The sequence below is a fragment of the Podarcis pityusensis genome, assembly GCF_964106645.2.
Source record: "Podarcis pityusensis genome assembly, chromosome: 1".
Lineage (NCBI taxonomy): Eukaryota > Metazoa > Chordata > Lepidosauria > Squamata > Lacertidae > Podarcis > Podarcis pityusensis.
In genome coordinates this window covers 24477551-24592716 of record NC_138028.1, presented here as the reverse complement: position 1 = coordinate 24592716, position 115166 = coordinate 24477551, and the positions used below count along the sequence as shown (strand labels likewise).

Here is a 115166-nt window from a genome sequence, read left to right as displayed (position 1 = left end):
AGATCCCTTTGATTTTACTTCAAGAGCACATCCTGCATGGGGCTTTGCCCTGGATAGGGTATTTTCATTCAGATCATTTGATCATAGCAAGCCAAATGGACAGGACAGAAAAGCAACCTTAGCTGGATACTAGGATGCGTGCTGAAAGTCTGAGATTAAATCCCTGGCATTGGTAGCGATGGGGGGCAGGACACTGTCTGAGGCCTTGGAGCACTAACACCAGCCAGTGTGCTGGACTAGATTGGTCAAACATTTTAGTATTATATAAGGCAGCTGCCCATGACTCCTAGATCTGACAACAAGAAGACCGCCTGTGATATTTGCAAGGGAAGTAGAGTGCCCAATCTAATTATATTTAATATACAGTTTGTTGTTTAACTAATGACCCAGACACAGTGCATTTCCGGGAGATTAATGATCAGCTCAGACTCCTTGATGACCCAAAGGAACATTAATCCCTAGTAAATATCCTACTCCTTGGTTATTATTAACGTACTAAACAGAGATTAAGTATTAAGGCCAATTGTCCTACTGACATGCCTTGATTTCTTTAAAAGATTTCTCCTCTTGAAACCAGGTATTTGGCTAGAGCCGGCTTCATTTAACCGCATTGGGCCATGGATGATATTTTATTTTATTTTTTATAGAAATTTATTGGGTTTTACAATAAAAATAAACATAATAAACAATGTAACATATATCTTAACATAATTTCACATTTTCTTTGGACTTCCTCACATCTCCCGCTCCCACTTTCATCGTTATAGCATTTTGTCAGCAATTTATTATCTTATTTGCATTCTTATATCCCTTCTATGTTTCATAATCTTCTAGTTCTCAAAAAGAGTTATATTTTCTCAATCTCACTTATTTTCTTAAAATCATCTAAATTAGTGGTGCTCAGTTATATTGATCTAGCATCCTGTTTAGCATTCACTCAAGTTGCAATGTTTTTGTAAATAATTCTTAAATTTCTTCCAATCCTCCTCAGTCCTCTCTTCTCCCAGGTCGCGAATTCTGCCGGTCATCTCAGCCAGTTCCATGTAGTCTATCAGTTGCATCTGCCATTCTTCCAGTGTGGGTAGATCTTGAGCTTTCCAATGCTTTGCGAGTAGTATCCTTGCTGCTGTTGTTGCATACATAAAAAATGTCTGGTCCTTCTTTACCACCCCTTGGCCGACAATACCCAAAAGAAAGGCCTCTGGTTTCTTAGTGAAGGTATATTTAAATACCTTTTTCAGTTCATTATAAATCATTTCCCAGAACGCCTTCACTTTAGGGCAAGTCCACCAGAGGTGGAAGAATGTTCCTTCACACTCTTTACATTTCCAACACTTATTGTCAGTCAGGTGGTAAATTTTTGCAAGTTTGACTGGGGTCATATACCATCTATATATCATTTTCATTACATTTTCTTTCAAAGCGTTACATGCAGTAAATTTCAATCCAGTACTCCACAACCTTTCCCAGTCCTCAAACATGATATTATGCCCAATGTCCTGTGCCCACCTTATCATAGCCGATTTAACCACTTCATCTTGTGTATTCCATTTTAACAGCAAGTTATACATCCTTGAAAGTACCTTACTCTTAGGTTCTAACAATTCTGTTTCTATTTTCGATTTCTCCACCTGGAACCCTAATTTCTTGTCATTTTTAAAAACTTCTTTAATCTGAGCGTAATGTAACCAGTCTCGCACTTTATCCTTCATTTTCTCCAAACTCTGCAGTTTCCAATTGTCTCCATCTTTTTCTAGAATTTCCCAATATTTTGGCCATTTGGCCTCCATATTGGGTCTTTTTCGGGCCTTAGCTTCCAAAGGTGAAAGCCACCTTGGGGTTTTATTTTCCAGCAAGTCTTTATATTTTGTCCAGACATTAAACAGTGATTTTCTGACAATATGGTTCTTAAAGGCCTTATTTGCTTTAACCTTGTCATACCACAAATATGCATGCCATCCAAAAGCATTGTTAAACCCTTCCAAATCCAACACATCAGTGTCTTCAAGAAGTAGCCAGTCTTTTAGCCAGCTGAACGCTGCAGCTTCATAATACAACTTTAAATCTGGCAGGGCAAAGCCCCCTCTTTGTTTTGCATCAGTTAATATCTTAAACTTAATTCTGGGCTTTTTGCCCTGCCAGACAAACTTAGAAATATCTCTCTGCCACTTCTGAAAGCACTCCGTCTTGTCCAAAACCTGAAGTGTTTGAAATAAAAACAACATCCTTGGCAATACATTCATCTTGATAGCAGCAATTCGGCCTAACAAAGAAAGTTTCAATTTTGACCAACTATCTAAGTCTCTCTTAATTTCTGCCCAGCATTTTTCATAATTATCCTTAAATAGACTTAGGTTTTTTGCTGTTATGTTTACCCCTAGGTATTTTACTTTTTTAACCACATTAAGTTCCGTCTCTTTCTGAAACCGTTCTGACTCTGTATCTGTCAAATTTTTTCCCAAAACCTTAGTTTTCTGTTTATTTAATTTAAATCCAGCCACCCGACCAAAGTCATTAATCAGTTGTAATACTCTTTTCGTACTAGGCTCTGGCTTCTGCAGGGTCAAAACCAGGTCATCTGCAAAAGCTTTTAATTTATATTGTTTCTGTCCGACCTGAATTCCTTCCACCAACCGATCCCTTCTAATCATATTCAATAGCACTTCCAAAACCGAAATGAATAACAAAGGGGAGATAGGGCAACCTTGTCGTGTTCCTTTTTCAATTTTAAACTCTTCTGTAACCACATTATTAACTATCAATTTAGCTTTCTGTTCTGAATATATCGCCTCAATCCCATTCTCAAAACCCCGTCCCACTCCCATCTCTTTTAAATTTCCCATCATAAATTTCCAGGAGATGTTGTCAAAGGCCTTCTCCGCATCTATAAAGATTAAAACTGCTTTTGTATTTATATCTGTTTGCAAAAGTTCCAAAATGTCAATAATGTTCCTTGTATTAGCAAACAAATGTCTACCTGGGAGAAAGCCTGCCTGGTCCTTATGGATTACTTCATTTAAAACTTTTTTAAATCTACTTGCCAAAATGTCTGCAAATATTTTGTAATCCACATTTAGAAGGGAGATGGGACGGTAGTTCTTAAGTTGTGTCTTTTCAGCTTCCGACTTTGGTATTAATGTGATAAACGCTTCCTTCCACGACTCCGGTGCCCTCTTCCCCTCCATAATTTCATTGCTGACCTCCATCAAAGGTTGTATCAAATAGTCTTTTAATGTCTTATAGTACTTGGAGGTCAGCCCATCTGGCCCTGGAGATTTGCCCAGTTGCATGTTCTGAATGGCTTGTTCAATCTCCTGTCGTGTTATTTTAGAATTCAGGATTGTCCTATTTTCTTGTGACAATTTGGATAGTCCATTTTTTGCCAAAAATTGTTTAATCTCAACTTCGTCTTGCGGCCCTTGGGTGTATAGTTTTTTGAAGTATCTCTGGAAACACTTTCTAATGTCCACCGGATTCTGAATGTTTTTTCCTTCAACCTCTAAGTTTGTAACCGTATTTAATTTTTGTCTTCTCTTCAACTGCCAAGCTAGCAGTTTTCCACATTTATTCGCCGACTCAAACGTTTTTTGTTTCATTAGTTTAACCTTCCATTCAATTTCCTGGTTTATCAGTTTAGAATATTGTGTTTGATAAAGTTTAATTTCTCTCAGAGTTGGCTGTGACTTCGGATTCACTCTTAACTTCTTCTCTAATTCTTTTATTTTATCCAAGATCTTATCTTTTTTCTCATTTTGTGTTCTTTTCTTTACTGCATTCTGTTGTATCAAGAATCCCCTCATTACAGCTTTACTTGCGTCCCAGACGATTCTTTTTTCCACCGTAGTATTCATATTTATCTCAAAGTAATCCTTCAAAACTTTTTGGGCCTTCTTGGTAATTTCCTGATCTCTGAATAAATTGTCATTCATCTTCCATCTAAAGGATCCAGTTGGTAGTAGTGTCATATCCATCTTTACTGCATTATGGTCGGAGCAGGTCTTTGGGCAGATTTCCACTTTTCTGACCTTAGGTGCCAGGCCTCTAGATATCCATATTTGGTCGATTCTTGTCCAGGTCAGTTGGGCTTCAGAAAAGAATGTTCCCTCTCTTCCTAGTGGGTTCTTTGTCCTCCAGATGTCAATCAAATCCATATTGTCTGTCATTTCAAAAAAGGTTTTAGGTAGTCTGCCGTCTTTTGTAACATTTTGACTTTGTGACTTGTCCATGTTAGTTGATACGACCCCATTCATATCTCCCATCATTATGATGTTGTTGTAGTCCAGATAATCCAGCATTGTCTCCTGCAGCTTCTTGTAAAATTCCGATTTCCCTTCATTAGGTGCATAGATTCCTAATATCAACAATTTCTCTCCTTGATGTTGTATCTCAATTGCCAAAATTCTTCCATATTCATCTTTAAATAAAAATTTAGGTGACAGGCTCTCTTTCGCATATATCACCACACCTCTCTTCTTAACTTTGTCCGACGATATAAATTCCTGGCCCAATCTTTTATTTATTAACACTTTTCTGTGGAGCCTTGTCACATGTGTTTCCTTATGGATGATATTTTATTCACAATGAGCCTCCAGATTGATGTGTACAAGAGCGTTACAGAACTAGTAAGAGCATGGTAAGAGCATGAGACTCTTAATCTCAAGAGTCATGGCTTAACCCAACAGTAGGTGGGGTGTTTGACTGTTTTGCTTGCAGAAAGACAATGTTCCTAATAAAAACCAGACCACCAAATAGCTATTTATTATTTTGTTTCATTTAAAGTATATATAGCTTATCTTCAGGTGAACATCACAAGTGATGAATTTAAGATTATTACAGTAGTAAATAAATTGGAAAATTAGAATTTTCTCTAGAGGGATATTGGTAATAGATGATAATTTGTTGTATAATGCAGTAGAAAAGAGTTTGAATAAAAGCACTGTGGAGGTGGGGTGGAAGAAACAATGTAACTATTGAATTTGAAGCTGATTTACAAAAAATAAAAAATTATATTGAAAAATTTGGATTTCGTGATGCAGGTCTCCAGCCAAGCAAGGCATGCAATGATACATATAGCAGGGGAAAGTTTGCATAAACTTAGTTTTTCAAAATAATTTTATCTTGCAATTGCAGTACAAATAAAGAACACCAATAACAAAACAGTTGCCTATCTCTCATGTCCTCTAAAAGTAAACGATTGAGGGGAAAGTGATAAGCATTAGACTCAGATAAGGATATGTCAGTGAAAATATATTACATAAAAAATTGCATACATTGGTGGAAATAGCAATAAAATGCATTGCATTAGGGGAAACCTCTTGCAAAATATGTTCAATATCAGCCAAAGCAGCATATAAAATTGTGTTGATTAGGAGAAAATCACCCTCCAATGAAATTTTCATGAGGAGATACGTAAATATAGATGTGAAGATAGAGATATCAAGCTGCTACAGAAATGTGGAGAACTGAATTTAAAGTGAGAAGAATGAAAACGTGAGGTTGACAGATTCATCCATTCCCTAGCTGTGACTGCTTGTTCTTTTGCTCCGCTCAGGGGAAAATGATTGTGCAGAAGGCCCTATGGGGACCGTGGGGTGAGGGGGAAGGACCACCCCTGGGAGCTGGATGGTGGCAGCTCATTAGACTGTTTCTTTCTTCTCTGTTCAAGCAGTATTTCTAAAAGAATTGCAAGTAAATGTTGCCATGGGACAGTCTGCAGAACGGAGGAGGATGACGGAAGTCAAACCGTTTAGGCACTTTTGGGGAAAGCAGTATACAAATCCATTAATACACCGATTATGCACTGATCCACAATTTAGGGGCTGCCACAGAGAATGCCCTCTCTCAGACTACCAGCACCACTCAACTTCCCTGAGCTTCTGAGGGCAGCCAAATAATCAAGAGGCCCTCTCTGCCATTCTTAGGACCCGAGAAATTTCCAGGCGGTCTTTCAGTCCAGAAACAACCAGTAACCAAGAAACACAAGTAATAAATATCTGGCCTTGTCAGTCTCCTCATTTTCTCTATGCAAATATTGTACGTTGAATCTCAGCTTATTCTATACACAGAATATCTTTTTATTTATTTTTATTTTTTAATGTTTTCCGGTGACTAAGATACGTCACTGTAATTTTGGTTTAGAAGCTCTTCAGGCAAAATGATTTTTTTTAAAAAAAAATCCAAACTCTACCCTCGAACACATTGCAGTGATGGATATGTTTGTGGTCTCAAATTATGACTGCAATCCTAAATACTATGCTCTTTCACTGCCTGAGGTAATTGCCATGTATAGCAAACAGCAGGACCTTGCTATTTTTCAATTTGTACATGCCATGAATGCAGTACTGAGAAGATATATGTTGTGTGGAGTTGTTTGCCTCAGGAAGCACGGTGATTATAATATACATATTATTGTCCAGGCAGCTGTGCTCTCTTTAATCACTTTCCAGTTGTGGTTTGCCCCCGAGGATCCTGGGAACTGTAGTTTGTTAAGGGTGCCGAGCACTATTAAGAGACCATTTATTCACCTCACAGCTACAATTCCCAGAGTTCCCTAGGAATGGGGCTTGGTTGTTAAACCATTCTGACCACTATAGCTCTTTGTGGAGAAGGCGATTCTCTGAGTAACTCTCACCACTCTTAACGAACTTCAGTTCCAAGAATTCCTTTAGGGGATGCCACAATTGTTTAATGTGGCATGATGCTGCTTTAAATGTATAGTGCAGATAGACTTTCCTCGTTTGAAGCTTTCCTCATTAAGGATTTTATTTATTTATTTATTTATTTATTTATTTATTTATTCATTCATATATTCATACATACATACCCCTCCAATCTGGCTGTGTTTCCCCAGCCACTCTGGGCAGCTTCAAATAAAATATTAAAAATACAATAAAACATCAGACATTAAAAACTTCCCTAAACAGGGAACAAATGGGCCTGAGAACAAAATGCTGCAGTCTGGAGTCCTGCTGTTATTTTCCATTCCATCCCGCTTCTCACCCACCCTAGAGTTTTTAATCACCCTTCCACAAACAATCAGTCATCTATTGAGCACCTTCAGTCTTCATTGAACTGTTTTTGAAGTTGTCTCCCTCACTCCCTATTGTTTTTGTTCTTCTGCAGACCTTTGGGTCCTAGCCAAGCCTGGTGGAATCTCCTCCTTTCCTTTTTAAATCAATTTTATTTATTTTTCTTGATCGCTGATGGATTCTGGGGCCATGGCAGGTCCCTTGTCTGGTGCACAGGTATTGCATGCCTTTGGGCCTAGTCATGGCTTGGGGACCACGTAAACCACGGTTTCCCAAACTTGGGTCTCCAGCTGTTTTTGGACTACAATTTCCACCATCCCTGACCACTAGTCCTGCTAGCTAGGGATGATGGGAGTTGTAGTCTAAAATCGGCTGGAGACCTAAGTTTAGGAAACTCTGACTTTCCCAAAATGCTGCTGCAATCCTCAGGCATGAAGGGGCAGAGCTTTTCAGTGGCTGCACATAAGAGCAGTAGTGTTGACACAACCAATGCAGCTGGGAATTCAACCTAGGTAATCTCTTCTCCTTACACTTTCAGTTCCCCTAGAGAAAGAAGATTCGTGATGGTGTGGTTGAAACTGTCATAACCATGTGAGAAGCAAATTTGCACAAAAAGCTTCCCACATAGAATGGTGCCCACACAGTTACATGTTTAAGTGGCTTCCATGTCCCTATTCTAACAAGGATTTTGTGTGTGTGTGTGTGTGTGTGTGTGTGTGTGTGTTAAGTGCTACTGAAAGGATAAATGGTTAAAATGCACCAATGCAGCAGTTTATTAATGGCTACCAAGAACAATAAAAGGATTCTGTTCTTCCTTCTTAAGTGTTTCCCCTACCCCCCATTGGAAGATCTCACACATTATTACAAATGTAATTGTACTAACGTTCCTCTTCAGACAAAGGGGGGTAGGGAATCCATTTAAGATTTCCCAAATGGAGTTACTCTGGTTCCTGCTCCTAGGCATTTCCATATAGCAGCAGCAAGGAACAGGAAGCAGGAAGCCATTTGTGACTGCCTGGCAGACAGGAAGCCTTTTGCTGTTCCATCTCCTTTCCCCGTGGAAGTCTTCTGTCTCTTCTTTTTCACCCAGGGGGAGCAGACAGCCCCTGGATATTCCAGACAGCTGGAAGGAGAAAAGCTGAGAGGAACTAATGTAATTGCTAATGAGGTTTTTGTGAGGAAGCTTTCTTGCTAGGGATACTAAAAGGGGAGAAGCTTCTTGTGTACTTTTGTTTTCTTTTATGATTTTTTTATATATCCAAAGCAAATGGTTAATTTATTTATCTTATACACAAGTGGCCAGTGTGAGGGATGAAGATCCAGCAGTCGGCTTGGGGGGTCGGATAACATTTCTCCAATGAAAATAGGGACATCCTAAGGAAAAGTGGGACATTCCAGGATCAAGTCAGAAACCGGGATGACTTCTCTAAATCAGGGATGTCCCTGGGAAGTAAGGACACTGCTTTAGGAGCCAGATGAAAACGTTCATCTTCAACCAGGCCTTTGACTGATTAATATCTTTTACCTCTTCTAAACGCGTTTTTTGGATTGTGGGGGAGGGGTTTAGGTGTTATGTTTTGTTCTTTTATTCATCATGTATTTTGTGCTTTTATATTGTATTTTTTATGTTGTGAACTGCCCTGCATCAGTGATGAAGGGCAGGATACAAATTTTAAGGATGTTGATGATGGTGATTGGATCAATCTTTATCCTCAGATTGCTTTACTTGAAGTTTCTGCAACTCTAAATTGTCACTATGGACTGAAAACCAATCTGGACACAGATGATGTAATGCACACTGAACTCAATATTTGGCCAGATCCTGTTTTCTTTCATGTGAACAATTGACATTCACTACCGCTGGCATCACGCATGCAAAGCATGAAGTCGATCTGTCCTATGAATGGAAAAAAAGAAGTTTCATTTATGGGGGGTAGAACAACATTATATTCGCACCCAAACTGTCAAGATGGCATCGTTTTCAAATGGATTCCCATCCATGGACCAATCGTGGCAACTGGTATTGTTTAATTTAAAAGGGGGGGGGGAGAATGGTGTTAAGTAGCTCAAAAGAAAGGACTGTCATGAGAAGACTTTCGCTCCTACATCTGCAGAGTGATTAATCATGATGCAGAAGGGCCAACAGAAAGTATCTGATTTATGGCCCTGCTGCTCAGTTTCACATAGTCAATGTTCAGCTCAATTTCAAACTCAGGAAATAAACACAGTTTAATGTAATATGAGGGCACAGCAATCGTATTAAAGGCAAACCGGGAGGGAATGTGTTGGTAAAACCCCCAATGATTTTGCTTTTTAACAGCATGTATTTGTAGAATGACGGTTGGAGAAGCATGTGAAAGTGGTGATGTGAAGATTTCACCCCTTCACTTCCAGCAAGAACGCTCCTGATTTAGTGCCACGATAAATTCTGAAGGAATAGAAGGAAGGTGCCTGCTTTCAAAGTCCCCTTTTATTTGTTGTTTCACAGAGGCTAATAATGGAACATGCTCAGGGCTGGGAACATCCATCAAAGAGGCTATAAATCTGTCAGGGAAAATGCACAGAAACTTCTCTCAAATGGGCATCTCTCAAAGCTGATTCAGTTGTGCTCAAACTTTCAAAGGAAAGGAAAGTCTGTGATGGCTAAAATCCAAGAGGAAATTTGTTTGGAAAAGGCCTGAATGGGAGCCATTGGAAGTGGCCATTCAGAGTTTGGGGGCAAAATGTCACCAGTACACTGATGATAGGTAGCTCTTTTTCCATTACAACTGAGTCAAGAGAGGCTGCCCATGGTCTGGAACATTGTCTTGATTGCTGCAATGCACTCTGTGTGGAGCTACCCTTGCACCTGGTCAGGAAGCTCCAGCTTGTTCAAAATGCTTCTAGACTACAGGTGGGGACAGGCTACCACCAGCACCCTAACACCTGTGCTTAAAAACTTTCACAGGTTGCCTATATGTTAATGGGTCTGGTTCAAGGTTCTTGTGTTAATTTACAACATGGATACCATAAGAACCACCTGATCCCTTATAGCCCAGCCAAGTCACAGAGATTCAGAGGAGTCTCTGTTAGTGGTGCTCCATGGTTCAGATGCTTGTAACTACCAGAAGCCATGCATTCAGGCAAACAAGGCCATATTTGGAGTATTTAAAGTTGGTTGATTTGGGGGCAGGCATTCATACAAGGGATTTACTTTCCTCCCTGCAAACATTTGTTCGTGAATTTTGAGTACAATAGCATAATAGATGCCCTAGCTGATATGCCAATTTATTTCAACATCCCTCCCCAAAGTCACGAGGATTGGAGACTCCTGCTAAATAATTCCTTCCGATTTCCAGTCTCACCTGTCAATAACAATGACATTCTCCTTCCCACTTCTCCCTCTCCACTCTACTGTTTGCTCTCCCACAAACTTCACCCCCCCACACACATTTTCCTTAATAGAGTAAGCTAAGAGACATTAATTTTCTTAATAAATACCCTCCAACTGTCCCAACAGAGACACCTCATTTTTTCCTATGAGAGCACAGCACCCAAAAACATGTGTTTTGGGGATGCCATGGTCTCTTTCAGGGCCGTGATCTCACACAGCACCCCCAAACACACATTTTTGGGCGCCATGTGAGATCATGCCCCGTCCTGAAAAAAGCATGTCCTTTGAGGCCATGATTTCATGAGGGTCACATGACAAGTGCATCCCAGTTTTTCACCTCAGCATGTGACTGCAGACAGGGGGTTGCAAGTATGTCTTTTTTAAAAGTTCCACATACATACCTGTAACATCCAACCTGCCCTATCAAAAACATCTTTGTTAGAAATTCCAGGAAAGACTTCTGCTTGACACCCGGAAGAGCTACTGGAATTCAAAATAGGCTGTGCTGAGCTGCATGGACCATTGTCCTGACACACTATGGACACCTGATACAATTTTCTGATAGAATCAGTTTAAAATATATGCCCAATAATGCTGAAAAAACTGGAAATAACCAGTAAGCTATTCTTAGTGTATTCTGGTCCAATTAAATCATCTAATTCAAGTAGTTAAATTGGCAGCATGAAAGTGTGGTGGTAGAAGGAGGGTCATTAATTTTCCAGAATAAAATTTCCTTCAGCAGTCTCAGCTACAGAGAGGAGGAATATTGATGTGTGCTTAGAGTAGCAAATCAGATCTGGTTAAAAGCAATGCATGAAATCTGCGGCATTGCTAATGACTCCTGCTTTCTGTCTGCCTCTCCCTAAGAAAGACAAATTACGCTGATCAGGACCTTGTAGAAGCAACAGGAAACAGGCTGGAGAAGTGTGTTGCGAACTTCAGAGAAGTTTCAATTCACATTTAGTTTCAGAAAGTGCAAATAGGGTATACTTTAAATGCAAACAGGATCAAATTTTTCCACCCATCCCTCGGCCCAGTTTTCAGTGACTGTCAGTCAGTGGGTTGAGACAGATGAAAAGGGGGGAATTGCGGATTGCCCCCTTGGGGAGCCAATACAGGGGCATGAACATGAACCCCTGGCATGTGTTTGTGGTAGTCACCCTTAACAAGAGAAGGCAGAGGTGGACCAGAACAAGAGTCTGGGTTCTGAGTGAAAGAGAGGACCTGGATGCAAGGGAATAACTCTGCTAAGTGGAATAACTACCATTTTATCTCTCACATTGAAAGGGGCAGGAGAGATCTCAAACCTCTGTGGTGGGACAGAGCAGTGGTATTTGTGTGGAGAAAACAATAACAAAAGCATCATGTGACTGGGTCAGAGGGGACAGGTAGAGGAAGTTTAGGGGATTTGGGGAGGGAGAAATATGGAGTAGGGTGGAAAGTAATAATCAGCATAGGAGAAGGGAAGATACTTGATGTCTGTCACCCCTGCACAGTCATCCCTAAATGGAGAATTGGGTAACCATGCTGATGTGCCCTTCCATCTGGTGGTTAAATAATGACAGCTCAATCTGCAATAAAGCAAATCCCATCCATGATTTGATCATAGATTTCCCAACAGGGACAGGGCCCCACAGCTTGTCCACCCAAGTTTGGGTAATGCACACAAGGTCACCCACCTCATCCATGCATATTCCTAAAACTTGGGTGGGCAAGCCAAGCGGCCTTGCCTTTATTCAACTTTGCCCATCTTGGCAGGTTGGCACGACGGGGAGGGATGTTACAGTCATCCAAAAAGTTCCATCACTCTCACCAGGAAACCAATCCTTTTGGGACTTCGGTGTGAGAGTTGGTATTTTATTAACAAAATTTATATTCCACCCAAAGTGTGTTGCAGAGACAGGACAGAGAGAGAGAAAGAAGGAGAGAGCGTGCGCATGATGTAGCAGAGGTTTCTACTGTTTCTCCTACTTTCTGCTCACGTTGCTCCTTTGCTTGGAGAAGGCAGGTGAACAAGAAGGAACAGAAAGAAGGGTGAGCCCTACGGAGCCAGGAGTTTCCAGGCCCTCTACTAAGCGTCGGTCTCAGCAGCTGCCCAACAATACCAACCCCTCCTGCTGGACCTGCTGGAAACACAGTCCTGGTGGCAAAACATAAGGCACTGCCTGGAGGCTGCCTGCAGGAGGTCTTGGCTTGCAGCATAAACATATGGTGCCATACAATGTGAAAGAATATGAGTCACCACTGAATAACCACAAGCCGCTCCAACTTGTATCAGAGGATTCTGACTTCAAAGAGAACTCCCACACCACCCTTTGAAGAAATTTTATGTAACTTGTGTCATTCAGTGATGAATACGACTCTTTTATTGTTATTATTTCTATGGCTGCATTTACACCCATACGAACCTAAGAAGAGCCAGTCGGATCAGGCCCATGGCCCATCTAGTCCAGCATCCTATTCTCACCATCACCACCCAGATACCTATAGGAAACCCGCAAGCAGGACCAAGGCACGAGCACTCTCTCCTCCTGCCATTTCTAGCAACTGGTATTTAGAAGGATACTGCTGTCAACCATGGAGGCAGAGCATAGCCATCATGACTGATAACCTTATTGTCCACGTATTTGTCTAATCCCACCCTTCCTATGAGTTCTAGTTACCATAGTTTGCCCCAATAGCCTGTGATGTAGGTTAGGCCAAGGGTCAAGCTACATAGGATGGGCCACGGCATACAGGGTGGGGATGAGCCTTTCCTCTGATGCTACAATCCTGACAAAGATGAACAAAACATAAAACTTTTTCCTATGCCAACTAGAACCTTGGTGTAAGAACTCAGGATCTCATTCCCTGTCTTCAAAGGATGAAGCTGCAGAGTTGCTACCAGTCAATGTAGACAATATCAAACTAGATGGACCAATAGTCTGGTTCTGTATGAGGCAGCTTCTGATGTTCTTTCATATATCCCCAAGAGAGAGAATTTCCCACAGTCAGCGGCAGATGGTGTAGATTGTGTGGCCCTCCTCTGGTTCCATGGACTCCAATCCCATGGAGGCCCATGAAACCACATTTCCCTTACACTCAGTAGCCACTGAAGCAAGTACGCCACTTTAACTGAGGAAGCATCTCTCACCAGAATGGAGCAAGTCTTTCAGACAGAAGTGCTGCTTTTATTTGTTTTGTTTTGTTTTAAGGCTCAGTCAAGAAATTGCCCGTTGTTCAACATCTGACTCTTGTTCCAATGAATCCCCAGGTTGGGTGTCTTGCAGAGCTGTCCATGGTGCTACCTGCATCCTGAGTTTGCTAAAGTGTGGCCTTTGGTCTGCTTAGCTTCTCTTCACTCTGCATTGCTTAACCCTGAACTCTTGCCAGGACAAACACCTCCCTCCCTCTGCTTCAGTCCAAAGGCTCACACTGCTGTTGCCATTCCTGGAACAGAACTCCTGGTGGTGGAAAGTAATTTCCATTGAGACTGACGCCCAGAAGGAAAGGGGTTAAATCCTTCCTCCCCACATGACACAGTTCTAGTCCTGATAATGGGTCCCTGGTGCTGCAAACCACTGAATTTAAGACAGTCACGCAAGTACAATGGGAGGCCTTTAGCAATGGAAGATAGTGGCTGACAAGAGACATGTACTTGAATCCTTCTGGTCCAGCATTCCCTCTACAACACTAGATCTCAAAACACAAGGTGACATGGGATAAAGAAATAAGTAGATAAGAAGAGCCTACTGGATCAGCCTAATGTTCCATCTAGTTCAGCATCCTGTTCTCACAGTGACCAGCCAGGTGTGTGTGGGAAATCAGGGAGCAGAATATGAGCACAAGAGCACTCCCCTCCCATGGTTTCCAGCAACTGGTATCTGGAAGTATTGCTGCCTCCAATTGTGGCCATAGAGCAGGCACGTCCAACAGGTAGATAGTGATCTACCGGTAGATCACTGCACATCTGTGGTAGATCACTGGTAGATCACTGGTTCCCCCCAAAGAAGCTCAACAACTTTGGCTCCCCTAAAAAAAGCTCAGCAACTTTGACCTGAACCCCCCAACATGGGGTAGATCACTGCCAGTTTTTAACTCTGTGAGTAGATCGCAGTCTCTTGGGAGTTGGCCACCCCTGCCAACTCCATCATGGCTGGTAGCCACTGATAACTCTCTTCTTCATGAAATATTAGCCACAACATGCTAACAGTGTTGACTGCACAACTAATGCAAAAGATGAATGGAATATCCAACTACAAAAGACTTAGAAGAAGAAGAAACAGGAAGAATGGTTGTAATCCTCCAGAAGGTCTTTGTTGCAGTTTTACTCATCTTTGGAAGACATTACATTATTCAAAACAAAACAAAACAAAACACAGTTGCAGCAGAACTTTTTGAGATGGCAAGAGGTGTATTTGGCTTGTTACCCAGCTAATGATATTGATTAGAGAATCCTCATGTTCTAAAAATAGCTTTCTAGAGCACTGTGAAATTATATGGAAACCAGCAAGCCAAATGGTATGAGAAGGTGTAGAAAGTTTTTCCGGAAGAGGACCAAGTTGTTGTTGTTGTTGTTATCAATTTAGAGAGGGAGCCACACTGAAAATATTGGCCCCCATATTGCTACTGAGAAAGCCAATCCCAGCCCTCACTCCAAATCCTCAATTTCATTGTCAAAACAGACTTCCAGTTCATGGCTTTGGGTTTTAAGAAATCTCAACATTTACCCAAGTCACAAACTTCACAATAGTGAGAACCTTTATCTCCAATGAGTCCAAATGAGTTATTCAAAAATTCCAGCCCTTAAGCTGTTCTTGCCCACCTTTCAAACTGAAATTAATGTTCCTGATCCAACTGGAATTATGGACTAGTCATGTATAACACATAGTGGCTTCCAAGTATGGATGCACATTCTTATTCTGCTCAGAAGGTACATTTAGCCATCTCAGTAGGATTTGGGTGGACATTATGTCAAAGGCAGCTTCCATTTCTGGATCTCCCTTGATGGAGTGGGGCAGGGATATTTTCTGCATGATCTTGGAAGCTGTGGGCCTGGCCTTGGAAGCTGTTAAGGCAGAGGTGGGTAAACAGTGGCCCCAGGCCAGATGTGCTCCTGGGACCTCCACATCTGGTCTTCAGGTTCCTGCCTTACCCTACCCCCAGCCACTACAATTAGACTTCAAAATGGTTTTCTATAGTTAACATTTGATTATTTTCCACCTTAATTTGCTTTTGGGATTATCTCATCTAACGTGAGTAGCTTAAGCCTCAGAATCCATCTAAAAGACTACGATTATTTTTTGTCATTTACACAGTGGCATATCTACATATATCAATTAACAATTTTCTCAGATCCGCAGGGAAGAAACCAGATGTTATTTGAACTAGAGAAAGAGAAATACTAACACCTTATCAAAGCCTGGCAATAAAAAAAGAGAAATGATGGGAAAGCATGAAACAAGCATTTATAACCCCATCAATTCAAAAGTAATTAATTTCTTCCAAACATAGGCACCCACAGTCATTCCTTAGAGATCTTGGTTGTTTAAACCTATGAGGCCATCTGACCCTTAAAAAAGGGGGTGAGGGAACCTGTGGCCTTCCAGATATTGTTGGATTTCAACTCTCATCAGCCTCTATCAGCATGGCTAATGACCAAGAATTGTGGGAGTTGTAACACAACATCTAGAGAGCCAGTTTCTCCAACACATTTGGTATTGCTATAGGACAGCTCATAAACATAAACAGCTCAGCTATTTTAGGAAGGATGCCTGTGAACTAAATATATATATATAAATACTATGCAGCTCATTGAAACCACACAGAGAAGGCTGCACTTAATCCCTCAGGGTCTGAGCCAATTGCTAATTTACAGAGGTGTGTGCATCCTATCTCATCATCATGCATTGTTCCCTTGCAGTTGAAACAGTAAACTACCTCAATAATAATAATAATAATAATAATAATAATAACAACAACAACAGTCCCTTTAGTTAGATGTTACTTTCAGCCACTCCCATCATTCATGTAAGACATCAATCTGCACCAGCAGCATCATTTATGAGTGTGAAACTGATGGGTCTCAGAGAAGTTCTAAGGTGCGTCTTCCAGATTCTCAAGTTGATTGCTCTCATTACTGTAGAAAGGGGCCAACTGTAACTTGAAAACTGTCATGAAGAGAAGTCACCTTGCTCACCTGCCTTGACAAATGCTGCTTTCAGTGTAGTTTAACTTAAGCAGATCTAAAAGGCTGAAATCCTAGGGACTTCACTTGCCATTTGAATTTAGAAAAGTAGGATGACTAAGCGTGTTGTAGAATCAGGCTTCACGAAACCAATACTGAGTTCAACAGTTGTTTATATATCAGACAGCCCTGGGTTTGTTTTTACTTTGCATGTCAGGCCCTGCACCAGGAGGAATAGGGTCTGAAAGCTCATGCAGCTAAGCAGACATATAGGGCTGATCTGAAATTGTCCAGTTTGTGAGAACTGATAGAAGAGAGCATTTTGGTCCATTTTCAGGAAGCCCAAAATTCAGGGTGAGTTGGAAACGCATCGCCTGCCTCTGGCACTCCTTTGGTAGCAGCCACTGTTTCTCCCCAAATCCCCCAGGAGTGATGCTACATAATTATGCAGTGTCACTCCCTGTCCTTGAAGATATTTCTTTATTACAAAAAAAAAAAATGGTCACCAACTCACAGCCACACCATAAGGAGCACCCTAATGTTGCCATGCTGTCACTAAAATTTGCCACGGAAGGTCCTACCACCACCATACAAAAAACCCGAACTGAGCCAAAAGTTATATTAGCAGCACTAATGGAAATGCAATCAATCAATAAACAGAGTCAGTGGGCAATTTCAATTTGCATTCTCATCGACTAGATAATCCTTGTAAATAGGCAATGGCTGGGCATTCCCCGCTCAGAAAGAAGTGGCAGGTTCCTGCGGGATCAGGTCATTTTGTTGTCCCTCTGCTCCAGGAATGAATGGATTCTTCAATTATATTCAATGCAAAGAAGAAATACCTGCCTCCCAGCAGAGGCTGGCTGAAAGATGGCAAGGCCAGAGCAGCAGACACTTGGGGCATCCTTGATGATGGACATTTTGGGCTCACTAAAGCCCTTTGATATTTAATTAATTCTCACCTAGCAGCACTAGCATCCCCCAGTGCACACTCTCCTTGCAAGAGAAAGCTGGTGGCAAGGTAACATTTAACAGCTGGCATTTTAAAGAGGGTGTTTTTGTTAAACTTTTTTTTGCATATCTGATGTTCAAAGAATGAAAGTCTGAAGGATCAGGTCTTTAAAACACCAGATCTGTGAGATTAGAGCTCTTAAGTCTAGCCACTATTTCCCTCTCAAGGTTATCACAGAAACTGCATGTTTTAAGAGAATGTAATTCCCAGTATCTGATCGTAAAGTGAAGGGCAACCGACTGAGCAAGCTTTCATGGCTGTCTTGGTTCAACAAATCCATAGACTGCAAGGGTGGGAAGAGTTGTTTTTCTAGCCTTTTTTCGGTTTCTGAAGCAACATCTTTCATGATAAAGGTCACGCAAGGCTTTTAATCTATGAATTTATCCAGCATTGATCTTTGTCACTGCTTCAATGGCCTCCTAGACCAGCTGATTCCAGGGCAGCCTTTGAGAAAATGTCAGCCACAGGTAAGTTTCTCGCAGCCTCTGCTCTCGCTCTGGACACTCCCACCCCAAGTTTTGCATCTGGTCCCAACTCCCCAGCACCTCCTTTCATTATGCACTTTAATCACATCCTTATGATCAAGCTACACAGCATTCAATGTGTCTCTTAAAAAAAAATCTCACAAGGGGAATCACGTTTGGTATTGTGGGTGTACAAAGCTCCCCAATTGTCTCAATGACCGCCACCTCCCCACATTTGCTACAGGAGCAAATTCCCGGTGACAACTCTTCATTGGTGGGGGGGGGGGGTGTTCAAAAGCCCAGTGCATTGTAAATTAAGGTTACCAGATTTTTTTCAAAGAATCCGGCGACACTTTTTTTTAAAAAAAGAGAGAAAAAAAGTTGTTGTTATTATTATTATTAAATTAAGAAGTAATCTCTTCTGTGGTCTACTCTTTCGCACTTCCTCTGAGCCCCAGCCAGCTCTCTTGGAGTGCTAGCCACCGTGGAGTAGGCTCGGGCCGGGCCTGGGCTCAGCCACGTGTCCTTGCCCTCCTGGTGCTCCCCTACCTCTCCTTCTCAGTGATGGTGGCAGTGGCACGGCAAGGTCAAGGCTCCTCTTTTTTTTCTCCTTCCTCTTTCTCTCTTCCTTCTCCTTCTCCTCTCCTCCTTCTCCCTGCATCAGCTCCAGAGTTTTCCTGGCCCCGGAGTGCCGCTGGGCAGTCAGCCGGGCGCTCTCGCTCCTGGCTCAATTTGGGTCACGGGGGGGTCAGCAGTTTCCCCCAGTTGGCGCACCAGGCGTCCCCAGTTCCCCCTCAGCAGTGGCGGCGGCAGTCTCAGCAGCCCGAAGCCAGCCTGGTAGCACAGACTGGCTTCAGGAGCTGCTTGCTGCCATGGTACCCACCATTTTGCCTCGCCAGAAGCCCCCATATGATGTGTCTTGTGCCGTTGAACCAATCACACAACATTCTTTCCCTACTAATAAATCTACAACACTTAAAATATAAATCCGGGGACATTAAATGAAAGCCGGGGACATTCCGGGGACAGATTTTGTCCGGGGATAAATTTGTAAATCTGGGGACTGTCCCCGGAAAATGGGGACATCTGGTAACCATATTGTACATGGGGCCCACCCCATGCTTTCCCTAGAATGTCAAGGCATGATTACAGAAACTATTCCTGGTTATATTCTCTTCATAAACTAAGTTTGGGTGGATTGTACAGAAGGAGGGAGGTGTAGTGTGTTACACTAGGTTTGGTGGGATTTGAAGAACCACAGCTGTTGGTGACAGTCTTTGAAGGCTATGCAAAAAATTCATAGATGATATGCAAGTTTCCACATGTATTCCAACCCACCTTTCATTTTAACACCTTTCCCCTCACTCTATTTCTTACGCAAGCAAACACACCCAAGATCGCATTCATTAATTTTCTCACATCCTCTTCCTTTGTTTTGAGGTCTGAAGCTATTTGTGCTCTCCATATGCAATCATCAAAGACATGGCAATGGGTATAAAATGTGTAGTAATAATTATCATCTTGTTTGTTGTTGGCTTTGAAACCAAAAGAGGTTTTGCTTAGGTTCTGAGGAAGGGAGGAAGAGAAACTAAAACAAACGAGAAAGAAAAATAATACTTACAGGAAGATAGTCGACAAAGCATGTGATTTAACAGTTGCACAATATGATGTTATTAATGGCACTTAAAGCTATAAGCACTTAAAAATTTTGATCATATTTTTTATCATCGCCTTCATCATCCACGTGGAATTTTGGGAAGTTGTCTGTCTCTCATACCTAAACCCTAACCACCAATAGGGACATAGAGCCCTGAGCTTTGAAAGTTGCCCTGCCCCATGACTTTACATTGTATATGCACTTATGCCTACTGTTTTAAAAAATTCAACTTCTGCTACAGAGAAGAGCAAAATGTTTGACATCATGCAAAGGCATCACTCTCTGTCTTCATTGTATTACAGCATTACAACCGGAGCTCCGTCAGTAATACAAAGTGTGGATGCGAACATTTTAAAACAAGGGGCTCACTGTTTAACTGAACCAAGTGCAAGGTTATTCCTCGCTTAAACAATGCAGATCCTGAAATTTTGAAGGTTCTGTGTATGATTATCAGTTTATCACAGGAATTTCTTCCAAGGGCAGGGGAAAACACTCATACCCCAATTTCCCCCTTTTAAAATTTCCATTTGTTATGTGCTGTTTTTGTGTGTTTTCTTTTCTTTTTTCGGGGGGGGGGGGAATATCCTGCTGTTAGCTTCATCAGTGTTTCAGCAGTGTCCAGGCAACTTCCTTGTGCATGGGCATTTATTTATTTATTTTTGGATTACTGAAGCGAATTCATCCATTTGTGTATGTGTGTGTATAGATATATATTTGAAATACAAAATGGGAGAACAATCATATTTGGATCCTATGCCAAATCATAAACACTGCCTTATTTTAAAGTTATTTTGCCTTTCCATAAAATAAAATAAAAAAAGAATTCAGCAGTGACAGAAGCAAGGAACTCGTCATCCATTGAAAAAGTAGAAGCCTTCTTTCCTCACTTCCCGAAATGCTCTTCTAAGAGGTCTGTCTTTGCTCCCAAACATTCCCGCTGTGTTATTTGCCTTTCCAGCTGTATTACCCTGGTGTTTGGATCCTCCTCCACGGCAAGCGCACGTAGGCTGTCATTGTCAATATTCCAACTGCAGACGCCATTTCCCAGTGTGATTTCTTTTGGCAGAGCAAACTTCGGTTGTTATGGCACAGTGAAATATCCCAGGATGTTATGGAACCAGACTGAATTAGGAGTCTGTATAAGGCACATGTCTTCTTGATACATATATCCATCTGTATATATATCTTGTACGTATATAAAAGACTAACATTGGTTCGTGAGAGTCAAGGGTCATTGTTTTTGTTGGTTTTCACATTTAATTCCTGTCTTCAAGTAATGCTTTGTTTTCGTGTTCCCTTTCTTTGGTTTCGCTGGGGATCATCCCGTTCTCAAGGCCCATGTGTTGCTCAATGCAGTCGGTGAGAACGGCGGTGCTGGAATGTTCCGAGTGACACCCTTTCTCGGAATCTTCCTCCTTCTTCTCCTCGTCCAAGGAGTAGTTCCGGAAGGTCTCGTAGATTTTGCGCACGTCTTCCGGGATGCTCTTCTTCAGGTCTTTGTTTTTCCTCTTGGTCAGCTTGGAGGAAGAGCCGAACTTGTTGATGATGTTGTCCTCGGAGGCCCCCTGCCCATGCTTGCTCAACTGTTCCGTCCCTTTAAGGCGCAGGTTGTTAGGCCTGTTGTTGATGCTTTCCTGAGATGAAGCCTTGAAGTGGCCACTGTCCAAGGCAGCAAAGACGCAGCGTTTCTCCGGAGAGAGCATATCCAGCGAGTGGGCTCTCTGGTCCAGCCCCAGCCGCCTGCGCTCCATGCTCCGAATCGTCGCTGCTCTCTGGAGCTTGTCGTGGATTTCCACGCTCAGGCGCCGCCGCGTTTCCCTGAACTCCGCAGTCACGTTGGCTTTCCATTCAGCCGCGTGGGCTTTTATTTCACCAACCTGTGAAAAAAGTCAAGGACAAAGAGCTGAAAAAATCACAGTATTTTTTTTTAAGGGTGGGTTGTTGTTGTTGTTTGGTACTTAGAAACTCTTGCAAGTATAGTTCAAGTGGTGCAGAGAGGGGAAGCGACGCTAGTTAGAATTATTCACTTGGTTTCCAAATGGCTCTTGTCTACTTCCTACTATATTGCATTCATGCCATGTAAAGCCACACGGGAGGCGATGCTGGCCAAATGTCTTCTTTCACAAAAGCTATGCAAGGCATAAGAGCTCCCTTTGAGACCAGTTGTGGCAAAGCTGTGACATTCAGCTTCATACAAAATACACCATTTTGACATACAACGCCAAGCTTAAATAACAAACTGAGATTCTTCACAAGGGGCCAGGCTTTTGTGTGTGGTTCCCCCCGCCCATACACACACACCATGAGGTGGATTTCCAGGAAACCAGAAGGTCTCTGCCTTGTGTTAATAAGTATGCACCCACCCTTCTGTTTCCCCCATGACGTTAGCTTTGATCATCAAAGTGCTTTCAGATTCAATCAATCCCCGGTCCCGTTTCTTTCACCCTATAGGATCAATACCACAGCTCCATAAAGTGCCACCAGAAAGAATGTTAAAAGGAATTTAAATAGAGGTGCTTCTTTGCTGTGTCCCAACCAGTGGCAGAGCTACCTGCTCTGGCACCGGGAGCGGCGTACACCCGGGGCGTGGCTGGCACATGTCCCAGGGGGCTTGGTACTCGTCTCAGGGGGTGTTCGCATCTCAGGGGGCATGGCACGTGTCTCAGGGGGCATGGCGCATGCCGGGGTGCGCAGCAAGCGTCCCGGGGCGTCCCGGGGCATGCGTGGTGAGCGCTGAGCATCCCGGGGGTGGGGACAGCCACAATGTCACACACACCCCCAGATGGCACCTTGGGGACCACCCCCACACTACCTCCACCTTTGTCTGCCAGTGGTCCCAACTATGACTGAGGTTAGACTGGGCAAGAGCCTTCTATGAGATGACACCTAAACTATGGGATTCTCTTCCAAGGCAGGCCTGACAGGCTCCCTCTCTATTTGCCCTCCCTTGTTTTGTCTTAGATAGGCTTAGAATTTGCCTGCTTAGCAATTTCTAACACATGATCTGGTTGTTTTTAATGCATTCCATCTGTGCCGTGAGTGTCTTTGTTTTATCAATGCTTTTTATTGATAAGTTATTATATCTATCATCACAGGGCATGATCTGAAAGGACGCAAGGCTACCACTTTGCTGAAGCTAAGGAGGCCTGGATCTGGTTGGTGCTTGAATGGGCGTCCATCACATGTATGCCAACCTGGATTCTATGATACGATACGATATCTTTATTGTCATTGTCCCTTGCGGAACAATGAAATTGAAAACTACATAAAACTACATAAAAACTACATAAAACTACCACAAAACTACATAAAACTACATAAAACTACTACAAAACTACATAAAACATTCAAAAACCCCTAAAAACTCTAAAACCCCATTTTAAAACACACTATACTACAGAAACCCCTTATGCTGCATTTAGAACCAGAATTGCATTAGCGTAGAAACTGTTTTTCAGGCTGCTAGTCCTGATGGAAGAAATGCAGGATATAAGAGCAACATCATGGAAGAGGTGTTTCTTTGACCAAGCTAAAACTGTCAAGCTCCCTTGTATTTTTGCTCTTGCCAGGAGGGTGTACAGTCGCTAATGCAATCTTGCTATATTTATAGCACTGAAATTGTTGTGGGTTTTGTGTATGCCATTATATTTGCCATTATGCTGGTTTTTTATTATGTTATTATGAAATTGTTCTAACGATGGTAGAATTTGAGATGCCTTCCCGTTTTCTTTGATGTAAGACACTTTGAGCATGAATAAAATTGTGATGGTGATAAGGGTATTGATGATGGCATCCATCTGTCTCGAGAGGCAATGGAGTGTGCCTCCAGAGGTGAACTCAAACCACTGCATTTGCAGCACCAAAGTGACCTTCCGGGAGCATGAGCCTCAGTAGAGTGGATGGAGGTCCTGGGCTGCCCCAAACGACAAGACCTTCCTCTGAGTCTTGCTAATGCAGGCCAAAGGGAAGCAGAGTGATATGTTTGGCACCAGCCTGGCTGCAGGAGTTGCCAGAAGGAGGCATACAAGATGCCATCCAACCTTTTCTTTTTTCCCCTTTATCCTGTATCTGGCCTCCTTATTTACTTCTTATAAGCTGTTTCCTTTATGAATAATTATTAAGATTTTTCTAATTATAACCTAAATATCCACAAGGAAGTCTTTTATTTGGTTGTTTGTATTGTTGCATGTTATGCTTATTGTATGCTATGTTCACGTTTAATGAGGGTGGATTTCTGTATTGGGGGTGGGGGGTTTATGTTATGCTGTAAATAAAATTTCCAATAAAAATTGAAAATTGAAAACAAGATGCCATCCAACCATCTTAGGGACTCCACTCCAGATTTGGGTAGGCCTTACGCTTCAGCCTTTTCTTCTCCGTGATAAGGGTAAAAACAAAACAAAAATGTTTCGTTTAATATTTTATACAAACCATTTTGAACACCTTTTTTTTAACAGTGGAAGGTGGGGTACAAGTCTTCTAAAACAGACTTAATGAACTAATAAGGGCAAATCAAAGCCAGCACTAACTGGCAAAGGAAAACCCACCAGGGTCAGTCATTTGCCTGTAGTTACCTCCTCTTTAGTCTTCTTCGAAATAACTCGTAACCAATCTCCAATCATACTGAGGACGGCAGCAAAGTACGCAAGGCCCACGAGGATCCAGAACCATACTAAGGGCTTATACCACTCCCGGTAAGGAATTTCGGCATTTCCTCCTGAGGTGGGGGAAAAAAACAGACAAAAGCAAAGTGTTTGGTTTCACCCAGGAATTTAAATGCAGAAATATCAAAGGGTGAAACCATGTTTTGTCACTGTAAAGTTATCGGCCCACTTTTTATTTTTTATTTTTTATTTTTTGCAATGAGATTCCTGCATTGCAGGGGGTTGGACTAGATGCCCTTTGGGTCCCTTCTAACTCTAATATTCTATAAGCATTGCAAATGACTATTTACAAAGTGATAGCTTGTCACAGTGTGCAAATTGCTGCTTGATAAATTTACATTGTCCTGTGAAGGTTCAATGAGTTCTTAACCATACCTGATGCAGGATGGCAGACTTACAGTAATAATATCCAAAGTAGTCTTATTGAGAAATACACCCAGTTCAGTTCTGAAACCTGTGATTTAGGAACGAAGCCTTCAATTGGTATGGTAGTGGCTCCTTTTTTGAGTCAATAGTCTTAGTGAAACTGGACCTTCAACCACTCATTTCCTGAAACAATTTCCTCCATGCCAATGGCTTTAAAACAGCAGCACGAATCTGTCCTTTAAAATCAGGCTGTAATAACTTCTGTATCTGAAGAAGTGTGCATGCACACGAAAGCTTATACCAAGAACTAACTTAGTTGGTCTTTAAGGTGCTACAGGAAAGAATTTTTTACTTCTGTCCCAGCAGTCAGCACTCTGCAGGGATTGGAATATCAAATTAAATTGCTGCAAATCCGTAACTAAAATTGGAACTTTCATTTGTTTATTTCCTCTTTTCTAGTTCATAACTTTTTAAAACAATAATGATCATATTAGAGCTCTGTTTCAAAGTAATTGGGGTGGCAACTGGCAACCATATGCCAGGTCATTATGCATGGGGGGTTTTCTCCTTCAAAGTTTAAAGTTCAGGAATACAAATGTTGAATCCAAGTTTAAAGTTTGAAATGTTTTTGCTGTATTCCAAGGCAGATTTCAAACATAATCAACTTGCAGTGCTGAAGTGCAACTTTCCATGCCTATTCAGAAGCCCAACTAACATTATAGTGAATGTTTATTAGATTGCACCCTAAATTTTCCCCTTTTCCATGTAGCTAAATATTGACAGATTGGCAAAGGCCCATCAATGGTGCAATTAGGTAATTTTAAGGGACCACAGCTCAATGGTATAGCATCTTCTCTGCATGCAGAAGGTCCCCAATTCTATCCCTGGCATCTCCAGGTAGATCTGAGTGAGATTCTTCAGACTTCTACCTGAAACCCTGGAGAGCTACTGCCAGTCAGTGTAGACAGTGTAGAGCTCAATGAGCCAATGATCTGACTCAGGATAAGGCAGATTCCTATGTTCCTAAGCCTGGACTTAAACAGCCCTATGGAGCTCAGTCCTCACACCACAATATACAGTATACAATATACAGTGGTACCTCGGGTTACATACTCTTTAGGTTACATACGCTTCAGGTTACAGACTCCGCTAACCTAGAAATAGTACCTCGGGTTAAGAACTTTGCTTCAGGATGAGAAAAGAAATTGCGGGGTGACAGCGGGAGGCCCCATTAGCTAAAGTGGTACCTCAGGTTAAGAACAGTTTCAAGTTAAGAACGGACCTCCAGAACAAATTAAGTTCTTAACCCGAAGTACCACTGTATTTGTATTACCTTACTTCAAAACGAAGCAATTTCCTGGGGCCCTCCTGTTCATTCAAGGCCCTTGGCTTCTGCCCTGGCAGCACCACTGCCCAATAACGTTTATGTATGTAGATGCGTCCCCCTCCCCTGTAATATGGTTCAGTCCATACCTCTCTCTCACTCCCCCTGAGCGTTTCCACTCTTGCAGGCTGTTAGCAATCTGATCCATTTCAATGAAGCCTTAAAGTGCATCCTGCCCAGCCTGTCCAGGAGCGGGCTTGAAATGATTGAAGACTCATATAAAAACCAAAGCATACAATTGCTGGCAGGGATCCAAATATTGTTTTCTCTCAATGTACGCTATACGTGCTGCCATTGCTTTATGCCTTTCCCAGTATAACAAAGGGCAAGCGGTTGTGCTCTTCGTTGCTACGCGGCGGTGAGGTTATTCTGATCGCATGTGCCCCGGTGGGAATTTGCCATAAAGCAAGATAACGGCCATCTAAGCACAGAGTTAAGGAGGGAGCATGGCAGAGGAGCTGCTTCATCCTGTGCTATTTTCTTTGTCCATCAACCGGTGCCACCTCAATCTATCAACAGTTACAATTCCAAACACACACAAATTACCGGTAATAAGCACAGAGAGAGCCATTTTGGTGTAAATCAACCAACGTCCACTAATCTGTGTCTCTGTGGTAATGTGTCATTTATATTTTACAAACAGCTCTTTCAAGATCAAAGGGGAGATAGCCTGACAGGCTGTCAATACAGAGCAATGGGAAGGTCCAGGTAACTGACGCATTATTGGATGGCAATTGCTATTAGCATACAGTGGTGCGTTGAAGGAACTTGTGACACGGCAATTATTCTCAAGAGTTAGTCTCCAAAAAAAAGCTGCCAACAGGAAGAAAGCTCCTAGCTGATAGCATTCAACATGTTACTGGATTGTTAATGGATTATCTGGATCTGCCCAGTGCCGCAAGATTCACTACTGGCTCCATCCTTACAAATTCCGTATTCCATTCCATTCATAAATCTCAGAAGAAACCATCGAGACTGGCTACACTGATGATATAGGGAAACATGGATAAACTCAGTTCTATTCAAGTTTTTGGGGTAAACATTCCAGGGGCCAATAACTAGATCTCTGCTCTTATCACCTCTCTCTCAATCAGCTCCCCAACCCAGAGAGAGAAAGAGAGAGAGAGAGAGAGAGAGAGAGAGAGAGAGAGAGAGAGAGAGACTGCATGCACACACATTTCGCTTCTCCAAGGGATCTGAGTAAATAGCATTGAATGAGGAAATGGACAAAGTGTCATCCTCACGCAGCTCTATGGGTGTGGTATTCAACAATAGCTGTACTCAGAGAAGGCCCACTGAAGTTAATGAGCATGGTTAACTTAGGTTCATTCATTTTAATTGGTCTACTACTGTGAGTGGGGCTTGGTTGAATACAACCCTATGTGCTTTTCAGGTATGAGAAAGCTAACCAATTTTATCACCTCATCACCAAGGGAGCAGCAAGGGGTATGGGCCCAGAGGTTCTGTGGATACTGGAGCAGACCTACAGGGCATCACTGTCCCCATAGGCACCATGTTGCCAACCCCTGGAATATAGGATTGCAGCCTAATCTACCCAGAATTTAGTGCATTTCATAGAAAGCAAAATGATCAATTGCCTACATCCTTTCGTTTTAACACAGGGCTTCATCTTCATTTCAAAGCACTTGTTAAACACTGATAATATTGATACAACTGAAACCAGCAATGTTGGAAGAAGACGAGATAAAAAGAGCCATTTCACAATGATTCCCCGCTGTATATCCTTCATTCATGGCCTTCTTGAGAAAGCACACTGAAATGAATGGAATTTGTGGCAGCAATGACTGGTGGATTGCAACCAAAGATAGCAATATTATAAGAAGAGCTTGTCTGGATGAGATCAAATGCCCACCTTGTCCCTCGTTTGGCATCAAGTAATGGCCAACCAGATGCCTGCAAGAAACCCACAATTAAGGCACGAAGGTAATACCGCCCCCTACTGTTGCCTCCTCCTGCCAACTGATATGAAGCACGTTATGTTAAGAGATTCTACAGAAAAACATGGAGTCAAAGCATCTTCTCTTCATCATGGCAACGGGGGGGGGGCACTCCCTCTTCTCTTTGACCTCCAGTCCAACATGGTACATTTGCTTTTTTGGTAATTGACAGGAACAGATATTTATGGCTCCGAATTGTAGTGTTCTCATCCCAGCAAGTACATAACATCTGCACTACACACCTCATTAGTCTTTCACTTCCAATGTCAGGTTTCTATAATGGGATGGATCCAGCGCCAAGAATTCTATTAAAGATAGAGAACATAATTCTGCAAGCTAGCGCTTAAGAAGCTGTTGTCCATTTGCTTTGGGGGGGTGTGTGTGTGTGTGTGTGTGTATCCCTTTTTTCAAAGACTGTAAAACAGCTTTTTGGACAGCTATCATTTATACTTCTGATCTTACTTCCACTTTTGAATTTAAGTGTTTCTAAAAAATTGATGTTGTCCTCAGGAAGGCTGTTTTTATTAGGAAGAAATATGTGTGAAATAGAAAAACTGCTTTCATTTTTATGCATGGTTTGGACGCTGCTGATTCCCAGCAGGGGATACCACACACACCACTATTTTGTCAAATGACTTGCACCTGTTCACTCATTTCTTCAGCAGGACATCTGCATTCTGAAAAGTTCCCTTTTCCAGATAATTTCCTTTCTTCCCCTACTAACCACTGCACCTCTTTTCTCTACCCCAAGACAAAACAAAGAAAGAAAGAAACGATTCCCTTTCCCCTCCAGGTTCCAATCAAACTGAAGATGCATGGATGGGTTGGGCTATACATGCAACATCCTTTTAAAATGCTAAAATCCTACCAAACATGGGGAGACTTAATCTATGCCCTCTCCCTCTCCTCCTGGTGGGATTTAAGTTCAGGCTTTTAAAAATACTGGTTCTGTTTGTGCAGCCCTAGCTACTGAATCAGAAACAGAGCTACTGCTAGGTGCTTGGGAGATTTGCATCTGGGGCTCAGACTGAAGGGCCCAGGCATTGTACTCCTCATGCCAAATAGGCAGCTTGTGGGCTGAAGGAGTTTGTCCTGGTGTTTTCTGTTCTGAAACACCACCATTATAATGGCCAGAAAGGGCACTGGTAACCTGAGGAACCAATGAAGGCTAGGAATTGCCATATTTCAAAATTGAAAATCCAGACACAAAAGTTGTTGAGCCTTTTTTGCTCAGCCTTGGGATCTGCCCACTAGCCCATCCATGACCATATCACTTCCCTCTGGCCCTTGACTCTTGTTGATCAGACTCTTTGCCTGATCCAGTGTCTGACCTCCAACCTGATTACCCTCAGCTGGATTGCATTACAGTTAAATTTAAGGGGAGGGAATCAAAACAAATTCTGCAAAGTACTGTCTATTTCCAAACACCAGTAGCAGAGTAGAACTTCTTCCCCCAGAATGTACCACCAGGCCAAATTACATGCCTCACCTGCCACAAAATCACCAAAGCCAACTGTGGTCAGAGTGACAACCACAAAGTAAAAGGAGTCCAGAACTGACCAGTCTTCAATATATTTGAAACTGACTGCAGGAATAGTGACAAAGACGATGCAACCAGCCAGGATGAAGAGGATGGTTGAAATCACCCGGATCTTGGTCTGACTCACTTGTTTCTTCTGCAAAAGAAAATGAAATGGAATCAAAACTTTATTTGCGATTGTTAATGCACTGCTTCCTGAAACCAAGAGAAAATGAATCATTTTCCTGGGAGCACTTCAAAGCAGTCTACAGAAAGATAAGGCAATAAAAATAAAGTACCGGTAAATTTTATGGCATTGCAATTTAATGCCGAATGTACAAATGCAACACAGGCCTGTGGCCCAGATACTCCTAACTGGTCCTGCTAGTGGAAGCCCATGCAAGGAATTCCACTACTGCTATGTCAGTCTGCATTTCTTAGTGCATAAAGTATTGGCTGATGTGTAGAGATCTTTCCTATTCTGATTAATACAAGAGGATTCTAGAAGCTACTAGAAGGTTCTGAGTGAGAGAAGCAGACAGAAGCTTCATGACTGTTTGGGTTATACCTTCTGAGAAGCTGGTTTGAACTAGTTCCCTTATATCTTCCAATTAAGGTCATGCTGACTATAAATATAGGCCAGAAGGAGCCTGGGCCTTACTTTCTCTTTATATCTCTTCCTTTTGGTGTGGTGTTCTATACATAGTATGCTTAGTGTTAAGTTTTAGTCTTGTTACACATTTTTGTAAGTGTTGCAACTGGGTTTTTTATAGACTGTGCCAATCATGAATAAGCTCATTTGCCTTCAGCACAAGTAAAGCTCTGCTGGGTGAAATACAATTGCCTCTGGTCTATTTTTGGGAACTCTGCTACATGTTGAAGGTTTTCCTCCACACATATGACAGTGCCATGGTGAGGTATAAAGGAGTGGGAAGAAAGATTACAGTATTCTCCTTAACTGGAGAGAGTTAACACATATTTTCAATTTTCTCATTGAAATCAAGGAGATATCGAAGTGCCTCACATTGGCTGGCTCATGGCCTAGTTCCCACTGAGGTGATGAAATAGTGCCTTGGCTGTTCCACTTGTCTCTGGGGTGATGGATCGTGAGATGGAATTGTCCAGAAATAAGAGAAATACCCTACACATAGACAACTAGAATTTGAGATAGAGTTCCAGGCAAGGGGGGGGGGGAGAACATTCAATTATAAGAGCCCATTTGGCCGTGATTTACCACATATTTTGAAGGCACATGGGGCCACCACCTTCCTGAATCTAAGCAGGTCTGGGTCCAGTCAGTGCTTGGATAGTAACTCTAAGAACTGCCTTGAGTTCCACAGAAGAAAGGTAGGTTACAAATGAAATTCAAAACAAAAACATACCACCTCAGTGAGAATTAGGCCTGTTCCTCTCATGCTTCCCAACTGGTTTTTTTCAAACCAGGAATGTGCTTTTATGCAGAGCTGTGATCTCATTTCAGATTAGATCACCTAGAAAGGAAATAGGGTTTCAGAAAACTCTCTCTACCTCATTCCCTATGGAAATGCCAGCTGCAAAATTGGCAGTTACCAATCCCACCTGCCAACGAGCATCTCCATTGCTCTGGACTGAAGAAGCTGAAACTGCATTTCCTCAGCTCTGAAAAGGTCACCTGAATGTGAAATGTTGCAGTCAATCGCCAGGTAGCAGCTTGGAAGGGGGGCAGAATAATAATCCCAGAGGTCTCAGCAACACAATTTTGCTTCTAAGACTGCAAGTTATTATTCCCTCCTGTAATTTTCCTGGTTATATGTCTGCTCTGTGTCTATCTTTGAAGGAATCAAATGAACAAGGGAAACATAACCCAATAAAAAAACAGCCCATCAAATCCACGACGTGCGATATATCTGTATCTCTAGTTCTCTTCAGGCTTTCCTTTAAAATATTAATTAACACATAGGGGAGGCAATCGGGGCAAATGCAATAATTCCACAAACCCCTCTGTCACAAAAGGAGACTGCAGTGGGCAGCTTTTTGTACCCACTGCGGTTCCCTGTAGGGTTGTGCCTTGAATTCAGACAAATTCCAAATAAAGATCTTTGGACAGATCTGGGCCTCTTCCAAGCCAAAGCAGGATATCTCCAAAGAACCCACCGAGTGTTGCTGTTTTTGAAACCTTGGTAGTTGGAAACCCAGGCTGATCTATTGCAAATCATCTGGAAATCTACCAGTAGATCCCAGTCTACCTTCTGCCTACCCTTCTTCCAAGCTCCCCTCCAAAGCAGACCCTCATTTTGGAGGTAGTCACTGTCTGCGCAGTGCACCTAACCTGCTAAAAACATGAATAACAAAGCATGCAAGAGGGAGCCTTAGTTTGACAGGGATCTTACTGCTGACAGGTAGAGAAGTGCTCACAATTTATTTTACCCCCTGCTGTGTCCAACTCTGGTTTCTGCTCATCCAAAGAAACACATAATGCAGTATAAGCACTAAAATATGAAGCAACTGCAATCCCATAAAATCGACCATGCTTCCAAAAGACTGCAGTTGCTAAATCCAAATATGTATTATTGATGGTTTGCCTTCTTTACAAAAGCAACCTCTCAGCCCCCTTTTGTTTTTCTCCTAGAGATGCCAACGCCGTATGGGGTGCACAAATCTTCTGAGGTAATGGACTGCAGCTTTTCACTTTCATTGCTGGCACAAACAACATCAGGTGAGTCATAGACTCAACTAAACAACCACACCATTCTCAATTATTGCACACACACATGCATGCTAATAATGGGCAGTCTCCTGTAGTTCAATGTTTAGAGAAGGGTCTAACTGAAAAGAATTATGTTTAACTCAAAGACTATCTGTCTTGTGTTTTCTACCCTTTCATTTACTTCAGGGGCTTAGCTACCTTCGTAAAAAATAAAGCACTTTACATGCATAGCTGTCAATGTTTCCCTTTTTTTAAGGGAAATTCCCTTATTCCGAATAGGATTCCTTGCAAGAAAAGGGAAAAGTTGACAGCTATGTGTTATAACACAGTGACACCAGATAGCACTGTGGAGTCCCGTCTTTCGCCCCTGGGATTTCCCTTTTATGATTCTGTTAAATGTGTTGATCCAGCCCAGGTGAAAATCATTCAGGACCCAACATATATACATTTTAATCTCCAGGTGGCCGCTTCATTTAAGGGAAAGCAAATGATGGGAAGGGGCTGAAAGCTAACAGGGAAATGTGTGCATTGATCTTGATTAGAAATAACCATGCTGGAAAAATGAATGAAGTCTTTATTCATTTCACCTTTATGAATGTTAGGCATTTTTAAAGTGCTGGTTTTTCAGCATTCTTTTGTTTCTACTCACCATGGTGATTTTGTGCAAAATGCAAGCAATGGAAAGGGGGATAATGATCATTGGCCCAGTTAGGCTGTGATTTAGCTAGCATATAGCTCTGGTGTTTGGAAAATGTGAATAAATCTTTACCCTTGATCTGAGAGGTAGCCTCAATATCAAACTGTCCTTTTCGCACAGAGCGGCCCTGATAACGCAAGCAGTGCAGAAAACTCTTAATCGCACATTCAATACTTGCTTGTTTCCCAGCTCCATGTGATGGGAATAATTGGTTTGGACTCATAAAACCATTGCAGTGAGATTTAAAGTGGAGTGTTTAAACACCACATTTAGTGGGGAGGCATGCAGCTAAATCCCCATATCACACTGACTTTAAAAGCAAAACAAAACCCACGTGTCTTTGAAACAGCAGCACCCTACCTTTCTAAAGCAACGAGAGCAGATTCTTAAGAGTTGAAGTCACAACAGTTTGCAACATCTCCATAGCTAATATTCTAGAGGAGCCTGCACAGAATAATGCAGTTTACACTGCTAAAAAATATCAGGTAAGGAAATCACCAGGAAAGCAGAATGGAATGTTGTCTGAATGCAGCCGAAATGATGTGGTGGTCTCACCACTCATATAAGCATGAAATTGCTATGCACAAGTGGTACTAATCGTGATAGTATATGAAGTTGTATTTTACTAGTAATTGTGTCTAGTGAGCAGCACTTTTGGAGCATCTTCCAAAGCTTACATATTCAATCGTCCGCTCCCCACAGGAACAGAACAAGACACAGGAATTCCTGACTCCACACAGTGCAATCTAATGACTAAAATAAATAACAACTCTATCCACATACAGTGTTCAGCTTCTTACACTGTCATATGTGTTAAGTTGTGGGTGAACATATCAGATGACACAGTGATTCTTCCAAAACAGCTCTTTATTTGTAAGCTGGAACAGAACTGAACTGAAGAGCTCAGTCAGCCTGCTTATATAGAGCTCCAGAACAACGTAACTGTAGCAACTTTCTAAAACTATCCAATCACTGAACGTCACTTTCGATCCTTCATTTGCACAACTATCTATAGTATCCCCCTGCTGGCCCAGGGTGAGAACTTCAGTACATAACAATATGCCTGAGCCTTTTGCTCAGGCATGGAGCCCTTTTACACTTCAGCCATGAAGCAGCTCATTAACCATAGTTTCCTCTTTCATCAAAAACACGAAGCTATAATAGTAGTAATAATAATAATAATAATAATAATAATAATAATAATAATAGTAATACCGGTAATTTATTATTTATACCCCACCAATCTGGCTGGGTTTCCCCAGCCACTCTGGGCTGCTCCCAACAGAATATTAAAAGCACAATAAAAGATCAAACATTAAAAACTTCCCTAAACAGGGCTGCCGCCAGATGTCTTCTAAAAGTCAGATAGTTCATTATTTCCTTGACATCTGCTGGGAGGGCGTTCCACAGGATGGGAGCCACTACTGAGAAGGCCTTCTGCTTGGTTCCCTGTAACCTCACTTCTCGCAGGGAGGGAACCACCAGAAGGCCCTCGGAGCTTTGGTTACCAGCCATGGAAAAAGCCAGGATATTAATCCACAGTTTGAAATTGATTCAGTGATCTGTTTTATTCTGAAGCTGGCAACCATAGTTTGCCTGGTTTTGACGAAAGAAGAAACCATGGTTAATTATATAGTTTCACTGTAGTTCAAACAAAGGGGTTCTGTGTATGAGCAAACAGTTCATGGATATCACAGCTTAAGAAGCACAATTCATTCCTGTTTGGATGAAACGGGAAACCATGGTTAAGCAGGTAGCTCACAGGAAAGGAATGAAGGGTGTCCATGTTTGTTTGTACAAAAGGTTTGTGCACATTTTTTGTAACTAAGTTTCTAAATTATTTTAATGTTCTTTTTTATTATTGCAACCTGCTCTGGGAACTTAGGGTAAACGGCAGAATAATAATAATAATAATAATAATAATAATAATAATAATAATATCAGAACTACCTCTCTGCCTCCAACTTGTATCTATCCTTTGAAACCTGAACTGATCATTTTGGTAAACTAAGGAAGTTAAGAGGGAAATAACACATTCATACAGGGCAGTCAAACAAAGCACTGCTTTGAGGGCTGTTTATACCAACAGCATAATGCTGTTGAAATTGGATTCAGTTTGATTTTAACCTGCAGCCATGGTTTATATCCCCCCCCCAAAGGCCCTGAGGCTTAAAGTAGTTTTTGATTCAGTTGAGTTTCTAATAAGAATGCAAAGCCCAGGTTGGCCAGAATTCTCATCTGAAAATACAAACACCTCCCTTTGATTTTCCATTCTATTTTAACATTACCATAAATCAGGCATGGCCAAACTTGGCCCTCCAGCTGTTTTGGGACTACAGTTCACATCATCCCTGATCACTTGTCCTGTTAGCTAGGGATGATGGGAGTTGTAGTCCCAAAACAGCTGGAGGTCCAAGTTTGACCATGCCTGCCATAAACGGTACGAGAGAGACTCAAACATAATTTAAACTTCATATATCAAAATGTTCGCAGCACGAGAGCAGAATACCTCTGGACATCACCTTAAAGAGGTTAAATTATTATCTCAGCAGTTCTGAAGCCTGTGTGCAATTAGAACATTCGAAGGTGTTTGCAAAATGTGGTGTAACCAAATTTAGCCCTTTCAAATTCAGTTCAGCTAAAGCTGAACTATAGTTTTATTCCTGTGGGAGAAATTACCCTTCTCCTTTTCCCAGTTATGCTCCAGGAGAACTGCTAAAAGTACTGTTGCTGCAGCGAGCAACCGAACTGCTCACAGAAGAAATTGCTTGGGAAGAGTTCCAAGTTGTGGAGCACATCCCATCGGCACAGAAAGAACAACCCTTCTCACACGCACACTTCATCAGCCAGCAGAGTTAGAGCAAGGTTTGTGTCCAAGTCAGTTCCACTGCATAGCGATGGAACAAGTTAGAGGACACGCAAGCAGGAATGCAGTTTTATGTTGTTTGAGTGCGAGAGAGAGACTTTGTGCAGGCCACTAGAATGAGTGGAAGGTTGCCTGAATGTTAATGGCCCAGAGATTGAAAGAGGACAAACTCCTTACCAGAGAAGAATGGCAGATTAAGTTGATGGACTATGCCGAAATGGCAAAAATGACCGGAAGAATCAGAAATCAGGAAGACCAAAATTTTAATAAGGAATGGGGAAAATGCATACCTGTAATTTATCTTTAAAAACCATTGTAAACAGCTAAAATCATTAGTAGGATTGGAATAACACTTGTAGTTTCATGTTGAATTTTGGATATAATCGAGATGAAAAAGATGTGGGAGGAAATGGTTAACAAACGGAAGCACAAAGGGGAGGAGGGAAGTTCTGGAGATTCTTTGGAATCTTGTTTTTATGTTGGTTGTTGGATAATTGATTGTAAAATTTTAAACTGAAAAATTAAATATTTTTTAATTTAAAAAGAAAGAAAGAAAGAAAGAAAGAAAGAAAGAAAGAAAGAAAGAATCCTTTAGTACACTGATTTCCCTTAGGGTCAAACAGGAAACATCAAAAGGAGAAGACTATAAGCTACAGCTAGCACAAAAGCAATTTCTACATACTTAGAGCTTTACAGAAACACGGTTGATTTAGTTGGAGCTCAGTAGGGGAGATTCTTCAAGTCCCAGTCAAGATTAACTTCACAGAAACTAGAGTTTTGCTCTTTTCATGGGTCCTCTAGCTTAAGTCAGGGGATGCTTTAGTTCATCCCAGTACCTGATCTGGAGAGTCACTTCCTCCCAACCACCCCAACCCGCAGGCAAATTCCTTCTGCAGACTTAGAAAAATATCCTAATAGAGGATATGATTAATATTAATTTGCATATGGTTCTGGAGACAGTCCCATGGGATCTGAGAGCTGTGCCAAAAGGAGGAAAGAGGAAGTGTATTCATCCGCAGATCTCAAAGTATTGTAGGTTTTAAAAGCATTTATAAATTATCTATAGTGATAGCCTGGCAGACTGAAAAGCGGACTGCCTTGGAGTCCAGCAGAGATAAGTGGAAGGGGTAGATCCTGGCAAAACATGGCACTGATACCCTGTTGTCACAGATACCCTTTCAATCCGAAAAGTCCAACTTGGGTTGCATAAGAAAAATCACTCAAAGAAAAGCAGTTTTAACTCCTCACTCCTAAGAAAAAAAGAGCCTTGAGAGACCATGTTTCCTAGTGGTTCAACATCCTTTATAATGAGATGAGCATAAGGGAACATAGTTTGGATGCCCTCCACCATGAGTCCCCTTCCAAACCCGCAATCCTGTATCTCTGAGTATAGAATGTAAAAGGGGAAGCTTACAGAACCAGTTCCTTTGTCAAGGCAATGGCTTTGGCTGGCTACTTACAGTTAAGTGCCTTGATTTAGCCTATCCGAAGAAGCTGCCCTGTGCTATAGAAACAAATGGGTGGGCTTTCCCTCACTTAGCTTCTACACAGAACAAGAGTGTTTTTTGTTGTTGTTGTTTTGTTTTTGGTGTGTGTGTGCAGATATATGTCTTGCTCTCTGCTGGATTTCAGGGCTTCCCTGGAAACCAAATGGGGAAGCAAAATCCATTGGGTTGTTGATGCTACAAGTCCCTCCATTTAATGCTGAGGTTGTATATGTGTGTCAATAAAACCATATACAGTCGTACCTTGGATCCCGAACGCCTTGGTACTCGGACATTTTTGCTCCCAAACGCCACAAACCCAGAAGCGAGTGTTCCAGGTTGTGAACGTTCTTTGGAAGCTGAACGTCCAATGGAGCTTATGGGGCTTCCTGCAACCAATCAGAAGCCGTGCTTTGGTTTCCAAACATGTTGGAAGCCAAACGGACTTCCGGAACAGATTCCGTTTGATTTCCAAGGTACAACTGTATCTTAAAGACACCACAGTCACCAATGACCTTCATTCCAAGGAAACCAAAATTGGGTAAGCACAGGAACCCTGGAGTCTCTCACTACTCGGAGACTCATGTGGTGCATAGCAATAATCTGGCACCAGATCCCAGGTGCCACTCAGGATTAAAGCAAGCGTTGTCTCTCTATTTTTTGTTCACATGACTGCTAAGAAACAATCATTTGCTGCATCCAGACATTTTGTCATATGTTGTTTTGTATATATTGAGGCCACAATCCTATACATGCCTAACTGGGAGTAAGTCCCACTGAACTCATTGGAGTTTATTTCCAAGTTGAAATTATGGGGATGAGCTGTTAGAAGTCACATTTTGTTGTCTGTATGGTTATTTTTAACAGTCAATGACCTGGTTTGCACGTGATGCAAAGCTATGGTTTGTTTAACAAACCACAAGTTAATGAGAACTGAACCATGCATTTTTCTACAGGCAACCACATCATGGCTTGTTTCTCCAAAGTTTTGTTTCTTTTCCAATTGTTCTTGCCTCATGCCTTTGTAGCTTGGTGAGCATCTCGGGTGGGACAGTCACACAACCCATGATTAAAGAAGAGTGCAAGTTTGCACGTACACACCAAGCCATAGTTAAAACAAACCAAGGCTTATAAGCTAAAAACAAACCATGTCTTCAGAGCTTGGTTTCTTGGTAGCATACAAGTCACTGGACAGGGTTTGAAGTACCAAACAAGCCATAGTTCAATACACTGTATTTGAATAAACCATGGCTTAGCATTATGTGCAAACCAGGTCAATGCAAGGGTAGCTCATTATGTATGTTATGTAAGTCACACTTTAAAGCATGTACTTGTTTGCTTTCATTAGGTGTTTTTTCCGTGTAAGTTGGGCTTCTTCTTTTTTTAACAACCAAGCAGTATATCAGATTTGTTAAATAAATAAAATAAAATAAATATAACACCAGTATTGGATCTTTCTACACGTTTTATACCCAGGGATCTATTTCATACAAGTTTTATATCCAGGGATTTTTCAATATAGGTTTTCTAGCCAGATATTTTCACAGGGCCACCAGTTCTGATATGACCACTGTATCTATTTTCTCTTCTAGTCTACAAGCACTCCAAATTCATTCATCTCCTGATATATATATATATATCAGCAATTATGAAGATGACTGAATTTGGAGAGGTATAAAAAACCCATTTCCCCAAAATTTCAAGGCATATTTATAACGCAAGAAGTGTTTTTAATACCTAATTCTCACTGTGTCTTACCACCCAAAATCTTCTAGCCATATGTATGACCTGTCATTAGGGTTCAAGACTAAAAAGAGATAAAACCATTTCAATCTTACTCGAAAAACCTTTTCCACTCGTGCGATGCTCTTTCCAAAGATGGTCCCAAGCTGGTCACCAATGCCAGCGAGCAGAAAGCCAAAGAGTGGAATCCCAAAGATGGCATACAAAATACAGAAAATTTTTCCACCTTCTGTGCTTGGGGCAATGTTTCCATACCCTGGAGAGAGAGAGAGAGAGAGAGAGAGAGAGAGAGAGAGAGAGAGAATCACCATCATCTCTCATATCAGTATCTGAAGAGTCATTGAGGAAATGAAAAAGGGAAAGATGCTAAATAACAAAGAAGATATACAAAGAAAGAGGAATTTCCCACTTCCATTGCCCCACATCTGCTCATGAGGTTATATCCAGTTACACTGCACATGTGGAATGAGTTCCTCAAATGCAACAGAACCTCCCCTCCCTCTCTTCCAACCACGCACCCCCAGATCTGCTCTAGGAATTTCTCCAAGCCTCTGGAGCACATTTGTGGGTGGTGCAAGAGCTGCAAAGGTGGAAGAACCTCTGTTGCATTCACAAAAATCATTCTGCACATGCAATGATTTACTTGGAGTTTTTAGTATCTCACTTGCTTTGTGTTGCCAGAAAGAGAATAAAAATGGGGTGTGGAGAGCATTGCATACACCTTGCCTTAATTTATACACCCTGTGGGGCTGAACTTCCAGCATTATGTACATCTGCACAAGTGTTCAACTTGATGTGAATCCCATAAACAAAACAAACTTGTTAGCACTCTATTTCTTTTGTTTCCATTGTTAACTTTATTGAGAAGCTTTTTCTAACCTATTCAACATGTACCACATATCAAAATACTGAACGAAAACAAAAGGAGTGGTGGTTGAGTCCTCACTGACAAAGTAGAACTGAGATACGGATAAGAGTTCTTGGCAGTCAGATACTGGCATCTGATGTTGATGATCATGTGGAGATTGTTCCAGCATATTTTAAAGATGTCTGGGTGGTATTCAACAAAGTTTTACTCGCAGCAGAAATTGAAATTAGTGGATCTAGCTTAGTCATGTTAATTACGGTAATTACAATGGATTCTACTTCAATAAATGCCAGCTTATGTTAGCAATTCCTCAAAAGGAATAACGCCACTGGAACATCACAAGAAGAGCCTGATGGATCACGCCAATGGCCCATCGAATCCAGCATCCTGTTCTGACAGTGGCTAACCAGGGACTCAGTTATACAGCTGCAAATGAAACGTTTTAGGCAGGCATAGGCAAACTCAGCCCTCCAGATGTTTTGAGACTACAATTCCCATCATCCCAGACCACTGGTCCTGTTAGCTAGGGAAGATGGGAGCTGTAGTCCCAAAACATCCGGGGGGGCGAGTTTGCCTATGCCTGGTTTTAGGTGTGTCTTAAGTGCAATATACAATGTGACACTAGATGGCAATGGTGAGCCTTATGGAAAATTCGATGTATTTTTAAAAATGCTTTTCAGAACGGTTTTTATATGTGTGTAGATTCCACCCAGGTGCTTGTGGAAGACCCACAAGCAGGATTCAAGCAAAAGAGCACTCTCCCCTTGTGTGGTTTCCAGCATCTGGAATTCAGTATTACTGCCTCCAACTATGGAGTCAGGGCATAGCCATCATGCTAAGAAGCAGGATGACACAATGCTGTCTTGCCATAAAATAAAAGTGAAGTGATACCTGATTACTGATTATCTGACTGCCTTTTCACACATTGCACACAAAAAACCCACTAGTCACCAAGTGTACTCACCAGGGAGCCACAGCTAGTCCAAATTCTCTTATTGCCTATCTACAATACACATTTTCAAACACAAATTTCTCAGGTTCAAACTTCCCATTTTTAGTTGTACTCTTTTCAATAATAATAATATAATAAAACCAACCCAGAAATAATTTTGCAGCCATTACCAACTGAACCTTTAACCATTCCCTGGGTAAGAAGAAATTGTAGCAAATTCTTTTTAAATAAGAGTAATGGAAATGAATACAAAGGGCTCCCAACTGATTTCTGCACAGAGATAGAAGCGGACCGTTGACGCAAATAAAAGGAACCTTACCGTTGTTCCTTTCTCTTCCTCACTGAACTGCACATCCGCCGAAGCCCTTTTAGAAGCTATTAGCACTGTGCTCAAAGTGCATTATCTTCACCTGAATGACACTGAAGTGTGTGGTAGTGCAGCATTTTGTGATTGTTTGAACTGTGAACATGCTGAAACATCCCTTTACTTAACCCACATGTAAAGAAATCTCTGGTTAAATGAATGGGAGAAGCAGCATGGTTCATTCACAGGCCTTGGACATACTGCAGGTATTGGGTATGTTGACCCTGACTTGCAAACCTCTCTGATCTCATCTGAGGTTACATTGGGTTTGTGCCCACCAAAAGAAGCTGCACAATACCCAAAAGCAAGAGTCCTGTTCCAAATATGAAGTGCTTATTCACAGGTACTTATTTACTAGATTTAATCCAGCCCTTTTCCCCGAAGGCAACCAGGGAAGCAAACAAGATGAAGATTTTTTAAAGCAATCAAATATATTCACAGTGGGGGAAAATCAAGGTGGCCAGGAATTTGGAACAGAGGAATCTACCTTCTATTGAGTTAGAAGGGAAAAGAAGGTAAAGGACCCCTGAACGGTTAAGTCCAGTCAAAGGTGACTATGGGGTTGCGGCGTTCATCTCGCTTTCAGGCCAAGGGAGCCGGTGTTCGTCCACAGACATTTTTCCAGGTCATGTGGCCAGCATAACTAAGCCGCTCTGCTGCAACAGGACACCATGACGGAAGCCAGAGCGCATGCAAATGCTGCTTACCTTCCTGCCGCAGGAGTACCTATTTCTCTACTTGCACTGATGTGCTTTCAGACTTCTAGGTTGGCAGGAGCTGGGAAAGAGCACCAGAAGCTCACCCCATCGTGTGGATTCAAACCACTGACCTTCTGATCAGCAAGCCCAAGAGGCTCAGTGGTTTAGACCACAGGACCACCCGCGTCCCTATTACCTTTACATATTGAGTTAGATCACTGGTCCACCTAGCTCAGTGCCATCTACACTGACTGGCAATGGCTCTCTTGGGCTTCATAGAGGATACAATCCCAGCTAGAAGCAGCTTGCCAGCTGGAGTTGAGCCAGTGTGGTAGCTTCCTGGTAGGTAGCGCAAATGCACCAGCGGGGTGCAATCCAGCATTCCTGCAGATGTCGATGCACCGTGCCAACCTCCTGACTTCCCTACCCTCTCCCTTCCTGTAAGCAACAGCTACCGACCTGCCAGGAAACCAGCACAGCAGTTCCTTCCTACCTGACAAGCCACCTCCTTTCTCAGCCCTATGTAAAGATGCCAGGGACTGAACATGGGACTTACTGCATGCTCTACCACTCAACTGTGGTCCTTCCCCAATTGCTGGCTGAAATGACTCCAGCCTCTCAATTGAATCACGGTCCTCATTCACTGGCACTGGCGGATTCACTGGGGTACTTGGAAATCTGCCTGATTGGGGTGAGTGGGGGAGCGCAGTTCTAAGAGACAGGGTCCTTTTCTGCTGGTTCAAGCACAGCCACCCCGACCGAGGAAACATGTAAGGATAGCATCTATGTGCTAATGAATGGGGGATCCATTTCAGGGAAGAGCCTGGAGCCCTCCCAGCCAGCAGATCTAATTTGAGATGTGAACTGCAATGTCTATTCAGACATTACACAAAACACACAGGACAAACATTTCCTCAATCAAGCCAAAATACAGTTCTGATTGATAATGCCCACCAGGAACTGGTGCAATCAGAGGGAGCTATTGCCAGGATCTAGCCACAGGAGCGAGATTGTGTGAAACCATCTATACATTGTGCTCATCTCTATAAGAAGTACTTTGGGATAGCAGGCCACTGCCTGGTCCTCCATTTAAATGGGATTCACAGCAGCTCAGGAGTTAATTGCCCTGAAAACCTGCAGACCCCGCCATTTCCACCATTTCTTCATGGAACTGAGTTCCTAATGAAACCTATCATTTGATTAATCTGAAACACGTTTTTGTCAACACGGCAGGATACAAGACTTTTGCTAAAGGAAAGCCAAAGGAAAGCCATGCTTTGTCATGCTACTGCATACGGCCTTTGCAAATTGACTCCTGATGGGAGTGTGACTCAACAGAGTAATCACATTTTCAGGCTGGAGTTCTGAATTACGTCCAGTCTTTATCTCATATTATACCTAGTGAAATGTCCAGTTCTTACACATACCCCTCTCCCCACATTTCCCAGTTTATGTGAATCTTCAAGAGATTATCTGACATTCTTACACACACACACCCTTTTTAAAGCACTTATTTTCATGCATTGTCCAAGGACTTTGACTTTCAAGATATGTCCCCTAACTTTTAGATTAAAGCAACATCAGTCCTGCCATGATAGGAACAACTGCAGGTTTTAAACTTGCCTATTGTCTCACAGATAACTCATGGAGTTTTTTCTTGGATTAAGTACACCCTTGTGCAAATTAATTGAAATGAAACAATTGAAACAATGAATTTAGTAGTACAAAACTCACATATACATGTACAAAAGTCACATATACGTACATTAGTAACGGATATGTCCTCCGCTATCTTTCAGAAGCATTTGAACACAGTTTGTCATGGAGTCTACTAGTTTTGAACAGTCACTGTTGTTTTTCGGATCCCTGTACCACACTTGAATCAGTGCCTGAATGAGCTTCTCCATAGTCGTACCGTCTACAGCACGGAGGCGACTTTTGCGTGTAGCCCACAAATTCTCAATGCGATTTATGTCCAGGGAATTCCCTGGCCAATCAAGTACCTGTATTTGCTGCTCTGTCATGAATTTCTTCACCACTTTTGATGTGTGACAGGGGGATAGGTCCTGCTGCAATATCCCAGTACCGTCAGGATACCTCTTTTCTAGCTTTGGAATAACACTCTTTCGTAGAACTTCAATATATTGTGGTGAGCACATCATTCCTTCTATTGGCTGCAGGCTTCTGACACCATAATGATCAACTGACTATTTGTATTTGTTTTGAGTACAGGATTACGAGTAAGACACAAAACATGCTTTGTTTCAATTAATTTGCACAAGGGTGTATTTAATTTCCAAACTCTTGTTTACAACGAAGGCCAAGGAAAATGTGATGCGATTTACACAATCAATACTACACAAATGGTGGGCAAGTTTTAAGCAAACTGAAGGTATGGGCATTCTGATCTGCATCAGGAACCTGGAATGTGGGGAGGGGACTTTAATCATTTGCCATTTGCATCCCACTGCAGTCCTCGGACTCACCTACATTCATAAAGACAAAGCGTTTTATATGCGTTATAATACTGCGACACCAGATGACGCTGTGGAGTCCCATTTTTCGCCAATGGGATTTCCCTGTATGAAGTTTACATGCATTTAACTGAATCGCTTTTTTGATGCGTCTAGATCCAGCCCTCATCAGGATCACCACACACACACACTGTCTGCAGTGAATTGGAACTACTTCCCAATGCAAATAGCTTCCAATATTTGCAATTTACTTTTTAAAAGCCCAAGGCCTTCTCCAGTGCTTTCATTAACAGAGGTACATTTAACAACAACAAAAAGGAGCTTTCGTAGCAGTGGTTCTTCAGGTATGGAATGCCTTGCCTAAAAAGAGGTTCACCTGGTGACTACACTGCAATTCAGACAAATTTATTCATCCAGACATTTTAATTTCTTGCAATAAGGATTTGGAACAACATTGACTTGATAGTACTATGCAAGGGGCTTCACAAGGCCTCTCTTTCAGAGTGCTTTTGCCAAGGGCTTCCTGAGCTCTGAAAATCAGCTGACTGTTGGGTTTTGCAAAGCATCATATCGCATAGCACTTTGCAAGGGGCTTCACAAGACTTGGCACTCAGCTGACTGTTGGGGCTTGCAAAGGCTTTACTGGTGCTGTCGATCAGCTGGCTGGCTGTGCCTGTAAACCCCCTTTTGGTTGTGTCAGATCTCTTCACCTGCCCCACATGTGACATCATATACGATAACAGGTGGGTGTCAGTTAGCCAATGGCTTGTTGGGTCAAATGGGGAGGCCTATTTAGATTTGCAGGTTGGAGGTTTCCCATTCTCTCAAATATATATATATATATATATATATATATATATATATATATATATATATATTCTAGTTACCCATAGATGCAGACAATCTAATCCAACAGACGTTCATTGATATCAACGTACTGCCACTTAGACAGACTTCATTGCTTCCTTATCTGTTGTGCTGGGCTTCCTCAACTCACCCCTTTTCATTGAAACAAGAGGCAGAAATGAAAAGTATAGTTACAGCACCAAAGTTCAGACCATTTTACTGCCTACTCCATTAAAATCCATTTCATTTCAGCGGTTTGCAGCCTGGCAATAAAAATGCACTTTCACATTGGAAACATGCAGCCATGTACAGAGATCAGACCAAGAATGAATTATTCAGACCCAGAAACAAGCAAAACAAAGGATAAGCTTTTTAGATTAGATCTGTCATGCACCCTGCAAAAGACTGTAGGATCCCTCTGTCCCTCCATCACTCTCTCCTCTCTCACATACACACTTCTTAAATGGATTAGCACCAGCATTTCCCTTCAACACTACATCTGAAAGGATACTACATCTGAAAGGATACTACATCATGGCGTAGTAGTAGCAGAGAGGCACTGTGGGGCAAAATGAGCCAATGGTTGCTTTGATGTCCTCAGAAGTGTTCGATCCAGGAACTCTGAATAGGTGTTGCCCTCAGTGATGTCAGTAACCATCACAACAACATTAAATACCCTAGATTCTCTCGGATTGGATTGAACTGGATCACCCATGTGAGTCAAACAGGAAAGAGAAAGCAGCCCTAACAAGGGGTAGAGGGGTGGACTCTGGCAGAATATCAGCAGCTAGGAGAAAGAATATGACTAGAACAGGGCCTGATCCATCAGGGCTCCTCTTATGTCCTTATCAGAGTAGAAACCTGATCATGTAGCATCCCAGCTCCTCAGAAGGTCTGTATGCATAGAGATCTACTTGCATAGGATTCCCCTTGTTGGGAATGTTGCATGACTATACACAGCAAGATCAGCCATGCAGCTCTTCGCCCAATTAATAGGTGGCCCCTATCCTCACATATAGTGCTGCAGTACATTCGCATATTGATCCAGAAGCTGAGCTTCCTATGAACTTGATCTCTTATCATTTCAATATTAATTTTAATTGAGATACTTATATTTTTATTTTACCCCCGCTAAAGACCACCTCATAACCCAGAGCCAAAACAGAGAGCACCATCTGCGTTAACATCAGCAGCACAATTGTAAGATGACAAGAGTTTGGATTACGATCTATGCTATTATTTTCTGTTTGTTCTCTCTCACTCTTGTCATTGTTAAGTTCAGAATGCAGGATGAAGTTTCAGCCCCTGGAGAAATGCACTCTGCTCATTCTTCCAAGAGCCAAGAACCTGCAATTCGCACTCTGGTTTTCAATCTCTGCAGCTACCTACAATTCAATAAACATATACCTACAGATGTGTGAATTGTTAACTCAAACCTTGGCTTAGCTGTCATCCCGTGCTGACCTGGGAAGCCCAGGATGGGAGATAAGCAGGTGCAAGCTCCTTGCCAGGAAGAAGAAGAAGAAAAGTTTGGATTTGATATCCCGCTTTATCACTACCCGAAGGAGTCTCAAAGCAGCTAACAATCTCCTTTCCCTTCCTCCCCGACAACTAACACTCTGTGAGGTGAGTGAGGCTGAGAGACTTCAGAGAAGTGTGACTAGCCCAAGGTCACCCAGCAGCTGCATGTGGAGGAGTGGAGACACGAACCCGGTTCACCAAATTACGAGTCTACCGCTCTTAACCACTACACCACACTGGCTCTCAAGGAGCTAGTACATTTTCTTGGATGTGCAAACCAAGACATGGTTAGGGAGATTCCAATAATAAGACCGGAGGGGGGAAGAGCAGCTCTTTAGGACCCCAAGGAGTTCCTATTGCCATGTGTCCAAACAACTCCCTTATCAATCACAGCTTTGCCTTCACTCATTAGCTAAAATACTGACAGCCAAGAGTAGCCAGCAAGCTCACGTCACTTAAATTGCTTAGAAAGCTACCTCCACATTTTGCTTCATAACTTTCTTTCTAGGAGGACCAGACTGCTGCTTTAAAAAAGAAAGAAACCTAAGTATCGGGGTACCTGCCTAGGGGGCACCAATGAAGACCTTTGTGGGTGCCATGGTGCCCAGGGGCACTGGATTGTTGATCTGTGTGTGTGTGTGTGTGTGTGTGTGTGGTCTGTGAGCAGAATCAAAACAGAAAGACAGCTTGTGGTGGGGCTGTGCTGCCTGCCCCTATTTTCCATGCAGAAACTGATCGGGATTGTTTGTCTACATGATAAAAAAGGTAAAGAGACCCTGACCATTAGGTCCAGTCGTGGCCGACTCTGGGGTCGCGGCACTCATCTCGCTTTATTGGCCGAGAGAGCCGGCGTACAGCTTCCAGGTCATGTGGCCAGCATGACTAAACCGCTTCTGGCGAACCAGAGCAGCGCACAGAAACACCGTTTACCTTCCCGCCAGAGCGGTACCTATTTATCTACTTGCACTCTGACGTGCTTCCGAACTGCTAGGTGGGCAGGAGCAGGGACCGAGCAATGGGAGCTCACCCCGTTGCAGGGATTCAAACCGCCCACCTTCTGATCAGCAAGTCCTAGGCTCTGTGGTTTAACCCACAGCGCCACCCGCATCCCTTTGCCTACATGAACAACCCTACAAAAACCCCACTCTTTTCCATCTCTGCCTCCACCTTAAATACTATATAAATGCATACCTATAGTTGTAATGACGGTTCCAGCAAAGAAAAAGGCACTTCCGAGGTCCCAGTGACTGCTGCTGTTAACGGGATCTCCGACAGGATTGACTCCGGCACTGGTAGCATTAATGAGCCTCTGAAAAAAAATATCAACAGTAAAATTAACCCGCAGAATACTTTATTGTGAAATACAGCACAGCTGGAACTGGACTTCAATGGAAGCTTAGGAACTAGGAAACTGCTTCTATCAGGTCAGACCTATTGCCCATTCTACCTCTGCTTTAACTGACAGTGGCTCTTCATTAGAGGTACTTCCCATCACCCAGGACCTTCACAACGCAGTGCATGTGTACTGCCACTGAGCTATGCCCCTCTCACCTGTTATCCAAAGCACACTGAGGAAATGTGCAGCATAGAGATCTGAACGGATACACTCAGAAAGCACAGTAATGCCTTCATCTCATTCATATCTAATCACCACCATCACCACAAACCATTTAAATCACCACAAAACATTTGTACAGCATTGCAGGCACTTGGTGCACATCATCTCAACAGCCCAGTAAAACAAGCCAGCATTACTACTGCAGATGGGGAAGAGAGGGTTGAACCAGACATGCTGAAGACCACAGGTAAAGTGCTTACCTGCCTAAGCATTCAATGTGTATCCTGCCATGTTTAAATGCAGTTATTGTGTTCATCTTCCTAGTTGCATAGAGCAGTGGTAGCCAATGTGGCAACCCTCCAAATATTGTGGAATACAACTCCCATCATCCCTGACCATTGACCATGTTATGAATGCAACCTGGGATCAGAGAGGGAAAGCACAGAGACCATGGCATTGGTACCAGTTGTCGAAATCTATTAAATTCATTTATTCAAGAGCTCTCAGTCACACAAACTGCGTAGGGATAGAGTTACCAAAGGCAGTTGCTATGTCTAACTAGATGGCTGGTCTAGTAGAACAGGTGGATGTATGAACGGGGCTTCATCCTGCTCTTTGGGGGTGCTACTCTCATATTTTAAGTCCTGCTTATTTAAGGTAGCCATTAGCAACCATTCCTCTTTGGTAATGTTGCATACATCCATCTTCATTCATACGAAATAGTAATATTACATGAGCAAATTCACAAAATCTTCAGGCTTGTTTTTTAAAAAAAAACATATATCTGAATTGTGATGGTGCATGAAAACCATGCTAGCTACGTCAAATGGAAGTTGTAATCCACAACATCTGGAAGGTATCACGTTGGCATTAAGAAACTATGATTCTCTGGCTCACAAAAGAAATGGTTATTTCCCCACGGCGAGTGCATTTGGGTGGGAGAGATTGGCAGAGGATTGTTTACATGGGAAAGCCTTTTTCACCTGTCTCTAAGGTTTCACAGCCTCTTAGGTTTGGCCCTGAGGCTGAGGGAACGATGAGGGACACCGACCTGACCCTGCTAATCCCATTATTTATTTATTAAAAGCAGAAGTGAAATTAATGCCCAGGTTGCCTTGCAGCTTAAACAACCCACGAAACCCGACAAACAATAAAGGGCAAAAAGAAAGCAACAGCAAAAGAAAGAAAGAGGCAGCATATCGTTCATGTCTCACGGAAAGCTTCAGGAAGATTAGGATGAGCAGCTCAGCAAAGAAATGTCTCTGCCCCGTGTTGAAAGACCATCAGAGAGAAGAGGCAAGGTGAGCCTCCATTGGTAGGGGCTTCCAAAGCCTTGGCATAGAGACAAAAAGGGTCTTCCCTCCATTCTAACCAAGTACAGTGGTACCTCGGGTTAAGATCTTAATTTGTTCCGGAGGTCTGTTGTTAACCTGAAACTGTTCTTAACCTGAAGCACCACTTTAGCTAATGGGGCCTCCTGCTGCCGCCGCGCTGCCGCCGTGCAATTTCTGTTCTCATCCTGAAGCATAGTTTGTAACCTGAGGTACTATTTCGGGGTTAGCGGAGTCTGTAATCTGAAGCGTCTGTAACCTGAAGCATCTGTAACCCGAGGTACCACTGTACAACTCTGGTGCTGAAACAATAATAATAATATTATAATAATTTATTATTTGTACCCCGCCCATCTGGCTGGGTTTCCCCAGCCACTCTGGGCGGCTTCCATAGAAACAAAAAATACACTAAAATATCACAGATTAAAAACTTCCCTGAACAGGGCTGCCTTAAGATGTCTTCTGAATGTCAAGTAGTTATTTATCGCTTTGACATCTGATGGGAGGGCGTTCCACAGGGCGGGCGCCACTACCGAGAAGGCCCTCTGCCTGGTTCCCTGTAGCTTTGCTTCTCGCAATGAGGGAACCGCCAAAAGGCCCTCGGCGCTGGACCTCAGCGTCCGGGCAGAACTCTGCCTTCAGGTATACTGGGCCGAGGCCGTTTAGGGCTTTAAAGGTCAACACCAGCACTTTGAATTGTGCTCGGAAACGTACTGGGAGCCAATGTAGGTCTTTCAAGACCAGTGTTATGTGGTCTCGGTGGCCGCCCCCAGTCACCAGTCTAGCTGCCGCATTCTGGATTAGTTGTAGTTTCCGAGTCACCTTCAAAGGTAACCCCACGTAGAGCGCATTGCAGTAGTCCAAGCGGGAGATAACTAGAGCATGCACCACTCTGGCGAGACAGTCCGCGGGCAGGTAGGGTGGAGGTGGTAGACAGCTGCCCTGGATACAGAATTTACCTGCGCCTCCATGGACAGCTGTGAGTCCAAAACGACTCCCAGGCTGCGCACCTGGTCCTTCAGGGGCACAGTTACCCCATTCAGGACCAGGGAGTCCTCCACACCAGCCCGCCTCCTGTCCCCCAAAAACAGTACTTCTGTCTTGTCAGGATTCAACCTCAATCCATTAGTCGCCATCCATCCTCCAACCGCCTCCAGGCACTCACACAGGACCTTCACCGCTTTCACTGGTTCTGATTTGAAAGAGAGGTAGAGCTGTGTATCTTCTGCATATTGATGGACACCCAGTCCAAACCCCCTGATGATCTCTCCCAGCGGCTTCATATAGATGTTAAAAAGCATGGGGGAGAGGACAGAACCCTGAGGCACCCCACAAGTGAGGGCCCAGGGGTCTGAACACTCATCCCCCACCACCACTTTCTGAACACGGCCCAGGAGGAAGGAGCGAAACCACTGTATAACAGTGCCCCCAGCTCCCAGCCCCTCTAGACGGTCCAGAAGGATGTTATGGTCGATGGTATAAAAGGCCGCTGAGAGATCCAGCAGAACTAGGAAACAACTCTCACCTTTGTCCCTAGCTCACCGGAGATCATCAACCAGTGCGACCAAGGCAGTTTCAGTCCCATGATGAGGCCTGAATCCCGATTGGAAGGGATCCAAATGGTCCGCATCCTCCAGGCGTGCCTGGAGTTGTTCAGCAACCACGCGCTCAATCACCTTGCCCAAGAATGGAAGATTTGAGACTGGGTGATAGTTGGCCATACTGGCCGGGTCTAAAGATGGTTTTTAAGAAGCGGTTTTATGACCGCCTCTTTCAGCGGATCTGGGAATGTTCCCTCACAGAGGGAAGCATTCACCACCCCGCAGAGCCCATCGCCCAGCCCTTCCCGGCTTGCTTTTATTAGCCAGGATGGGCAAGGATCAAGGAGACAGGTGGTTGGTTTCACGCGTCCAAGCAGCCTGTCCACATCCTCAGGGGTAACGGATTGAAATTGATTCCATGCAACTTGACCAGACAGAGCTCTAGCACTCTCCCGCCCAGCCCTGCTCCCACGGTGGTGTCTGGCTCCTTCCGAATATGAGTGATTTTATCCGCAAAAAACTTTGCAAAATCGTTGCAGGAGATCTTGGGGTCTTTACAAGGCCCCGGTGGTAAAGGTGGTTCTGTTAAATTGCGAACCACCTGAAAGAGTCTCCTGCTACTATTTTCTGCAGATGCAATAGAGGCGGTGAAGAAAGTCTTCTTCGCCGTCGCTATTGCCACTTGGTAGGCTCGACGTTGAGCTCTAACCTGTGTCCGGTCAGATTCAGAGTGAGTTTTCTGCCACAGACGCTCTAGCCGTCTCAGCGATTGTTTCATCGCCCTCAGCTCCAAAGAAAACCACGGGGCTGTCCAGGCTCCATGCAATCGGAGAGGGCACTTCGGAGCCAGACAGTCGATAGCCCTGGTTAACTCCGCATTCCAGCGGGCCACCAGGGAATCAGCTGAAAGGCCATCAACATGGGATAAAGCATCCCCTACCACTCTTTGGAAACCACTTGGATCCATTAAGTGGCGGGGGCGGACCATCCGAATTGGTCCCATCTCCCTGCAGAGGGGAAGGGTCGTGGAGAAGTCCAGTTGCACCAGGAAGTGATCTGACCATGGCACTTCTTTTGTTTCACTTTTACTTAGTGTCAGATCACCCACGTCACTAGAGGTGAACACCAGGTCTAAGGCATGTCCATGACTATGAGTTGGGCCAAACTTATTCAGGGACAGCCCCATGGAGGCCATGCTTTCCACGAAGTCCCGAGCAGCCCCTTGTAAGGTCGTGTTGGCATGGATGTTAAAATCCCCTAGGACAACCAAACTAGGTGTCTCCAGGAGAAAATCCGCCACGACCTGAAGCAGCTCGGACAGGGAATCCTTGGTGCTGTGGGGAGGTCGGTACACCAAAAGGAATCCTGTACTGCCCCTATTGCCCAACTTCCAGAACATGCACTCAGAAAACTGGATCTTCCCAGTAGGACGCCTGGTGCAAGCTAGTGACTTCCTAAAAATCACTGCAACCCCCCCTCCCCACCCACATGACCTGGGTTGCTGTGCGTAAGAGAAACCTGGTGGGCAAGCAGCGGCAAGGACAGGCCCATCTGCTTCCTCCAACCAGGTCTCTGTCACACATGCCAGGTCAAATCCTCCATCCACAATCAGATCGTGGATGGCAGTGGTTTTATTCATCATTGACCTGGCATTACACAGCAACACCTTCAGGTCATGTGGGTTTCCCCTGTTGATTCCAGTATCCATCCAGTCAAGGCCAGACCCGGAGGCAGGGATAGTCTTCAAACAACGACTAAACCTGCCTCCTCGATAATGACATGGTCTGGTCTTAGTGTAACTCCGCCTCCTGCCCATGATCACTGAGATCGGATATCCCAGTGCTTCCCCCCCTGTGGAACTTGTCACAGCCATCGTGTTGGCCGGGGCCCCACTCCCAGGCAGCTATACAAACTATACAGAACCAATAAAACAAGAACAAAAAAAGGAACAGAACAATTATACTAAAATTAATCCCCAACCAAATATCCATCCCACCCACCCACCCCCAACAAAGGAAAAAAGGAAAAAAGAAATAAAAATTTAAATTGCCACCGACTGCTTGAGGACATTTTAAAGCACATTAACCACCTGGAACAGGGAAGCAATGGCAGAACAATTCCCACACTTCTCCAAAAGTTTGTTCCAAATAAGGGCCTGGGCCACGCCCCCTGGGCCAGGTGGAAAAGGCCTTGGAAGGGAGCAGGCCCTGCAGTCCTCCCCACAGCCGATGGTCCGAGGCTTCCCCGCAGCAGGAGTCCCTTTATAGCTGGGAGAGAGGACCTGGGCCACGCCCCCTGGGCCAGTTGGAAAAGGCCCTGGAAGGGAGCAGGCCCTGCAGTCCTCCCCACAGCCGATGGTCCCACAATGTGGAGAGCCAGGGGGAGGGGGGGAGATCTCTGTGTGCAGCATGGCTCGTGTTGGTCAAAAGTATCCAAAGCCTCAAATGATTTAATTACCTCTGGTTATTTATTTATCTTTGAATGTTTAATTACCCTAAAATCTAGATACTTAAACAGGGAAAAGAGAAGATGGGAAATGTTAACAGCATAGCTAAAATATAGAGGAAGGGGACTAGGATGTCTATCTACTAGGTTCCCAGTGGTGTCAGGGAAAAATTTGTTTGCTACATAGCAGAATCTCAGAGTGCAGAGAGCATTCTGTTTATTTACCCAGAAGAGCATAAATCAGCTTAATTGACACCTCAGCGTGACAGGCAGGCCATGGCACGCTGTCACCTCAACTGGTGTTACTTGTGCCAGAGGATGCGTCGCCTTCTCCATTCCAGAAGCAGCACACTATGCGGCATGACCCAGAGTACAAGAACCACATCTGTGGTTCGCCCAGCCTAACGCGTTTGCTCGGCCAAAGGTGTGCAGTGCACCTCCAGGAACGAGTTGCCTGACAGCAGCGCACCCCAGACAAAGGCTGCTTTGGCATTCTGCTTGCGACGTGACAGCGTTTTTCACTTCATGAATTTAGGGCAGCTTTAGTTCAATCTCTAAGGACAGACTCCGTCTTCCTCAAATAAGAACGCAGGGGGGGGGAGCTTTACAACCAAACGGACCAGTGTGCGCTTGTTGAACAGGGAACCTTTTTCAGCCCACGGGCTGCATTTTCTCATGCACAACCTTCCCGGGGTGGGTGGAGTCAAAGACAAGAGTGTGTGGAGCCATAAAAGGTAAAGGTAAAGGGACCCCTGACCATTAGGTCCAATCGTGGCCGACTCTGGGGTTGCGGCGCTCATCTCGCTTTATTGGCCAAGGGACCCAGTACAGATTCTGGGTCATGTGGCCAGCATGACTAAGCCACTTCTGGCAAACCAGAGCAGCACACGGAAACGCCGTTTACCTTCCCACCGGAGCAGTACCTATTTATCTACTTGCACTTTGACGTGCTTTCGAACTGCTAGGTTGGCAGGAGCTGGGACTGAGCAACGGGAGCTCACCCTGTCACGGGGATTCGAACCGCCAACCTTCTGATCGGCAAATCCTAGGCTCTGTGATTTAACCAACAGCGCCACCCGCGTCCCGTGTGGAGCCATGGATGTGGCCTTTGCTTCTGCATGAAAGGCTACATTCCAGGCATCAGAGGTTTCTACAACCCTACCCCCATCTTTCCATCTCCCAAGCAAGAGGCATTATCACAGTTCAAAGTCACATTCCAACCAGAGTCAATTGGGGGGTTCAGAAAGTGTGCAGGGGGAGCAGAGGGGGGCAGCCCCATTGCACATGTAGAAGTCCTTGTGCAGGGCTTCCACATATGGGGCTCCTGAGAATAATCCTACCCTGAATACTGGGGGTGGCCTGGGGGGAGTCCCGAGGGATAGACAGAGTGCTTTGAAGGGTTTCCAGCCTGAGGCTCCCATCTGTTGTCTGATTTGATCTTTTCTACAAAAGTACTGTGGGGTTGTTGTTGTTGTTTCTAATTATTCTTCTGAAACAGACTTTGTGTGTATTACTCACTGTGCAAATGGCTCTGTGAAGAAAACATGATGTAAGAAACAAGCTCACAAAGGCATCTGAATAGCTACAAACCTAGTGGTACAAAAAAGGGGGGTGCTACACCAGAAAAATCAACTGGTTTTTGTTGATAATTAAATGTTTCTTGTAAGCCACTTAGAGGTTTTATTACAAGGAGGAGGTATACAAATCTTTTTAAGCGAAAACATATTAACACATGCAGGAAGGGAGGCAAGTCTCAAACTGATACTACACCAGAAAGTTGGTTCTTGAAGAATAAAAGAGAACCCTAACACATTTCTCTTTAGAAACATTACACAGGACAATAGAGGCTTGTGTTCTTTATCTTTAAGGAGAACTAACTCCTATACAGAAAAAAGTTGCACTGAGATAAACGTGACTTAGGTGATTTCATGTGGATGCATGGCTGTTTTAAGCATATGTGGCGCCGGGGTGCAAAGATCCGCCCGGTGACCCCCCCCCTGCCAAGTTGCCCAATCCCAGGTGCGCAGGAGGGTGGAGCTGACTGGCCGCCTCAGCGTCTCACTGGCTCGATTGCCCCCAAATTTGCGGTGCAGAGCCGCCGGCAGCAGAAGAGCCTGCCATGGTGCTCTGACCAACGGGTGGGCTCTTCCCTGACTCAACCCTCAGTCCCTGGACTCTTGGCCTGGAGCCCCTGAGAGCCCAACGCCCAGGTGCCCCACACCCTTAGCACCTATGGGTAAGATGGCCCTGTATGGATGTTTATTGTTGAATCAGTATCATGCATGCAAGTTTTTTTGTCATGTCCACACAACATTGTTATCATCAAAATGCCAGCTCATATTCCCACTCCAAGAAGACCAACCCTTTTCTGGTATCTCAGCGACCCATTTACAATATTAAACCCCCATTTAGAAGCACCCTTACTCCCAATGAAGTGTGTACAGGATTGCAAGATACTTTCTTTGAACTTTCTCTAATTTTGTGTAGGAGAAATGTTGTGGGGGGCTTAAATGGAGGAAGATGACAAAAGGAGCCTAATTGGCTATGATTACAGACAGTGACTGATTTGTAAGTCTAAATGAAACCCCAAATTGCCCATTTTTCTTGCTAATAGACTCCTGGCTAATCCATAAATATTCTGTCAAACACAGAGCAGGTCAGCAGCTTGAAGGTCTAAGAGAAGATGGAAAGGGGCTGCAGAATTACGATAATCAAGAAGCTTTTTAATAAAGTTATAGTCCTAGACACTGAGACTGAAAACATGTACAGAATAAGATCAGTGATCCATTTAGCTCAGCATTTTCTACACTGACTAACACATGTTCTCAATGATTTCAGAAAGGAGTCCTTTCCAGCCCTACCCAGAGATGCTAGGAATTGAACCTTTTGTGTGCAAAGCATGTCTTCTTCATCTTCTTCTTTGGCGATCACTCATAGCCAAGTAAGATTGTCTTCCACAAACACAGTTTTAACAGTTGAGTCCATAAGTGACTGTGGAGGCCAATTCTGGATCCACACATCCTTCCACAGTGGGGACATAGGCAAAGCATGTACCCTACCACTGAACTATGACTCTAGGCATGGGTCCACAATTCCCGTCTACCTGCACGAACTTCCATTACCTCAATGACCTTAGGCCCAATAGTTCTTCCTCAGGGGCAGAGGGGAGGAATCAAAGAACCAACCAGAACAAAACATGAAAAGTACCTTTGAAATTTGCACTCCATTCATTAAACTTTGGTCCCTTTTTATGGATTCCACCCCGCCCAAGTCCAGAACATGCTGGGGGAAGGGTTGACAACCTTTTTGGGTGAATGGCTGCATTTGCAAACCAGGAGGAAAGGCAGGGGGAAGGGACCCTGTGAGTACCAGGGGAGATCTCTTTAAGTGCATGTGCATCCACTGGTGACACTTTGGTAACCCTTGCTCTGGAGCAGGCTTCCTCAACCTCGGCCCTCCAGATGTTTTAAGACTACAATTCCCGTAATCCTTGACCACTTGTCCTGCTAGCTAGGGATCATGGGAGTTGTAGGCCAAAAACATCTGGAGGGCCGAGGATGAGGAAGCCTGCTCTGGAGCATACGTGGAAGATGAAAAAGACAAGCTCTCTTCATGCACGACCCCTGCCAAAAACAGGCAACAGACCAAGAGCTCAAATGAATGGATTCAAAAATCCATTCTACCCTTTTGAATTATTTGGTAGATCACCACTTTCCCCCGCTTTTGGGAGACTGTATTGCAACAGACATGATTTAAGTTCCTATCTTGTTCTCTGGAATCATTGTCTTCATGAAAAATAAATTAGCTCCTAGCCACACTCTGTAAGAACATCTTTAAAAGAGTGAATGAAGTGTAAACAGCACTACGGGCCTGCAGAAGGCTTGGTCAATGGCTGTCAGGTGGCATATTCATCGCACAAAGTCATATTCCCTGGTGGCCAATTAATTGCCTGAGTTACTGCCATTGGTGAGGAGGGGGGAAGGAATAGGTCATGACCCATCTCAATCCTGCATAATTTTGCCAGCTAATTTCACTGGACATCATAACTCTGTTAAACTGCGGTGTGTGTCTTTTTATTTCTTTTGTGGTTGTTTTTAGTACATACTTGTAGTGATATAACTTACTGTTTTCCCAATTGCTCTTGTTTATTGTGTTTTATGGCCTTCTGTAAACTAACCTGGAAAAATTTAATTGGAGGGCAGTATAAAAACACATTCAATAAAACAAAATAACGAAAGCATGAGTCTGTATGATGTGTGGTGATCTGTAAATTGCTTTCAATTCAGAAGATTCCAAATAGCCAACAGTAACCAAGAAAAGCACAGACAGGATAAAACCGAACAGAAACAAAACTAAGAGAGTGACAGCACCTCACAGGAATGATCTATCCAAAAATGACATGTTAAAATTTTTATATTACTTCTGCAAGGAGCTTGGACTTGTGGAACTTCCATAACTGAGGGACAGACTCTACATGAATACAAAGATGCAGTCCTCTTGGTTATCTTAGGCAGGGTGGAGAAATATATTTCATCCAAGGCATTTGGGGCTTGACAAGTTAAAGCCCATGGCTGCAATTGCTATCATCAGAAAGTAACAAGAAGCCAGTGTTGATTCTTGATCACTAGTACAATATGAGATCCACAGGTGTTAGACGGCAGAATTTTACATTCTATTATTACGCAAATTTATGAGGAGTCCTAAAAGGCAGCCCCAGAAAAATATATTACCATGGTCTACCAGGAAATTTACAAAGGCATGGATGATTAAACTGCACAAGATTAGTTTGATATTGTCCATTTCACAGTATGTAGAATACTAGGTTATTTAAGTATCTGAATGGGGAATTAATTCATCCTATTTTGATTCACTTACTTACTTATAATTCAATAATTCTTATATCCAAAATAGCTTGTGAGAAAAATCTAGCCTCTTAAAAAACCCTAACCTGCTTTGGTGAGCGAGTATCCCAACTGTAAGATGTAAGATGTAAGTGCGGGTGGTGCTGTGGTCTAAACCACTGAGCCTCTTGGACTTGTCGATCGGAAGGTCAGCGGTTCAAATCCCTGCAATGCAGTGAGCTCTCGTTGCTCTGTCCCAGCTCCTGCCAACCTAGCAGTTCAAAAGCCCACCAGTGCAAGTAGATAAATAGGTACTGCTGCGGCAGGATGGTAAAGGGTGTTTCTGTGCGCTCTGGCTTCCATCACAGTGTTCCGTTGCACCAGAAGCGGTTTAGTCATACTGGCCACATGACCCGGAAAGCTGTCTGTGAAGAAACACCTGCTCCCTCGGCCTGAAAGCGAGATGAGCGTCGCAACCCCATAGTTGCCTTTGACTGGACTTAACCGTCCACGGGTCCTTTACCTTTACCTTACCTGTAAGATGCTACTTTTAAGTGAGGCAAAATATTTGTAGAAATAATAGGGGCAGGGGTCCTACTTTTCGTGTAAGAAATGTGGAAAAAAAATGTGAAAGAGTCTTTCTCTCCCTGCCACCAATTGCCCTACCCAAATTCTAGCAAACTAGCAAGAAATCCTGTTATAGTAAATGTGCTGTTGATTATAATTTCCAAACATTTAGTAAATGTGTAACAGGCTCTAATGCTGATCACACTCAAATTTGTAGAGTATGTTCAAAGGCTGTGCCAGCAGCAGATGGTGGTGGGGCTGCTTTGCCCACCTGACCTCCATCCGGCTGAGTCACTGCAACGCACTGAGATGGAGAGGAGGTTTGCAAAGTTCAAATGCGCCATCAGGAATGCCAGATTGGCTCCACCAGTCAGTTTACTCCGCGCAAACTTCACTATGCCATCCGCTGTTAAGCTATGGTCTTTCTCTACCCAACCTCTTATGAATGCAAGGCAGCCCTTTTGGTAGCGGTACCTTCTCTTTCAGATCACCTCTCCTCTGAATTAAAGCAGACACTGACTGGCATTCTGACAACTGCTATTTATTTATTCTCTCCAGCCCTTGCTAGACATGGATACCAATTGTTCATAAGAGCCTGATGTGCCCCTTTTGGCATAAAGTTGACTGTTACTTCATTTATTCTGCATATAAATATTAATGCCTTTTTGTACACCACCTTTTGGTGTTTACATGGAAGGCAATATAGAAATAGTTTAAACATAATGAACTGCGTCCCTGAAATTTGCTCTTTCGCTTTTACATTCCTAAGTCTGAAATATAATTTCTTTCACAGGTTTTTCTGTTTTGCCCAGGTGATCCACACAAACTCATACTGGGAGCCAACAGCTGCCAGTCAACGCTCTGATTTTTCTGGTACTATTGTTCCTTTTTTCTGCATTTCCTTCATTTCACAAATTGCTTTCCAGCAATGAAATCAGCAATGTGTCCATGCAGTGATTACTGTGCCATGCAAGGACCAAATGACAGCACCATGCTCCCTGTGTCGCGCAGCACAGAGCCTCAGGTGTAATTACTTTAGAAAAGAGACACTGGCGATTTCATTAGGGAGGCTAGGACCAAACTGGCCCCACCAAAGCACAAACACTCCTGGCAGAATACATTAGCATTAGACAGCTCAATCTAAAAACCAAGAGTTACTGTGAGAAGCAAATAAAGGCAAAGGATTTATAAGAAGCTTTGCCCTGAACAAAGCAGTCCACTTACTCCCCCAAAGTCCACATTTCCTAGTTGGTTTATACTAGAGATCTATATATAAACTGGCCAATCCACTCGAATTAATGTGTGAAAGTACTGCCACTATAGCACAGTTGATCTCACTGGTCTGGCGTTCCCTCAGCTTACAGAACTGCTATAATTTATGCATAAAGATGAAATTCATTTGGTTTGCTTTTTAATATGAACCTTCCAAATTTGCAGGGAGTTCTTAGTATGGGCCCTTCTCTGATGTCTTCAGTAGGCCGTTTAGACTTTTTTGGCCAGGTTTCTTAGTGAATTTTAACCTTGTGTGCGTGGACCTATTATGTTGTTATTCTGGCTTCTTAGTATGTCCTGTTTTTTAAACTGCAAATTATTTTATTATGTTTATAACCCAACACACTTCCATCCTGGAACCCAAGATGTAGTTCCCATGCAGTCATCTGCCCAGCCTCGGTCACTGACCATACCTGGACATACTTAGCTTCAGCAAGATGGTGGCCTTGTGTGCCTTCAGACTGTACCCTGGGACTTATAATGAGGTTGGAATTGTTGTAATCTGCCATGGCTGGGGCTGATGGGAGTAGTACTCTGGTTGTAAGGAGGCAAGCAAGTGGCAGCTGGCTGAGGGGTGCCCCATTCGCCCTAATGGAGAAGCCTCCACTGACTGAAATCGTTCCTGCCACACACTGAATCTGTTCCATGGGAGCATTCATTTGCAAAATAAAAGGAATCAGGCACCGCCACTGGGAGAGTCGCGAACCAAGTATCCAACAGAACAGGTCCTGCTCCTAGGGCCTTCTGGTGGTTCCCTCACTGCGAGAAGTGAAGCCACAGGGAACCAGGCAGAGGGCCTTCTCAGTAGTGGCACCCCCCTGTGGAACACCCTCCCTCCAGATGTCAGGGAGATAAAGAACTACACAACTTTTAGAAGACATCTGAAGGCAGCCCTGTTTAGGGAAGTTTTTAATGTTTGATGTTTTGTCACTTATTATTATTATTATTATTATTATTATTATGCCCATCACCATCATCATCATTATTATGCCACCCAGAGTGGCTGGGGCAACCCAGACAAATGGGCAGGGTATAAATAAATATATTATTATTATTATTATTATTATTATTATTATTACATTGCAAGTAAGTCTCACTTTAATTTGAATTGTTCTTGGCTATGTGCAGCTCTGAAGGCATCTAAGGCAGCCGTGTCCAAGGAAGATGCTCCACTGGCTCTCCATCATTCTGCACACAATTTCTTTTTTTACAGGCAGGTCAACACTTGCTGCAATGCAGTAAGATCCTGTGCCAGCTGTAGGGAAGCATCATTTTTTAAAATCCACATGGAGGTATGAGAGGATAGTGCTTTAACCCTTTAGCAACAGTACTCTTTAAAAAAGCCACCCTTCACCTTCTGACCTTCTGACCTCTTTACTTACAACCAACGCTTTGGGGGCAGTTTATGTTTAAAATATGTGCTCCTGTGAGGTATGTTTACCCATTTCCCGGCACCTAAGCAAAAAAATCTAAGAGAAGATTTCCTTTACCGGCAAAAATCCGTTCCAATACTGTGCACTTGCTGGCCGTAAGCCATTTGATACGATAAGCAGCTAAACCTATTTAATTTACTTTTCAGAAACGATTCCCGTTCGAGCCAACAAAACGCCTAAGGACAAAAGTGAATTCCCCTGAGGAGAAGCTTGCTTAGAATACCTGGCTCGTACGCTGAGAAAGCCGGCCCGCTCATTAGCTCCGCGATCATTCATTACCTCAACTGAGGTTAAAGGAGAGGAATGAAAAGGAACAAAAATGCTCCACGGCTGGGCAAAAGCAGACCGACCACAGCACACAGCACAGGAGACAACAATGCATGACAAAAGGGAGAGAGAAAACCCAGCTGCTTCTCAGGAGAAAAAAGGGTCGGGGCAAGAGTCTCCAGCCTTTGCAGGCCCAGAACTTACCTTTCACTTAACCTTCATTGTTTGTGCGTGTGAGTGTGTGTGTCTCCCTGCATGCACATTTTCATGACATCTCCCTAACTGTTAAGTTCCACATTATAGATGAGCTTTCAGACGGCATAAAAGCCACTTCTGGAACTATAGTGGGATACAGTGCAAACTTAGTACTCATTTCCAGAAATAATCCATAACATAGTGGCGCTGTGGGTTAAACCACAGAGCCTAGGACTTGCCGATCAGAAGGTCGGCGGTTCAAATCCCTGCGACGGGGTGAGCTCCTGTTGCTCGGTCCCAGCTCCTGTCTACCTAGCAGTTCGAAAGCACGTCAAAGTGCAAGTAGGTAAATAGGTACCGCTCCGGCAGGAAGGTAAATGGCATTTCCATGCACTGCTCTGGTTCTCCAGAAGCGGCTTAGTCATGCTGGCCACATGACCCGGAAGCTGTACGCCGGCTCCCTCGGCCTATAAAGTGAGATGAGCGCCGCAACCCCAGATTCGGCCACGACTGGACTTAATGGTCAGGGGTCCCTTTACCTTTTAACAGCTGGAGAAACATAATGAAAATGGAATGAAGTAACATGTGAATGCAGCCTGTGTCTTATCCCTTTCTCTTCCTCAACTGCTCTCCTCCCACCTCTTCTCTCTTTCTCTGTCTCGGTTTCTCTCTCCCCCTCCCCCTCCCCCCATCTTTCATTATTTACACTTACATTTCTTGCTTTCTCTCTTTCTGAAAAATTGCGTTGGTGCAATTGATGGAGGTCAACTTAAAGTAAGGTGTTGTGCAGTTTGGACTTACAACCCACCAGCAGAACATCAGTGACAAACCCCTGGAACACACACTCCACTTCTGCATTAGCAGCATTTGCAGGTCATGGAAATGGTTTAACATGAACCCGTAGGTGGCTTTTCTGCTTTGCTCTTCCCCTAGCACAAGAGGGGTGTCAATTTATATTTTATCAGGTAACTTCATTTCTTTCTTTATTACATTTCTAGCCTACCTTTTCTCCAAGGAACTCCTCCCCATTTTATCCTCAAAACAACCCTCTATGGCAGGCTAGGCTGAGAGACTGTGACTGGCCCAAGAAGAACACAAATGGGGGAGATTCAAGCATGGGGGGGCATACAAAAAGGATGGGGAGCCCACTAATGCTCAACTCCAAAACTGGCTCTTTTTATATATACAGTGGTACCTTGGGTTAAGAACTTAATTCGTTCTGGAGGTCCATTCTTAACCTGAAACTGTTCTTAACCTGAAGCACCACTTTAGCTAATGGGGCCTCCTGCTGCTGCCGTGCTGCCGGAGCACGATTTCTGTTCTCATCCTGAGGTAAAGTTCTTAACCCGAGGTACTATTTCTGGGTTAGCGGAGTGTGTAACCTGAAGTGTCTGTAACCCGAGGTACCACTGTATTCTACAGGCTTCTGGAACTCCCAAAATGCTCTAAAAATGGCCAGTTGGCAACCATAATGGCTTGATGACCTACTTTGCACAAGCAAAACCAGAACTGACCTTTCAGGGAATAAATATTTCACTGAGAATGGACAGAACTGCCGGGTTTCATGCCACTGACTTTTGGCAGAGAGCAGAATGTCTTCCCCCCCTCTCCTACACAACTCGGGAATGGATTGGAATGGCCCTGATCCAGTGAGGGGAAGGTAATAAAAACACCATTGCATTAGAGACATGTGTGTGCGCGCGCGCTCACTGAGTTGTGAGGCATGGCGCCTCAAACTTCCTCATAAGGAAGCTGTGCCTGGAGGAAGAACTGTGAGGGGAGAGACACTCTCTTCCACCTGCCTTACTCCAACCTCTAGTCTCTGCTTCTCAATTTCTATTGCATTATTTTATGTACTGTGGCTTGCAGTTGTTTTATTGATTATAGTTTAGAAATTATTTATCGTAACTGTTAAGGGTGAATTTCTGTTTAACTTTTATATGCTGATATTATTCTTTTATACGATTCTAATGATTGTTGAATGTTACTTTTTTGATGTAGTTGCTTATTTTAAAGTTAGGTTTTATTATCACATTTTTGTATTGCATTCGATTGTTATAAGATGTACATTTTTTGTTTCTTCATCTTATAAACCACCTTAAGTATTGTAAGATAGAAAGACAGTATACAAATTAAAAATGATGATGATGAAACTAAATCATTCCTTTCACTACAGTCAGGTTAAGTTAGGCTGAGAGGCAATGATTAGCGCAAGGTCGTCCAGTGAGCTTCATAGTTGAGCAGAGACATAAACCCAGGTCCCTCTGGTCCAAGTGCAAGCCTCCATCCACTACTATGGCACACTGTTGTGTGATAAAATGGGGAAGAAGAGAGCCCTGTGTGCTACCTTGAGGTCCTTGGAGGAAAGGTGGGGTAAAAATGTAATAAATAAGTGCATAGTGGGGCACTGAACCCATCCATAGCCTACCTTACCTCAAAGTTTATTTTATTTGTACAAAGGTGTCTTACAATTAAAAGAGCTAAAGTTCCTAGAGTGTCACAGGGTTTTTTGGGAACTGTAGTCCTGTGAGGGGAATGGGAGCCTCCTAATAACTCTCAGCACTATGTAACTACAGCTCCCATAATTTTTTGGGAGTGGGGAAGCCATAGTGCTTTAAATGTTTTGTATGAATGAAGCCTGAACCAGAGATCATAGTCCACATGCTGGTAGGGAGAAGAAAAACGAACATAATCTGCTCATGCAGAATAAAGCATGCATACTGCAACATGCAAAAGAGGTCAATGAATTTCCAAAATCTTCATTTTCTTTGAAATTCAACTAAAAGCCCCTCTAATTTCTAATTAACAACCTCTTGTTTTGATCAAGCACGCTATCAAGCATACCTCTTTCATACAACTATACAGGACTAATGAGCAGTCCTGCAGCCAGTTCCTTGATGTTTGTAAAAAGAAATATCGCTATGAATGAAAGCACCACATTAAAAGCAACAATACCAAGTCCTTTGTTTCCCCCCCACACAACACAAACAGCATGAGCAGCAACAGAGCCTCCTCCCACCCCCCACCTGCCCCACGTTTACTGACAGGAAAGAAAACCCATTAAACTGCACAGACAAGAATCAGGTCTCCAAGGCCACTCATATACTCTGGACCCCTGCTTAGTTTGACAAAGAAAGGCTCTGGAAATAAAGTCACCTTTCAACCGAGACCTGCAGCAAGATGAAATCTATTTCATACAGACCAACACACAGCTGTCGGGTGATAACAGTTTGTGATCGCTACCCCATGCATTGAATACAGATGGAGGGATTAGACTGGAAACCTCCACCTATTATCATTGGTTGGTCTCTGTGTGGGGTTTTTAAATCCCTGTTTGAAGTCACCTTAAAGGCTGACTTCTGATGCAAGAATGCACGCTGTTTCAGGATCCTTGCAAATGAAGTCACATACAAAGTTGATAGGACAGCTGCTCCAAAGCTTATATATGGCAGAAGTGTGGTTTTTTGGTTGGGATTTTATTAATTGCTGGCCATCCTGTCAACCCATTTCCTGCTCTCTTTGGCTTCAAACCTTCCGGCTTGCAAGACAGCCAACATGTACTGCCAAGAGGTTTATTGGTTTAAGTACAACTTCACACTTTATTGGTGTTGCACTTTAATCTGTGTGCTTGCCAGTTCTAGCATGCTCTTCCTCAGCCAAGTGGATCTGGCTATGGATGCTCAGCCGATCAGCTGTTCAGCTGCTGTCTCCAACAACCTGCCCCAACTTTGCTGGCTTGCAAAACATCTGGCTGGGGGGTCCCTTTCCTTCCTAACCCATTAACATTCTTCCTTAACCGTGAGTAGTCAGAGACCATGGAGGCGGTGCTGAATTCCTCCTACTAATAAAAACAGAGTCAACTGGATGTCATTGTTGTCCATGTTCATATGCTGGCCTTCCTCCCAAACACGCAAACAACAAAACGGCTAAAAGCAATGTCAATACAGATGCAAACTAGGCAAGATCTCTGCATAAAAGGCTTATTGGAAGAGGAAGGTCTTCAGTAGACAAAAAAGACAGCAGAGACTAATTCCTGTCTAAGGAATTCCAAAATGTAGCTGCCACAGCACTAAAGGCCATGTCTTTTGTATTTCTTCTTTCTAATCCCATGTGTTCCCTAAAGCAAGGATGGGCCTGTGAGTCGTCAGTCTGGGGCCAGATGAAACCCATGGAGGACTCCTCTCCTTGCCTCTTCCCCCCACACGTCACTTGGCATGAATAGAAGGGGAGGGCTGAAGCTGGGGAGGGAAAGGCAGTGGAAGCTGGTTCCTTAGGGCAAATGAGGAACTGCACCACCAACCTCATCCTGTTCCCAGCCAGCCCCCACCTGGCTCCCTTCTTACTTACAACCAGTCCAGAAGGTACCATGGCCTGTAAGCTTCCTTCTCCTTGGTTTCACTGTTGCCTTTGTGGAACTCAACAAGGAGGAGGATGGGGACGAACACGAACTAGTTGGCTCTGTCTGTTAACATCTCTGGCGCCACCTACTGTTGGCCTCCCTGCCCTAACAGGCTCACCACTGGGGAAACATAACTCCACCTCCTTATGTGCTAGACCACCCCAACAAAATCAGCTGCTTGCACCACAATTAGGCTTAGGGGGAAAGGTTGTTTCAAGTGCACTTGCTGTGTGGTGGAGAGGTGATCTTTGTGGACACTGCATCTGGGGAGGACTGCTGGGAAAGGTGTGTGTGTGTATGAGAGAGAGTGAGAGAGCGCCCTTGATGGGGGCTCTGGCCACACCCAATTTTGCTTTGGTTCTGCGTACCACTGCCCACCAAGGCTAGCCATGAGGGAGTGTGGCCCTCATCCTGCAAAAAACTTCCTACTCTTCTAAAAGGTCAATGAGCAATATATTACTGCCGTGTTACAATAGTGCATTCAGAGAGCCCGTATGGTACAGTGCTCAGAGTGTTAGACTATGACTTAGGTTGCCAGGGTTCGAATCCCCACTCAGCCATGAAGCTCACTGGGCGACTTTGGGCCTGTCACCATCTCTCAGCCTAACCTACCTGACAGATTGTTGTGAAGATAAAAATGGGGGGGGGGGAGCCATGTATACTATCTTGAACTCCTTGGAGGGAAAAAGTTGGGATATTAATGTAATAAAATAAAAATTGGGGTTTGTGGACTGTACATGCCAGATCTGCTTCTGCTTGAACTTGGAAACATTCTGAGTGGGAACATCTCTTCAGATCTTTTCTTCTCAACTTCCTGTACAGTTTAGATTCAGGTAGGTAGCTGTGTTGGTCTGACGCAGTCGATCTCTCTCTCTCTCTCTCTCTCTCTCTATATATATATATATCAATGGTACCTCGGGTTAAGTACTTAATTCGTTCCAGAGGTCCGTTCTTAACCTGAAACTGTTCTTAACCTGAAACACCACTTTAGCTAAAAGGGTCTCCTGCTGCCGCCGCGCCGCCGGAGCACGATTTCTGTTCTCATCCTGAAGCAAAGTTCTTAACCCGAGGTATTATTTCTGGGTTAGTGGAATCTGTAACCTGAAGCATATGTAACCTGAAGTGTCTGTAACCCGAGGTACCACTGTGTGTGTGTGTGTGTGTGTGTGTGTGTGTGTGTGTGTATATACACACACACACACACAAAGAGAGAGAGAGAGTCATACCTCGGGTTACAGATGCTTCAGGTTGCATTTTTTCGGGTTGCGGACCACCAAAACCCAGAAGTACCGGAATGAGTTACTTCCGGGTTTCAGCGGTCGCGTATGCGCAGAAGCGCTGAACTGCAACCCACGCATGTGCAGAAGCAGCACTGCGGCTTGCGAACGTGCCTCCCACACAGATCACGTTCGCAACCTGAGTGTCTTGTGTGTGTGTGTGTGTGTGTGTGTATTGTCCAGTAGCACCTTAGAAACCAACTAAGTTTTTTCTTGGTATAAGCTTTCATGTGCATGCACACTTCTTCAGATACATTTTAGGAAACATTTTAGGAAACAGTGGCTGGGATCCAAGGGATCCACAGCAGCCCCTTCAGGTCACCAGGAAAACCACTCCGGAACTTGTGCAAAAAGATGCTTTCAGATCACACCTCAAGTAAAACCAGACTTTGAGCATGGCACATTCTCATTAACCATAATTTTAACAAGCCACAGTTTTCGGCTTCAGGCATGACAGAAAGCCGCACTTCACCTAAAACCAAAGGCAGGTGCTTTTGATTTCATCCCCATGATCTTAAAACTGAAGAAAATGGGGAGGAGGAGCACCCAAGCCCGATGCTTGCCATAGTTCATTTACATAGCGGTGAACCATCATTTCCCATAACTTAAAATCTAGAACGCAGTGTCAGTGAGTTTCATTAGTATGTTCCTTCTAGTTTTCTCACCTTAATCAATTCCTCCAACTCCTGTTGAGATACACATTTGTTCTCCAGAAGGAAATCTGCCTTGTCGTTGGCTGTTCTGTCCTTCTGCCTGCTTTCTTCTGGCTGCTCCAGGGCACGAAACACAAGTCCCCCGGTGACCAGGTAGGCCACAACCACAAAGAAGATGGCCACCACCGTTTTCCACTTCATGACCGTCTGCAAACCCTGTGATGGGGTTTCCATGCTGGCGATCACAGTTGTCCGGGGGGAGGAAATAGAGAGTCGTGGCCCCGGATTGTGTGTCTTGGTTTTATTGCTCTCAGGTTCACACGCCAAGGGAACAGCTGCTGGAACAGTCACTAAAACAAAACAAAAAAGCAAATGAGGTTAAAATCTCTGCTTGATAACAAGAGTTTTGGTTTTCTTTTAGATTTACGGTTCTGAGGCCCTCCTGACTGCATTGCGACCTATCAGTAATTCAGCTGACTGGGATTCAGAGGGAACCCTATTCTGTTGCAGCACCCATTCTATGGATTGAGTTCCCTATGGGGATCAGGCAAGCACCAACAATGGAATGTTTTCACAGATTTAAAGATCTTTCTGTTTACCTTGGAATTTCCTTGCTGTTAATAATGAATTCTGGCTGCTGCAGTTGCTGGAATTTTGTGTTCTGGCCTGGATGTTTTCGTTGTTGATATTTGTTTTAATGGCTTTTATGCCTACAGTGAACCATTTTTGGGATTCATAAATGAAAAGTGGTATATAAGTTTTTTAAACAAGGAAATAAATAAAATTATTATAACCAGGATATTGTGCAACCTGAAACGGAGAAACAAATGGCACCACTGTCCCCCACAACAAAGTCAAGGCACAAAGCACTTATCCAATATTAGTCCTATGCAGAGCAGACCCATTAAAATTAATGGACATTACTAATTTGGCTCCATTAGTTTCAATGGTTTGATTACAATCTATAATACCTCAAACTGGTCAAGCCATTCTGGTACCTGAAGCAGAAAATCCCACAAGCATATCTCCTGCTCCCTGGCACAAAGAATACACTAATGATTTCCATGATTTTTCTGTGTATAAGACGCCCCCATGTATTTTGGAGGATTCCAAATTAAGAAATCACCCCTCAGCACTACCCGTGTATAAGACGAGCCCCAATTTTAAACCTAATTTTTTGGTTAAAAAACCCAGTCTTGTTCAGAGGAAAAATATGGTAGTTTATTTGTTTATGTGTGTGTGTTTGGGAGCATTTATACCCTGCCTACTAACTGAAGTCTATAAATAATAACTTGCTGTCTTTTCATGACAACCAAAATCAGCTGCCTGAGGTGACTGCCTCACTCTGCCTAATAGGGCCAGCCCTGGTGTTACTTGTCCGTTAACTGTATGGATTAAAACCCTATAACAATGATCCTAGACTTTTGCCCAGTAACTGCTGTTTTTAAAAGTAGGACTTGGCATGAATTTTTATTATGCTTTTTATGAGCTTAAGACGACTTGCTGTTCTATATTCCTACAACACCAGATCTTGCCATCAAGCATTCCCATCCCTTTCTGTCCACTTGACACACATGGAGCTATCCAAGGTTCTGAACTGCAATCTATACCTTGCCCTTGCCTTGCTGTGATTGCCTAAACTGGAACTCTGAATCTTAGATCACGACTCTGCTACTGATGAGGCCGTCCCTCAAAACAGAACATAGTGGCATAAGTTTTTTGAGGTTCATTTCATCAGATGTACAAAGTGTTGTTCCAAGTTAGCAGGCAAATACATGCACATGGTGAGGGGTTGGGGGTCATAAGAAGCAAGGTCAGAGGGAAATGAAATGCTAAGAAACAAAAACAAAAATATGCCCTGTGACCAATACGATCAAGTTTAAGGCTGCAATCCTGTACACACTTACCTAAGAGTAAGCCCTATTGAACTAAATGAGACTTACATCTGAGTAGACAAGTATAAGAACGCAGTGTGCTATTACAGTGACTGTTCACAAGTGTTAACAGGGGTCAGCAAACTTTTTCAGCAGGGGGCCAGTCCACTGTCCCTCAGACCTGGTGGGGGGCCGGACTATTTTTTTTTTTGGGGGGGGTGAATGAATTCCTATGCCCCACAAATAACCCAGAGATGCATTTTAAATAAAAGGACAAATTCTACTCATGTAAAAACACACTGATTCCCGGTCCATCAGGCGGATTGAAAAGGTGATTGGGCTGGATCCGGCCCCCAGGGCCTTAGTTTGCCTACCCATGGTTAACAATAACACAAACATCCTGGCATTAGCAAGCTCAATTATACAGGTAGATGGTTAAAATAAGGGTCAAACTGCAAGCAACTTTTATAAAAGGGGAAATTGAACTGGAAAAGTGGCACCCTGAACTGTTTCCTCATTAAAAGCCCACCACATACACCAAGGAAATCAGCCCTGCTTGGAAGGTGGTAGGGATATAGATACCATGAGTCACATTGTCTTTCACACAGATTATGAGATTATTAACTCGTTAATATTTAGCAGAATAATGATGCAGAGGGCCAGGAGGGCCATAATAAGTTTACTATCAGAAGCTTGGAATAAGAGTCTGTGATCTGGGGCCAAAACTTCCTAAGCAACTCTTGTTCCACCCTTGTAGTTTAATGGCGGGAAGTGACGGAGCGGTGAATTAGTTCAAGTATCTGTCATAAACGCACTAAGTGGCCTCAGGCAAGCAGCTATTCTCTCAACCCTCAAAGCTAAAATACTTACCTACCTTGCAGAAGTGTTATAAGAATTGCTGCGATAACACATGCAATAGTCTTTCTGTATTTGTATTAATATTTTAATAAAGTTTTCTTCAGAGTAGAGCCGTTGAACTTAATGGCTCTAACTTAGTCAGGCTCATTAATTTCAATGAGGCTACTATGAGGAAAACATAGTTGAATTGCACCCGTTATTATTATTTCTCAATCGGTAAGCAGGAGAACTAAATAATTACTCAGTTTAGATGTATAAAGCCAGGCATCCTGCAAATGTTACCTCTGCCTATTTTGCTGATTTTCAGAACAATGCATAAAGATGTACAGGGTGTTCAAAAGGTCACTCTACACCTATGGACATTTACTTACAGTATAGTGTAGAGTGACTTTTTGAACACCCTGTACACATAGGATCATGCAACAGGAATGAATCTCTTGGCAGAACCAATCTCTTGGTGAACAGGAGTGGTGCCATTCACTTCAATGGGAGATGGGTTGCATCAAGAACACTCACAGGTGTTTCTCATTCACATCAGTATGTCGGGATCGAGGCGCTGACCTGAAGTCATTAGTAACTGTGTTTGATCATTTATAAATTGCACAGTCTCCAGAAGGATCATATTATTTCAAGACTTTGAGAGAAATGGTGTCAAAAATCAAAGGTTAATCTGCACATGTTAGACAGTGTTTCCGATAAATGGTGTATTAGAATTCCCTGAAGTGTGACATCATCTTTCAGAGAACCTGCCTTAATGCCTCTCAGGAAAGCAAAGGGGTTATTTTTGCCTTTTGCCTTTGCATCTTATAAAAGGAGCAGTGTGGTCAGGTAGTCTATTTATACAGTCCTGTCTCCTTTAAAAATAAATTCCTATTCTCCTCAAGTTTGGGTGAACTATCATAACAAATATTGTATGCTATGTGCCCTAGCCCAACAGTACCCAGGGTAGTGTTTTTGGACTACAAGTTTCATCAGCCCCAGCCAGCTTGGTCAGAGATGATAGGGGTTATAGTCTAAAACTTTTGGAGGACATCATCATGTCATCTCCCCATTGCCCTTTGCACCTTCTAACCAAGCACATTTTATTGTCAAATCTCTAGGATGTGTGGGGTGGGTGTAGTGGTTAGAGTGCTGTAGAAAATCCAGGAGACCAGAGTTCAAATCCTCACTTAGCCATGAAGCTCACAGGGTGACCTTGAGCCAGTCACAGTCTCACAGCCCAACCTACCTCACAAGGTTGTTTTGAGGATAAAATGAAGGGGTGGGACTGTGTGCAACACTTTATGCTCCTTCAAGAAGAAGTGGGGTATAAATGCAGTACTTAAGATATCAATCACCAAGTTTATAGGAAGCAAGGTGGAAAGATCCTGAAAACTTTTCAGTGTACAATAAATAATGCAAAATGCAATCCATTCACAAAGGCTGTTAAACTCTGAAAAATGATTAAAAGTGTCAATAAATTTACTAAGCTATTCCCATAACCTGATCCTAATAGCAACGTACTTCACTGGCATTTGATAATTTTGGGTACAATCTAGCTACCAGCATCAGTAAAAATTGACATTTTGAGCACTACACCTACACTGATGCTAGCGAGAGTTTTAAATATGCACACACCATTTTTAGTCGGCTCTAGTCAAAGTGTGGGCCTAAATGGTAAATAGAATAGCTGAACAAATTGGAGGAGGGGGATTGTCCTGGGGCTTGTGAGGCTGCAGCAACGCCTCTATTCCCTTAAAATATAATTATTTCTTCTGAACTTTCTTTTGAACCCTTACCCTAGAGCCTCAGCTGCATGGGGCTTCTTGCTGCCATGTTTTGCTTTGGCTGCACATACAGCAACTTGGACCCAGGAGTGATGATGACATTCCATAGCTTTGGGGAGGAACTGAACAGAAACAAAAAAACCATGGCTGCCACCAGGAAAGTTAGGAAGCTGACCAAGTTGGACCCTCTAGCACAGAACTGTCTACACCAGGCATGGCCAAACCTGGCCCTCCAGCTGTTTTGGGACTACAACTCCCATCATCCCTAGCTAACAGGACCAGTGGTCAGGGATGATGGGAACTGTAGTCCCAAAACAGCTGGAGGGCCAAGTTTGGCCATGCCTGGTCTACACTGAGCAAAAGTGGCTTTCCAGGGTTTCAGGCTGGGTTCTCTTCCACCCCCAACTAGATCAGTGTCAGAAACTCAGATATATAAGCTAGGTGCCAATTGGCTCCTTAAACAAATGTTACAGTCATGAAAATGGAATGTCTAGTTGTCAATTGGGGGGAAGACGGCTCTAATGACTTATTTTTCAAACGATGGACTGCCTGTGATTGATTCTTAGTTAAACATCTGGCTAGTTCAGATGACAACCTTGAGCTAGATTAAGAGCTTTGAGAACTTAAAGAAGTAAAGTCACTTGATCCAGGGACAGTCCACATATATATTGGCCTATTCTGACCTCTTTTTCTTAATGGTGACTGCATTCTGATGGTACAGATAAAATATAACTGATAGAATTCTACAGGATGGAGTATCAGTGTGTGAAACCAGCCCAGATCCAATGATCCCCAGGCACGCACCTCTGGATGGTGGAGATGTCATGTGCCAGCCTGGCGCCCAGGCATCTTCACCTGGTCACAAGTGGTTGAAAGCCAGGTGCAAAATGCACCTGGCGCCTGGCTAATTTCAAACACTGCTAGAGATACTAGAGATTGAACCTGTATGCATGCCAAGCAGATGTGCTACAATGGGCCTTTCTACATCCACCAGCCGAAGCCAATTCCTCATCCCTGAATCAAAACATCTGAAAAGGGCTACCACAAATAGTATGCCTGCTTCCAACCTACATTCAAACTCTGAAATAAATATCTGTCTAGAGCCTGACTTCTTCAAGAGGCATCTTCAGAGTCTGCTTTCCCTAGCATGACACGTTTTCTTGTGCCTGTTTGTTAACTTGTCACGAAAGAGGTTTTAATCTCTCTCATTAAAAGCAATGACAAATCTCAGTTTATGCAACATGCACATTAAATTGGCAGATCCTTGTGCCTCATAGGGGACTTGCCAGTGTTGTGACACAGCCCTTTCCCCCGCGAGATGGTGCCTTTTGGGAAAGGTATGTTCCTGTTTGTTTGGAGAGGGCACAGTGTAGAAACATTAAGGAACCATTAACAAGCTGCCTTAAATGTCAGCATTTGCTTCTTTATACGTCTAGCTCATTCTAGTTTTAATATTTACGAATGGATTCTCAGCACAGAGTCACCCAAGGCGATGAATAATAAAGAAGGTAAAATAATGCAGTCATAAAAGCAATCACATTTAAAAATGTACTTCACACACACATACAAGATGGTACTAAAGACACTACCACAGAAACTGCAATGTCTGCATCAATTAAAGACCACTAAATGCTGGAGTCAGTGAATGGTCAGAGAGCATCTGAAAGCTACACCATTACTGAAGATAAGCTGTTCTGGATCTGTGGATTGGCAACATCTGGAAACTTCATATAAGGATAAAATGTTGGATGGTGTCAGCACAAGCATTTACACATTTGCAATAGTAGTTTCTCCTCCTCTAAATCTGTGCCCCCTAAATCTGTACAAGAGGTTCTCCTAATATGCTAGAGCAGATTTGGGGAAGGCGCAGGGGGAGGAGAGTGAAGGAAAGTTAAGCTGTGCTAGCATAAATCCTTTCACTGATGGTATGTGTTGGCTGGATACTTACGTAATAAATATTATTTCAAAATCCCAAATTATATTAGTATAAGCTAGCGGCACAACTGCAGCTTCCATGCCCACATGCAGAAATCACTTTACACCAGAAGAGAAGAGTTTGGATTTGATATCCCGCTTTATCACTGCCCTAAGGAGTCTCAAAGCGGCTAACAATCTCCTTTACCTTCCTCCCCCACAACAAACACTCTGTGAGGTGAGTGAGGCTGAGAGACTTCAAAGAAGTGTGACTGGCCCAAGGTCACCCAGCAGCTGCATGTGGAGGAGCGGAGACACGAACCCGGTTCCCCAGATTACGAGTCTATCGCTCTTAACCACTACACCACACTGGCTCACCAGGAATCAAGAACTTGTCATCCTCCAGACATTGCTGGACTCCAGCTCCCATCAGTCCCAGGCAGCTTGGCCAATGGTCCTGAAAGAGGAGAGCTGTATTCCAGCAACATCTGGAGAGTCAAAGGTTCCCCATCCCTGATTTACACCACAGTCCTCTTCAAGAGCTACAAGCAGCAACATTTGTAGAAAAGGGTGCTAGGGCTGTACCGAAAGAATAAGTCTTCACTTCGTTCTATCATTCAAATAATTAGGGGGTGCATGTAAGCTGAACAACACCTTACTACTTCATCCAAAGGAAGGGGGAGATCATTTACTGTAACGTTGAATAATAAAAGCTGCATTTAATATTTTCAGCACCAAAATAAGTTCAAAGATAGTCATACAATAATAGAATTATAGAGCTGGAAGGCGTTGCACGCTTGTAGCATGCCCCACTAAATACAGTGGGACTTACTTCTGAGCAGCAGACATCAGCAACCTTGCAAGCTATCTTTCCATTATCTGTGGGCTGTGGTGATTTCACAGGAATATAAATGTTTACATATAACGATGATATACCTCTGACAAGTTAACAGCTATATTATGAAAATTGGGCACTAAAAATGTATCCGTTACATATTGTCTGAGGGGAATGGTTGAGAGGTGTCATACAACTGGAAGAGGACCAGATGGTCTAAATGTCAGTCCAGCTCTAATTCAATTTCTGCCATCCTTTTAGGTACCTAATTTAATCTGAAGGTAACGTGAACTCCAGTTTTAAACTTCCATAGGAGCAGCTCCTAACAAGACCTAACCTCTTCCAAATTTCCTTTGTTATGAGTCTACAATTATGCATCAGTGCAGAGCTGTGGTAACCCACACTCTGCCTGCTGCTTTCATCCTACTCACCAGATGAGGCATGCAAAATATATCCAGGAATTCTTTTCTTTGAAATGCTCAATTGTTGATAGCGAAGAAAAAGGTGGTTGGCTACATTAATAAACACCGAAAGGTACTAATCTATTGAAATCTTTACTGTCAGTCAGTTAGGGCTAGCTACTTGCTCTTCAATTCACAGGGCATAGAATGACAATATGAAGGGCAATGCACATTTCTTTTCTTTTCTTGCTCAATTTACTTTATGTTGACAAATTGAACCTGCCGCATGCCACTTCAGCAGTGGCTTCCATAGGCATGATCTGCAGTTGTGAAACAGGATTCAGCAGAATTGTTCCTCATTAACCTAGCATAATCTCTCCGGGAAAAAGAAAGAACAGGAGCAGAATAGCCATGTGAACTGCTCCCCTGCTTAGTCAGCGGTAGCCAGCACGATGCTTTCCAGATATTGTAGGACCACAAATGCCAGGAGTCCTGGCCACCATGGTCAGTGATCAGGGTGGATGGGAGTTGGCTACCCTTGCCCTTAGTCAACAGCTGGGACTGTCAGGGTAAAAAAAACAGGAGCTCCTGGCTCTGTGCATAGCTGCCATGTGTGGTGAATATAAGGGGATCAAGTTGAAGCATCATTGTTGATGAGGGGTAGCTCTTAGCTTGTTTTCAGGCTCTGCCCCACTAACTAAACTCCTTGCTCTCAGCTCCTGACTCTAACCTCACAGCTGCCTATGGCTCAGATCTGACAGTTTAAAAAAAGGCAATTAATTACTCAAAGGAGTGGGTTCCCCTCTGTTCCCCCCATCCCCACAACACACACACACACCTTTCAACTTCAAGCTTACTATTGACTTCTCCAGAGTCAATAATTTCTCACAAGGAGCCTAAATTTAGGTGTTGTGATCAGTGTATATCAGGCATCCCCCAAACTCGGCCCTCCAGATGTTTTGGGACTACAGTTCCCATCATCCCTGACCACTGGTCCTCTTAGCTAGGGATGGTGGGAGTTGTAGTCCCAAAACATCTGGAGGGCTGAGTTTGGGGATGCCTGATGTATCTTATGCACACTGGAACAAACCAGTACGACTTTTGTGAATACCCACTGAAGTCAACCCATTGAAGGAAACTACAGGCTTGACCATAGCCTATGGTTTGCTGTCTTCTGGCCCACGTTGTGCTCTGTGCCAGCCTTTGCTAACCTGGTGCCCTCCAGTTGTTTTTGGACCACAAAAACTGGGGCTGATGGGAGTTGTAGTCCAAAATACCTGGAGAGCACCAGGTTGGTGGAGGCTATTCTATGCAGGGCCTCCCTGATAGACCCAGTCATAAAGAGGAAGCCAATGCCAGAACAGTAATGCCCATCCATGCCAACAGATGCTACCTCCCTGGGGAAATTCATATACGGTAAGCCCGGTGGCATATTTATTGCTCACTGTGTTCCTGTAAATTGACACTGGGGCAACAGTGCCTGCTAGCATGGCGAACCCAAAAAGCAAGTAGAGTATTTTAGAGCATCTGAACAGGACCTTGCTGTTCTAAGATGTAAAGAAAGAATGGCTTGCCAAACCAGAAGAGGCGTCCGCCAAAGGTCCAGGAATAGAAATTTATTCAAATGAACTGTGGAGATTAAGAAAGTGAGCAATGGCACACTCCAACAGAAAACAACCTTACTGCACAACCCTGATCCATAGTGACCCCAAGGGTCCTCTAGCTCAACCCCCTGCAATGCAGGAATCTAAACTAAAGCATCCATGACAGGTGGCCATCCAGCCAACCTCTGCTTAAAAACATCCTAGGAAGGAGAATCCACAACCTTCCAAGGGAGATCATTCCACTGTTGAACAGCTCTTACTGTTACTTACTGACCATGGCTACTCAGAAGTGCTACTGATTTCCATCAGGCTTACCCCAAGGTAAGTGGGGTTAGGATTGCAGTCTTCATCACTAAATCAACACAGCCCTCAAGTGTTTTGGCAAGGGCTTAACAGCCAGGACTTTACAAGATAGATGCTAGTGTTCTAGTCCTGCTCTCTTACCTAGAAGCCATTCCCCCACATTCCAGATTTCTGGAAGCTCTTTGTGGTTATTTATCGGTGAGATAAAGGTACTTGATACAGAATCAAAGGTTCCTCTTTTTTAATCATTATTTCATACTTATCAGGCTGAACCTTGACAGCTGATGACAGAACAAGTCCCCAGAACAATTTCCTGCCTTTGGCGTAACTGCATTGCAGACTAAGCTATTGGGGGGGGGGGGCTTTATCTTCCACCATGGCAGAATTGCCATTATAGCAGTTGCAGAACACTGAAGAGAGGTTGTAAGAGAAACTGCTAAGGGAACAGCTGCATCCGTTTCCCTAAAGTGGATTCTCTAATGCAGTGCACAGAGTTGCTGACTTCAGCAACATTTCAGCAAGCTGCAGCAAACGCTGCTGGTGGTGTCAATGAATTTGGGGAGGGGGGATGGAGCAGTAGCAGAGGCAAGCAGGCCAGAATAAAGGCATAAACTATGGTTGACATCAAATGCTGTTGACCAGCAACAGGGAGAAATTTTGCTTCTTTGAGGCAACACTGGAATTGCTTTTCACTTTGATGCAACTTCAAAAGCAGCCCATGCCTTCAGCTTGGAGCTCAGAGTACCACAACTCAAAGTCCTGGTGTTGACCTTTAAGGTCTGGGAAACCTTTTTCAGCCCAAGGGCCATGTTCCCTTGTAAGCAGCCTTCCGAAGGCTGCGTCCCAGTGGTGCGTGGAGTCTGAGGCAAAAGTAGATGGAGTACAGTGGTACCTCAGGTTAAGTACTTAATTTGTACCGGAGGTCCGTTCTTAACCTGAAACTGTTCTTAACCTGAAGCACCACCTTAGCTAATGGGGTCTCCCGCTGCTGCCGCGCCGCCGGAGCACGATTTCTGTTCTCAACCTGAAGCAAAGTTCTTAACCTGAAGCACTATTTCTGGGTTAGCGGAGTCTGTAACCTGAAGCATATGTAACCTGAAGCGTATGTAACCCGAGGTACCACTGTACTGCATGCCATGGGCCAAGCTTCACCTGTTTAACAGCAGCCTGAAGAGGGAAGTGGGGTGACTCCACCTGCAACTGATCAGCCTGCGCAGAGGAGAAGGCACTGATGAGAACCAGCTGGCTCTGGCCTTCTTCAACAGAGCTCTCAGCAGCAGTCAGATGCTGGAAACAACGCCTGTGGTCCCTGGCCAAACCTTGCTGCTTCCTGCTCTCCATCCAGACCATTGACTCTGTGATCATCTGGATTCCCTGGCCTCTGGACTGTCTGACTTTGTATGCGAGTTCTGCTCTCAGGCAAGACTTCCTTGGAGACTTCTGATTGCCCTGCAACAGATCTTGGACGGGGCTAACACACTGCATTTGGCCAGTAGGATACATCTGAGCCACAGGAAGTCCAGGGTTTCTACATTTACACAGGTCACAGCCACCCGACTCTCTCTAACCTCTGTCCAAGCATGCAAGGAAGCATTATCAGAATTTGGGGATACATTCCAGTCATGCAAAAGCACTTGAGGAGGATACAGAGCAGGACCAGTGAGGGGTGAGGAACAGAGCTGTGGCCTAGGGAGAGGTGTAGCCTGGATGCTGGGCTTTAGTCTGATCCCACAGGGCTTTTATTATAACCTTGATGCTTCATTCTTGTTATATATGGTGCTCAGGAGATCTTATGATGCCACATACCATGAGGAATGAAGCTTGGTTGTCATCCTAGCAGATCTTTTCCCAAAAAAACCCCCAACAACCCTTAAACTGTCACATTAAAGCAATTCTGAAGTGGCAATTGTCAGATATTACCAGCTAGAGTCTAATAACATGATTCCTGATAGTCTTTGAAAAATCAACATTGTTCTATTCCATCAACCTATAATTGGAATCCAAGTAATTAATAGCTCCTAGGCCGAAGCAACTCCTAATTAGTTTGGAATTTAGTATAAAGAGTAAATTTAAAAGCCTCTAATTTTGTAGATGTTTTGTTCGCTGCTTTTGTAGAAAACAGTCGTCCAGACAATAAAATAAAGCAGGGAGACCACTCTTCACAGCCAATTGTATGGCTGGTTCACAAGTGGGAAATTGGGCATTAAAAAGCATGTCTGATATGATGGGGGGAAGAGCCAATTGTATGTTTAAACGCCATCAATTTGTTGATAGTCCTTTCTACTATCATTAATACGGGCTAGTCTGGCTGGTGCTGAATAGAGTTGCAGTCCAACAAAATCTGAAGGGCATCAGTTTAGGGAAGGCTGACCCAGTTGATAAGGACCAATTTGGATGCTACAGCAGCCTACCTGTCACATCAAACATCTTCCATGAATCTGACACAGGCAAAAATGCAACACTGAGCTATGAAAGACAGTCTGAACTTTCACTTGCCCCTACTGCAACCAAGGTCAGATTGCTCAGGGGCGGGAGTTTCACAAGTGCTCTGCAGTAATGAGAGCTACGGGAAGGAGTCCCAAGGCTAGCTTTTCAGCAGTGCACACATTCCCACGCAAAATCTCAGGGCTGAGATAAACATCACAGGCATGAGCAGCTGTCCTTTCTCCCTTCCCTTATGCTGTACCTCTTTCCTGATTGGACAAGTTCTGCAAGTCTTGAAAAGGACTACGACACCCTAGAGAGTGCTCTGTGGAGACCTAAAATATTTTAGAGGGGGTTGGGGGAGATTCCCTTTTAACCTTCCGGAAATGATATCTGCTGTCATTACATGAAGTTATTGTGCCTCTGACTTCTCTTGCACCACACCTCATTCCATGCATAGCTAAGGGCCAAATGGCACATCATGTTAAATGCACTGTCGCATTTAACTATAGTTTTAAACTGGAGCCTGTGTGGGGTAGCGATTAGAGTTTGGACTAGGACCTGGGAGGCCATCATCATCATCATATTTAATTAATTAATTTGTATACCACCCTTCATCCATTGATCTCAGGATGATTCACAACATAAAAAACACAAGATAAAGAACGCAAAATACATAATAAAAACAATAACAAAAAAACCCAATAACCCCACTCTCCTCCACCTGCTCCCACAAACACATTTAAAAGGGTGTTGGATGAAGCTCAGTGGGCCAGCAGCTCCCAGCCTAACCTAACAACAGGTTTTTTGTGGGGATCAAATAAGGAGTGACGGGAGAACCACCTTGAAAGAAAGGGGTGGAATATAAATTCAATAAATAAATAAATAGCAATTGCTGCCTGGTTGGGATTGGGGCTGATCATGAATCAGGACTCTGGATCCTGATCAAGACTCCCAACTCTGCCCTGATTCCAAGAAAAATCACACACACACACACACACACACACACACACAAAATATCTGCAATCAGCTCATTTAACTCAAACTGTAGTTTGGAACCTAATCCTGTCTGTGGTCCAATCAGCACCTGCAAGCTGCCAAACAGTGTTTGGACAAGGCTGATAAGAAATATAGATTTCTGTCTGCTTGTCTTTATACTTAGCTCCTTCCAAATCTTCTCATTTGTTGCCTTCCTTCATTATATCTTTCTTAAGACCATGAGGGCAGCCTCACTGGATCAAATCAACAGTCTATCAAACCCAGCAACCAGTTTCAAGCCAATCACATGCCTAGTATAGGAAACCCAAGTACAGGACACAAATACAGTTGCCCTCTCCTACTGTTGGTCTCAGGCATCTGGCCTTCACTGTCATGCTGCCATCATGACTTATCCTCAGTGAATTTGTCTAACCGCCTTGAAGAGGTCTATTCTTGGAGGGATGGTTTTGTGTGTGTGTGTGTGTGTATATATATATATATATATATATATATATATAACACTATCTAAAGTTTTAAAGCCTCTGGATTACTATTTGGAGACTATACAGTTCAAACAGCCTCTACTATTTGCAGATTCACGTTCAGTGTGAATAATCGTCGTGTGAGCCATCTAAGGCAACAGGCAATGAACTAGCTTTGGCAACATCTGACACTGGTTGGAAATAAGTGAAAACACCAACTGGTCCATGACTGTCTGAATGAAGTAATGCCAGTTTAAATGACTGAACTTATAGTACAAACACAGCAAATGAGGCTATGGGTTGTTGTTGTTTTTAAAAAAGTTATATTATTCAAGCATATGTATGTGCACTTAATGGGATAAAGTCACACAACTATTTAATAATAATAATAATAATAACAATAATAATAATAATAATAATAATAATAATAATAATAATAATAATTTTATTTATACCCCGCACCCCTGGCCAGGTGTTTGTGGCCTAAATTAGTCTCAAAAAAAGGTCACATTCCTGTTCTCTAAACCATGATTACACACACAGCCTTATGAATGCTTCGAGTCTTCTGAAACTTGATGAAACTTATTGGATTGTGGGCTTAAAATTCTCCTTTGTTTCTTCCTCGTGCAAGTGCTCCACACATCATACTCTACATAGTAACTATATTTTGAAATGTTTGGTCATAGATAAGTGACCCCAAAAAAAGGATCAGCAAAAAAAGAAGAGGCTTTAGTAATGGCTGCAGAAACATACAGAATGAATGTCTTACCAGGACTTCTGCACATCCATTACAGGGAATAATCAAAACAAGTTTCTTGAGTCCAATTCCATGTGTTCCTCTACTGTTTTAGGTAAGCACAATATTCAAGCAGCTTTGTTTAAATAACACACTTCAGTGTACTTTGCATCCCGAGATGTTTGTTTGTTTAAAAGCATTTCTAAACTTCTTAATATTTTTTTTAAATCACCAAGCGATATACAAAAAGACAATCTAAAAACATTAAAGTTGTATCATAAAAACTGAGATACAACTTGAAACACAGTTAAGAATTATAAAAACAGACAATAGCTGAAAGTAAGTAATAACAGGGTTCAGTTTTATGGGCCAGGGAAAGTCTGGGCAAAAAGATGCATTTACAAGTCACCTGAAGCAGCTAGTGCTTTCTGTAAATTTGAACTTTAAAACTGAGAATCGTGTCATAAACATACTAAAATATCTCAGCGCTCAAGAGACATAGTACATTATGTTGTGTTGCATATTTCCAACCCTCTGAAAACAGGTGTTCTAGCCGGTGTTCTAGCTTGAAACGAAGGATTGCATCCTGAACTTCCATTGCAATAGCCCAATGGTCAAGGAAGTTATCAAGTTACAAACAAGTAGAGTCCAACATTTCTCAAGACTCCTCTTTTGTGCCTTTCCACTTAGGCAAATGGTTCTCCCTTCAAACATATTGGATCCATAAAACTAGCCTAATGCCAATTATATTTATCATAAACTGGATACAGTGGGGTAATGGTTAAGATTTATCATTCTACCTTTTTGTGTGAACCTATCACCACACCCTGCCCTCCCCCGCCCCTCCCCCCATCTCAGTCCTGCCCTCTTGGTTTTTGCCCATTCAGAACCACATTGGACACAACAAGCATCTTGACTTCTAAACAAAGGAGGCACATACTGATCGCACCTACAGAGAACATGTTTTGCAGCAACACAATGAATCTGCCATATCATGAGTACACATCAACCCACACAGAGCAGTTTATATGTGGCTTGGATTTCATGGGCAGTGCCCTTTGAGCAGCTTCTTGTTTATGCTGCTTCCCACTCCCCATATTTGGGGGGGGGGGGGCGTTTCCAGTCACTGCAATCAGAATAAAATCATTCACAAGGTTAATTTGTTTTTTCACCCCCAAGGGCATTTCAGAAGGTGCCTTCGAAATAAAGACAATGGATGGCAGCCATTCTTACATCCACCGTGAAAAGGATGGCGAAAGCTTGTCCAAATAACTCCAAAGTGTAACACCTGCAGCTTCCTGCTGACCCAAACATCAATTACATGACCTCTGAAGCTTTCTTTAAAAAAACGTTTTCATGTTCTGCGCATTTATGGTGCAACTGAATCCGTCTTGTATGCTCTCTTTAAAGCACAGATTTAAACCCCCTCCCAATGGGGAATATAATTAAATTTCCTTCCTCACATTACTCAAGGAACACACAGGAAAATAAAGCATACCCACTTTTTTTAAGGTCTTGTTCCAGAGATCTCCTTATAGCAAACTGCATAGCTTCCTATTTATCTTCCTAGGAAAGAGAAGGGCTGAGTCAGTTCTTCGGGGATATGAATTCTGCGGCTGCAGCAAATCTCATTGTTTTATACCTGTTGCGTGAAACAGCAAGCAGGTCCTGTGGGGTTGTGTTGCTATAGTAGTGCTAATTGTTGCTTCACCACAACAAAGCATCTTTATCAGATTTACCCAACCCATTTTTTTTAGGGACAGCTCCATGCTTTCAGCAGGAAATGTAGAAAAAGAAGGTGAGGGGTCACATCTAGCCCCGTGACTGTGAAGTACAGAAAATCATGGAATCAGTTCCCGATCCTTTTCCACTAATATAGATATCAATCACTCTGTTGCTGTTCCACTAACGGACAGTGAGGAATACATGGACTTTGTCAACGGGCTCCACCAAAGTCCCAGCTTTCTGCTACTATCTTTATTCTTTTATTATTTATTTATTTCATTAATGAATGACTTCCTGTGAAGCATTATCCTAGAAAAAAGTGGTATGTGGGGTGCCACAGGGTTCTGTCCTGGGCCCATTATTGCTCAACATCTTCATAAAAGACTTGGATGAAGGGATTAAGGGGGGGTGCTCATCCAATTTGTAGATGACACTATTTCTCAAGGACTGATTTGCTGAAGGGTGGGCATCTCTGACTGCATGGTAAGGAAGCTGTTGTATTATGAGCTCCCCAAACTATAGAGAAGTCACCATGAATCTTGGAGGAAGTTAAAGTGGAAGCAGCTAACCATGCGTTTTTCATTAGTCCCTCTGATAATGCCAGTGACCTGAGCATCTTTTCAGGCTTGCAGGTAAATGTGTGGACCCCAACATTGCCTGTAACAAACTGCCAATTTAGTGGCTCAATTGTGACAGCCTGAATTGGTGGTTGCAATACTGAGGAACTACCAGCTGACTGGCTATTGATCACAATGAGACCAATGTGGTTTGAATAAAGGCTTCGTCAATGTTTAGTTATATGTAGCTGCTGTAAAAATAAATCAACAACAATATTATGCTAAATTATGACTGCGAGCATCATGCAGCAGTGTCGCCTTAGAACATTCTGTACATCTCTACAGGGAAATAGATATATATGAGAGTATCTTCTAATTCATAGTAAATCAAGGCGTGTCCAATGGCATGTGATTTCTCACTCTCCCCTCCTTCTATAGAAGAGACACAAAATTGGCAATGCATGGAAATGAGAGACTATTCAGGGAGTATCCATAAATCAATGAATGGACCTCTCTCATCCATATGTGGCAACAGTATAAAGTGTGATATTTATCATTTAAACTGCAGGCCAGGATTAACACAGTTTAACCACCAACAGTTCCCAAGAGTCCTTCCCTGTCAACTAGCCTCAATATCACTCGTGAGTCTCTTTCTCTTTCTCTTTCTCACCCATACTTCTTATAATCAAGCTCTGGCTATTTTTTCTTTGTTTTAACTGACATTTACATTTTTTTAATAAAAGCAAACAAACTATGCTTGATTGTAAACCCTCGCCAAGGCTTATTTATTTATGTATATATTTTGTATTTAACAAATATTTTATATTTTGTATTTAACAAAATGTATATATTATTTATTTATCTTAGGTCAACAATTTTCATTCCACTTAATCACAGTCAGCTCTAAGCAGTGTACAGGAGATTTAATACGATAAGACTGAGAAAGAGTTAAAACTATAAAATCAGTTTTTAACGCCTGCCAGAATATACCGCTTTCTCAAATGAAAGACCTCTAAACAGTTGACAAAAGACAATCTAAGATATTCCTTAAAAGCACCAATAAAAGTGAATATTAAAAACAAATTACATTAAAATTGTTAAAATAGAGAACAAAACCAGTCATTTAAAAGTTTTTATACTTACTGAAATCATGTTAAAATTGTCTGCTAAAATTACATGCCTCCTAAAATTACAAACCTAGGTAGGCAAGTTGGGGGGGCGGGCGGGAGTTGTTCCATCTTCTACATACAGCACTTGGCACTGATGTGGTTCAGAAGTGATAAATCTTGTCCAGGTTAAGGGCCACATTTCCTTCTGGGCAACGTTCCAGGGGCCACATGCTGGTGGCAGGCAGGGTCAGATTTCCTACACACAATTACACATAATGGGGAAAGTGTTTTGGGTGAATATGGCAGGTCTCCACAATTCATTGGAATCCTGTTTTGTTTTTGTATGCTTGGTTATTTATGGTGTCTCTGCTGCCTCACTGCACTCTCTTCTTTCTTAGGCCACAAATTCTCCTCAAACTCTTCACACAGTAGTTTCACTGGGTGGTTTTGTGGTTTTGGGGGGTTGGGGTTTTTTTTGAGAATCTGAGAATTTCTGCCCCTGCTAAAGAAATTTAAGGGTCAGTGGGTGGGTGTGTAGTTTCTCATAAGCTATAGTCCTCTGTGGAGATGTGTCAGGTTCCATTTAAGGCTGTCTATATCTTGTATCTCAAAAAGCCTGTCAAAAGCAAAAGGCAATACATCATAAAGATCCAAGCTCAGTTGGTGAGAAACTCTAGAGGTGTTCAGATCTCACAAAGTTCTCTTTTAAGGCTGAAGAGCTTGCGCACATTCTCCCCAACAAAGACAGGCCCAAATGACTAGTGTTACCGTGGCAACTGTGGAGAGCTTGCGCTCTCTCTCAGGCTACACAACTATAACACTACAGAAGTTCAAAACACTGAGCCGCAGATAAGCACCGTAAAATTAGTCCCGCAAAGTTTGCTAATGATTCTCCAGCATCTCTGCCAATCTATCCTCATTACTTCATCATCTTACGCTCCCGCTGATTCCATTCAAGTGAATTGAGAAGATCTGCAATTACTATCAACGCTTGTCTTATACATGGTGCTCTCGGGGCCATGTCACTTATCACTCAGAGCATGTGTGTTCAACAGGGAGCTCAACAGAACTTGCCATTTCTAAGTTCCGCAAGTTCCAAACCTACATAGGACATTGTTCACACTTGTGCGAAGAAAGCAGGAAACAAAGCTGTCTTTGGATCAGCCCTAGGTCCTTCCATGAGAATGGTTGAGTTTGCGTTTGAGATTCAATCCGTCAACATCTACTTTGCAAAGTGATAATTCAAACAAATGGGAGCTATTGTCTCAATGACAGCTACCGAGTGTAAGAGTCTGAAATATTGGATATATTTGTGGATTCAAAACTTCAAGCAAACATCATTCATCACATTAAAAGCTAGGGTGATCGGAACTCACCCCAGGAGTCAGGCACACATTTAGTCACTTGCCAATCACAAGGCACACATCTTAGAGACATTTCACAACACATACACTCAGAAAAGTAATGTAGGTAGAAATCCAGAGAACTGGCAGACTTTTGAAGTTGTTTTTAGCACTGTAGTTACCTTGCAATGCATGCAATCCATGTCAGACGTGAAATCACTTAACAGTTGGCAATTATGTTTATCATTGCCCACCCCCCCATTCTTCAGATAATGATTATTACCCCACAATTTATAGCCATGAACACTAAAATGCACATAAACAAACAAATAAGCAATCTGCCAGACCTCTTAGATTGGAGTCAGGGTCAGGGTTACAGTATTCTATTCTTCCAAATACTCATCCAATCTCTCACATATAAGTGATCCATGAAGTTTGAAATTCTAAGTGTGTATGTTAGTAATTGTGCAAGGTTACGGTACCAAGTGAAACCATCCCCTACATTTTGCCATATAATGTATTTATTTACCATATTTCTATACCGCTTTTCAGCCATAATGTTCTGTGAACCATCCTGAGATTTCATGGTATTGGGCAGTATATAAATTCAATAAATTATAATAATAATGGTTCTCAAAGCAGTTCACATTTTTAAAAAACAGACTGATAGGTGGATGATACTGCCAACCACAGATCCAGAATACCAGTTCCTTTCAATGGTATTAAGGAAACTATATTATATGACCCCACCTCAATATAAGGCATTAAAATACATTGTGAATAAGTCATTCAGTAATTCAGGCGTTCCCCCCACCTTAAAAAAAAGGATAAACCAATGGACTTGTGTGTTGAAAGTTTCCTATTGGTTTCATTTGTTTATTTTATTAATTCTTTGAGTGAAATCCAGGATTTTCACGGAAGGGACTGATATCTAGCAGCCTTTCACTTCAGGAGGAAGGAGAGCAGGGCTGGCTCAAGACATTTTGGCACCTGAGGCTGACCCCAAAATGGTGCTCCTGTCCGCACCAAAGAAGGGATCAGGGAAGCTCTTCATCAGAAACGAGGAGAGATCAACATTGAGATCTGCTGCCCCAGTGGAATCTGCTACCTGAGGTCACCTCACCTTGCCTCAAGAGAGGCCAGCACTGAAGTGGACAGCAGCAATTTTCTCCAATTCACCTTTGCCTGTCACACTCTGTTCCAGAAGGTCACTCACTGCCTCACTCCAGCAGTTTTTTAGTGGGCAGAGATGGCTACAAATGGAAGAAGGAACTGCCAAAAACTGCCTCCTCACCCACACCCTTCCTCCTTTGAGAGCATCTCATGAGCAGAGTTCTTCTCATAGGAACTCTGGATCCAACCCTTTTGTACATTGTATTATCTTTGATGCACCCAAGGCAAATGTGTAATGGAGAGATAGGTCATCTGCAAGCTGTTTTAATGCAAGCTAGGAGCATTTGCAAAGAATGTGTTTGCTATGAGAGGGAAACTGCATATTGAAATCAAATCAAGCCACCAGAACCTTCTGACAGCAAATCGTCCAATAATGACATCTAGACAGGACCATGTTCTCAAGAGATCTCATATTCCCAGATCCTGCTATGCTCACAATCTGGGGAGAAGGGGTGCTCCCTGCTGATTTCTCAGAAAAGGATAGGTTACCAGAGGCAGCTTGGAACTTTCAGTCTGAATTGGCCCATGTTTCCAACTAGAGGGATCCCTAGTGGAGAAAACAGAGGGTATAATTCAAGATAATGTAGTTATTATTTTTATTTACTAATTACAATTATATTTTGCCTTTCCTTCATTGAGCTTAAAGAAATCTAAATGGTGCCCCCCCCCCTCATTTTATCCTAACAACAACACTGTGAGGAAGGTGACTGGCCCCCAATCACCCATTCATATTCAAGTGGGAATTTGAATCTGTGTCTCCCCAGTCTTAATTCAGCACTCTAAGCTCTATACCATGCTGACTCTCAAGAGTACTGAGATATATGAATACAATACCATATTATTACTATATGACCATATGTTGTTGTTGTTGTTGTTACTATTATTATTCATTTGCTACTAATATTTGATAATAATGAAAATAACAACCTTAATATTTATAGCCTACCTTTTCTCCCATTGTGGAATCTGAGGTGGCAAACATGTCTCCCAGGCAGTCTCCCATCCAGCTACTGACCATACTCAGACCCACTTAGCATCAGCAAAATGGCGCCATCATCTCCTTTCACACCATGCACAGTTCCAGGTCACAGAACCACTCCTCTAATGCCCTACAAACTCACTTCAGGCGCATTGTGGTCACCATGGGTGAGATTGAGGGTGACAAACAGGTGGTAAGGACCCTAGGCACTGGACTGGCTCAGGTGGCAGCAGACCTTTCAATCTCACAACAGCACTCTTGGGCAAATGTATGGGAAAGTGGCTCCCATGATGTTAAAAGTACAACCAAAGTTGTTCTAGCCCTAGTGTCTGCAACATAGCTGAAGTTTAATCTATCCTTCTACTTGGCATTACTTTATGACTAATACGTGATGTCAGCACAGTAGCACATCACCCAGGAGAAACAAATCCCAGCATTTGAACTAACTGGCTGGCTGTCACTTGAAGATTTGAACATCTCAGGCCAGTTGATGAACTGGAGCCAGCCACCTGTTGGGAACGAAGAATCACGTCCTTCACAGCTGATTAAATATCTGGCTCTGGCCACATGCATAAGCACCACTGCCCATTCTCACCACAGTAATCATGCAATGCCCAATTTATTTATTTTTAGACTGGAGAAACATCAAACTTTTTAATTAAAAAAAATGAATTGCATGACAGCCATTCTCCCAGCTGTCACACAATAAAGATTTCAGAATCGTCATCGTTTTCATGATGGCAATAAATCATTCTCTGAAAGGTAGAGGCAAGCACACTTCTTCTGCACGTATCCTTGGTGAAATCCAAGTGTCTGGGATATTTCCATAATTCAGGTGTCATGCTATTAAAGACATAGCCATGCATGAAGTCAGCACTCAATTGGATATTTCTCCCCAGTACATGCACATTTTAGAGCACAAAGAATGAGGTGAGCAGGGAAAGGAAGGAGCTGAACCAAGTCCTTTGGAAAACATATAAATCTGACATGCATCACCAACACTGAACTGTTAGAATATTTCTATTCAAGTTTATGGACATGCATTTTCAGCTGGTTCCAAAACCTAAACGGATCCTTACACCCAGATAAATATGTACCACACTCCCAAGAAGAAGAATAAACCAAAAGGATGCTACTGGGCATTTATTCCACAATCAATACATGCCACAGATTGCTGGAAACAAGCTTTTTTGTGTATCCCTGTGCTCTAAACAACTCCGACTGTTGTACAGAAAGCCACAGCAGTGACACGTACACGAGCCTTGTGTGCTATACCATCACCCACCCAAACAGTCTTCTCACAACACAACCTCCGCTTAAACACAGAGTTAATCCACCCACCCACCAAGGCAGGAGTGCTAACACAGTTGTTAACAGGGTGACGACCCAACAGCTGAAGGTCTTGTCAAGCTTTGTTATTTACCATGCCTTTATGACTGCAATCCCAATAGGAGTCTTACCGCATTCACTTTTTATCCCACCCACCAAGCTGCTAAGAGACATTTGACATTGAGGGCACCAAAGTGGACAGCAGATGCTCACTCTCAGCCTCCACCGCCCCTTTTACGGGAGACAATGATCCCCAGAAGCAACAAAGGAATCTCGCAAACAAAATATAAGGATCTCCAGGACCTTATCAAACCAAGACAAGTTTTCATCCAGAAGACTAAAATAGTGTACGGGGGGAGGGGGTGATAATTTGAGAGTGGGGGAGCAAGAGGCAACATCACGTTTGTTTTTCTGGTTCTTGGGTTTTGTTTTGTTTTTCAGTTGGACAAGTTTCTCTCCCTCCCACTCTGCACTTCAGAAAGATCACAGCAATGTTGACCATCTTCCAAGACGGGAGTCAGCAGGGAGAGGAGGGTCAATAACAAAGCCTCCGGTCCAAATCACAGCCAAAGCCGTCTCCTTTCTCCCATTCATTAGGTAGGAGGAATAACAATCCCAGTTAGGAAGATGGGCAACGAAGATAATTTAAAACACAAACAAGAAACGAGTGAGAAAGCAACACCAACCTTGAGGATCCCAGTTCACCTGTTTCCTTGGAGTCTCAATTGGAAATTTCATCGCTTCCTTTGCACCAGGATGGGGAAAAGGCTAAATGAAATCCTAACCTTTAGCTGGCTCGGTGCTGCAACCAAACAAACAAATTAATTTCAGATCAGGGGGAGTCTGCGCCGTTGGGGGAGAGAGAGTGTGTGTGTGTCTGTGTGTGTGTGTGTGTGTGTGTGTGGAGGGAGAGAGAACTAGTGGTTGCCAGGCAAAGATAAGCTACACGTGAAAACAAGGCAGAGTGGGCTTTGCACTGGAGAGCAAGTGGCAAAGGAAGCAGCCGTGGAATGAGCTTTGGTACAATTTGAGAGGGAGTCGAAATCGCCTGCTGGAGAAAGGAGGAAGTCAGATCCAAGGCGCTGCCTGGTTTTATACGCGCTCCAGCAGCAGTTGGCTGGTCTTCTCACCCGTCCCTTTTTTTTTTTTTTTTGCAGATGCTCCTTTGGGCGCTGCTGAGCGTGCCCACTGCAGCATTACACGCTGGGCTGGCGCACACGTGAATGCATCGTCCAGCCAGATGCAGATCTCAGGCTGCCAGGGAATCTCGCCAGCCAGTCACTCAGTCAAGCCTCGCCTGAGAGCCAGACAGCCACTGCCGCTGCTTCTGCCCTGCGAATGCATTTGGAGAAGGCGTTCAAGCGACCCATCACCGTCCCTGCACCGCCACCAAACTCAGCAGCCACCGAGGGGCGAGCCCAGCTCGAGATGTGCGCGTGGCGGGTGGGGGAGAGAAGACACCAGGAGAGAGCAGACGATGGAGAGAGGAGGGGGAAAAAGTCACCCACTGCTGGCTGGTGGGAGCTGCAGCCGCATGGCTGGTGGGAGGGTGGGGGAGATCATCCCATCTGAATGCAGCAACAGCAAGCGGCGGCGGCGGCGGCGGCAGGAGGCGCAAGCTAGACGGAGAAGGAAGCGCAGACTCTCCTCGAACAGCTGATCTCAAACTTCAGTGGGGGCACCTTGCCTTGGAAGAGGGGTGTGTGTGCTCCGAGGGAGGGGTGGGGGAGAGAGGGGGGGATCGGCTATACGTGGTAGGGAAAGGGGGCGGGGGTTGAGCGCCGGGTGGGGTAGGGGCGCGGGTGGGGGCTGGCTACTTACTGGCTCCCTTCCTCGCCTGGAGGAGGAGATTGCAATGCAGTGTTGTTAGGTGGAGTTTTGCAGCGGATGCGCGCTTGGCTGGGTAGTAGGAGCGGCGGAGGCGGCACGAGCACATGGCTGGGGGGTGGGGGGACGCGCCAACAAGAGCTGCAGAGGGAGCCCCTGCAAAAGGAAAAGAGGAAACATTGGGGCGGGGGAGGGAGAGCGAACTGGCGGGAGAAGTTTTGCCAGGCACCACGAGGGAGCCAGCGAGGCGGGTGCTTTTGGATCGCGCCAAGGACTTCCCCCGCTGGCGCAAAAAGGCGAGTCCAACGCTGAGCGCTGGCGAAGCAGCTGCGCGTGCGAAACGTCGCCGGGTTCAGTCTCCAAGCAGGCCTTGGAAGGACTCCCACCCTGAAACTCTGTAGAGCCCTGGTCACATACCCTCCAGTAATTCTCTGGTGAAAATAGAGACGTCCTAAGGAAAAGCGGGACATTTCAGGATCAAATCAGAAACCAGGACGGCTTCTGTAAATCCCTTGTTGTCCCTGGAAAATAAGGAAACTTGGAGGGTCTGTGAAGCTTAGGTTCCTGGATTGCAGTCGAGGGACCCGGGAGTTTCAGATCCGTGGATGCCCACGTTAGAAATATGCATATTGTTTTTAATTGTCTTTTTATTGCTTTTTTATTTCTCTGATGGCATTTTATCGTGTTACGACTTGAATCCCATAGAGTTCCATTAAAAAGCCTACAACATCTAGCACAGTGCATTACCATTGCTACGGCAAGCAGAAATATCATTAAGCGGTCAGCCAAGACCCACAGCAATTTTCTAGTGGTCCGTGGAGGGAAACGTTGGGGAGCCGTTGGTGTAGAGACAATACTGAGTTAGATGGAGCAGTTTGAGCATCATCAATGTCATGGTCTGGCTGGGTGCAGAGGAGTGGTGGGAGGTGCCAACTGGGGAACCCCCAGAGGAAGAAGGCTCAGAGCCAGGGGGTTGGTGGTGGGGCTACAGTGAGTGTTCAGAGGAAGCAAAGTTGGGGGAGGAAGTGTGGGAAGCTGAAGAGGCAACAGGGTTTAGTGAGCGGGAAGAGACTGTGGCAGGGGGCAGTCCAGACTCGGAGGCAGGAAAGGAGGGGGGCCAGGAGACAGAGTCCACCTGCTGCTGCGACCAACTACCCTTTTTCCTGGTGTCCCAGACACACAGAGAAATTAATGAAGAGCAACAGAGGCAAGAGGATGGAACTTTAGACTGCTGCAGGTGGGAAGCTGAGGACCTTTAGTCCTTGCCACTGCTGCATTGGGGTAAGACCTACTGGGAAGAGTTGCTGTGATCACTAGGCCTGCACTGTTTCAGTTCCTTTTAATAAAGAGTTAACTACACTAACCCCGGGTGTTTTATTTCTGACCTGTTCCTGACTCCGGCTCCTAACAATCAGGCAGCTTCCTTCTTAGGAGGTGCAACTTCAGAGTTTGTCACTGACAGGGGGTGCATTAGGGTCCATTAGGGTGAAAGGAGGAGCAGAGGTGGAGCGTGGTGGGTGCGGCCCACCCTGGGTGTCATCCCTGAGGGAGGGGTGACAAAATCCCCCCTGGGCGGATCGATGCCACACCCCAGGCAGATCCACACCGATTGTGCACACACCCCCGGGCAGGTTGATGCTGCGTCGATCGTACACACACCTGGCGGATCTACGCTGCACCAATTGAGCACCCCCCTGGTGGATTGAGGCCATGCCGATTGCTCATCTCCCGGGCGGATTGACACCGCTCCAATCGCGCACCCCCTGGGTGGATTGAGGCTGCACTGATCGCGCGCACCCCAGGTGGATCGACGCTGCACCGATCTCACACACCCTGGCTGCATTGCATGTGGCTGCTCCATGTGCCTGAGCGGCCAGCTCCACCGCTGAGGAGGAGCACTGCCCCTCATACCTCAGCCAGCCCCTGCTCACCTGCCTTCTTTCTTATAATAAGTCAGTAGTGGCTCTGTCTGTCATTGGCTCAGGTTCCACCAACCAGGACCAGATTTTGGTCATCTTTTGTAATAGAGCACCCTGTGCAAGGCCATAATCTGGCGCTCTCAAATTGATCTCAGTTATAGACCTTATCAATTTTGCGTCCCCTTAGCTCAGTGCTCTCCGTGGGGGAATCACCCACACTGGCCTAATTCCAGCTCTGGACTGTAGTTCCACCCTTCCTTCCATCCTGTCATTGCCAATGGGCAGCCACCGCCTCTGTATTTAATGGGAAATGTGCATAGAATTGCAGCCTCCGTGGTTGCAGACCTTCTGTGTTTGATTATTTCCCCTCCACGTGGCATAAGAACGTTCCTTTCTGAAGCAAAAGCCATGCACAGTTATATTAAGGCCATTGGAACAAGTTTTCTGCATTCAAAACCACGAAATGGCCAGTGCAAGACTCATCGCAGATAAACAGCAAATTAACCAACACACTTGCCCCTGGTTTGCTAGCACAAGTCCAATGTAAGGTAAATACTATCCAAGCAAGGCATTCATTGTGACTAGATCCGGAAATGGGGAATTTGCGGCCTTCCAGATTTTGTTGGACTACAACTCCCTTGACCCTTGACCTTTGGCATCAGCTGACTGGGGCTGATGGGAGTTGGGGTTCAACGCCATCTGAAGGGCCAAAGTTTTCCCATTCCTGGACTAGAGGATGGTAGCTTTTACTATGCTTTGAAGCGACTGTTCATGGAGGAAGACAAAGAACGACACTTTGGTATTCTTTTCTGCAACTGAAAAGAAGTATGGAAATTTTGTAACATATGAATGTATAATAAAAAAAAGCTCCTTTGAAAGTAGGCAGGTACCAGTTCACCCTTTTCCTGATAAATGTCCTTCTATTATAATTATTTTTAAGGGGGAAATTTCTTCATCAGATTTTTCTTTATGCTGAAAGGAAATTTCCCTCCAATTCGGAGCACTGGATTCTTTGCTGTTCATACACACGCACACAGCTTGCATTGCTACAGCTGTTGTTTGCTAGTTCTGCCCTGTTCCTCCCACTCCGGGGTTGACTTCTGGTCAAAGACAGGTTGGCACCAGAGGACCCCCCAGGGAGGATCGGCTGGTTCTGGAGACGGCAGAATCACAGCAGCCTTGCACACTTGACTACACTCACCCAGACAGAAAAACGAGACAATCTTCAACTCTGTTGAGACTTGGAATTAGCAGTGTGGCTGCTTAGCCCAGTCAGTGATTTGGGTGTTGCTTTTAGACTTTGTATATGAGGTTTATTTTTTCCTTTCGCATAGTGAATATGCACATTGTCATTGTTTAGGTGCTTTTTGTTCTAAGCAGCTTACACAACAAGCGTACAAATGCCCACCAATATTTTATATAAAAGAGCAGATACAGCTCAACCCCGTCACACTAAAAAACAAGCAGAAAATTAAGGGTGGGTGAATAAAAATAAGGTTTTTTGCCAGTTGTCTAAAAACAGATAGTGATGGCGCCAGATGTGCCTCCCTGCGTGGACCATTCCACAAATGGGGAGCCACCACTGAGAAGGTCAGGTCTCATGTCACCACCCTCTGTACCTCCCTCTGTGGAAATACACAGAGTAGAGTCTCAGATGCAGGGACGCCAGCTCCTGGGGGTTGAGCCCTTTTGGTGGCCCCTATATTTTGGGGGTAGGGGCTGCTCCCCCAATGTCCTAAAACCACAGAGCCAAAGCACAGAGCTGAGTGTGGCATCCCTCCATTGGCTGGCTCCTCCTCCTCTTTCTGCCATGGAGGGGAAGGAGCGTTGGAACAGCCTTTCACTGGTGGCAGCACAAGAGGAGGCAAAGGAGGCGTCACCAGCCTTTGAGCTGTATGTTCCCCATGTTTGGTTCCACCCCTGGCTCCTCATGTCCTTATGTCTTGCATGTGAAGTCGGGACGTCAGCCCTTGCAAGTGGGCGCCTCTTCTCGGATGATGAACACTGGGTCAAGGTTGGTTCATGGGGGGGGGTTTGAACCACCCACAGGCCCAAGTCACTTGAGCGATCAAAATATATGGAATGCTGTTTTGCCACATACCTGCCTTAAGGGCCAGATCACCACACCCAGTTCATTCAATTTATGCAGTAGATGATGAAAAAGATGATTACACACACTGAAATAAGTCCAGAAGGTGATCATTAAAATGGGCTCCTTCTCAAAACACACTGCATAAGCAGTTGTGCATGGCAGCAGCGCTTTTGATGCTCAGGTTGCACCATGTCAGTGGCAAATTGATTGAATTGTTCATCATGAGCCCAAATCGCTTTCAAGCATGCCACTGCTCAGTCCATATAAACCATGATTTATGTTTGCCATGAACTGTCCCTCACATTATTGTTGGTGTTTTGATAGTTGAGCAACAGCATTTCATACTGGTCTCTTTTTCTGCTGTTATGACAATGTTTTGTGCTGTGTTTTTTATGACATTTCTGTCAAGATTGTTTTATTGACTTGTTTTGTATTTGATTTGATGCTATAAGCCACTCAGAAGACTTTGGCCTATGAGAAGTCCAGCAAATGTATAATATTGGGGGAATCACTGAGTTCTGCACTGCACAGAGTTCTACATCTGGAATGGGACATCAGAGTGCAGGAGGGAGAGAGTCTCCCTGTACAAGCAAAAGTCTTTTGCATGAGCAGAACATCGATGGAAACATTCCATTACGTTTTCTCCAAAGTGTTCCTTAAAAAAAAACTGCCAGTACATCTTGTCCAGGAGCCTTTGGAATCATCCCAAAGTTTGTACATTGCTATTGGAACAGGAAGAGGGAAAAATAATGGTGGCACCATTTAATTTGGCATCATTTTGGTATGTTCAAGGAAGAAAGTTTCCATGAATGACAGTTAAGTTGTGGCAAGAAGCACATAACAAGTTTGCATGAAGTTTTGTCAGTTTGCATTCCATCTTTCTCCCTAATTTTGACACCCCTGTGGAGCTCAGTTGCTGTCGATATAGTAAGGAAAGGAGTTGCCAGGCGGCACACAGACATGGCAGGAATGATAATGAGCTTGTTCTGTCAGACTTGGATTTAACATGATTGTTGCTGCTATGGGACCAGGACAAAGACTTGATTTCCTCTGAATGGAAGAAAATCCCATTGAAGTCTGAAGAGGCTTTGGGATTCCAAGTGACACAAGTTCAGCAACCCTGAATGGAAAACAGAATGAGATTAGGCTGTGCTTTACAGTCATGTTAACAATAACACTGATTGTAATCGGGGGAGCTTAGATTGTTCGAGGTTATCTTTTCCTAAACCCACATTGAGGGAGGTACATTCCAAACCCGGACCTTCTCCAGATATCAGTGAGGCCTAGAAAGAGTTCTTGTAATTCTATTATTATTATTATTATTATTATTATTATTATTATTTATTAATTATCTACCCATCAACAGCAGGTCCCAGTTACAGTAATTTTAAATTCAGAAGTAAAAACAGTTAAAACAAATTACAATCATGGGAATATATCCTGATGTTTCCCACCAAACCAGTTGTGATCCAAATTGAGAAAAAACAATGGCCTCGCTGCATTTTAAGCCAATCATGTGGACACAGCCTTGGTTTCACTGAAAACAAGTCCCAGCAGCTTCAAGCACATTGCTTTAGTTGCAGCACTAACAGCAAAATGCATCAGACCTATAGACCTTGGGGGACCCAAAGAGAATCATAGCGAGCTGCCTTATATACCAAGCCAGACCAGTGGTCAATCTCGCTCAGTACTGTCTACACCTCGGAATTGTGGAAGCTTCTTCCAGCCTGAGGATTGCATTCTTTCTTGGCCTACCATCTGGGGGGGGGGGTTTGCATGTCAGTGGTGGGCGGGACCAAGAGAAGAGGGGGCGGGGCCGCCATTTTCTCCCTGCCCCACTGGTCAGCTTCACTCTTAACAAAGATCTCTCCCACTTTTGTCAATTAGGCTTGAAAACAGCCTTCAACAAAAGGGTTTAATTGCAGCACACGGATGTTTTCCACTTTGGGGTCATAGTGCACAGAGAAGGGGAGATTAATGCTTCCTCCCCCAGCTGTGATTCCCCCTGAAAATGCCACCCCTTTGCACTACAGTTAGAATGCACTGTCGCACGGCACCAACAGAAGGCTGTTTTCAAACCAAATTGTGTGGCATGGGGGAGGGTCACAGCACAAAAGGGTGGTGGGATGAACCTCTCTCCAGCTGTGACAGCCCACGCCACAGTTGACTCTTGAATAAAATCACCTATTGGTTGCAACAGGAGGTTTTTTACAACCTGAAAACCCAAAGGGAGGTGTAATGCAGGCCAGATGGAGAGGTCCTAGCCTAATGCACTGGCCTGGATTGTGTGTTCTCAGACTTCTATTTATTGGTGGAATGGGACAGGGGAGGTGCGACACCAGCCCCTGCAATTGGGCAGTATAAAACTTCTGGATTGACAAGCCCTGGAAGCCTGACTTTATGTTGCTGCCTGGTCAACAGAGCAATGCCTTTTTCCTGCAGACAGATTAACTCAATGGTAGAGAGCATATGCTTTGCATGGAAAAGGTCCAGTGTTCAGTCCCTGGCAATACCATCTAAATTTACTGAGTAGGAGGTGTGGGTGAAATACACTCTACCCAGTTCCCTAGACAGCCTCTTCCAGTCAGTGTTGTGGGCCGCTCAGCTCTGTCAGGTTTGGCAACCTCAGGCAGATCAGGAAGAGGAGAAAGAAGGGGCAGATGTGGGACTGGAAGGCTGGCACACGGGAATGGAGGAGAGAGGTCCTCCCCTTGTGATTCTAGATGTCAGGGAGATACAAATCTGTCAGCTTCCTCCTCTGCCCCTCTGGAAGAGCACTGAGCCTCATCAGGGAGGCAGGAGGACTTTGACCAGCTGAACAGGTGGAACAGATGGTGGAGGAGCTGGAGACAGAGGGGCAGGACATAGTCTTGTTGCCAAGAACTAGATGGCACCTTCATGGGTGGGATTAGATGCACCATCCAGATGGAGGACATGGACATGTGCACAGCAGACTCATAGGGTGAGAGAGTCCCATGAGTGTGCCCTCCTTGGCTCATCTTTAAAGGCTTGGCAAGAGGGACATGTTCAGCTGTTGGGACATCTTTGTAGTGCCCGTTCAGTTATGAACCTCTTGCCTTGCTTTGGAATCTGGACTTCTGGACTTCTTGCTTGCTGCTGAGCCTGTACAGTGGTACCTCAGGTTACAGACGCTTCAGGTTACAGTCGCTTCAGGTTACAGATGCTTCAGGTTACAGACTCCGCTAACCCAGAAATAGTACCTCGGGTTAAGAACTTTGCTTCAGGATGAGAACAGAAATCGCGCTGCGGTGGGGCAGCAGCAGCGGGAGGCCCCATTAGCTAAAGTGGTACCTCAGGTTAAGAACACTTTCAGGTTAAGAACGGACCTCTGGAACAAATTAAGTTCTAAACCTGAGGTACCACTGTACTGCTATCAGCCTGAATAAAGACCTTTCCCTTACCTTCCAGTAAAAGTCACTGCTGTCATGTTTTGAAGCAGGAGTCTGGCAGTCAAGGTAGACTTTGATAAGTTAGATGGACAAATAATTTAACTTGGTGTGAAGCAGCTCTCTATATTCCTGCCAATTCCAGCTCCTGTTTCTCAAACTTTCAGATCCAGCCACTGACCTCAGCAGAAGAAAACATCATTCAGATGCAGATTTGGATAAGATTACAAGAAGTGCTACAAAGACACCTAATGAAATCACACATTGCCGGTAATTAACATTGATGTTTTCATTGCTGCATTGTAAATTTGTAATCCGTGGTGACGTATTTTATGTAGTTAAAAGTTATACATGCTATCCCAAGCCCACATTCCCAGCATCTTTGCACTCCTGTCTCAGTGACGTCTATGCTGGCCTGGTCATGTACACAGAATGGAAGATGGCAGGATCCTCAAGGACGTTCTCTATGAGGAGCAGGCTTCCGGCACCAGGCCAATTGGCAGACCAACTCTGCATTACAAAGATTTCTGCAAATGTGACACAAAAGCTGGCAACATCAACCCTGCTATGTAGGAATCCCTTGCAGATGACCACAGTGTTTGGAGACAGGTGGTCAAGTTGTGTATCCTATAGCAGTGACCAGAGGAGAAATGACCGCCTGCAGGAGCGCAGAGAGAAGAAACACCATGGTGCATCTGCAGCAGCACATCTGAATGCCTTCATCTGCCCACAGTTGCAACAAAACATGTCTCTCCCACATTGGTCTCTACAGCCACAGCAGGTGCTGCAACAGCTTGACGTCAGCTCCAAAGGCGCACTCCTCCATTGTCTCCCGAGACAGATGAATGCCAGCAGTATTACTATAGTTCTTTAAAATCATGGTTAATTCAGTGGTTCTGCTCTGAGTATGCCTAGCAATGGATATCACCCCAGTGACGCTTTGATTACATCCTTAAAAGAAAATGTAATCTTGTGCTCTTCCTAGAATTGAGTGTGGCCATCCTTGGTCTCTTTTGGTTCTACTCCTGGGAGCTCCTTTCAGGTTTTCCAGTGTCCCTTTCAGTTCCACCTCTGTCTGCCAAAACTAGTCTCATGTCATAAATTATAAATCAATAACACAATAGAAACAACACATTATTCTAGTATAAGGTTGCAGTGATAGGTAATTTTTGGCATTGTAATCAATTAAATCTGATCCCTTTCTTTTTTAAAGCTGCAAATATAAGAAAAAACACATTATTTGTTACACGTTTAAATTTAACCTGATGTGAATGACCAGATCTCACACTCTAAACTGTAATGGTTGTCACTCTTCTGTTCCATTTGGAATGGTTTTATCCATTTTTATAATTGTATATCCCTGGGACCTTATAGTGATGGGAAGGTAAGAAGTCTTATAAATAAATAAAATAAATGTCATGGATATTGTTATTCATATCATCACATTAGGTCATTGCTAATCTTATGAGTTGTCCAGACCTTTGTTTTATACTGGAATTAAAAAAAATACTTCAGTGCTGCCGTGGCTGCAGTGGTGTCTACAGTGTTTTCAAGGCTAATTTTCTAAGTGCCAAGAGTTTCGTCTCCCATATTAATGGGACTACTCACAATTCATTATTTATGAACAGAGCATTATGTCAAGAGTGCCAAAAAAAGTTGTCTTGACATCCTCCAAATGGCTTAAGCAGCTCATGACAAGCCAGTAGTATTCCCTTTGCATGTTGAAGCTACCCAGGGTCAGAAAAGTGCAATGCAGCTGATAAATGCTATCGGCAAATCTTGCTGAATTATTTCTACACCTTTAAACTGTAATTACCACCCGGTTTAATTGTGTGGTGGTGTTACTTCTGAAATATAAAAATATTCCACCAAGCAATAATTCATGTTCCGCTTCGTACCTGTCATTGCGGTGTTTGATGGAGGAGGCTCAAATTAGACTGAAAGCACCAATTGATCAATCGGTGTTGTATTGATTAACTGATGGTAGGTTTCAATGTGGGGTTTTCTTTGTGGTTGTCAGACTGCTGACTTTACTGTGAATACTTAAAGGGCAGAGCTACATTAAGGACTTAAACAGGTTGACATAGCATCCCCTCTCCTCATGGTACCTTCAGAACTACTTGGGGATGAGGAAGAACTGTAATTCATTAAGGGTGTCGGGAATGGTAGCTTTGTAAGGGGTAAACTACAGTGTACAGATCCTTCTGGCAACTCCTGCAACCAAGCTGGAGCCAAATATATTGCTCTGCTTTGGACCACATCAGTGAGGCCAAGAGGGTATATTTTTGTCTGGGCAGCCCAGGACCTCCATACACACTACCCAGGTTTGCACCCTGGAGAGGTCACTAACGCAGCAAGAACAATGTGGGAGACTGCAGTTATGAGTTACCAGTCTCTGCAGCCACAGCAGGCTCTGTGATGGGTGCCAACCACAACAGTTCCCAGGATTCTTCGGAGGAAGTCATGTGCTTTAAATGTGTGGCCTATGAGAACAGCATGCTGGACTAGATAAACCATTAGTACCCTACGACCCCCAGGTGTCATGGAGGACACTATCCTATTGTAGGTATTAAAATCCAAGTGCCAGTCCAGTTGACCTGTACATTGAATGTGTTATCCTTTGCCTTGGGCAGCGGAGTGTCTTGGGCCTGCAGTGCTGCCCTCTGCTTCTAACTGAGCATCCCAAGACTGAGGTCTAATGGTCATCCTAACCATAGTGGCAAGAACTAAATCAAACTGGCAGTCTAAAAGACACATTCTTTACAATATTCAACTTTGAAGGTCATCATATTGCATTATTACTAATAAATGCTATTTACAGTAGTATTATATGATATTGTGCACGCGCGTGTGTGTGTTAATGTGTATGCCCTATGCTGGTGTAACGTTTCAGTTATTTACCATGAAATTGCTGCAGTAATGATCTGAACACAAAAACCTGATCTGTAGATGTTCTACAGATGTTAGCTGTCCCTGGAGAATCAAGAGATAACGTTTTTTGGAAGTGCAAAACTTGTTCCTTGGCCTGTGAATCCCTTCATGTTCTTTCCTTAAAAAGACTGCCTACAAATTTCAGAGCAGCTTAGTAAATGGAGGAGGTACCGTAGCTTCTAACTCAGTGTTTCAGCTTCTCCTTCCAGTTCATTAATTCCATGAGCATTATGAAAGAAATCCAATATAGGTAAATCAAATTGACAAGCAATATAGTGAGATGTATTTCAGGACCTTGGACAGCTATTTGCATAATTCTCCTTTGTGGCGATCCCTGTATCCAAAATAATTGTTAATATGAATAAGCAATTTCATATTAATACCAGTAATAATATAATGGCATCAGTAATAATGTTCAGAATCTTGCCTATAATAACCACACTGGTGACAGCCTCTGAAATTACATTGAGATGTCAAATTTACTAGTCAGGTGAATGGTCTCAAGAATGAATCTCATAGCTGAACAACCAGTGAAAATATGTAGATGCCAGAACTTGCTTCTTTTAGCAACTAGAATCAGATTTCAGAAACATGGATGATTCAAAGATACACAAATTACACTTGATTAATGTACACATGGATTGACAGCTGAATGTCTGAATTCACTGCATTAAAAAGCTTGGCCTGATGTGACACGATGGGACAGAGAGAGATTCATATTTGTGCAGATATAGCATTGTCAGTATTGGCACTGATTAACTTGCATTTGTGTGGAACAAGCCCTCAGAGTATGCAAGGTGTGTGTATATCACACAATTACACAATGCACTTTCATTATCTTATGGAAAATGCAAAGCTTGAAAGGCTTGTGCATCTTGCCACTTGACTGAGAAGAACCTTTATGGATAAAATTAAAAGTCTATCTAGTCTAGGATCCTGCCTCCCATTGGTGACCAACCAGGTGCCTCTGGATAGTATACAAGTAGAACTTGAAGACTATATTCTTTCCTCATGGCTTCCTCCCAGCAGCTGGTATTTAATTGGATACTAACTCTGAACCCACATATCCATCATGGCAAATAATCACTGGATTTGTCTAATTTCCTTTAAAAAATATGTGCTCTAGTGGCCATCACCACATCTGGTGGAAATGAATTCCATGGAGTAATTATGCAATGTGAAAAGAAGTACGCAGAAGGATAGCTGCACTTAGCATTGTTCTTTTGCCTATTGGGATTCACTGAGTGGCAAAATGTCTCCCCCCCACACCCCCAAAAAAGAGACCTGTTTACCACAAACAGAAGGTGCAGTTTTGCATTCCACCTCAAGCATCAATATGGGTTGAATGTTGGACTGCAAGGTTTTGCATGACCAGACCCCATGCAGAATGTCTATTAGTATAATAATAAAAGTATCATTTAAAATCCATCAGAAGGATTATCTCTTCCCATATGTACCTACTAGAGCCCAGAGACCATCAATGGAAGTCCTTCTCCTAATGCCTTTGGAAGTTGAGATGCAGTAGCTGGACACAGAGAAAAGACTTTCTGAGCAGTGGTTCCTCAGTTATGGAATGCCCTCTTCAGACCAGCTCAACAGGAACCCACTTTAATGTCCTTTTGGCACCGGACAAAGAGTTTATTTTACTTTCATGGGCCATTGCTTCTATTTTCTGCTATTATGCTGTATTTCAACCCTGTGGAACACGCTATACCAGGGGTGAGGAACCTGTGGTCCTTCAGATGTTTCTGGACTGCATCATCCTCAGTCGGAGAGGATGGAAATCCAACAATATCTGGAGTTCCATGGATTCCCTATCCCTTTGTTAGGCTTTGTATTAATTTCTACTAGTCGTGCTCTTTAGACTTCTTGGATTTAAAATTATTCTTTTTAGTGTTAGCGTTGCTATATAGAATTTGATGGGTGTGGATTTTTGTGGTTTTAAACTGTATTATTATTTGTGAATGACCCTGAGAACAATTATTGTTGGGCAACTGATACATTGGATGGATGGATGGATGGATAGATAATAGGATAGATATCAGGAGCCAACTTGCCTTTTTACATTTCCAGGCACATAGCAAATGCATCCTGGCATTGGTTTCTTCACAACTTTCAGGTACAGAAAATTGGAAAGCTAGTTAGCTAGATTTGTGTCTTTCTCTTCTGCCATCAGGCAGGAGAGAGAAAACATAGCACTAAGTATATTAAGCTGCCCCCCAAATATAAAAACTGGCACCTATGACAAAAGCAGTACCAATGGTATTTGCCATCTTAATAAGTTTAACTTTCTGGGTGAGAACATAATGAGAAAGCAATTGCTTCTGTGGAATGAACAAGGGGATGCAGCACTTTGTCACTCATGGTGAGGCTGTCACTGCAAACTAAATCGGCTGTCAGGCTCTGGGGTGTGGGTTGCAGCCATGAACAACAGCTGGTGTTTCAAGGCATTCTATAGATTCCCAATGCATACCGCTGGGAAAGGTGTAGCATAACACAATTTAGAGGTGAATTTTAATAGAGACATGATCTTTCATATTATTTCATAACCTGATCTACCTCGCCATGATCCAACTGCCTAGAACAGATCTCTGTAGGGTGGATATTATAATTAAGTGATGGAGATGTGCATAAAGTAACATATTTTTTCTAGGAACTGAGATGGCAGAGGGTAGCAAAAAAGGAGGTTTGTGAGTCAGGATGCAACCAGGAGCAGGGTGATAGGACTTGGCTGTTATGAACAAGGCATGTGCAGCATATTGGGGTTTTATCATGCATGCTTTCCATTGGAATTGCTCACAAAACCCAGTTGGTGTTACGATATAGAAGCAATGCGGCCGCGAGCTGGTAGCTTGAGATCAAAACATAATGGGAATGTTGGGACTGTTCCATGGGAAACAGAGGGACAGTCAATTCACAGTGCAGAGGGCACCGGAATTAGCTCAGAGTGTAATATGAGCTGTACAGGAAGTACAGGTGGAGTTTGTCTCTCGACTGCTGAAGCTTGAAGAGAGCAGTCATGATTTTTGTAACGCTGCAAAGACAGAAATAAAGGAATGTAAATACGTTTCTGTCTATCTCTTTCCCCTGCCTAGGGGGGGCAGGAAAGAGGGGGGGTGTTCTTCTCACTCTGAGAAGGATCGCCTATCGCGACCTCTGCCTGGATCCTGCTGGGGAATGCAGACAGGGAGGTCAACAGGAGATCAAGCCGGGTGCCTGGAGAGTGGCCAGTTTCTCCTGATAAAGGCTTGATTCCCAACAGTTGGATGTTTAATTTGAAGAAGGTGCTACCTGCATGTGGTCCCCCCCCCCAAAAAAAAACATAATGGCTAGAAACGGGGTTAGAAACAGAAAATGCATTTGTTTAAAGATAAAAGACTCTGAATCAAATTTGGCACCAGATTCCTGAATCTATAGCATGTAAATAGAAGTACAGAAATTGGTTTGCTTTAGTAATACTCCAGTTATAGGCAGATTTTTAAAAATGATATAAGATGACTAAACTAGACCATGATGTAGATAATTTTCTATCATTTTGCATTATGAACAGCCTTGTGAAACCATTTAGGAGTGATGACTAAAGTTGGATGCTTCCTTCCTGTAGTTGTTTAATTGATAAAGTCTTGAGAAGGAACTGACTTTCATGAAATACTGAACATTTTCTCTAGAAACATCAGTCCTTACAAATTATATTCTGATGGGAGAATATTGCATTACTCAACTTCTTCAAAACTCTATGTTAACAATTAGAGCTCTAAAGCCATTTCCAGCCTCCCATATAACTGCTTTGCGCTCAGTAGAATTGAAATAATAACCTATGATTAAGCTTGACATTTGTGTCAATATAAACATCATTAAGAAGCATCGCATTGCAATTGTCGCTTCAGTTCCTGCTCCTAATATCATACAAGTGCGTAGATCTATGATTTATTTGCTTGACCAGAAGCTATAACAAAGTAGCAAAATGTAACATTTACTACTAAATGTTAGAGTTAACCATTGAACTACAAGTCTGTCCATTGCTCAAAATACAGCCTTCAACTTCGATGGCTTCTCTTGTCATAGTGGAACCATCCATCACATCACTTTTAAAATACAATTGGTGCTGTTTTCCTGTAGCTTTTGTTGTATCATCCAGTTACCAGCATTAGCAAAAAACGGAATCTGTTTCCTGTAAATCCATCCAATGTTTCATGACTATTGAGAAGATGGAAACGTTTACCAAGAGACTCTTCAGTTGCAGGGCAATGACATTTTTAAAAGAGCCAAACTCCCTGTTACTTCTTCTTCTTCCTCATCGCCACAAATACAGCTATGGGAATTATAGGGCATTTTCCTTGACACACAAGCACACCCATCTAAAACAGCAGAAGATGTTTGCTGTCATCAAGGCAAGTGCTTTAGCCAGTAGATGTTTGCTCGGGTTGCTTTCACAAGTGTGCTGAAATTATTTCATTGCATAGCAGGCACAACAGTGGAATACGTTACCACAGTTGAAGCCTGTTGGATTAAAGCAAAAGTGGGGAGCCTCAAGCCATTCAGTTGTTCCTGGATTTCAACTCCCATTAGTCCTAGTCAGGATGACAGGATTTGTGGTCCAACAATTTCCTAGAGGGCCACAACTTCCCTGTCTCTGGTATAAAGTCTGACCAGCCTCATTTATTCCATGAACCGCCTTGAGATCTTTTGATGAAGGGCAGTAAAAATGAATAAATGCAACTAATCGCTAACAGAGTATATGTGCACAGAGTAATAATAAGCAGCTCCACTCTGGGAACCAGCAAAAGAATGGCCACTTGGCATTGGTACACCAAAGCAGAGCTCAAGGCAGATATTCTAAGGCAGGAGTGGAGAACCTGTAACCCTCCCAATGTTACTAGGCTACAACTCTCACGCCCCCCTGATGGGGATGATGGGAGCTGTAGTCCAGCAACTTCTCGAGGGCCACGAGTTTCCTTTTTTTTCTTCACAATAATATTTATTAATTTTCAATAGACATAACAAAAAATGAAAATATGCAACAACACAACAACATAACAACAACAACACAATATAGAAATAAAAAATAAGAAAAAAGTATAACAGACTTGACATACCTAAACAGAAAAAAGAAACTCAATTAATTAATTAAAATCCATTTTCATAAACATTTTAGTTGACTTCCTCTAATCTGAATGTACGTTTCCAATATCATTATTTCATAAAACAATATTACAGTCATATTCCAATTTCTTTACCTTTCTTATAGTACATTTTCTTAATAGAAAAATTCCTTCCTGTAGCACCTTAAAGACCAACTAAGTTAGTTCTTGGTATAAGCTTTCGTGTGCATACATATAGTTCTAATTTTGTCCTAGGCCTGATTGGTTCTTTCAAGTGGTTACATATCTTTGGGCCACGAGTTTCCTACCTGTGTCATATGGGAATGTTGAAAACTGGGTCTTTCTACTTCTAGAAACCACCAAGGCTGAAATCCGACCTAGATACACTTCCCCAAGATTAAACCCCAATGTACTTAATTGGGTTTACATATGAATAGATATATAGGATCATGCTTTCAAGTGTCCTGGTTTAAGCACATACACCACCAGTGCTGAGCTATGGGCCTTCCTTTTTCCTTGACATCTAGTTTTCTATACACAGCTATTTATATAGATGTTATTTTTGTGTGTCAAGGAAGATTCAGCCAGGTGAATTCTCACCTGCAGTCTAAAGTGGCACTGGCTGGAAACAGGTTTACCATTTCAGCTGCTGTTTGGAAGAACAAGGGCTTAGTTTAGCCTCCAGGAAGCATGCATCTTACATCGTGGTCTATTTTTGTCTCTACCATCCTATTCATTAATCAGGGGTAAGTAGTGGGAGACAGCTGGCCTCCCGTTGTTGTCATTTGTTCCTTATTCATGAATAGGAGGAGGAGGAAATCCAGCTGTTGCAAACATTAGGCTCATAACAGTGTCATCACTGTCTATGGCATCTTTACAGCTGTGGGTGCTGCCATGGGAACTGACTCACAGTTTTCTTCTAGCTCATAATAGGCTTGCTATATATTGATATTCCAGAACGTCAGACTGCCTGGTATTGCAGGTAGCCCTAAACTCGGTAAAGCACACATTAATTCATTGTCTGTAGACCCTTATTTCTTTTATGTTCACCGAACTTTTCAATCACCACTAAACCTGGAAGCTGAAAATACTTTTTCAGATACAGCAAGGTCAGTTGTGCCATTTACAGCAGAGAATGCCACAGGATATGGAGTCTAATGGATTGAGAGTAGTTTAACCTTCCTTACAAAATCATAAAGCAAGTTTTTATCCCAAGCTATAGTAGATAAGTCTGAAACTACAGTGCTGCTGCTTGCTAAAAAGAGAAAGCCCAGCTCAGACAAGGGATGAAAACTCTTCACTTAGCAAACTATCAACTTTCACCGTGCATTCACAACTGCCCTACACTTACAAAACCAGAGTTCAAAGACATGTTCCAACCTGGCAAAAATACTTGGGTGAAAAGCAGAACCAGTGATGGGTATGGCCTTGGAAGAGGGGGTGGGATGCCTGGGACTGAAGACTGGGAAAACAACACCCAGCAGAGTGAGAAAAAGCTGGATATTAAGACAGCGAGATGTTATCCCGGAGTGCATGCTTTGAATATTTTAATAATTGTCACATACATAATCAGCTGACAGAGAATCTGAAGACCCTCTTTTTCTTTATGTCTCTTCTTAGCTTGTTTTTCTATTATCTTTAATTCTTTCTCTGTTAAGTCTATATCTATGCTTTGATTTTTGAAGTTTCCTATCTTGGATTGATGGAGATACACACACGAAGGTGATAGACAGAAAAAAGAAAGGCCCTGCGTGAGGGGCAGGGTAGAGAGGATCTCCCAGAGTGGATGGCTGGAGGAAGAGGGGGAAGCTCCCAGATGAGACCTGGGAAGGTTCACTTTTCTGCATGTGGAATAACAAGATATAATTGTGATAGCGGGCCTGGTATTTATTTATTTTTCTTCTTCTCTTTCTTCTTTATTTTTTTCCTCTTGCTTATTCTTGCTTCTTTCCTATTTATCTTCTTTTGACTAGTTTGGCTTTTAGTGTATTTTATGTTGAAAACTCTTAATGAAATTGACTTTAAAAAAAAATGGAAGAGAGGGTAGTCTGGGCATAATTCCAAGAGCCAGACATAGCGGCCCCCAGAGCTGCATTCGTCCCCAGGCCTGAGGTCCCTCCACCCTATGCAAATCTATCCTTCTTTACACATGTACCTCTGATTGGGGACAATCAGGTTGTGTATCCACAGCAGTGGCCAGAGGAGTGACTGCTGAGAAGAGTGCAGAAAGAAGAAACGTCATGGTACACCTGCATCAGCACAAATATATGCCATCATCTGCCCAAGCTGCAGCAAAACATGTCTCTCGTGTATCGGTCTCTACAGCCACAAACAGGTGCTGCGACTCCCCGGTGTTTTGACATCACTCCTGAAGGCACACTCCTCCAATTGTCTCCTGAGGCAGATGACTGCCAACCAAAATCTCTGGAAATTATAACCCATCCCCCTTTTAATGCCCTTGATTCAATACTGAAAAAATATCCCAGGGTCCACCCATAACTCATGCCTAGTTCCAGCTCTTCACTTGGCAGAAGTTCGGCAAAAGGTTCAGAGACCTGAAAGCCCATTACCAGCTCCTCCAAAGTTGGAGTTTCCTGGTATAAGATCCTTTTCGCAGAGTAATCCCCTCCCCTATTTTTTTAAATAGCTCTTAACCTGCCTTAGCTCTCAGCCACCTCTAGGGTCTGTCCATGTAATGCTTTTGCTACTTCACAGTAGTACACATGACTTCACAGCTGCATCATGAGAGCTTCTGCTTTCCAGCTGCCCACATGCTGCACTGAACCACTGGGAACTCTTGGTCCCATCTGAATCTTCAACCAAGAGTCTCCTGGCAATTAGACCATCTGCGTTCCAGGTTCAAGCAGACAGGGCACGCATACAGAAGCATTCTCAGCACCTGCCTCACAAACTATGGAATTCACCCTGGAGATTTTCCAAAGCCAATGTTTCAGAATGTCTCAAAGCATGTAACAAGTTTCATGAATTTTGGGCTTCACAATCCCCACCCCCGAATTTGGAAATAAATTCCATTAGAGTCAGTGGGGATTATTTCCCGTTCTGCATATACACAGCTAAAAAAAGAGAGGCTATAAATCTGCTTTACATTGTCACAAAACTTCTTTTTTTAAACTAATTTGAGCCATTACTTTTGTTATTTTAGCCTGCCATTTAACGCATATAGCCATACTTTGGGAATATGCATCTTCTTGATCGTTAATTATCGCAAAGGGGCATTTGCATATGTCACATTAGGCTGGTGTCACCTGGCAGAGGAAGTAAAGATTCAGAATTTATGGCCTGGATGACTAAAGTCAGATTCTCAACTTCTTGACTCTTCCAGTTAACGCTGCTAATTAGTGTCTGTGTTCTTTAATGCCTGGCATTTCAAACTGAAACGGCGAGAATAAAACAGCTCTTAGCAGTGATAAAGTATAGCTACAGTTTGTCATGTCCTTAATTCCACTCCAAAAAGTTTATAGGAGGAAATGGGTGAAGAGAAAATAGTGCAGTTTAGGTAGAAATACAGAAGCGGGTTTTCTTACACATCAACCACCAATTTTAACTAACCAATAGGGACCTTCCCCATACCTTAGCATCCCCTACAGAGGCCCTATACTGGGTGCCTCTGACAAATGAAGTGAAGTGGGTCACCAACAGGGAGATGTTGGTGAGATTTTGATTTTATTAATAGTGTTTTTATGTTTTTTTTTAAAAATTGTTTAATCATTTTTTCAATACAAACATCAACCGCAAAAGACACATACAACAAAAACCATAATAACAATAACACAATTTTACAATTCAGATTTGAATACACTGATATACCTACAACTACACCCTTTTTAACAATATTTTCCCACCTCTCTCTTCTCCCCCTACTTCCCACCACTATCCACCTTATCGCTTAAATATTCGTTCCAGATTTCTTCATATTTATCCATTCTTATTTTGCGTCGACATGCATTTCGTTCATGTGTAGCTAATCTGTCCATATTATCAATCCATGTGCTCAATGGAATTTTTTCAGCTCTTCCAATTCATCAAAACAAGCTTTTTTTGCTTCTAATGTAGCATGGTACATCCATATTTATTTATTTTTTTGACCCCTTGAAATCTCCCATGTTTTGGATTTTTGTCATTTACTTTATTCCAGTCTTTATGTTATGGGGTGGCACAGAAACATCATATATAAGGGAGCAGGAATTAAATTATGAAATTATGCGCTTTCAATTCTGGCTAAACAGTGCAAGAAATAAGAACATGTGGTTTTTAAAGATAACCCAGAGAACTGTCAATCTACATCTGAATGTCTTTAGGTATCATAAAAGCTAGCCCAGTTCCTAGGTTACACTTTTTTCCATCCATGACGTTTGGTGTTATTTGCATGGTTACATTCACAAACATATTATTAGAATGCATCATTCATGCAATTTGTGCAAAGATTATCATGATAGTCAAGGTTAGGTTTCTAAAATAATTGAGTTCACAGGCTCATCAATGAATAAGTTGCCCAAATAACACAGTCAACTAAATGCTTTTTTAAAACATGTGTGCAGTGTACACACAGAGATTAATCCAAAAGCAATTCCATGCATGCACTACATTGGAAACCGACCTTGAAAGGTGTTGTGTAAAAGACAAAAGAAGCTATTCAAGCCAACGGCAATCTGCTAAAAATTGTAGAAAATATATTGGCACCAGTGGGCCAGAATTCTGGAACAAGGGCAATTTTAATAAACTGCAGCGGACAAGAAAGAAAAGCAATAGAAATTGTTGCATAGTGTGTTGCCTGGTAACAAGGGAATAGCTGTGATGCTTTTGAAATGTTTGTTTGCTCAGTGGGAGACTGTCCCCAACCCTTAAAAAAAATATGTATTCTGTGAATGAAACCACCAACTTTTGTGGGAAACTGGAAGCCCAATGCATCAAGTGACAGTTGGGGCAGATTCATCCACAGAATTCTTCCATTGGGAAAAATGAACTTTCAGAGTACAAAAAGGTGAAATAGTAAGCTGCTGCTGCAGACAGAAATCTGGCATAGTAAAGGTGCTAGAAACTTAAAATGCATGTTTCTGCATTGTATTTGGCTGCCCCTGTCTGTGTACAATAACTAATGCAAGAACTGTCTCTAGGATGTTAAGAGAATTATATACAATTCAGCCAATGCAATCCAAATTTGGTTCATCAACAGACACCATTTACAGGACTGGCCCAGCATGGAGCTGATGTACTTAAACTCATTGAAGTGTCTACCATTAATTTTTTAAAATAAAATCTAGATTTTGACATTGCATCTGGAGAAACATGCTCAAATGCCTTGTAAATATTGAACATTTTAAAAGACAGCAGTATCTTATAAAGAATGAAAATTAGTAGAATGTGCTGCCATTTGTAAACGCTCTTCAAATCAATGTGAAAATTATGCTACTGACACATTTGTGATGCTACTGCTAGCATGCAGCCAAAGCCAAGTCATAAATGGCAGACAGGTAGCTCTTTCAGATGGTACCATTTTTTCCAGCACAGAATTCCACATTTTCTTTCTCATTTCCAATGCATTGCTCTTTAAATAAACACCACTGTTGGTTGGTTTACTGTGTAGTGTTCATGAAACATGGTCACACTGATTTTCTGGTTAGTTCTGAATTCTCCAAACACAAGGCCTGTTTTGTATATATATTGTGTCAAGGTCCACTGAACGCTCCCCCCTGCCCATGTCCACCAATGTACCCAAGGTACACTACTGAGGGGAATGGAACCTACTGAATGGAATCAGGATGTGCTTCTGATAACAATGCATGGATACATTTAACTTTTATGCTTAACAAAGAATGTTGCATACTAGGAGGTAAAAAAATACAGTGGTACCTCGGGTTACATACGCTTCAGGTTACAGACTCTGCTAACCCAGAAATAGTACATCGGGTTAAGAACTTTGCTTCAGGACGAGAACAGAAATCGCACGGCGGCAGCACAGCAGCAGCAGGAGGCCCCGTTAGCTAAAGTGGTCTTCAGATTAAGAACAGTTTTAGGTTAAGAACGGACCCCCGGAACGAATTAAGTACGTAACCAGAGGTACCACTGTATGGGTTTGCTACACAGAAATGAAAGAGACAGAGTATAGGGGTGCTGCTTTGGGTAGCTAAGGTGACAAATACTGTATGCAGGTATCAAATGATCACTAAGCACATATAAATAAATACCGTAGTTCTAAAAAATATCTCCAAAGCTCCCAAGCTTAAGGAAAGTGAGCATAGCAAAGTTCCATCCCACTTACACTAAAAGAAAAGGAGGGAAAGGAGGGGTATACTGTCTGACCAATCACACTGGTTCTCCCCTCCCCCAGTCCTGTTCTCAGTAATGGGAGGGGGGACAGGGCACATTGGGCAACGGGGGGATCGCAGAGCGGAGGTGGTGGGGAAGGCTGTAGGGTGGTAGGGCCTCCCCTCCCTGGTAAATGTGCATAGGCTAGCATAGAAAACGACCTTAGGTGTTATGTACAGTACTGAGTTGAATAGGATCCAAAAGGCAGCGGTCTGATTGGTCCTAGAACAATAGGATTCAGAATGCAGCAGTCTGATTGGTCCTCAGGAGCCACCCAATCCAGCTCCAGGTGGAAGTGAATCCACAACCAGATTGGCCTACAGGTGAATCCTGGAATTAGCCAATCAGGTGGGGCCCATTGTGTAAATAATGTATATAAAGCAGACATTCTGGGGTAACTTCTATTCCGCCTCACCACTATGAGCTGAATAAAGAGCATGAAATCCACTCTCGACTCCGAGTATATTTCATTAGGTGAAGCCAGACCCTCGCTCCACGTAGCTCAGTGCTGTTTACAATGCCAGGCAGTGGCTCTCCGGGATTTCGGAGGGGGCCCTGCTGCCAACCCCACGTAAACAGGTGGTGGACCTTCCCCGTGGAAA

General features: G+C 43.3%; 1 protein-coding gene and 1 long non-coding RNA gene across 3 annotated transcripts; both read right to left on the bottom strand.

The window, feature by feature from the left end:
- Positions 1-19117: 19117 nt before the first annotated feature.
- KCNK10 (potassium two pore domain channel subfamily K member 10) lies at positions 19118-92872 on the bottom strand. 2 transcript variants are annotated; one of them, XM_080976127.1, is made up of 8 exons: positions 92781-92872; positions 91646-91761; positions 68582-68919; positions 47982-48099; positions 39163-39323; positions 29562-29748; positions 24275-24417; positions 19118-21577 (listed from the first exon to the last, which is right to left on the bottom strand). In XM_080976127.1, the coding sequence occupies exons 2-8, from the start codon at positions 91695-91697 to the stop codon at positions 20957-20959; spliced, it is 1620 nt and encodes a 539-aa protein (XP_080832253.1). In that variant the 5' UTR covers positions 91698-91761; positions 92781-92872; the 3' UTR covers positions 19118-20956. The 2 variants fall into 2 exon arrangements, with proteins under 2 accessions (XP_080832253.1, XP_080832252.1); XM_080976126.1 differs by lacking the exon at positions 92781-92872 and having other exon boundaries at positions 91646-91819.
- LOC308460146 lies at positions 88900-89962 on the bottom strand. The gene is made up of 2 exons (XR_013978491.1): positions 89598-89962; positions 88900-89198 (listed from the first exon to the last, which is right to left on the bottom strand). It is a non-coding gene; the product is annotated as an uncharacterized lncRNA (long non-coding RNA).
- Positions 92873-115166: the final 22294 nt, after the last annotated feature.

Excerpts from the sequence above, each read along its gene's own strand:
- KCNK10 (XM_080976127.1), bottom strand. The coding sequence starts at position 91,697 with ATGAAATTTCCAATTGAGACTCCAAGGAAACAGGTGAACTGGGATCCT. Across the intron at positions 48,100-68,581 it reads AGTTGGAGGAATTGATTAAG|AGGCTCATTAATGCTACCAG; the intron begins GTGAGAAAACTA and ends ATTTTTTTTCAG. Across the intron at positions 39,324-47,981 it reads AACCGTCATTACAACTATAG|GGTATGGAAACATTGCCCCA; the intron begins GTATGCATTTAT and ends CTCTCTCTCCAG.